The following is a 144,179-nucleotide window of genomic DNA, read 5'->3' on the forward strand; positions in this document are numbered from 1 at the left end:
TGGTGTGGAGAAATTATAAATTACACCATACAGATTCTCCACTGCTGTTCGCAGAGTATCGCAAATTAAGCTTAATTTTCATAATATACGAAGATTAATATGGTAGTCAGACGGATAGATCCCCGAAAATGGAAACCAAGGTGATGGGGAGCCTTCCATTTTCCGGGATGTATCTGTTCTGTTGTGCTGCGATGAATAAACACGCTTTTGCTCTGGCAGCATTGAACTTGACCAAAATGGCGTAACTCCTGATGTAGGTTTCACATGGCCTCTCTTTGCTCTGGGGTCTCATTTAATGTCTGTAATCTAATAAAGTAGCACAAATATTTAAATATACATTGGCTCGAGCGAGTTATTTTTTTTTTCTTTTGTTCGCCTCTACATACTCAACTTTCAGCATATCAGGAAAAACCCAAAGGAATGGCAAACATTTAATTCAACAGATGATACAAGCTAGGTGACATTCGATAAGGATTGATGCTGATCGCGATCCTGCAAGTATGAAAGTTATATGCCGGAAGTTAGTAATAAATGTAGGTACCTAATCCAATAAATTAATATAATTAAGGTACCTAGTGAGTGTAGAAATCCTCACAATACAATTGAATAGGTATATATTGTTTTCTTAATATAAAAAACGACTTTTTGTTACTTAAATATCCTGTATCCTGCTATACATATCCTGTCGTGGACTTTTTGTTGGCGTTATCAAGCTCTACAATTTGTCAAAAGAACTCAATCAAATAAGTATCTCTCATCATTAAGGCAGTGTTCGTAAGGAACGTTTTCGTTGGACCGTTTTTTTTCCGACTTACTTTGCAGATCTGACTACTTCTTCGGCTTCTTCTTCTTCTACTACTTCGGCAAAGTTCTTTTGAGTTTTCAGATTTATATTATATAGCCTTTGACAATCCACAATAACGTAGCTTTCTATTGGTGAAATAATTTTGTGAGTTGGTTCAGTAGATCCAGAGATTACCCCTTAAAACTCACAAACGTTACCTATTTATAATATTAGTAGACAAACAAAAAGAAAAAAAATATATTAAAAAAAAGGTATATAGTATATATATATATATATATATATATATATATATATATATTTTTTTTTTTTTATATATATATATATAAGCTAAGAAAGTTATGGATATTTGAGGACTCAATGTTTGATATATGGAAATGCTACAATAGCATTCTATATTTTTTACTCAGTTAGGTACCGTCCTACTAAACATATACTTAAATTACCTACCTTCCGGAAAAACTACTGAGTCGATTTGGATGCAGTTTCTTGTATTACAAAGTACAGTTTCATCTGAGATCAGGTTCTTAGATAAGTATGAGGCCAGGCCATAAGAGACGCTACTTTAATATTTACTTTAAATATATAAATTTTGTCTCGTAAATCTGATCTGTACGCTAACTAATAAAAAGCTTGTCTTTGGTTCTTTCACAAAGTACCTTCCTAACTACTCCAAATTCTTACGAAACAAAAATAGGGCTCTTTGGAATCAGTAGTTCATATTCTATATTTGCAGTGGTTATTTTTTATAGTTCTCGTATTTTTTCTTAACACTTCGCTTGAAGAAAAATACGAGACAATGTATTCATTACATTTTAGCCACTGGTATTGAAGATGTATGTGTAAATACTCTTATTACACTTATTATAGCAATATAACTTAGATCAGTAAGTAGGTACCTAACGTAGCGGGCCTGGGTCTAGGATAAGCATTCAAGGAAAAGTCCTTTACCATTTAAAAGCCAGTTATTAATCTGTGTGAAAGCATATGTTGAATACCTAGAACTTATTTTAAATGAGGATGAGTTAAGGAAAGGATTAAATAAAAGATCTTTTAATGAAACAAATATATTTCATTACGAAATTAATTACCCAACAAATCCATTTTCAACACGTTTTCAAACCATTTTTCAATTATAATAGGAAAATGTGCCTTTAAGTGCCAAATTTTCATTTAACACACTAAAAAGTATGGTTACACTTATTGAGATCAGAGCAATGTCGAAAAACACATTTAAAAAAAATGAACAGCCGCATCCACTGTCCATCTTTAGTAAGTAACCATATTTTTTAGTAAAAATTTTTATACGCCTAATGGTAACACTACAACACACACATTTATTGCACATTTAGAAATTTCGTGAAGTGTTTTTGTCTTTTTTTTTTTTACTTAATTTTTAGAGATCCAAGACATTTACTATAATTTTGCACATCGATAATATTAATTGAAACAATATACACAATAGCAATTTTTAAGTGGCTTAATACATATCCAAAATATCGAACTATATCCTAAGTTACTTGGAAAATGGACAAGAGATTTAAAAATCAATGGACTGTTCCGTAGATAAAAACATCGACATAGTGTCAAATAAAAATTTATAAAATACCTATTTAAAATGTTTGTCGTGTTAAAACTATAAAACAGGGTCATCTGTTCAACAGTAATAATTATCTGAAATATACCAGTAAAAAAAATATATTATATCATATAACAGTAAGTATTATACTAACGTTGGCTTAAACTTACGGAATTCGCCCATCGGACACCTTACGAACTCAAACACAAACTAAGAAATTGTTTGACTATTGTTACGATCATTGCAATGTAATCAAACCACCTTCTTTCTAAAGGGACAGCACACGCGGGCACCTCTTGAGCAATACTAGGCAACAGAAGTTCGATTTAGTTGAGTAATCTAGCTCAGTTCCTAAAATTTTACTTCAAGATGTCATCTGTAATTCCAATTGTCGCCAAAAAATCAGTATTAATAGAACATCACAGGGGACATTAAGCCTCTAGGAAGAGTCACTGATATTAGCGGAACAAAACCGTGGTATGAAAAGTTGTCAAACCAAAGGTATTGCTAGTATTACTTTGTTTAAATTCCTTGTTCCCAATATGTTGTGTACGACATGCATAGAAAATACTGCCTAAAGTTGTTTCGTCATACTTATTGCCCAGTGAATGTTGCCCGTGTAACTGGCTCTCTACATCAATTCTCTTACCACTGCAAATGTATGATGAGGTATGAGTATATTCTAGAACATTTAATTTTGCAGACCTAAAACGTATGTTAAATATAATGGAAACTTCAATATCTAAAAGAAGGTTAATGAATCGATGTTAAAGCAGGATATTAAATGTAAGAAATACAAAGTCTACGTTGTTGTCCAATGGACAAATTCCCTCATTCACAGATATATTAAATTAAAAACAATTTACAACAAAAACCTCTTTTTTTACTATCTACCAGAAATGAGACAATGATTAAGAGTCAACCTAAGAATCTGCCCATAGAGCCATAAGCATTTATAAAATTGTACCATACAAAGCTTATTGTTATACAATTTACGACATTTAATATTATAATAAGGCCATAAAACAAGTTAACACATTCATATAATGAGCGACCATCAATAAGTCAAATCAAATCATTAACTATCTAACTGTATCAAATACGTTACACTTATAAATATATAATAAATTACTAAAAAGGTATAAACGAAAAACAAACTAAACTCTAACAAAAGAAAAACGGTTCACTAAAAAGGTATTTTCTAATTCTTCTAACTGAGTTTCTTTAATTTTAATTCTAATCGCCAGATATTCAAATTATTTTATTACGTCCAAACCAAAGTTCACAAACTCAAAACAACGTAGATACTTTGGTTTTCAAGAGACACGTAATACATTATTTTTTCGTCTATAAATACTGTGAAATAATAATCTTATTTTATAACTCGTTCTGATAAAGAATACAATTCAAAATGGTGCCAAAGCTATTCGTCTCTCGCTTGCGCATAAAATGCTTTAAGGCGCTGCGTAGATGTAGACACTTATTCTATTTACAACGGCCACAATAACCGACAGCGAAAAGGTAAAGAAAAAGGCAAAGATGATAAATTATGTCTTTACCAATACTCAACATATAGGTACAAAACTTTACTTATAATTTATTTCCTTCACTAATAATTGGTGTACAATATTGAAAACAAAGACGCAAAATAAGGATCGAAGCTTACGGTTTAGGAACAAAACTTTTAATTTATTTTAAAAAATGCTTTCGAGGATATATGATTTCCAATTATTTATATCCGTGCTTTTCACAAAAACCCATTTTATTGATCTAAAATTATTCATAACTAAGGAGCTTCCTCAAAGCTTTTTGAGGAAGACAATAAACACAAATTACGTTCAAAGATAAAAAAAAAGTTAATCTGTACAAGCATCGTCTACTTAAATGCTCGTGTTTTTTAATTTAATCCTGGCAAAGGTAACTGGTGACTGTGTCCGGATTCAGTAACTGGTCTAACATTTTCGGTCGATTTCATACAAACGTATAATTTGAGGGCAACAGTTATACGCATCACAAATTGTGTATATACGAGTAGGTTTCAAGTCGACACCGGAAAATACTGAATAGGGAGACAGTTGCCTGGCTACTGTGACCACGTTTTCCAATTACAGTGTTCCGTGTCAATAACAATAAGTGAAAATACGCGCAGCGCCTTAACTTGAATTGTTTTTAATATAAGAACGACTAGTATTGTACCTAAACCAAATTATTGCTGATGTTGTTTGTATATTAAAATGTAATGTTCATATTTTATTTACTATGGAAGCTTCAATAAATAAAATGTCTCTGAAGAACAATATCTATCACATATCATTACACATTGTAGCACCACGCGGTTAATAGACCCATCTACGTTATCTACACTTACCTCTATTCATTGTTTGTATATGGACATGTATAAAAATCAATACATCTGAAAAATAATTTAAGGTTGGTATATAAAACATTCTGTATAAGTTATGTTTAAAATTAAATAAACTCTCTTATTGTTTTATATCATAAAACTATTGAGACAGCGATTTGGCTTTTAAAAAGTTTAAAATCAATACCTATTTATTAATAATTATCTATAACATGAAAAAATTAACTGCGCGCTGGAAGCAGATGATGTCGATACATAGAAAAAATAGCTTCCACTCTTAATAGCTTATATAGATGTCAGGTTTTAATATCCCAGAATTCACCGGAACCGGAACCTTAGGATGTGTATTAACAAAGCCATGTGAGAGGGAAAACGTTAAGGGCATCCTATTCCAGCGAGATGTACAGTTAATTCGACCTTGTTATATTCATTGACTGCGAAAGTTCTGGCCTACTTTACTTCTACCCGAAAATCAGTCTACGTTCAATCGTTGGCTAGGCTGTGGAGTAACTCTGGCTGATCTTCCACAAGCAAACGCGACGCAACAATATGACAAGCTTGCGTGGGGACATGACTCCAACATTTACGAAACGAAACGAGACTGCAAGATGACAATCCGATCTTATCCTTCAGTTAAACAATAATTTGCGATGAATGATGATCCCGGTGGGTACAGAACATGCAATTTATTATGATCGCGAGAAAAAATACAATCACAATGCAGAACAGGATTACGTTACTAAAATTACGCATTTTACAGATGCGCCTTCATTAGCGTAACGAATGGACACATTCTGTGAAATTTCCCACCTCTCCTAAAGGATCTGCTAAAGGAGAGAAGTATATGAAATACAACGCTAATCTATCTCGGCAAATTGGGCATATGTCCGACTCTTAGGTTGCAATTGTATAGCTGATAGTAGCAATGGCCAGGGTCGACTGATTTCAAGGCACCAAGGAAAGCAAAATGCCAAATACAGATTTTAAAGTTCTATTGTTCTGTCGTATGACCAGCGCAATTGAGTTTCTTGCGCTGTTACTAATTCTGCCAATGTTTTATTGGGAATCGAATCGGAACTTATAAGTTCAATAAATTAGTGGATTTTTTTATCGGATTTTAAGAATCGATAATTATAATCCTAAATTATCTTGTTGCGTTGCGCTGCGTAGCCGTTGGATGGTACGCCTTATTATCTACCCTGATATATCCGGATCAAGGCTCCATCAGTGTTTCGTCCGTGATGAAGAAGTAATTACTTGCATACAATTTGTATGAACTTGTTCACACATTTCTATATCAAGAGAATTCGGACATACTGTGTTTTACTTCATAGATTGACAGAGACAATTTCCGTCAGAGCTATTCCAATATTTGGCGAAAACCATAGTTGCGCGTAAACTGTCAAAAGCCGCAATACCGAAAACACTGACGATTTTACTAACATAGTTGTAAAAACTTCCCTAAGAGCCCTGATCTTTCTATATCTGGTTAGACACTTAAGCTGTCAGACAATACGCGGTAACAACTAATAGTAATATCACAATTTTAGCAACCACCACAAGATTGTCCTTTAACCATTCCGTTAAAATTATCTTAATACACCAACTACACTAAAATAGTTCAATATCATTTATCTTATCTCTCTATCTCTTTCTCTTCGGTGATTGCTTTTTGGAAACTTTTACAGAACATTCAAAAGATCTTACGTCAATTAATTATAAACATTTACGAAGTCTTATTGATCGTTGTTATTCGATGTATATGGAAATAAAGATTACATTTACACTTTTATATCGATCGATATAGGTATATTATTATCGTCTTCAGAAAAAATCGATGCAGCAAGACATTGTTAATTTCGATAAACTAGACTTTTGTATTATTATGGTACGAAAATTAGTTGTCCCCAAGAATTATGTAGGAATAAAAGAAAGGGTAGTGCAGAAACAATAATACGATATAGAAGTGGCGAGGAGAAAATATTGTTGAAGTCCCTCCTAGATATCAAATTAACAAATCAACGTTTTTAGTGTCGTAACGTTAATAGCCTGAGAATTGACAGGTCATCGTGAAATGACGATGAGAGATTTGTTTTAATGAAAACTTAGTCAAAGGGGCAGAAAGTGGCATAGTGATGTAGAGCCTTCTTGACAAGATATTGGTAAAATTTCGTTCTTTTTCTGTACGGTTGCATCAGATTTCAACACTAAGAAGCTGCATGGGATCGTCTTTAAGATCAACAAAGCACTTTATGTTCAACACGTGAACTTTTGTAGATTTACATTGTTTTTCATTGAGAAACCTGCACAACCGTTGACATAGCACCACATTCAAATCATCAAATTGTTTCTGCTGTACCCAGAAAACCAAACGATACATAGATCAGACAGCAACTGGACGGAGATAATACATTATGTAAAACGCTTCAAAATTGTGCGCAGTTATAAATTATAAATACACGTGTCTCTCGCATCGACTTTATGTAAATCTGATGCCTTGAATAGATCCCCCACGCCTCGGATGAAGAATGAAAATTGACTTTCAATATAAATAATGCTCAATAGCTAAAAAACCACGGTAAAATAAGATGTACTAAAGTTACATAATATATGTGGCCCTAAGAATTATACATACAAATATATTTAATTTTCGAAATAATCGATCTCAGAGCTTTTATCTTTAAGGGCGACCTTCTTCATACCATTTTACATCGTCACAAAAATGTATACACGCTTACTACCGAGAAATCAATAAATAAGGGAAATTACTTCATACATGTCCGGTTTTAAACAGTATTCATGAAATTGTTTAAGAAAAATAAAGATCTGAATACAGTGCGTATGGAATTCGGGACATACAACAATGCTTGTACGAATCGTCCTTGTAAACGTAGTCAACTGACATTTAAGCATTTAAAAATCGATGTCTTGTGGTAATGTTGTTTATGTTTTTGCATTTACTAATTCTTGAGTTAATACATATTTTTCAAAAAAAAATTAAAGCTCGGCAATAATAGACGTGTATCTTATTTACTTTAAATTTAATTTGTATGAAGTATCTATGCCCAATTTGCTCTCAAGAAACTTTATATGGAAGTATTCAATTGTTAATAATTCAAACTGAAGAAATCACTTAAAATCTAATTTATCACAATTGTCCTGGTTATAGCACATATTTACAAAACATTTGCTGTGCTCGATATATAATTATTTTTAGAATCTGATTTAAAATTATACATTATATAAATTAAAGTAATAAGTTATGTGAACATGTTTATTATTAAGAAGACCACACCGATATTAAAGACTACTAGAATTTAACGTAATCACTCAAAGGCATCGCATTATGCCGGCTGATTTATTTTCATATTGTGTGTTATAATGTGTAAAAAAGTATATTATCAAAAACTATAACATTGGAGTTCACCTGTGTATAGGAAACATAACGTTTTGTGTAGATTCCTTTGAGTGATTAGCGAGCTTATATAATAAGACACTAATTTACACCACAACATCAAGTAACTACGGCTGATATAATTATAAAAACAGTCAACATCAATTTTGAATGATTAATATTAATATTTTTTTTTTTATAAATTTGACGTAATGGCAAATATCTACACATACACATTTTAATGCGTTCCATAATTTTGACGGTATGCTATTTTACATACCTAAAATTGTACAATTTTAGAAATCCACAGAAAAGACGACGTTAAATTAGCATGCACTTAATGCCAAATTTATTACCAGAGTATTTCGGTAGTAAAAAATTTAAAAAAAAATTCAGAGTATTGCTTCTCGTTTTATACTAAAAGTTTTTTCTACTACCTAAATATTACTTATAATAATATCCCTCTGGCGTATTCAATAATATTTTTATTGTAAATACATTTTTCATTCAACTGTAAAAATATGTAGGTATAACAATAAACAAACTAAAGTTATAAAAAAAACTTAAAAATCCCATATCACTAGCGACTAAAACTGATAGAAACCTATAAACTTTTTTAAAATACGTAAATAGTGGATGGGTACAAGCAGATTAAGACTGAATATGAAATCCCCTCCAAACATCTATGTCCATTAGTGGATATTTTAAGATGAATTCAGATGATTTAAATAAAAACGTAATCTTTTATTAAACTTAACGCTTAGCAGTACTCTTTGTATAGGCCGGTTTAATTGGTGACTCATATCAAATGGGTACACCATAATGCCCTAGAGGTATAAAGTAAATTCATGTAGACTAAACTGGGCAGAGAAAAAACTTATCTGAGTACATTAACGTTTTCGCTACGAATATATCAAGTAAATGAAATGTTAGAAAAATAATACTTTTGATAATCATTATAAGGTTTGGTTAACATTATGAAGAAAATAATCCCCCGTTTTCGTCTTAAGTCTACCGTACCCATTAATAAAAGGCAATCATACTCATGATAACATTATAGACGTCCACATTTTAGTCGCTCTTACTATTGGGACGGTCTTTGTAATTGATAGACATATGACTTAGTGTTCTTTAACTTAGGATAATGTTATCCAGCCAAAATTGTAGTTGTTTGAAACGTGATATCCGTCGATAGCTCCATAATACGCCACTTTGTTTGTTTAATAAGTACTGGGTCATATTACGATCGCATAAAACAATATTATTTTGATATTTATGCAATCTTGTTTCAGATTTATAATTCTTATTTAAGGGGCGTCGATGTAAAAAAAGTCATTCATTTAGTCCTCATTTAAAACTGTTTTTTTTAGTTAAATTGCGTTAAGCGATGAAAGTAATGATCCAAAACGGTTTGAAATAACTGCTTTAGTAATATTGCGAGCAAAGAGCTGGAAATAATTACCTTGTACATTAACAAATATGAACGAAAAGGTCAACTCAATGACCAGGCATATCAAATATTTGCAAACCAAATATTAAATACCCGGTAAATCAAATTGAATATTTTCTAATGAAATCTTATAAATCGATCATATGAAGCACAGCTTTTTCAAAAAACAGCCAAATAATATAATATGAATACAGAAAATGTTTTTTTTCGGTATCGATACAATTACCCGATGTTTACGCATATGAAGTCAACAAAGATTTCGTCTTATAATATTCCCTAAAACTAACAATTAATGGTAGAAATAACATCTCTATAAATTTTAAGTAGCAGGTCGGATAATAGTGCTGGCCTTTCCAACAAAGAACATAGTGAAAAGGATGGCACTACTTTTTCTTGTGGCCTGTCAATTTAGTTTAGCTTAGAGATTTGTAAAATCAGACAACTAACTAAATCGCATGTCTATCAATATTTCCTTTCAGTGAGTTCCCACCTCTAAAGACAGCTTTATCATGACAACAGTACTAACTAAATAAATTAGACTATTATAAACCCTAACTTCAGTTGCAGCGGGTACGAACCAGCGTTTCCGTTAGATTGACTATTTAGCTTAATAGATTAAAGAAAATGAAATATTTGTATAACATTCTATTTCTTAAAGAGTTTTTTTATTGTTACATGCAGTAACTAATGCCCGACGGATTTGATTTTAGGTAAAGAAGATTAGTTAAAAAAAATACTGGCCCGCTAACTGGAACATTGAGTAATAGTCATTAAGTATTAAATAATTCTCTTATTTGTAATAATGTAATTGACAACCCGTTACATACAGACCCAACACCTAATTAAGTAAAGATAAAAAACATTTCAGATGGAATATAAAAGCGAAAAGTACAAAATATAATGAAATAATTAATTGAATGATTCCCAATTCAAGGTTCCTGAAATTGTAGTCGTATTTCATATTTTATCAGAATTTATTAAATTGACTGGTTAGTAAATGATTACTGTAGCCACAGTGACAGTAAGGTTATTTTTGTGTATCGTACGATCCGTAACATTTTTCCCTTTAAACTTGGGTTAACGGAATCTAATAAGAATCCGTTTTCATTCTCATTTAAAATTGCGAGAAAAGAACAACATACTAGGAAGATAATAACAAAAATAGCACGATAACAGTTGAAATGAAATAATATTTATCTTAGCGAATCTATCTCTCTTCTAATTGTCTCTTGAATAATTTTTGTGAGCGTCAAAATATTTTAACAATCCCTTTCTTAAAAACATTAGTAAGTACATACGTTTGTATTACTTGATCTATTCTTATTTAAGCGTATGAAAATATTTATAACGAACAAATTTGTAAAAATAAATATATACTACTCGGGCGAATTAAGGTGACCCTCGAGCTCGAAGTAAGTTTGTGCAGAAAAGTTACATATAGTAATTGCATATGCAAGTAGCAGTGGTGCTATGGTTACTTCGTAGCGGAGGGAGTATCGCCTTTTCGAGCCAGGTTATGTGATAATTCACCATAATTGAACTTAATAAAATAAAACTGTTTTACAGCTTCCTAACCGTTTGCTTGGAAATCATACTTGTGCACGGTCTACAATCTACAAAGAAATATCACAATATCGGCAGTTTGTATTTGTCTTACAAGTATTTGTATGTTGGCGATAAACTATGTAAATATAATGGAGTTCAGTATTCCAGAATATCAAAAGAATGCGGGCAAGTATTTTTATCTTGCAAGAAAATAACAACAGAAACTTATCAAATTGTGTTTATAATATGAACCTGCATATACGACATTATATGTAAAAAAATGTGTATAAACAATCTTGTCAATTACTTTAGCTACTTCAAGGTTTATTTTATGAGGTACATATTTTGGCACAGAGAGATTTCTTAAATCTATAATGAATTTTATATCTAGACATTTAAACTTACTTTAAATTACATAAAACATTTCGATGATTTAAAACTTGTTGACTGGTCTTAATCATATTAATCACAGCTTTTTGCATTCTTCCTACCTATCGTCAACACTACAATTTCCTAATTTCCCATCAATGGAATAATTTTCAATCTTAAGCTGTAGCTAATTTAAATACTGCGCAAATAATTTTTAAGATTTATAAAACAATTTTTAGTGAGTAGAAAAGATATCTACTTATTAATTGACACACCGAAAACAAACCATATAATTAACCAAATCATACTCTACTCAGACTCTTTTCTTCAGTTCAATTTATTTATTTAAATAAATAATTTAATAAGCGACCATTACAAACAAACTAGCCTTCCCTCTACCCGAGCAAAATGTAGTGTGACGTGTGATAAAGTTAGACCTTTCTATTTCTTCACAATGATTCATTCATTTTCTTCTTCATTCATTAAATGTAATAGAATAAATATAGAAAATTATTTATTAAACTATAGATACCACTCCGAAAAGAAAACAACATGGTATAATTCTATTTAGACCTGCTTAATTATATCCACAATAAAGTGTAAAGATTCAAAACATTTTTAAAAAATATTCCGATTTGCTGTTATAAAATGACTCGGTCATTAACTATAGAGGTATGAGAATGTTTGAAAAAAGGACGGCGCCGTCGATCAGCGGGCGTTGTGAACGTGAGTGGTTAGATGCTTGGAGAGATAGTCGGCCCGCGCGAAGCACTTCCCGCACGCCTCGCAGTGGTAGGGCCGCTCCCCAGTGTGGATGCGCAGATGCCGCGTAAGGTCGCTCTTGCCTCCGAAAGCTCTTCCACAGAACAAGCAGACAAACGGACGCTCTCCGGTGTGCTTCCTCACATGCAGTTTTAAATTCTCCTTCGACCTCACACATTTGCCGCAAAACGGGCAAGCGAATCTCCTCTCCCTATCCCGTTGCCTATCGTCGTTTTGCAAGAAACCCAATATACCGGAATGTGAACTGGAACTCTCGAGTTTACTACCATCGCCACGCGACTCGTTCTCAGAGCTATCTGCCATTGAGCTTACGCTAGCGAAAGATACAGGATTGCGTCTCCTTTCGTTTGTGCGCTCATCTCTTTTTGTTTCGCTCTCGGCACTCGAGTTCCTACAGTCGTTGGAGTCATCGACTGTTACGATGGAATCTGTTGGCCCGTTGGAGTCCACAGTGCTGTCTTGTTCAATATCGCCGATTACTTCAATCGGCGGAGTTCGGACGTCATTTCTATTTCTCTTCTTCATCGACAAGTCCATTTCACCGCATTGACCAATCAGAACTTCGTTAGTACTAGTGACTTGATCGACTTCTGGATCAGTGTTTTTTGTGTGAAGTCTTTCGAGTGTATGATTAAGGCGATGCTTTTTGAACGATTTGAGGTATCGGAATTGCATGCCGCATACATCGCACGTGAAAAGTTTGTCTGCAGGTAATCTGGCTCGGTGGTTTTGCTCTCTGTGTTTGACGTAGGCGGATCTATATCGATAGCTTTGCCCACACTGTTCGCAGACAAAAGGCTTGTCATCGGTAGAAGACTGGGACGCGTGTTGGAGCGCAGCGTGACGTTCTAAAAGCCAGGCAGAGGGAAAGGAAGCGAGACACACGCCACAGCGGCGTCTCTCAGAGTGGAGTAAGTGACGGCTTTGGTAAGCCATACAATCATCGCTAAGATACCTGCGAAGGCGACATGCCTGCAAGGCGAGGAGTGGTGACCACAGGGGAAGTGCTGTTGGGCTGCTAGCTGGTATCGGACTGGCTAAACTCGGTGAACCGCATGTCATGTCCAAGCACATCTGTAAAAAAAGTTATGCACCATTAGAATATATTATTTAGTCGACGGCCTATCGAAAATATTTCTTACGTACCTGTCATAAATAAACTCGTCAATTCAATGGGACTACGAAATAAAAGAATAGTTCTGTAATGATTGTAGAGCTTTTATTTGTCAAAATTGTATTTTTACAGCTATGATATGCTTATATTTGTTTCAAAGTTACAATGATCAACAGTGATCGATTTGTGTACTGTTGTAATATCAATTGACGAATTACTGATTCGATCCTCGACCGTTCTGATATACTGTAACTATATTTCAACAAAACCATACTGCTCTGTTACAACATTATAACCTATTAATAATGTTAAGGCAAAACAGATTTCACTAATCTATAATGTCAACAATGAAAGTTAAATAAAACAGCTTAAGGGGAAAATAACTCATTGACGCCTCTATGAAGTAACAATGATTTTAAGCTATATAATATAAATAAAGTGGACCTACGTTATTTGAACTTGTGCTGGTTATAATTAATTTACAGCATAATATACAGAATTTGCCACATAATATTATAACAGGGTTCCGATTACATGACAACTACGTCACCCTGTAAAACAAGATGCAATAATGTTGATCCCTCACAGAAGTTAAACAACGTTACAAAACATTTTACAACAACGTTTCAAATTGTTCTTATGTTTTAAACTTTATGAAACAAAACAATATAATTGTAAACGGTTATACGACTACATGTAACAAAATAGCACATGTTTACAATGTTTTAAAACTAAGTTTAATTTTTGCGTGAGATCATCGTAACGCGAACAATTTGTACGTAAATGTACTCGTATATCATGCTTCTAACGAAACCTATAGTCTAAATAAATTATATTAAAAAATTATACTTATTAAAACAAATTGTACCAATATATAATCAATATACCTACAGGAACTTAGAAAATTGCAATATAAGTGATATATTTATGTATGCCACTTAAAATCGTAACATAATCACAATTTAACCAGTGAATTCTTGCTGCGGCCCATGCCTTCACTGTGTCGTCGGCGAAACTTAACATTATCTAAGACTATACAAATAAATCTATTGTCCTAGTATTGGTCATTAAAATAACTTTGCACTGGTAAAAGTTCTCCACACACTTTACCGGACCCCCGAATAAACAAACAAATTAATACTTTAAAAAGAATGTTCTTCTTATCGATTAGATGACATACAATATATTATATTTGCGTATATCTAGTCATCTATTTGATGAATTCGAGGCACCTTCGACCGATACGATTCAAATGTCTCTAGGTGCCGTTCAAAATGTTTTCAGTTAACTACAAGTACTGATATGAAAATTCGTAAAAAAAAAGTGCTTTATTAAAACAGCTTATCGAATCTTTTGAATATTTTTTAACCAATGATTTTATTTAAGTGAATGATCGGAGATGTCACAATAGACGGAGAAACTAGTTCGGAGGATGAACGAAGGTTCGTTAAAACCTTCGTAAAGCCAGTGTTGGCTGACTCTTCCATCAACCAACCAACTGGAAGCGAGACGCAGTAAGTCGTTGAATTTATGCGTCACAAGAAAGTAGCGTATACGAATCTCTAAAGTAGGACTGTGTCCAGCAGGCAAACTGTGAGCAACAGCATGCCTCGATTGAGATGATGAAAAAAAGTTTGTACGTATTTGGTGTAAATTATTGCTCTAACCAGGTTGCTCTTCTTATAATTTAAAATTACATTGTGAGATGGTGATAACAAAAAAAACACCCGGCTAAGTTTGTTGTGAGCTTCTTCTTAGACCAGGACTTCTTTGGAACTCTCGTAGCTTTAGTTTTAAGTTTACGAATGTGGTTATCGCCATCATCTCACTACCGTGTAATTCTTAAGTGCGCATCAAAAGTGCCACCTATGGGCCTACTTGAATAAAGATATTTTTGACTTTGACTTTGAAGACGTAAGTAAAGGTCTGCTCAAAGTGAAGCAAAGCTAGGGACGCACGACCGAAGTCACAGCAGCAGTATACACCGATTGCGATGACGAAAAAGATTTTATGATAACAAGTAGGACCGAAGTCACTCACGCCGATTGAGTCATTTCGTACGAACATGCTCTAAGAGACGCCATAGTCGTTTGATTGGCGCGAAAAAGGGGCAGGCATCACGCGCCACCTGGATTTAATTTTCATCTAAAAACAATTGCATACTACTTATTTCGAATCTTGTGATTCTTAACATGATAGCTAGTAAAATTTTCTTCAAAAAGACTTCATAATTACGAGACACGATCATCCATTTAGGAGAAAACCAAGAATAACACGAGGAAAGTTGCATCAGTCTACCTATCATAATGATTACGAGCGAAATGTTTGACCGCATCTCCTACTAGGTATACCTACTGTTCCAGACATTTACCTTGTCAAATTAATATTCGTATAAGTTCGATCAGCTGTTTCAAAACTGTTTTTTTTTTGTCACTTGTGCAGCTATTTGAACACATTTTAAATATTTCCTACAGATACTTTACATCGGAAAGATTGTAGGGGCTGCAAGAGGATAATAAGTTAGAATGTATTGAGCACAGTTTACGGCCCAGAGAATGGTCCGATACAGTGCACGTAGACATTTAATCCTTAACTGTATAAACATCACAAGATTGGAATGCGCTAACTACGGAGGCCATTTCGCACCTTACCTCGTGTATAATACGTGAACCGACCGAGCGTGGTCCATATTGTCACAAACTGTTAAAAAAAAAGAAGTCACCCGTCATTGCAAGTCGCATATCATAACGCAACTTACAATTTTCACCATAAAATTACAGCATTTTTTTCTCTATTATTCATTTACTACATAAACTATGTATATTCCGTGATTTGCAGCCTTTATATAAGTCTTATATAGGCAAGAGGCACTCTAAATATAAAACTGTGGTCACTTTATGTTATAAAAATGAATCTAAGTTGTATCTATTCAAAAAGTTAATTCGTGCTAATTCTCTTACATGCTCGAAAGGTACTCAGAGAAAATATTATCTAGTTGCACGGTAATATCGTAAACTGGCAGATGTTCACAATTTTGTTCGCATACTATAAGGACGAAGATTTCACAAATCAAATATTTAAATCGTAAGATGAAACCGCAAGCTTATGACAATGTCTTAATGTTTTGTAGTCATCGGTAGAAGGTACCTTCTAGACTGGATCTAGAACATGTGTCTAAATATATCAGCCACATTCGATGCCCACTACACCCGATAGCAAACGCGATCTAACATCGGCGATCGGCAATCTATCTGATTTTCCCTCGATGAAGCGTTCGGATGCTCAAATCTGCTCGCATATATACTCCATTCGCGGCGAACGAGGTAGCATCTGAACATATCGCGCAAATTTTGATACCGCAATTTTGCCGCCGCAATCATACGCAGAAAGAAGGCATACACGATGCATCTTTTTGACGATTGCTAATAAATTCAAAATTAATAAAATGATGCAGCCGCAAATTGCTAATACAAAAAGTACCGTGTGTCCAAGTGTATGATGCCAAATGACGGAGATTAGATTTACTTAAAGATTGACCAGTTTCGCTAATGTGAACTATAGACGGTATAGCTAACGATTTAAATTTTGTGTGAATCTTTCTCCTGGCGTACTTCTTTCGTTCGGTTCGCGTCCTATTAAAGTGTTTGCGATTTAACTAATTATTTCTCAATAAAGGTTTTGATCATTTTCACTCAATAAACAGACAGGATCCGTCTACTCTTTCATTAAATATTTATTAAATGTATAGATAACTATTATTTATTTGTGCTAACAGCGTGTGATGTTCGCAGGGACGTGGCAACAACTGGCGAATGTTAAAATTTGAATAACTGCACTTAGGGGTCATATAATAAACACTATTGTATCTAATAATCATCTCCATCAACAACTCCCACTGCCTATATACATGTCAATACATAGAAATATGTATAATAATAATAATAATATCATTTAATTAATAAATAGTACCTCTGAAAGTTAGGAAACAAAAATAGCATTTAAAACTGCATTCAGTTCTATTATAAAAACTATTTCGATAAAAAACTCGTACTTTGTTAATTTGCATCTTTACTAACCATTTAATTATTGCTATTAATTTAATATGTAAATTGTAAATATTCAATCTTTCTTAAAACAAGAAGAGGAACATTAATCAAGGTTACAATATTGCTAAGTTTGGTAACGTTCGACTCCGAAAAATAAGAATAGTGCAGCTTTTCAAATAAAAACATTATTGTGTATCTAATATTTTTTTCGTTTACATACATTTTCAACCATTCTAGCTCCGGAAAGTAGCGCATCTACCAATCTATTCTAAATATGTAATTTACATGTGCCCTTAAAATGACGACCGAAATTAATTTTCGCAGTAGAATGCGGCGAACTTTCTAAAAGTTCACGTAGAAATATACAAATATCCATATATAGATTACGGGTTCACTGATGAAAGAGATATTATTCATAATATGCGGGGAATTTTAACAATACGAAAGCACGATGGCCCATTTGATCGATAAGTAGACCCAATTCTGTGGGATAAAATTTCTTAACAACAATTGGCTAAATTCATCTCACGCTATATCTCCTGGAGGCACTATCAAGGTTATTGTTATAGCTACTCAGAAACAATTTTTTTATAAACCTTAAAAACGCGAAAAGCGTATCCGTGTTCAACATCTCTCTTCGGATTATTTTCACTCAAGTTTTCTGTAATTTAACTCCACATTTTTATCAATCGTTTGGCCTATTTTGACTATGCATTATTCTTGATTCCCATTATGAATTATATTCGATTAGTCACTTTGTGATACCCAGATCAAAGTTTTCAATGTTTTAAGGTTTTTTTTTTAAGAATGGGTGCTCAATTTTACATCAAACCGAATTTTTGTTATATTCAGAAATTTTTACTATGTAAATTTTAACATCCATTAAATTACGTGGAATGTTTCATTTTATTAGTATTTTGAATGACCAGTTAAACTATATTAACAAACGGTACTCGTGAAAGTAAGTTCGTAAATAAATACTGCATATACTATGTCTAATTTATATTACCACTTGACTTTCGAAAAAGCCTCCTACAGACACTACCACAAATAACAAATTTTTTTTCAACACGCCACAATATAAAGACAAAACGAGAAAACACTTTTGATATGCTACGGTACTCGTGGCGTCGACACAATATTTGACACCGATATGGTTTCCACTTAATATATCAAAGAATATGTATAGAAAGAGTTCGATTGATGAATTTGAAGAATAATAGGACTTGTTTTAAAATCCCCCAAAAAAACTTTTTCTGATGGATGATTTTGACGTCTTTACATAAACTATCAAACGTCAAATTTATAAATCAGCTTAAGCTTATCGGGAAATCATGAAACACGTCATGTCTATTAAACATATGGGAGTACACTAATTCATATTTTGTTCGAATTGTTAATTTCGTCGCAATCTAAACGAAAAAAAAAACTCAAAATTATAGATAGCTATTCAAATTAGCTTTTACAAATTGGTATGGTAAAGAGTATTAAGGCCACTAAGGATTTATTAAGAGGACTTATTTTAGAACATTCTTAGTTGTATTCCTAAGTGCATTTGCAGCTATTGATATCGCGATGTCAGAAACTTGCATGATGATTTTAAAACATCTATTCAACGAGTAAAATTTTTCTTTTTCGAATTTCACGACGTTTCTGATTCAAATAAACCGACAATCCGACTGATAGACAAATATAACGTAATCGAAACGGAAGAGATATAAAGTTATTGTCTGCCCTGCTTTTTTTAAGACAATATTCTAAAAGTATGCCAAATCACCTCCATGATCTTTTTACTAGAAACTAATTTACTAAGAGTTGTTAAAAGGTCCTTAAAATGTATCTTGTATAATAAATATCTTGATAAAATCTACTTTGACGTAATGATTTCTAAAAGGCGCTTAGCCTACCTAGGTAAAACAATAAAACCTTAATTTCTACTTTTTTCCAAAATTTCTACATCTAGAGGCAATGAGATCTACAAAGTCACTTGTGAGACAAGAAATGTTTTCTTACTGCTTAAACCAGTCATATCGATATGACTTATTTTTTAAAGAATGATATCGTTTACGTTAAAGGAAAAGAATGTATTAGCGAAACAAAAGAAATGTGTAAAATATAGGAAGGTTTCATAGAATTTATCGTGATGATACTTCATTAACGAGAAACGCCTTGAAATAATTTCAACTGCAAAGAAGCAATTATTTATTAAAAAGGGTTAACAAAAGTATTCTGTTACTTTTAAAAATTTTCCTAACAACCGTCATTCTAAATCTCTATATTCTGAGATCGTTTTTCGAACTCTTAGATGTAGTTAGTTACCTTACCTTTTATATATCACAGACCTTTTTCCTAAATTACCATAATACTTTTATTCCGAATTATAATTGTTAAAGGAATACTATTTCTAATTGGATAAACACCTTAAATTGAAATTAATATTCTGAAACTTTTATTTTCTAATTTTCCTATAGCATTTTTTAAAACTAGTGTTATAACACCAATGTTTCAATTGTTTCAAAATGATATGCAAAATCCTATTAAAGATTATGAAATGATAAGTATCTACGCTTAATCTAGAAGTGTTTAAGATTTAAATTTCAAACATTCTTGGTTCGATTGACACGAGTACTGTTAGCATAACAAATAATCCATGTATAAATAAAAAATAATCAGTCGTCCAAACGTAGTCTAAGCTTATTGGCACGGCATAACGTAAAATTTTCATAAATTAGATCACTTACAAGTTAGAAATGTTATTTAGGCAAAAATAAACACTATTTCAATCGTCTATAAAGCGCATTATCGCGACCAAAAGCCAAACGATTTGCCGTGCTCAATAGAGCCACCATTCAATCAAGAACAAATCAAAGCTTTAGTAATATTATTCTGGATGTGACCTCGATAACAGTTCGCGAATAAAACATACATATATAAGACAAAAGCTTTCATTCATAATGAACTCTGTCGTCCTGATCATATGTATCTATTTTAAATAATAAATTATGTTATCTATTTGAAATGAACTTTGTAATCCATAAAATATCCCTGTATTTGACTCTGTTTTATTTCTTGAACACAGCAAGTGTGAGATGAGTTTCAAATGCTTATTATGTTTTTTATTTTTATATAAAAGATTGTATAATACAATAGTGTAACATTCAGTAGATATAGCATTTGAAACATCGTATAAAAATAATAATGAGATGCAGTTAATCTGTATGAAAATAGATAAAATTTTCTACATGTCGATACCATGCCTCTTAAATCCATAAAAGAAGGACAGATAATAGATAAAAGTAAAATAAATATGCTGAGTTAATGTAATTTACCAACCAAAATTTGTACACTACGTGTGTATATATCCAATCAACAATATTACTCTATTTTCGAAAAATCTCAAGCCTTTATAAAAAAAGGCGATAAGTTTCACTTATTAAAAAAAATATGGTTCAATTAAATGTTTGGATAAAGAGGCATAGTAATGCGGTCGAACTGAAATGGCGCTTAAAGCTTTGATTCCCATGATCACACATCCACCCCATTTAAATGAGCTACTGAAGCATTTACACTCTAATAAATTTCCTAAAAATCCGATATTAGGTATCAAACTATATAATATGTATTTACATTTATATGTCGTAATATTGCTTTTGAATTACCTCGGGGAGCGTGCGTCATTTACTTCGAGAGACAGGTAAAATTACTAAAAACCTCAAATTTCTAATTTATACATACAAACTAGCTTGAGTGCAAATTTCATAGACTCTAATAATGTTAAAGCACTCATTGATATTTTAATTTGGTTAATAAAATCAATCTTAGATAATTTCTATTTTAGTTTTGCTCATCTCTAGATTTTTGCTAACTCTAAATTAATATTTTACATTTTTTATGTTAAAACATAATTTTTTTCAACCTTCGAACTTGCAAAACAGTTTCACTAAGCCTAAATTTATAAAAGCAAAGCAAACGAGATCTAGAACGTCTTAATTTTAATTTTGAAATGTTTACTTCCTATTTATCTTTGGCTATGCCAATTAAGGGATCATCGCTAATAAAATTACTTATTAATATCTACTACCGTAGAGTAGTAAAGCACCTAAAAGTAAAAGTATCAAAAAGCAAACAAAAGAAAAACTGAAAACGCTTTAAGAGAAAACGAATATAACAAAAAAATTTGTGAGACAATTATCTAGAAGTGAAATATCAAATATTTATTCATATCATTCAGATCACAGTTGCGGCGTTTAAATCACATTCTTAACTATAAACATATTGTCCTCCGTTTGTTCATTCGACTCGCACCATTGACTACTCCCAATAAAAACTTACTGTATTGGCTAATATCATATTCTGATAAATTTGTGCACTATAGCCTTCCCATACTCATTGATGTGGACTCTCTTCTTCCGTGTCGACGGGGCTCGGTGACAGGAACTTACGCGCGTATTTCGGATAGTGCGTTTTCTCGTGCGCCTTCAGTATCGTAGACCGTGAAAAAGTCTTGCCGCACAACACACATCGAAACGGTCGCTCACCTACAACACACAAAACAAACATAAGCATTCATAACAAATAAAAAAAGTATTTAAAGAAACATTGAAAATATGCTTACCCGTATGAACTCTACAGTGATCCTTCATATGATGCCTTAATTTAAACGCCTTCCCACAAAATTCGCACTTAAAAGGTCGATCTCCCGTATGAACCGGCAAATGTGCGATCAACGACGAAACGTCCGGAAAGCTCTTGCCACAAAACTTGCATAACACCACGTTGCCTGGTTCAACTGGACCGATGTCTAAATCGAGGGGAGTTTCTTCGGCCGGCATGCTCAAATAGGTCGGTTCGCTAAACTGTCCGATCAACGGCAATCCCATCGGCCTGCCCATTAACGCATCGCGATACTTCAGTGTGTCGAGCGTGTGTGTCGTCAGTATATGCCGGGTCAGTTTGCTCTGGTGCGGGAACGTCGCTCCGCAATGTATGCAAGGGTACGCCCTCTCCCCTTCCTCAATTCTCCCCCTACCGGACCCTTCGTACTCCTGCAACCACAAAAAGAACATCAACTTCTTTTTCTCTTGTTCGTTCTTAACGAGGACCAAAATGTGTGCAATATTTCTAACACTACTTTCTAAATTGAGATGCAGTATTTGTATATCTTTAATTTCACTATCTAAGTAAGAAGTTGACGCTCATTTTGCCCAAAAAATGTGCAGGAGTGAACCCGGGAGCCGGCTACGCGTAATGCCTTGTTGGATAGCAACGCGCGCGCGCACGGAATCTATGACTCGTACAGGTAACGTATGAAAATATGGCCAAAATTTAAATAAAAAACTGCCCAAAATATATCAAACAAAATGAATGTATATAAAAAATAAAATGATGGCCAACAAAATGAAGGTCAACTTCTTGACAGCAAGGCATAATACTCGTTGTTATAAAATAGCGCAGCACATCAATAAGCATGCAATTAAATATAAATCAACTTCAACTACAACCACCGATGATCCACACAGAAATAACTATATTTCTTCATCCTTTGAATTTATATTTAATTAACCCGCTTTACAAAAGCTCATTCTTTTAACCTATTCTTTGAAATTATTTCCTATTCGTAAGAAACCATTCGAAAGAATCGTATTTGAATTTATGGTATTCCACGCAAAACTTAAACAGTTTAAAAACTGAAAATGGTGCATTGGTGCTACACGTTTGCTTTTTTTGTTCCATATTGTTTTAATGTTTTACTTTTTAAATATCTTTAAGCATAGCACCACCACGGTTGTCGGTTCGTGTCCGCTTTAGTGGTACTAATGTTATGTATGTTTTTAAACCATTATTTATTAAGAGATTGCATTCAAACTCAAACAAATCGGGGTCATGGTTTTCAGAACTTAACTGTGAAACCTTAGACCATCATCCATGCCATCTTTGATCAATGAGTGCAAACTGACAAAGGTTTATTCAGTTTTAAGAAGGGATTTGTACCATTTAGTACAGCGCGTGGAATAAGTGGCTGATAAAACTGGCTTGTAACCATCAAGGGTCGCAACACTTTCGAAATTTCTATTGTTTTGGCTTGTTTACACAATTTTTAAGAGCAGAAACTCCTTGCAAATTGTATGAAGGCAAGTTTTCTAATTTTCTTATTCGTTGATACATGTTATATTGGTTCTTAAATGTATCACATACGTTCACCATCACATAACTATTAACAATATTAACAGCAGCCGTTTTTTATTATAAAAGATTATATTATTATACAAAATGTATATCAGTTACTTTTCCAGCCACACAGAGTTCATGATTGAGTCATTCAGAAAGAAATAATCACATGCTTGGATAAAGATTTATTAATTTACGATGGATGTGTTAGATTTTAACAAAAATACAAATCAAAAGAATATTTTAGAAATCATGAAGAAATGTTTGAGGGTTGAATATTAATTTCAACTCAGGTTCATAAGTAAATTAGTTACTGACCTATTAATATAACATTCGTATTACCCTGTTTTAGAATATCTGTGTGAGTTTTACCAAAATCTTTAATTTGGTCCCTATCAACATAAACTATCTGACTAATTATTTGTAATTATTTTTTATACATTTATTATGACTAGAAAAAGCAAAACGGTTTTACAAAGAAAAAATATTTTTGTATATAGTCATCACAGACCTTGAGTTTATTATTTAATTTGTTTTTCATTTTCAATGCATTATTCAATTTCTTTGTGGCACTTTTGAATATAAAATATATATTGAGTAATTGCAAGGAAATATATTATTATACTTGTGCAGTAAAAGTCCCTCCAACTACAAATAACGACCAAGGCAGGATCTTTACTTAGTTTTTTAGTAAATACTAATGATAACATTATACATAATCATATAAACAAAAGCAATACCAGCCTACTTTGCACTTTTTAATTCATAATAACCTATGACGAAGATTCCAACAAAAATAATGGATCATAAGCAACTAAACATACAAAAAAAACCTTATCCTATGACCTATTGGACCTAAATAATCATCACCCATCAAATTTTGGTAAGAATAAATTTGATTTTATAAAGAAAACAGTGACTCTATGATTTACACATTTAAATAATATGATGTACAGTTAATAAATCATCTTACTGTTACAATTTTACAGAAGTTACATACACCTTCTTTTAGAGTTTCCTTTACTTGAATTATGTGTATTTCATATCTCATACACTGAGTATATCGTAAATACACATTTTCACATACGGCACATACATTTTCAAGTTGAAGTCACTATTCTCTTATATATATATATGTTATGAAAAAATAAAAAAAATTATATCATATAAAACATAACATAACCTTGGCCTTGTTAATCATGCAACACTTAAAATTATATGCCAATTACGTATTACAAAGCCTCCATAGATTTGCAAATATTTACAATTCTACCACATCCACATAATATTTACAAAACAACAAGAAAAATTCCTTACCGATTCATGCTGGAGCCTGTATTCTGTTGGTGGCTCGCCAACTTTTTCATCATTATTTCTATCCCAGTCAGCTTCTTTCTTTAAGGACTGAAATAATATAAAAATATAATGCATAAAAGTATTTATATTTTTCACTGCTTATTTTATTTTGCCCTAAAAAAGGGATTCTATGAAGACATTTCGAGTGAGACAAATAGAGCACTGGCAACTTTGGCTAAAGAACTGTTTTGATCATACAAAGAGGCTAGACCTTTAGGGACATTACCTTACTTTGATGTAATTTTAGTATCTCCACTAACATGTGATGGTGTCAGTTTGTTTAGCCTACAGTAATGAAGACAGAATTTAGCACTGGAGCATAATAGTCCAAGTAAAATACACAAACAATTTAATATAAAGTTATTTTATATATAAAGTTAAAGGTTATAACAACTCAGGGTAATAAACAATATACCAAAAAGGTTAAATAGGGAGTAAAAGTTCATTTCTCTTAAAAGTTTGCTTTTATCTTTACCTGCAGCTTAGTATCTAGAGATGCACCAGTTAATAGAGTGTTAACCAGGGGTTGTCAATTTTATTATTTGTTTCGTATAAAATGTCATAGACGCTGCATTCTTATTGAAGGATTTGACAGTTGTTTAGTATAGCAAATTATTGTAATAGTAGTTACCAATGTCACTGGTCATTGGTAACTATTATACATCTGTGACATGTTCCACAGCTGGTGTTACATGAAATCATATTGCCTGACTGGAAAAGGACTCAAAGGTATAAGGGATAAACAAAAGATGGTAAGGTGTTGTTAAAGGTGTGACAGGGTCAAAATAATGTAGAATGGCATAGGTGACAGTGGAGTAGAAGTTGCAGGACAAGGTGATGCAAATTTAGAATGAAGGCTACGATTATGATTATTAGTTACCAAAGGTACTTGTTGGACAGGTGGTAATCCAGAGGGGCCAGCAATTGGTTCATTTCTAGGACTTGACAGAGAGCTATGTGACGGATGTGGCAGGCCTGGGTGAGGTAGTGTGTTCAAAACGCTCAACCGTTGTTCCACAGGTGAATATCTCGGTCCAAGGATGCCATGGCTGTTTATTGTCATATTGATACCTGTAAAAAACAAGATCACCATCAGCGTATTCAATGTCCCCTAAACTACACAAGAAATGTGCAAGATTTCCAATTGGATAGATAACAAGTATTTAGCATATTATTTTTTCTAAACTTCATTCAGATTCTACAATTGGCGTTAGCTTGTTATTAGTATTGTAACAAAATATAAAAAAAGTGAAACGGTTTTATGAAAGCAGTAAAATTAAATGTTTGAAATGTACAAACATGGTAGAAACTTACAAAGCCATCGCTGCAATTAATTCGCACCCAAAAGAATAGTATAATATTTCAAAAAACATGTTATTAATCTAAAAGTTGCTTTTAAACTCGGTGAAGAACGCAATAGTAACAGATTTACCGAACTTTAAAAGTTCAAGTTGTAATTTATATCTTGGAATTTGTTTATACTCAATTTGACTTTGATTTTGACAGTGACACTGACTAGTAGAGATGGTCGTTTTTGTAAAAACGTTTTTGAACAACGATGCCAGTACTCGATGCCGGCATCCGATGCCAATATATTGAAAAACGGATGCCGATGCCGATGCGATGCCCGCAACGAGTGCGGTACCGTGCCGAGCGAGACAGGTGACCACGCAACGGAGAACGGGCGCGACGGCGCATCGGTACTCACTACTCGGCACCGACCGACAACGCCGCGCACCAAAATCCAAATCGAAGATGTCCGACGACGTATCTCTCGCTCGCTCACTCTCGGTACGATCGGTGATTGAGACATTGACATTACGTTACTAGAAGCGACATCAAATTTTATCTAATGTATGAACTAAATTTAAATTTTATGAATACTGGTATTTTTAATTCTATTTTTAGCGATCCTTTGAGTAATTCGGCTGTTAAAGTATATAGATTTGCTAGTGATTCTCTCAAATTGATATAGTTATATAGGTAGTTCATTTTGTATATTGTATTTATAGTTGTATATTGTATTTTGTATTGTATTATTATAATTGTAATATTTTGTGTGTACCGATGGGGCTGACATGAAGGTCACCTTCAAAAGTCCCTTATTAAATTATGAGAATTAAATTTTATCTGGCACAAAATTTTGGGCTCAGTATCGATCGATAATAAAGCATCCTCCAATTAAATTTTTTTAAATATATTTAATGTACAGAATTCGTTCCGTTACAGTTTTATTATATGTATATAGATTGATAGATAAAATAAAATACACAGTGAGTTTGTTTATAACTTTTGGTATTTAGCTTAGGTACAAGTAGAAGTAGTTTCGTTAAATAATAGGCATCAAATCAAATGTTATCATTATGGTAGCGTTGCCGAGTATCGATACGCAGACTTCAGTCAGCAATCAACATCTAATCTTGGTAAATTCCGTTGTCGAATCGATGCCAAAAAAAACGATGCCGGCATCGGATGCGGCTTACTTAGAAACGATGCGCATCGATGACAAAATATTACGAAAACGCCCATCTCTACTGACTAGACTGTAGCTGACGTAAGATCATTGTCAGGAGACAGCACCTGTTAACCCTCATTTTTCCTTCCTAATATTATGTTGTCTTTGTTTTTTAGGGTCAAACTACACATTGGAGAAGAGTGTTCCTCGGTGGACCGTGCAAGGCTATTGATGATTGATACTGATTGGACTGGTGTACTTTGCAGGTAATTATAATATTAAACCTATTATTAGGAATGAATAAGAGTTCTTCATTCCCGTTATTAATTACGTGTAAAAAGCGAGTATTATAACATTACCCTGTCTATTACTGAAATCAATCTGGTCCTAATCAATCTGGACCAACGTTTGTTGAAAATTTAAAATGAAATATTACTTACCCACGCTTTCATTGGCTCCATTTGACCTTATAGACACTGAGTCCTCTTCCGGTGATGATGGACGCATTGGGTCGTCAGGTGGTTCATCTTTGGGTATAGGTGGATGCGTCAGGGTCGGTGTCTCGATTGAGGTTTCAGGCCTAAATCGTCGCACAGATAATAAGGGGGATATTCTGGGAGGAGAGGCTTCTGGTGGCTCTCTGGGATCACGTGAGTCACGATGGTCTCGCGGATCCCTTATTTCTCGTAAATCACGGGGTTCTCTGTTATCTTTTACTTCTCGCGATTCTCTATGGTCCCTGGACTCTCGGTGATCACGTGGGTCTCGAGTATCTCGAGTGTCTCTAATTAAGTCACGGGTCTCTCTCTCACGTTCCCTATCCCATTCTCTATGCTCTCTTAAATCCCTCGTTTCGCGAGCTTCTCTATGACTGTCCCTGGTATCTTTACACTCCCTTTCACGAATTTCTCTACATTCCTTTCCTTCTCTTCTCTCTTCCTTATCCCGAGACTCCCGCAGATCTAACCTATCATGCGTTTCTGTGCAGTCCCTTATATCTTGTTGTTGACATTCCTCCATAGGTTCTGGGACGTTTCTTGCATCTATACCGGCTGCACTTAGGGTCGTCATTTCAGCTAATCCTTTGACCTTTGGAATAATAATAAAATATGAGTTTCACTTTTTATATTATACGACATAAAATCAAATTGAACTGAACAAATCTGCGAACAAATTAATATAATAAGTGGTGGCCGTGTAGTGACGGCAGATCAGAATACAGGTGTCACCGAACCTTTTCCCACTGGTGTCATACGAGGCGACCAAGGGAAAATAACGGCGAATGGACACCAGCGTCTCCTGTACTTATAATTACTACAGCGATCACCAACCCATCTTCCCAGGAATAAGGGCAAATCCGTCCATCGGTAGAGGTATTTGATCCAGCAGAGAAATGTTGTAGGCTAAAGAAGAAGAAATCTCCATTTTCATCACTTAATTTTAATAAACCTAATATAATTTATCTAGTGTTTACCTGAAGGCTCTCAGCAGTTTTAAGGAGAGCAGGCAGTTGGCAATATTGTACGTTGACCTCTCCCTTGTACATGAAGTCGACGAGTGTTCTGAGCTCTTCCAAGCCCACGTCCTTAAGGATCACGATGGGATGTCGCGAGGGATGGTCCACAAAAAGCGAACGGAAGTATGACGAGCACGCGGATAAAACTACCTGAAACGTTAATAATCAATGTTACTTAAAGTATCTCTGCGTGCAGTTTGTAAATCAAAACCTCCCTCCAAGAGCGAAACAATAATAAACTAGTGCGTGAAATCAGTACAGCACCTAGATACGGCTGTAATATGCGATACTTGCGGAAATGGTTTTCCCGCTTCAGCCATGAACTGACTCATAGCATGTTACCCAAGAACGTGGAAGGTACCACGTTAGTTTCTTTCAATTCGATATTACTTGCAACCCCTGCTATAACGGCAAGTATATTACGCGGTATTTGCGCATGATAAATTTCCTAAATTTAGATGGTAATCGTACAATCATGGAATGTTGCAATTTATTTTAAAATCCATAAAACTGAAATACATTTACGACTACATACTTAATAACACTTCGAGGTATGTTAGAGTATGACATTTGCGGATGCTCATAAGTAACAGAAGAAATATGGCTCATTACATTTATATGCTCCTAGGTAAGAGTCTAAAAATAAATTTACTAGATCGCTAGTGTGATAATGAAATGTCAATAAAATTATTATGTGTATATTTAAAATAATATTCTTTCGTTCTTCCGTCTAAAATTGATTCGTTCCCGAAGACAAATTGCATTGCATTGCTGACAGCCCAGTGGACGCCAATTTTGTTGGTTTGGTATTGGCCTCTAATAAACAGTTTTTAAGTGAAGCCAGCGTTGGCCGCCAATTTAATAATACAGCATTTACAACTTTTTTTCAATACATGATATGCTAATCTATCTATAATAAAGTCTTGCTGTTGCCCATGTTCTTTGTCCGTTTTTATTACAGTTTTCTACAAATTCCGTGAGAACGTTTTTTTTCCTGGGACAAGAAATATCCTACGTTATTTGCTGTCCTTTCGATTACCTCTATGCCAAAAATCAAATTGACTGGTTCGTTATTTAGGAAATAGGAAGGACAAACAAATAAAACACTTTCGCGTTTATAATATTAGTAAGGCTTACTTATATTTAATAATATTAGTATGGATCTCATTAGTCATTGGATGATTGGTTGACCGTGAACAGTGCTTTAGGCGACAAATAATATACTACGGACAATGCACAGATCGCCATCTAGCCCCAAAGTAAGCGTAGCTTGTGTTAAAGGTACTAAGATGATTGATAAATATTCTTGTGAATAATATACATAAATACTTATAATATACAGATAAACACCCAGAGACTGAAAAACTGACTGTTGTGGGAATCGAACCCACAGCCTTGACTCAGAAAGTAGTTGCGCTGCCCACTGCGCCAATCGGCCATCACAAAACTTATAAGTAGGTAGGTTCTTAGTTTCTCGTGTTACCTTATGAGCCCGGATGGAGGCACCTTCGGAACAGGCGAGCGTGACGTCCACCAAGCTCTCGTCGTGTAGCAGTTGGCTGAAAACGCCGAGCAGGTTGCTCTGATGATTGTTCCACCTCAGGCAATAGTGCTCACTTCCCATGTCTAAGCTAGCTCCCGCCGCTGTGGAAGAAAATAATTCACACTAAGAATTTATATATTTTTTCTGGTGGGAGCATAGAAATGTTAATAATACTTCTTGTAAAGATTTCAATGGGTTCAGGCTTCGGCCGTGCCGCGTTACGACCCTACCGACAAAGACGATTTTGAGGATTGGTGGATTTTGGGGTTTCAAATTAGGTATGATTAACTTAAATATCTGCCATACCCTGGTTAACTGGTTCGGCTACCCTTTTAGACTGCATCGTCACTTAAAACCAAATTAGATTGCAGTTATAATAATAAATGCAAAGACAACATTATGTTCCACAGCATTGAACATGTTACACAATCACATCATGTTTATACACTACAAATATATAATTAACCAATAATTCGAACCGCGAAATTAAAACTAGCACTATAAGTTAATTTTCAATCTTCGCAAGAATATCAGATTCTCTGAAAAGATGGTATTCCTTTTCATCAGTTAAGACTTCATTAACATCAGTCTTTATTAAGTCTACATCTACAGTACTGAGTCTACACTTGGGGAAAACATCAAACACATAGTTCTCAAACTCAAAAGAGCCGGAGCAATGCGGATTAAAATCCAGCCATTTCCGGATAATTCGTAAGGGCATATTAAATCTATTTATTTAATATTTTCTCCAAGTGTAGTTAGAAACACTACAGTAAAAATAAAAAAAGCGATGTGTCGTCTCTTGAAGTGTCTCATTATAATATTGACGTTTGTAAAGTAGCTCTACAAGACTGATAAAAAAGGCATATGATAATATCGGCGTTATTGGTATGATAACTATGGCTTAGTTGGCATAGGTGATTTTGTGCATATTTTGATACTAATTAACGTAACGTTAGGTGAGTGTGTGTTTCTACTGAATCAATTGGCAAGTAGGCTCAATTTTAAATTTTTACCGACACCTATGAAACTTGCAGCTCCAGAGGAACAACCCAACATATCCCGAGATGTTGACAGTACCTACCTACTTAAAACGGAAAATAATTTCACTTATAAACTGAGATGCGTTTAATATCTTAGGACTTTTGCAGGTTAGGATAGAAACGATACATATATGATAAGTGCTTTTAATACATATATCCTAATAATAAAACATTTTAAGAAAAACCTGTAAATTATTCCGCTGTAGGTAAGCATCATCTATAATGTGTAAAAAATACTGCAAAGTTATTAAGCATCAAATAGTAATATAAACTTAATTTTTTAATATTAATCATGTATTGTTCATACAGGTAGTATGTAGGTAAGTGTTCAAGTTACAAGTTACAAGGCACCTTTACGCAAAAGCAACCGATTTGAAAACGAGGTTTTATTTGAAAATGCATGATATAAGGGGGATATGTGCAAAGTCAAACTCAAAGTCAAATATTTCTTTATTCATTTAGGCACATAGATGGCACTTTTGATGCGTAGGTACATTACATGTAAAATATGACAAGCAATATGACATGTGCTTCGAAGCTGCGCTTCCTTGTCCGGGCTTTTCCTCACCGAGAGGCTTTGCTTCCTGTACTTTGTTTTCAAATCTTTAATATTTGGCTATTTAGTTCTGATAATTAATGCATATTTTTGTTAAGTAAGAAATCTCTTCAATAGATGGCGCTTGTACTACTTCAGGATAATGAAAAGTCACTTAGGGTTAGGGCGGTGTTTGTAATGCTATTTAATAATATTTCAGAGTATTCACTCATGATAGTTTAAATTCTACAAGTTTATTTCGTTCATTCACCTTTGTTAAGTTTTTTTTAATCTTGCGGGAACCATTTTGTTTCCACGGAATAAAAGTCTGTATGCTTTAAATATGTATCGATAAATAATAAACCAAATTTTGACAAGATTCATGAGCCTATATAAGTTAGCACAGATGGTTCATTGAGAAAAGCGTTGCGTTGCGTTTTATTAACACTCAATTAAAACCAGTTAAAAATAAACATTTCCCAGGTACTGTTCCGATACAAAACGTATTATTTGTTCACCTCCAGGATGCAAGCTGTATACGTGCCAACTTTTATCAATATTGGTGCAGTAGTTTTGCCGTATACCTATAGACAGGTTACAAAAAAATAAACAGGCTCTCTTTCTCATTTATAATATTAGTATAGATTGTACAACTTTTAGAACTTAGAATAAGTCTCAACGAATTATCGCAGGTAATGCATCATATGGTATATGCATATTCCATGTTACGCATCGATGCCTGTAACTAGGATAATGAGTAACCATAGTACCTTTAGAATTTTACAGGAGCACCCCAATAAGTAACAATAACAAAAGAAAATTAAAACAATTTGAGACAATCCTTAAAGATGGCCGCTGTCCGTTAAACCGTAGTTCACGAACCGTCATTTCAGCTGACAGCAAATCGAACAAGCACATGGTGAAATAGTTCGATTTGCTATCAGCTACAATGACGATTGTAATCATGAACAATCATTTTTTTCCCACTTATGAATGTTATATACTAAGGAGGTATCTTTATGCCGTCTGACTCTCTGAACAAGACTGATATAGTTATAGCTATATAACAATACTGAAGTCTTGGTATAGCTAGTGCATTAGCGATAGACTTCCGTATTTATATCAAAATGTCCACCGACACAATGTCTTGAATATTCGCTGCGAAACTTTTAATGAAATATCTGACAAATATAAAATTGTAGTAAGTACTATCAAAAGTTGAATTATTCACCCACTTTATATAGATTCATGCAAAAAAATGTAAGTGACAGCTTTGATACCGAAATAGTTATCTCTTAGTTGATGGCATTGAGCGGGAAAAACAGTTTGGAGAAGCGATGGTCCAAGAAGCTGGAACAGCGAACATTACCGTAGCGATTGTAGACCCTACCAGGTTGACAGGCGAAAAAAAGAGAGTGACAGGAAAGCTAGTTCTCAGAAATTCTGTGCAAAATAAGTCAAGGATGGCTGCTTTTCATTCCAAAAATTCCTACAGACCTGACCTTGGCCATGGTCTGAATAATATAACAACCTCATATTAAAGGTAACTGTTTTTTTTAGTGTTTTTAGAGGCGCAAGAAGCAATCTGGTTTGATAATCAACGTACTCGATACACAACATTTTATTTATAATACTATTAAAATTTTAGAAACCCTTTTTAGAAACCCTGAAAGTTTAGAAGATTTCTATTCAGTGTACATTATTCTGCTAGTCAAGCCCTTTCATTTGATACCTATTAAGAGTTGTGAAAAATGTAGTTCGCTATTTTTGCGTGGCAGCCATCATTAGATACCCATACTGCGGGAGATGTGAAGAAACATGCAATACGCCATTTCGTTACGGCGGTGATTTTGGACCGATTTTCATCAAACATAGCTAAAAACACTCTCAACAATTCACCTTTTAAACAAAAAAACAAAATCAAAATCGATTTATCCGTTTGGGAGATCTGATGTCACATACTCAAACACACACCCACACCCACGCGCACATACACACACACACACACACACACACACACACACACAGCAACATAGTTAAAGCTAGTTGGATATTAAAAATGAAATAATTTTGTTCCAAACATTTTCTGAGATCAATATACTCTGTCCTCTATGATTTGCTGTCACCATATCACTGCCTCATATTAATAAACGAGGCGTAACTACAAAATAGTTACGGAGTGCATAGACACACTTCAACTGACAGCAACTTTTTTTTAGTCCCTTCGACATTGTATAACAATGTCAAAGGGACTAAAAAAAAGTCTACTCGTACCTTAGATTGTAATTATAGTTTATTTGGCATATCTTGGCATCCTAAAAATAAGGGCTATAATTCTACAGTAAAACTTTAACAATATTATAGCACTGCCGCCGTGTCATTTTGTTATCGGTTTATGCCACTGGCTCGCCATCCCAGACCTAAACCTTGTCTTAACGTTCATTAAAATAACGAAGATAACCTGTGAAATTATTCTTTTGTGGGGATCGCTTACATAGTTTCATGAACAATACACGCATTAAGAAACCATGTAGGCAGTCCATCACTGTTATTTAATATGACGAACGTTACCGTAGATTATTTCACAGTATCGGTTCGCGACAAACAAGGTCACAAACATTTTGAGTATCTACTAAGTTAGTTATAAAAATCGCATCAGACATTTAGTCCGCCTTTTTATTTAGTCTTATGTATCTGTAATGTTAAAGCAAAGGGGTCTAAATATTTTGTATACCAAATAGTCTAATATAAATCGATAAAACAAGTAGACTAAGACTAATATAGAGTAAGGTTATACAGATAACACAGGTGTACTGGTTTGTCGACCGGCGCAGAGGTCAATCCCAGATTCGATACGGTAAATGATTTCTCACCCCCGCCCCCCACTTTTGTGGGATTACCCAATGGTTTCCACTTAACCGACAAAGACGTGTCGCCAAATGATTTAGAGTTCCAGTAGTCTTCTAGAAACAGCTTAACTGTTTTGTTTCATATAACTGCCATATAAGTACGACTAACAGGTTAACCCGATTTCAAGGGCTAATAATTGTGGAAGAGCTTTGATTTTCAATATAACAAACCTGAATGGCAGACAACCACTCTACATCCTAAACGGTTGAAAGTCGAAATTCGAAGTTTTGAGAGAATTTTTTCTTTGAGTACCTACCATAAATTTCATGTTGTGTCTTTTGTTTATTTTTAGCTTTGCCTGTTCTTTGCTGGCAGTGCGAGAAGATCGATCGTCAGCGATATACACGTTGTTAATAACTCGATTATTTCATAAATTACAGAGCACTTTAACAATAGAGCGAGCGGTACCTAACGCTATAAAGCGCGTGTATTCCTTATCAGCGCAGGCCTATTTCCTGCACGAGTAACTGATTAATAACGCATTGGTATTAGCATGCGGAATGTTTGAATCGATGTAAAGCCTTTACGCACCTACCATTGCTCGTCTGGTAAAGCTACTCTATTATATTAAACAGTTTTATTTGTAGATACTTATTATTTTTTAAACAATAATTGACGGACCAAGTCTTAAGAGGCAGACGGGTCGGGCCCCCTGAATTTTTATTGAAAACCATTGCCTATAAACAGAGCAATAATTCGGGCCTGCAAGGAGTCAGTGGCGTGCACTTCATAGATGCACAAAAGCACTGCCTACCCTAGAATGTATATACAACTCTTATAGCAGGAGCCGTTTTATAAAATTTTCCAGCTGTATGCATACCCTGGTAAGAAACCCAGTGCACGCAGCTGCAAGGACTACGTCATACAAATGGCCGCACTGTGTTCTGAGGCGTACCAAGGAGTTAGGCTTCAAGACGACCAGTCCCTTAAAACCGCAAAACGGCAATGCTTTTTGGCGGCAGAAATAAGCGTGGCGATAAGTACTTCCACGGACGAGCTCTGTCGCAAAAAGTTCTACTACTTTTAAATGCATTACGAACCGTTTTTTATTAAACTGCGTATCCTCAACTAAAATGTTTGTTATACTTTTATTACTTATTACCTACTTAAAGGATAATTGTAATACAGACACGTTCGCCAAATATATGTCTAGCAATACTTGTAATTGAAAATTAAAAAAGAAATCCGAACATATTTCAATTGATGCGAAGAAGGTAAGGTGAGAATTTGGATTAATTAAAGAAGGAATATCAAGAAAATTTAATCAGTGCTTTGGGCAACAAACTTATCATTTGCCAAATTATACCTACTGTTTTCGTGAGTTTAAAAGTGGTAGAAGCAGTATATAATAAAAATAGACATAGGTCTGCTTTTTCAGGTCATTTCTTACATTTCTTGTTTCGATTTGCATGATGACAACCAGTCAGCCGCAGCAAGCACGAAACGTCATAGATTGTTATAAAAGGACCGTTGCAATTTCAATTAATATTTATTAGTATACAGGCCATATCCGCCATTTCATGAAACTTCTTTAAAAAGTTATATCGGGATGGTTCGCATCTCTAATATGGAAAGTCACTAAATTTACGTGTTCACAGGTTAAGGACCGCTTATGCAAAACACATAACACAGACGGAGGTAGCTCACAACGGGTAACCTAGATGATCTTGCCTTCCAATTAATCTTGGATATACAGATTCGACCCGCTTGCGCAATAGCAACTGACAGAATACGTCTTTGTAGAAGGCGACATAGGCATTCAAACTGATACTCGTATAACGGTTGAAATAAATCATTAAAATATGATTATAAGAATAAATAATCTATACTAATAATAAAACTGTAACTGGAAGATTTCTGTATGTACATTTAATATATTTTGAATCGGGGGATGCTTTATAATCGATACTGAGTCCAAATCAGATTTTTATTAAATCTTTCTCTGTCTGTCTGTCTGTCTGACCAGGCATCACGTTAAAACTACTGAACGAATTTAAATAAAATTTGGTATTGTGGTAGCTGATATCCCGGGTCAATATATAGGATACTTTGTATCCCGATAAACCGCTAGTAATAAATAAAGAAATAAATATACTACGACAATGCACACATCGCCGTCTAGCCCAAAGTAAGCGTAGCTTGTGTACTAAGATGACTGATGAATATTTTTATGAACAATATACATAAATACTTATAAAATACAGATAAACACCCAGACACATTCATACTCATCACACAAACATTTTTCCAGTAGCGGGAATCGAACCCACAGCAGCATTCAGAACGCAGAGTCGCTGCCCACTGCGCCAATCGGCCGTCAAGCCTGGAGTGTTTGTTTTTTTGTTCTCATCTGGAACAACCCGTCATAATCTTTAACATATCAACCTATTACTTCCCACTACTCGGTTTACCTCAAACTTCTAAACTCTGGCTGGTACTAAGAATTTCTTGATAGAAAACAGTGGGTAAAATTATATTTTATATACCGAGTACAAGATGTATACTTTAAATAGAAAAAGAACAGAGATAATGCTAAGAAATTAAACTTACATTTTAACTGTAACGTTATCTTTATTGATTTATTCTTATACATACCTACATATATGAGAATATTATTTGAGCCGTGACCTTCGAAACATGCCGGCATAAATATATAAAAAATGAATATGCAAATAAATAGCCGCAAAATGCAAATAAGTTTGCCGATTGAATCATTTTCTTGGAAGATTTGCATATGTTGACCCCCTATTGTTTTGTTTTTTTTTGTTATTTAAATGAACGTAGGTAGGTTTAATAAATAAATTTCTTCGCTAGGTCTAATTGAATTTTAAATTCGTGACACCTTACAGAAAACGGTCGGCTTTGTTCTTGTAAAAAATGTTAAATACTAAATAACCTATTGTAAACTAAGTATCTGTTAAATAAATAACGAGGCGTTATTTAACTTGCCACGAGTACTATCGATTCAAAATTTGCAATTAATTACTCGGCTCAATAAGTTTTCGATCGAGCTAAAGTTGCCTACTTAAGGCTTAAATAGGCTGGGGCCCAGAGACGTAAGACCAGTAAAAAAAGTATATTTGCTAAGGTATGACAAATCGCGGTGAACTTCGATATTATACCTTACTTTTATAATTATAGATAAGGAACTAGTTTTATTAGTCTGTTATCTTTTTACACCTAATGAGCAAATTCGATAAAATTTAATCAGGAGATACATTGAATGATTGATTGAATCCTGAGTAAGGACAATTAACCTTTTTAGCCAGGAAATCAAAATTTTCCACCAGAAAAAATATCTCGTAAACTGCGGACACGGAATTAAAAACATACGGAAACCGTGTACATGACTAATACAGAAGCATCAAGCTTCAGTATTAGTCATGTACGCGGTAAACCACTCCACTTTAGTAGTGTTTCTGAAAAAGGTTGTTAATAAATTCATTCCAGGCAGCTGTTGAAATGTTCGAAACGTTTATCATGAAATGGGGAAAATGAGAAAAAAATTGTGAGCAAGCAACACTACGCGGGTGTGAAGTGAGACGTCGCGTGGCGTTTTCACCGTTTTTGGACACGATGCATTGCATGCAAAAATGGCTGAAGGAAGGTTATGTATGTTCGTAATTCTGTAACTGCGGATAGTGGCTCACTACCGCCGCTTAAAGTATTATTAATTAAAAATGACTGTTGTTATAAAAAACGAAAAACTTAAAGATAAGTGTTATAAAAATTAAGTTTTTATTATTCGTACTGGAGATTTTCTTCATTTCATATCATCTGCATACCCTGTGCATACCCTCTGTGCACGCCACTGGCAAGCGTTAAGGACTTCGGCCCTGAGCCCTGTGCCCTGTAAGGGGTCGGTAATGGTTTGATAATGATGAAGCATCTAAAATCATATTACCAATCGATTTTTGGTAATGCCCACACTGTCAATGACAATGCGAGCACAGGGTGTCGGTCAGGGTGAGCGACAGCTTGTGCTCGCCACTGAAGGGCACAACGCCGGCCAAGTAAGTTCACGCGTTCTGTACAAGCGAACTTCCTTTTGTATGTCCTCGAATACCGTTTCGCACCTCCATGCGGGAAGATAAATATAGTCGAGATTATAAATGTGTGCGTACGCGTGCGGGCACGACGCAGTCAAGATCAAGGGCGCGCGATTGCGCAAGAGTTGGCTATCGCACCGCACTGCAACTCAGTGTGATGTCATCGCGTCTGCGCCCCTCCCCGCACCGCCCGCGCCGTACACCTCTCATCACGCTCGTTTCAGAAAGGCCGCGGACGCGGAACGTTCTATTTTTAAATGTACCAACTAGACGGCCTTAGTATCTATTATTTTATCTGTAATCCTAATAATTATTATTTTGAAAAATTTATATCTTCGATCTATCTGTAAATATAGAATTTAGGCTAGGAAAAGTTTATTTGAACATCAACATTACAACTTGTTTGTTACATACATTACGTAAAAATATTGGCTACAGTACGTAAAAATATCGGCTAATAGGAATATAGGCTTTGTTCTTACTGACTGGCAACCAACGGCCGAACGTAGAAAGATGCAATGAGCATATTAGGTACGATGCGGTAATAGTCCAGTGGTTAGAGCTTCAGTCTTCCTTTTAAGGAGGGCTGTGGAAGGAGGGTGTTCGATTCCTGGCACGCAACTCTAAATTTTCGGAGTTATGTGCGTTTTTAATTTAAGCATATCTTGATTTAACGGTGGAGGAGAAAAACATCGTGAGGCAACCTGCATATGTGAGAGTTCTCCATAACGTTCTCATAGGTGTGTTAAGATTACTAAGTCAGGACGGCGGCCTAAATTAACTCTTCTCATTCAGTAACGGTCTGACGCTCTATGGCTCTTAAAGTAAACCATGAAAGGATTTTTTTATAATGTTTCTGGGAGAAGGTAAATCAAGGGAAAAATTTGAAAGAGTGTCTGTAATTTTTCAAGTTATGTTTTAGACCAAATGTAGCCCACTTGCCCGCATTGGAGCAGCGTGGTAGGTATATTCTCTAAAACTTATCTCCTATGGGAAAGAGGCTGGTTCTCTGCACAGAGAAATTACGCTATGCTTTATACGATGCCGAAGTGGTGATAGTCTATTGGTTACAAATTCGGCTTCAATTTCGGGGGGCTGAGTGTGATAACCGGCTCGCACCTCTATGTTTTCTAAATTATGTGCGATTAAAGCATTGCGTTTTAACCATATAATTATCACTTGCTGTAACGGTGAAGGAAAGCATGCCTAAGAGTTCTCCATAATGTTTAAAAAGGCGTATAGAGTCCACCAATCCGCACTTGACCAGCGTGGAGGTTTACGTCCTGCTGTTATCTCACTCTGAGAGAAGACCCGTGGCTGGTAACGGGTTGTTATTGATGCATAGTAATACTAAAGGTATTAACTGGTTGTCTGTTCAATTTCGATTTACCCATACTTGATAGATATGCCATCGCATTTCCTGTTAGGCGTCTAAAATGACCTTGTGGTGGGAATTCACCTTCGCAGTTTTTATGATATTCAATAGTAATTATTATGATAGAATATCCAGTAATATTTTTTTAGAATTATTATAACAACGGCGTGCATAGGAGTACGATCTAGATTCATAGATCTATCGTAAATATTATGCGTATTTTGCTTTTTAATACCATATTACTGAGTAGTTTGTACAATGCGTACGATAGTAAGTATATAGTTGGTTGTAGGTAATAGTAGTATTTTTTTTATTCCACTACAAGTTAGCCCTTGACTGCAATCTCACTTGGTGGTAAGTGATGACGCAGACTACGATGGTAGCGGTTAGGGAGTATGATAGTCATAACCCCTACCTGAACACTAAATCGCTAAGCGGCATGTCTTTGTCAGGAAGGTGGGAACTACCACAAGCCTCCCACCAGACCAGACCAGAGAAAATTCAGAATTTATAAATTCCCAAAATTCCCCTACTGGGAGTCGAACCCGGGACCTCCTAGTTTAATTCACAGCGCTCACCGTTGCGCCCATCGTTGGACCAGCGGTCATCGAATAGTAGTAGGTAAATTGGTGTGACATTAACGTTAACATTCGTTACTAGCGAGTGAGGGTAAAAGTTGGTTAAGATCTGAAGCCAATGTGCGATGTCAGCGTTATTGCTGTACATAAAAACACGCCGTGGGTTTGGTCGTGTATATATATTTGTGATAATTTTAAAATCATTTATTCTTTTTCATTTTTTTTGTAAATTAATAACAATGCTTAAAAAAAATTAAAATTACTTAATTTTTTTTTTTTTGTGATACGTATTATTAGTGAATGTAGATTTATAAACTTTCCGAAATGTGCGAGTGGCTCAAACATCGTTTTTAAAGAAGAGCTTTTTGTGACAGAGCTTGTACAGGGAAGTACCACCGCCAGGAAGTAACAATTCTGCTCGGCGGTAGAAATAAACATGGCGGCATTTCTTCAGCGGACGAGCTTTGTCACAAAAATCTACTACCTACTACTGAAACAGATTTATTTTTCATTTTAGCCCCTTTGTGCCTGCCAGAAGGGATCTCGGAGGATTTTTTATATTACATCATATCTGATATCATCATATAAACACGTGACCGGCCCATCATGTGCACGGGTCTACTTCCACGATGAGAAGATGTTGAGTTCACCACGTGGTGGCCACGCTGGTCCTGTGGACCCACACACCTTTGAGAACATTATGGAGCACTCTCAGGCATGCAGGTTTCCTCACGATGTTTTCCTTCACCGTTGAAGCAAATTATATTTAAATTGCTTAACACGCACAGCTTGCAGCTTAGAAACGTTAGAGATCCGAGTTCGGATTAGAACTCTCGAAAGTGAACTCGAAGTCCAATAGGCTTTCAACGTTTTCAATATTTACTCATCCTTAGTATAAAATATCATTTTTAGTTAAATTAATATCCGCGCGAGTAGCTTATTACGGAAGTGAGATAAAATGCAGTTTGCATGTTTTACGAGCATAGTAGAGGGTGAAATTGAGGGCGAAGCCGCTTACCATGTTAGGGAAGTATAACTTGCAGAAGTTAACCTTGTAGTAGCCTAGTGGTTACGACTTCGGTCTTATTTTCTGGGATACCGAGTTCGATCCCTGGCACGCCTCTAGCCATGTAAAGTTATATGCGATTTAAGCAATAAATTTCTCTTGCTTTACGGTACAGAGAATGTTGAAAAATTAAATGTAAAGAAACCAGCATGTCTGAGAGTTCTCCACTACGTTCTCAAATGGGTGAAACCACGTGGCCCGCTTAGTGATGATGATAAATAACAAAATATATTCATTTTACTGACTGATTGTAGGTACAGTAAGGAAAAAAATAGTAAAAAAGTATTACAAACAGTACATCTTATAATAATATAGTGACAACAAGGTAACAAAGTCTGTGTGTAACACCAGACAGAAAGGGTGTACAGCTCAGCATTTGCCATGCATTTTAGGTACATGCATGCCTCTGATTTTCAGCTGAGACCCGAGTGACGATACGGCAAATAAAATAGATAAATAAAAGTAATTAAATAAATAAATAAAGCGAAGCACACACTAATATAAGGAGTACTTAAAGTACCAGTTTGTGAACATGAACCAGTTATTACCACTTGTGATAATAGTCGTTATAGCCCACCAACCTAATACCTATTACCACAAGTGGGTCTTTGCTCTAAAAACCAACGTCCTTTGCCCAGCTGTGGGACGCGTTCCCAATATGTATGTATATCAAAACTACTTATGCACTTTACTCGTCCTAGGCTGCGGAAGTGGCTCGACCTTGCAACTACATTTACAACAACTAGTAATCAACAGCTTAAATTTGATAAAAGTCCACTGCTGAACTAAAGGCCTCTCCCAAAGGGAGAGTTCGGCCACTATTGGGTTAGTGATCGCATTATATGCTAGTAGTAGCAAAGAGGATACTGCTGCCCGTTCTACGTTATATTCCTTAAGACGCCACGTACGACACCCGCGTCAAGAAGAATTATGGTGACAACTGTTTTCTGATCTGCCGTCAACATACGGCACAGTACAACAACAACTAGTAACATCTCCGTAATCAATTCCGCCGTGGGTAATAATGGTAATTAGTAATCTTTACTTTATCCTACGCCAAAGTTACATAGGACGCGAACACGCGATCATGGTCACAAACAAATCTGTTATAGATAAAAAAAAGACAAATATACTCGTGTATCTTGACAACTGAATTCTGATCTACCGTCAACATACGGCACAATATTACAACAATTAGTAACATCTCCGTAATCAATTCCGCCGTGGGTAATAATGGTAATTAGAAGTAATCTTTACTTTATCCTACGCCAAAGTTACATGCGCGCAAACGTGATCATGGTCAAGAACAAATCTGTCATCGATAAAAAAAGATAGGTATACTCGCGTATCTATATGCCTGTTATATGCCTAGTTATTTAGACGTGTAACCGTGTGCGACCTTCATCTGTACAATAGATCTAGCTGGCGTGCATAGCGTGTTTAAGGATGAGGACATATTGTGAACACTAAATGCATATGTAGTACGTACACTATACATATAGTTCGATTGACCGTGGAAAATTTTAAAGAACTACTTGATACTTTACTATCATCCACCAAAGTGAAGCCGGAGTGCTAACCACTGGGCTATCACGCTAATTCTTTACTATACTAAACATTAAAAACCGGAAAGTTTGTCGGATCCGTGCCTTGGAAGGAAAAATATAAATAGTTATTTGGTTAAACAAATAATCGTCAGGTTCGAAAACACGCAATTAAAGAAATTGTGCTAGTTAGAGACACGAGTTATTTTATAAATAAATTCTATTTAAGGTTGTGAAAGACAAAAGATTTTTTTTTTAAATATATTTTACCATTTTGGTTTTAAATTCTTTAAAAGAAAAGTGAGCTATTTATACTTATGTGTTTCTTCCTATCGGCTTATTAAAGAAAAATAACTTTACTTAATCTACATATTGCTATATAGGTATCTTTAAAAATAGATTACTTTACTTTTTTAATTTTAGTAACCGATAATTTACGATTCACCACTATCCACAAATAAGGTAGAGTAAAATATTTAGAACTCTCAGCTTTTGTCAAGAGCCTCTTCAAAATTTCCCACGGCCTCTCGGGTCATTACATGTGCTTATGTCATTTATGTTTGACCTTGAAATCTCAATAGTTCAATGGTTGAACTAACAGAATGAAATACGAAAGGTCGTAAGTTTAGGTGTTTCTAGCCCTAGAATAGCCCCCGAATATTTGAGCCAAATATTCCGGGGATGAACTAAAACCGTTTATGTACTTTTAACCAATGCTTCGCTCAGTCGCAGGATCTCTAACAAATTAGCACATACGGACATAGAATGCTTTGTAAGAACGAGAAAGTTCCCTCAGGATACGAGTGAATATTGAATAAAAATATTGTTGTAAATATTGTAAATATTTTAAGTTTTACAATATTTTTAGTCATCTATTTCATGTGATAAGTATTAGAAAATTTAAAAACACACCTTAGTACCTACATGGCTAAAAAATTTAAGGATATCACTCGATTTCTATTGGATTCCCCCATCAGACCTTACCTTAGTGGCAATAGGACTACCTATTTTAGGACTGATATACCTATTATAGGACTGCGTATATATCCATTCAAACAATCATTTGTTTTTTCGATCCACTATTTAATTAGTAAAAAAAATACGTACGGTCGAATGAAGATCTTCCTGATTTTTATAAAGATACGGCCTTCTAACTAACTTTGATTAAACCCTATCCCTAAAATTATATAGGTATCGTAAATGAGTAAATATCTCGAACGTGAGTGACAAATTTCTTACTTAAGGTAGTACGTATTTCATGTGTCACAACTGAAAAAGATGTCGTACTACTATAGGCATATAATAATCCGACTTGTGGTATAGAGCCTACAGAAAACTATTGATTGCTAGAATTGAGTCTACAGCGTGTGATCTACAAATGTACAGGGAAAGGACAGGTTTATGGTTAATTACCTACTACTATGAGTGCACATCTTTAATCTTCATAAAGTTTTGCAGTTTGTATGTAAAGCACTAAGGGTAATTTTAAATAAATAAAGTTAACCTTATATATCAAGACTAGCAATGGCGTGCATAGAGGGTATGCACAGGGTATGCAGATGATATAAAATGAAGAAAATACCCAGTACGAGTTATTAACAGTTAAGGGTAGGCGTTTTATAACTCTTACAATGCCTATCCTTAAGTTTTTTATAACTCGTACTGGAGATTTTCTTCATTTTATATCATCTGCATACCCTGTGCATACCCTCTATGCACGTCACTAAAGACTAGTAGGTATTGCTTGTTGCTTCGCGCAATTTTATATAAATTTGCAAATCGAATTCTATCCGAATTCCCATTACAAAATATATTTTTGTTTATGACCAAACCTTTAAATTTTTCCTATTTTCCTATTTATTGAGGCAACAAAGCCAAGAAATCATCCTTAAGCTTAGCTACGAGTTTTTGCCATAAAAAATACAAAAAATAATATTTCGACCATAAATTGTATCACTGAATACAAGATTCACTGATACTAGACGAAAGGTAAAAGAAAATTATGATTAAAAATATATGATTTAAAAACTATAAATCAATGTATAAACAAATCATATCTTTTTCTTTATGCTGTATGCACTTAATTATCCTATTGTTTAAGAGATTTTTTATATTTTTTCACATGGTAAAATGTCATTAAACAATCAAAGAGGTGATAATAGAATAACGTTAGTACCGGGACCAAAGAATAATTTGAATTAGGAAACTATTAAGTTAGTTTAAGGAATAAAAAAAAATCCGTTTCTAATAGGAATAGTGGAATGTATTATTATTACATAGGTAGACCGCTCTCTTTCTCTGTGTTTAAGTGTTACTTTTAGAAATAAATGTATGTACCTTAAACAAAGTAAAAAATTATGGATTAAATTATTTTAACTAAGTTATTAAATAAAACCAAAAAAAAATACAAATAAATTGAAATAATACATAACAAAAAATAATGAAAAAAAATGTTGATTGAATAATGCACTACACTTATAATAAGCAGAATTAAATATTGTTTTCATAAATCCAATAGTTTTGGAATAAAGGAAAAAAAATAATGATAAGTACCTGCGGCTCTAAAAAGTAGGCAAAATAATAATAAGTATTACTAATCATAGTACCGATCTCGAACAGTCTCCGATCCCCACGTTTGGGAGAAAAAAAGAAAGAACACAATAAGTAAAAAAAAGTCAAAGGGTTAGAGCAGACCGAACGGTTCTTTACTGCGACCTGTCCTGTCCTGGCCACGCTCTTAATCTTATTGCATCATCGTATTTTTTAAAAAAGACACGTAAAGAGAACTTGCCTAGATGCCCAGCATTAATGTTAGAAAGCGTTGGATTGTGGACAGTAACTAGTGATTAATTCTAGGTAATTTTTTACGCATCATATGTTTATTTTCTTTCATGATCAGCTATTTACCCTTTAAACCAGGTGCGTCACCAGATTTTTTCAGGCCTTTCCTTTTACCCTGTGGGTTTCAATCGGGAGCTTATTTGAGAATGTGGCCCTGATTCCCTTTGGTGACCAGTCCAATTCCTTTACTTTACTTTTACTACCTTCTTTTGCTTTTTTCGAGCCTACATAACTGAGGTTATGGTGCCAATTCTGTTTTCTAAAAATCTGTAGTCTCAACTGGATTGAAAGGTTTAATAAAAAAAAATTGAAAACTTTATTTACAGTTTATAATTTAAATTGGTATGTCTGATTCAAAATGGTGCCGTTAGGTGACATCAGATCAGAAAATATTTATCACCACCCCTCTTATTCCCCCGGGAATTTGCGGGTGTCATACGAGGCAATTAAGGGAATATAAAGCAGAGCGTCTCTGTGCTACTACTACCATCTACTGCGATCACCAACTCGACTGCTAAGCGTGGTGATTATGGACAAATCCACCCGTTGGGAGAGGCCTTTAATCGAGGAGTGGACTGTAATAGGCTGTTGATGATGATGAATATGATGAATCAAAAGTCACTATGAGACAAATGGTCACATCGTAGGCGATTAAAGATTAATTAAATTAAATTAAATTAAATTTTTAGCTATTGAGGTTTTTCTTCAAGAAATAAACAACTTCACTTGGGAAATTGGCAGTGTCCATGCCTTGGAAACCAAGTTTTAAGTCGTCGGTACTGGTTATCACATCATTATGGGGGTTTATGGGGGTCACATCTTCATCATCATCAATGTTTATTAATACTAATCATGCAGCTGCAAAGTTCGTTTGTTTGAAGTTTAAACTCATTAATCATACTAATTTCTGGAACATCCAGTTGAATTTTAAAAAACTGAATTTGCAATTAACAACTAAATTCTTGAGGAAGGTTTAAGGGTATTATTTAGCATCAGGTTACGGATCTTAGGAGCGCAGGAAAAACAAAAAAATATCATAAAGAACACTAAGCGAAAACGTAGCAAAAATGTGGGCGGGCAGTGGCGTGCACTTCATACATGCCCAAAAGCACTGGCTTAAGATAGATATATAGCTCGTATAGGAGGAGGATTTTGCCATTTCATGCAATTTTCCTGCTGTATGCATACTTTGGTAAGAAACCCAGTGCACGCCACTGTGGGCAGGCGATGCGACGCGGTGTGTCAGGGGGTATTTAGTGTAGAGGAGTAGATGTAATTGTACTTATCTATAAGTGTACGTATATTTGTTTTGTGTGGTGGGTGGGTTTGGTTGTGGCTAGTAACACCCTACCGACAAAGTCGTTACGCTAAGCGACTTAGCGTTTCGGTTCCAGTGGAAACTGATTAGGGAACTGGGTTTAATATAACTACCATACCGCTTACAGGTTAGCCTGCTACCATCTTAGAATGCATCGTCAATTACAGATGATTGACTGCCATGTCAAGGGCTAACTAATAGTGGAATAAAAAAAATGTGTACGCGGAAGAAGTTGCAGGGAACTACTAATAATAAAAATACAGCGAAATAGAAGTATTTTACATGCATATTACGCCAAGTAATATACTCGTAAAATAGTTTCTATAGCATGGTCATCATTGGCAGTATACAATTGACATCTAACGATGGCACACAATTATTCTGAAGTTAATTATACTGGCAACTGTATGGAATTAGCCTTACCCTACACGCGCAGCGTTGCGCAGACTGCGTGGGGATCAAGGTCGTTTTAAATAACGCACACGACTCAACAAGCTAGCAATATAGACCAGGAGCTGGTAACCGGAAATGTTTAACTAAAATGCAAATAAAAAATTATATTAAATTATATTTGCAGGTGTGAAACTGGTGTAACGCTTTTTGCCGATAAAAATATTTAACCGAATAAATGTTCCGTAAATTTGTTATAAATAAAATAGTTTTTGTTATAATTAGGCTTTCTCATACACTTTTTAAGTAAGTAATTAGGTTTTAGCAATTATTCATTGTAAACTCAAACTCTCCTAAAGATGTTCCGGTATCGGAACGAAACGTGGAGAGATTTTGAAACATTTGAAAACAAATACCGGGAGTATAGAGATTGAAGAAATTATAAATTACGCCGTAGAGATTTTTCTGCTTTACGCAGATAAGAGCCAAATAGTTTTAATGTTCATTCCATATTTAAGAATTCTGCAAAGAAACGCCTGCTTATATTCGATAGATACACTGTACCACAACACATTTTTCGCAACCAACACTAAAAGATAGAGATGATCGTGCGTTATAAATGCGAAGATTATTTTCTCAGGAGGCGACTTTTTGGCCAGACTGTACAGTATGCTCCAATTGATGATGATGGAATAATCATCCAAAATGCATATTCATTTAGTTAATTTTGACAGGTTTTCTATCTTACCTGATACCCGGTTTAAGAGAAAAGAAACACGTTGAGGTACAACGATTTTTCTAAGGAAAATAAGTATGAAAGAATTGTTATGATTAAGTGGCTTTCCACTGCAAACCAATATTAAAATGTAGTTATTATGTTAAGTTATTTGAAAAACATGAAAATATAGGAAATAAAAAATATATATATATTTTACTAACAAATATTTTGAAAACGTAGTAGGTGGGTACAATATACGTAACATTGATTGTTAAACGGTACGCTAGGCTAATAAACACAATATTGTGCACTTATTGACATTGTAGTGCCCTCAACATTTAGGTAAGTCATTTTAATTGCTAGTTAGTGCATTATAATTAAAAAAGTAGACAAAGAAATTGCGTTTATGTCCTTAAACTAAAGGTCACCAGCTCTTGAATAATGTATCTAAACTCGCCTACCGATCAGTGGTAGGTACTACGTAACTCGTCGGCTGGACATCCGGTCGCGCCTAGGTCTCCAATATGATAATACTTTGCCGAAACTGGACTGAAAAACCACAAGGTTATGGCGGATCTGCTGTTGCTTGGAGATAATTTATTTTTAGAGGCACTTATTTCGATAACACAGATAGACAATTTATGTTTTATAATTCATCTTTGTATGTATAGATGCGCGTGTGAGTTACGTCACGAAATAAAACAGTGCTGCGGCTCGCCAGTCGATATGTTGAGTGGACAGTTCATAAAATTAGATGCACATGAGTGCTAACGGCGATTAAATTAGATAACGAATATTTTGTATAAGGGTAATAAATATTTAGCTTCGGTATCGTTAATACATACAAACAGCTTTAGCTCAGCGGTTAGGGCTTCGGACTCCCTTTCGGGCGGAATGAGTTCGATTCCCGGCACGCACCTCTAACTTTTTGGAGCTCTAGGCATTTTTAATTTTAACAATTAAAATATCACTCTGCTTTAACATTGAAGGAAACCTGCCTGAGAGTTCTTCATATTATTCTCGTAGGCGTTGGCCAGCGTAGTGTATCCTGTAGTGGATCAGTAATGGGTTGCTTATGCATGATGTTGATAGTTACCATATAAAGCTGTTTAAATATCATTTTAAGCTTTAGTTATGTCCCACAGCTGGGCAAAGACCGCTTTGCTTTCTCGTATCTACCAGGAAGACATAATTGTAGTAGTAGAGTTTGTGTGACAAATCTCGTGTCGGGAAGTTGCCGCCAAGTCTATTTCACCCGCCAAGCAGCTTGAAGTCTCGTTTGAAGGGTGTGGATGCCGGTGTTATTTCAGTTCATTTGGGCAAGAGCCTACTCTCCAAAATGACAGAGGGATTATGAAAGACATTTGACACTACACCAGTGAAGTAAAAGGACTTTAAAGATTATTGTCGCATTTTAGTGATTATAACCGAGACATAAGGCTTAACATCCTCTCGAAGGCATTTTACCAAGTTATTTGACAGAAATACGCAGTATGTATAGGGAAATGGACCCGGAAATTCATGATCCGTAGTAGAACACGGTAACTATAAGACCAACGAGAGCAGAATAACCGTCAATATCCTTATAAAAATCTATGCATTCATTTATTATTTATTTGATTTATTTTTACGTCTTGTTAGTACGGCAGAGCCACTTGCACTAACTAGATGAAACTACAAACTTTACGGATAGCTATAAGACAAATGATTGAAAGATGACATTTAACATTATAAAAGAAATGATATTAATACTTATAGTATACAAGCTGTTGCCCGCGACTTCGTTTGCGTTAGATTTTGTTTTTAAAGTATTCAGTATCGCTAAGCCTTAAATGAGTATAGTAGTATGTGACTGTCAATTAATTATAGACAAATAATCTGCAATAAAATAAAATTGCGACTATAATTAAAGATCTAAGCTATCCTATCTCTTAAGAAGTTAAGTTGGACCAGACTGCTCACGGTGTGCCGATTTAATTTAAAATCGGTTAAGTAGTTTAGGAGTCCATCGCGGACAAACATCGTGACAGGAGATTTATATATATTAAGATAGCTGTTGCCCGCGACTTCGTCTGCGTTAGATTTGGTTTTTAAAGTATTCAGTATCGCTAAGCCTTAAATGAGTATAGTAGTATGTGACTGTCAATTAATTATAGACAAATAATCTGCAATAAAATAAAATTGCGACTATAATTAAAGATCTAAGCTATCCTATCTCTTAAGTTGGACCAGACTGCTCACGGTGTGCCGATTTAATTTAAAATCGGTTAAGTAGTTTAGGAGTCCATCGCGGACAAACATCGTGACAGGAGATTTATATATATTAAGATAAGATTATAGTGCGAATATTGAAATAAGGTTATACTTATTATGAATCACACTATTATAATATTACTACTCTGACGGCCTAGTTTAGCGTGTTTGACTATACCGTTTGGATAACGAGGTCCTGAGTTCAATACCCAGTAGGCTGAATTTGTAACTTGGCGTTGTACCTTCACCCGTGCCTCGGAATAAACGTATCATAATCGTAAATATCATATCACCAACTCGCATTGAAGCAACGGTGGGTCTATGAACTATACCTTTTCTCCTATGTTTACAGGAGGCCTATGCCCAGCGGTGGGACCTAATTATACTGATAAACAGAAAAGAATTCCAGTCAAAATCTATTTTCAACTCGATATGTATTTATTTTTGTTCTTATCTCACTTGACTAATTTGTATAATTCTATTTTCATTCGTCATCGCGGGTAGTTTTCTTACGAAAATATTAAGTAGGGTACATAATAAATATTTAAAGAAAAACCGGATTTTGATGGCACGCCATAATTTATCATTAAAGATAGGTACTCTATAATGAAAATAAATATATTGTTAAGATACTTTATAGACTAACTACAAAGTTACAAAAGGAACGTAGGAACGTAGGTAAGATTACACACAAACAAATCGTAATTTCAGTAAGAATGTGTAAATAGGCCCTTAGCGTTCTATAACAGTGAGATACGATCGGAGTAAGGGAGAATATTATTAAATACATAAACGAGTGTAGGTTATTTAAATAAAGCCCTCAAAAGGAGACTTCGAATGTGCTAAATACTTTTTCATCAAACTTGTTCGCAACGTGAATCTTATTCCATCGCGTTTAAACTCATAATCAAAGTGTTAGACACGTGTGTTCTTTCATTTGCATAACCGCACTCGTGTTTAGTGAAATCACGATGAGGTTAAGTTTGGACAACACTGTAAGTTATAGGTATATGTAGACGAAGAATTAACTTTATGAGGTTATATGTTTTTCTTAAAAAGAGTCTTTATGCACCCTCATTTTCTCTGGTGTAATATTCTTACGGTATAGGGCACTAGTATCATTATAATGTACTAATTCATTGCATAAAAACGTCCTAATTCACATTGCAATTTAATAATAAATTATGAAACTGTTTTATCTAGTATCTATATACCTACAATAGTATGCACTACTTTATCTAACCTTACATCTTTGACGGCCGAGTGGCGCAGTGGGCAGCGACCCTGCTTTCTGAGTCCAAGGCCGTGGGTTCGATTCCCACAACTGGGAAATGTTTGTGTGATGAACATGAATGTTTTTCTGTGTCTGGGTGTTCTGTATATTATATTTATTTATGTATATTATTCATAAAAAAATATTCAACAGTCATCTTAGTACCCATAACACAAGCTACGCTTACTTTGGGGCTAGATGTATTTATTTATTTATCTTTTAAAATGCCTAAAACACTTATTAAACACTATATTAAAAGTTATTATTACAAAGCGAAGCTTTTTACATATTTGAAATGTACGTTAGTATAAAAATGTTTTTCATTTATCCTTTTTGTTATTTGTTGGTGCCATGGTGTTATACAAGATAGTCGTAGGAAAAATGTTTTTGATATTGCTATCATCAATAGCTTGTAACACTCCACTCCTCTTCAAATGGGATGGTTAGGTCCATAATCACAACGCTACATGGTGACCGTAGTAGTAACACAGAGGAAGCTGCTTTACGTTCTCTGATATATTCTTATAGTCGTCTCATACAACACCCGCGGACAGAAGAGGGGTGGTGACAACAGTCCGATCCGCCGTCAATAGCGTTGTAGTTAGCGTTATAGAAATGAAAATTATTCTTAATTGCCACCCACAATATATAAAACTCTTGTTAACATATGACTGGGTGCATATAATTCTCTGGCACTCCAACGCAACGTTGCGCGGGAGAATCCGAGGCGCCTACGCAAACATTTTTGCACGATACACATTCTATCATCGCCCGACATCGTCGCTATAAATCCTGTGTTATTGTGTGGAAAACCATGTCACGGTATAAGCGTGACAACTCGAAATGTTCGATTTATGTCGACTGTAAAATCGATTATCTTAAGCATGGGCCACACCGTGCTGCGGTATGCGTTAAGGGGGTAGTTGTAAAGCTTAACCCTCATGTTTATTTTTGCCTCCAATCAGCATTACTGTGTTCTGCTCTGAATAGCGTGGTTAACTAAGAAATTAAAGGCATTTAACACCTACGCGTCAGAACGATGGACACTGAGTGGCACTTTGTATGTTAGTTCCACGCATGTCTTCACGGCTCAGATCAGATGGGCTATATGCTTGGTCTGTCAATTTTAACAAAAAAAAAAGCACCGCCACTGTTTTCCAACGGCGTTAAAGTTTGCGCCCTGCGAGCAACCAATCACAGGACTTGCTCTAACGCGCGGTTTGTGGGATTGGTCGAACGCTGCTCGCAGTCTTAAACGTTACTAAAGACTCAGGTTATACAACGCAGTTTGACCTTGCCTTTACTCGTGCAATTCAAATGTACGTATCCAGATATAGATTTGACAACCTCCCTGGCGCAGCGGTGAGCGCTGTGGTTTAAGCTGGAGGTTCCGGGTTCGATTTCCAACAGGGGCAATTTGGGAATTTATAATTTCTGAATTTTCTCTTGTCTGGTCTCGTAGGAGGCTAGTAACCACCCTACCGACAAACACGTGTCGCTAAGTGATTTAGCGTTCGGGAACGATGTCGCGTAGAAACGATTAGGGGTATGGTTGAAATATAACTGGCATACTCCGTAACAGAATTGCCCGCCACCACGTAACCATCTTAGACTGCACTATTACTTACCATCGAATTGCAGTCAAGTTCTAACTTGTAGTGGAATAAAAAAATATATGCGACTGCGTCTTTTTTCAAAATCTTAATACTATTGGGTTTTTCTGCCAAGAAAATTTGAGTAGTCCGGAGTTTGGCAATAAGAATTGTTCACTCCAGCGTCTCGGACAGCACGTTAAGCCATCTCCTGGTATTATCACTCGCATTTTCCTACTGCGCATTGAAGAAGCGTCGTGGGCTTAAGCTTATAATCTCTTCCGAAAAAAATATACGTTCTCAGCAATAATTTATGTACTTATACTTCAAACATATAATGTTAGAATGTTTTATTCTGTGCGGATATCAAGTAAGCAACATCTATGTTAGACGCCTTTATTTTTCTGTTTTATAAACACGTGTACGGCAAAGTATTTTTTGTGCGTTTACATCGCAAATACAAATTAGTACCTACAGAACAAACTATCAGTTATAAAAACCATCAAAAAAAATGGTTACACTACGTAGGTACACTATAAATAGATAAATTATATAAATAGATGTATAATACAGTACAAGCTCAGCCCGCGATGGTTCGTATGTTCTATACCAGTGGCGTGCATAGAGGGTATGCACAGGGTATTCAGAAGATAAAAAATGAAGAAAATGTCCAGTACTAGTTATAAAAACTTAAGGGTAGGCTATTTATAACTTTTACAAAGCCTATTCTAACGTTTTTCATAACTTTGCCTGGAGATTTTTTTCATATTATATCATCTGCATACCCTGTGCATACCCTCTATGCACGCCACTGTTCTATACGCATGTACTTCCGTAATTATGTTATATATGTATGTGCGGAAATTTCTGCGTGATAAAAGGACTCACTAATAAAAGCATGACATTTATAACATTACTAGCGTACCCAGCCCGTTTCGCCGGGCTAGATTTTGCTTTATTTTATTTAAACAATAAACTTACATCATAACATTTTTAATTGAAGTCCCATAATATATTAAATCATTTATTTTTCTCCGTATTCATTCTCTTCTATTCTCTTCTCGAGCGGGTGAAGATCATTATCAACACCGATGTACACCAAACAATAGAATATCATCATAGTAAATAAAAGCTGTATTTAACAGTTTAACATTTCAAAAATAGGAGTGCTCCGATCGTCACCAAACTTACAGGATTACTCGCCAGGTCAATTCGGAGATTCCCTGAAAGTTTCATTGAAATCGGTCCAGCCGTTTCGGAGCCTATACGGAACATACCCACACACTTTCTCATTTATATATATAGATTAAAGATTACTCTGGGAAGAAACTACCCCGTGTATTATTTTAGAAACTAAAGTTTCATAAAAAGTCTTTGAGCCAATAATTAAGCATGAGATAAAATCAACGAAAATTATACATTCATCATCATCATCATCTGACGGCCGATTGGCGCAGTTTGCAGCGACCTTGCTTTCTGAGCCAAAGGCCGTGGGTTCGATTCCCACGACTGGAAAAATTTGTGTGATGACCATGAATGTTTGCCAGTGTCTGGGTGTTTATATGTATATTCTAGTTATTTATGTAATATATTATTCATAAAGATATTCATCAGTCATCTTAGTACCCATAACACAAGCTATGCTTACTTTGGGGCTAGGTGGCGATGTGTGTATTGTCGTAGTATATTTATTTTATTTATATTTATCATCACCTTCACATAAACCCATTACCAACCCACTGCAGAGCACGGGTCTTCTCTCTCATTGTGGGAGATGAGACCCGTGCTCTGGTGTTAAGGCGCTGCGAGAAAAAAGGCTAGCCAGCCAGCTAAGGAAAAAACCAACTAGCAGACTTTCGCATTCATAATGTTGTAGTAAATAAAACCTACTTTGACCAGACGATGACCCTTAAAGTGCCTAATATAAACACCGGCCCAAAATAACGAGGCAGACCTATACAAACTTAAGCAGACTTATTTAAACCTCAAACAGGCACTCCAGAACGCCCAACTTGATAACCTTCCTGTACGTAGGAAAGAAGAAAATTGACAAAAATAACCTTACACGACTGAACGGAATAAAGCTAGGTCAAGAGAAAGATAGGTAGAGAATAAATAGAACATAATATACTTAGATCAAATAAATACTACGTGTGGACTGCAAAACAAATTCTGTGCGGACGAAGTCGCAGGTAACAGATATTATTATTTAATATTGAAACTTCAACTGAATTGGAAGTTAAGTGGGCTTTAAGCTAACATTAGGACTTAGGATCCGCATGGGTAATCCCGGTTTACGTCAACTTTATATGCGTATAAAAACCATAGATGACTATCAATTTTTAACTATTAGTTTTCGCCAATGTATTTTACGATGCAAAGAATTAGGGTTGTACGACTAAACAATGAAAAATATAAATATACTAAATATACTACGACAATACACACACCGCCATCTAGCCCCAAAGTAAGCGTAGCTTGTGTTATGGGTACTAGGATAGCTGATGAATATTTTTATGAATATAATACATATAAATACTTATAATATACAGATAAACACCCAGACACTGAAAAACATTCATGTTCATCACACAAGCATTTTCCAGTTGTGGGAATCGAACCCACGGCCTTGGACTCAGAAAGCAGGGTCGCTGCCCACTGCGCCAACCGGCCGTCAAAAGTGCTTATATTCTTCCAGAGACGTCAACCGGTATATTGTCGATAACGGCGAGATGAAGTTTTATGTTTCAAGTTATCTCATCATCATCATCATCATGACAAGGTATCTATACTTGTCTATATTCAAATCGCTTCAGCGGATTACGAAACCGGCAATCAACTTTATAAGATTTAATAATTTAAGTCCGGGCCGAGGTTACATTAGATCGCGATTGTGTAGCGACCAAACGAGCGAATTTTTTATTTTTTTTAACATAATTTTTAAGTCTAGCTTAAGTATAATGCTGGTTACAAGTGTTAGGAACCACCTTAACGATACCAATATTTGGTAAAGAGACAAAAGGACGTTTGTCTTTCAAGATATTATTTTCTATTGCTACATAATAGGAGATATCTTAATCAATGGGGCAAATAAATACCAAATATGTGTAGACAGTGTTTATAGCAGTAGGTATCGTAATGAACAATGAAGCATAAAATGAAAGTAACTGACATACGAACTTAGCAAGTTCCATTTATACCATTATTAATACCACACCATAATGCCATAAAATATCCTCACCATACAATAACATAAAAACGAATGTATTAAAATACACGTTAACTTTTTAGGCAATAAAAAAAACATTTCGACTTCTAATGATTCACGAAAAAAAGTAGAACAAATGAAATAAAACAGTTAATGGCTTCAAAATAAATATAATTATAATCATTTTTATAAATAAAATTATATTCCGAATAATGAAAATTTAAATTTTCAAAAAAATCGCATATTTATCAAATCTTGTATCGGTGTTCTAAAATCAAGATTGGTCTCTAACCAAAAAAAATATTGTAATTAATGAAATATCAAAGTAATTGTCTTCAAGGATTAACAAAATCGCGTGTATAAATAACAAACAATCAATGAATGATCAATGTAAAAGGACAGAATTCTGTAGGCATTGTTCCTTGCATGCCGTGCGAACTGTTGCTCTGTTTATAAGCGTTGGATTTATACTTTCAAATGAACAGAATAGAGTAATTAGAACAGAACAGAATACGTTACAAATTATATATATTGAACAAACGGTTTTTGATCAGAAACATTTATAGGCGGAGGGTAAACCTGATTAGCCAGGCGTCCCGTGTATTTTCTTCTTCATCTTCTTTTTTTTTTTTTTGATTTATGGCATTTCGTAGTGCCAAAACAGCATAATGCACATTGCCAGTGTCAAGTAATTAAATTCTATATTCTCCAAAATAAAACAAACCATTTTTTTTCTAATGGTCATACAGATTGACACGTCTTTTCAATGTCGAGGTAGACATTTAGGCCGAGGTCACAATAGGTAGCGATTTGTGTAGCGACTGAGCGAATTCTTTTTCTTGTTTTTTTGTTATACTTTTCTTTTTTATGTACTTTTTTTGGTGTGCAATAAAAGTATATTATTCATTCATTCAATGCTGGTTACTAGTGATGGGTTCCTGTCAACCATCTTACCGATACCAATATTTGACAGTTTCGATCGATTTGGCAGTTTCGCTGCTTTCACAAAGCCACCTTTCGATGTTTTTCCAGCATTGAACACGTGACTGGCTTTTTAGACCATTTACGCATAAATTTATATAATGCAAATCATGCAGTGTATCTAGTGAACGAGACGGCGCGCTAAGACGTATGTGCCGAGATGCAGTAAGCCGAAACGATGCCGCCCACTCTTGCGCATCATGCACCAATCAGACACCTCACATTTAAATAAAGAATCTTAGTAATCTTTCTCTTCAGCGAATACCAAGCTTATCTATACCGGTACTGTAGTGCCGCTACAGTACCTACCGGTCAGTACCGATCAGGACACGGCCTAACAAACCCAAAGATCTTATAGGTTTACCTTAACTGTAGCTGAGAACCTATGAACATCTTTCTATAAAGCATCAAGGATCATATTACTGAAAGTTGGCCCTTCAGCTAAATTGGACACTACGATAGGCATTTTAACATGCGACGCGACTTGCAGAACTTATTGCTTAGTAAGAAATCTCGCAAAAAAAGAACAGTACTATTAGACTAATTGTGTGATAAAACATGGTGGTCATTTTGGAACTACTCTAAACGGACCAACGGCCTCTATCCGAACCGTGTGTGAAATTTGTATCGGTAATCTGTATTATAAAGCTGGTAACAGGAAAAATAATTCCTTTTGAAAGCTTACGATGCGTGCAAAGTAAACGGTTACGCCAAAGTAAATGAAAATACTGAAAAATAATTACTTTTCTTCTTTTCAATATTAAACTAGTCTCAAAAGTTTGAATAAATGAATGAATGAATATACTTTTATTGCACTACATTAAAGTACATAGAAAAATAAATTTGCATGGGGTTAAATGTCATAAGTTGCAATTATCATGTTTTTATATAAAAACTATAGCGCTCTAATACATAAATAATTTGTGGACGATGGGTCAAAACAATTTGTGGCACGTAAACAAAATATTTTTTTAGTATGAATAAATAATTAATTCTGGGGAGTAATTTCAGCTCGACTCATCGAGTTGTTTTAGACTGTTTTTTTTTAATTTTGGAGCAGATTTATATGAGACTTTTACTTATAATATTTTATATTTACTAAGTATAATAAGTTGTCCTAATAAGGTTTAATATTGTAGCAAACGGCACGAAAATAAATAAGCTAAGGTAAGGTAGAAAGTTCGAATTATCTAAATCTGGAACCGAATAATTCTCCTGATACGATCCGGGAACCAAACGCAGGACCAATTGATCTGTAATCGATCATGCTAACCATGAGACCAACATGGCTAATGATTATGCCAAATTACAGCTCAATCAAGCCAGATCTACCAGTAAACTCTCAAAAAACGCATTACAAATGTTGTACCGGAAAGACTAAAGCATGTTATGGACAAAGCAAGTAATAGTTTTAAAAAGTTTCTATATATTTTCTATTAATACTAATAAAATTCATATTACAAAAGTTTATGATACATGTTTAATCTGTTATAATCATTCACACAGATAAAGCCTCTGAAATTGTTGCTAATAAAACATTAGAACAACATCCGATGGCACGCAGACCGTCAAATCCTGTTACAATAATGATATTTTTATAGCTGCTAATATTTTCTAACGATGTCTTAAAGTGCTTAGCTCCTACACAATAAATTTATATACCTCTCAACCGTTTTACTTTATGCTTTAATGTTACCTATATTTAAGAAACGGATGGTCTTTATGCATTTTTTAAGATAGAAAAGGCGTGGTATTAGTTTGACCGCTTAATCTGTCTGTAATTTATGTCACCAATAGATTTTAATACGGTTTTTTTTTTAATTAATGTCGTTCTAACTTTTATATTATCTGTGCCGGCAGTACAGGAAATAGTTGTCACCAAGCTTTCTCTTCCCGCGATTGTCGTACGATGTGACAAAAGGAATTATATCGGAGAGGGGGCAGCAGCGCGCTCAGTGTACTGCTACCATCTCCTGCAATCGCTAACCCTTCTGCTTCACATCGTAGTGATTATGTGAAGCCCCTTCCGTTTGGGGGAGGGGTTTAGTCCAGCCGTGGACTGTCAAGGCTATTGATAGTGATGAACTGACGTAATAGGCTACACAAAATGAATTCAGTTGTCATCTTAGAGATGTTTCTTAATAATTTCGATATCTATACTGGTTACTTTCGGTAGCCAATTGGTTACGTTCAACTTTGTGTTTTCTGCAAATACCTCATCACGATAGTTTATCTCCAAATACTGCTTCCATTACAGGGCACGGGTCTCCTATAAGAAAGTGAAGGGTTAAGGCACTAGTCTACCACGCTGGCCAATTGCAGTTTGGTAGACTTCACACGCCGTTGAGAACATTATTGAGAACTCTTAACCATGCAGGTATCCTCGCCATTTTCCTTAACCGTTTAAAGCATAAACACAAAAAGAACATAACATAACATCAACATAACATAACATCACATAACTTCGAAAAGTCAGTGGTGCGTGCCGGGGCTCGAACTCGGTCTCCTCGAAAGGAGAGCTGAAGCGTTACCCACTAAGCTATCACCGCTTCGCTTCGCTTCCGTACGAGGATATATGATTTCTTTTTTAAATGAATACATTGTATCGACATTACATGTATCGCCATCTAGCCCTAAAGTAAACGTAGTTTATGTTATAGGTACCAAGATGACTGATGAATATTTTTTTTAATGAATAATGCGCTTAGAATATACCTACATAACCGGAGACTGAAAAATATTTATGTTAATCACACAAACCTTAACCAGTTGTAGGAGTAGAACCTGTGGGTTTGGACTCAGAAAGCAGGGTCTCTGCCCACTTTACTAATCGTCAATTATATTATTACCTTCTCTAGAAACCCCGGTGTTGGGATCAAGAACGTTACTTTGTATTATATAGCTACAAAGGATGATATCAGTATCTGAAAGATATTGCACCTGCCCTTGATAATTTACACATATGATCTACGTCTATCTTGTATGAGTAGTTGATAGCTAGCATATGTAATATATTCAATATGTTATTCTCTTATATGCGAAGTGGGTGCGCCATAGCACTTGTATATACTTGAAACGAAGAGCATAATTTCAAGATAGTGAGGATTACGGTTTGCCCTCGAGTGGCGCACCTATCTACAACCGACTGAAATAAAAGGAGGAGGTTCTCAATTCGACTATGTTTTTGTTTGTAGATATATTTTTTACGCGATTACTCCGCCAATTATAATTTCGATTGGTATGTGATACCTCAGAGGAGGTCACATTTTAATTTGGTGAAGATGTATGGGAGCGATCTTGGAAAAATCGGGGGAACTCTTCAAATATTAAAGGCACTCCTTGGTGATTTGAGTATTTTTGAATTAAACTTGAGCATTTTCTTTAGAAATGTACCATTTCGTTACGTCAAACTAATAATGAAAATAAAGAGTGAAACTGGAGCCACAGCTGTACAATAACTACGTGGCGCTTAGTGGCGTACATAGAGGGTATGCACAGGGTATGCAGCTGATAAAATAAAATGAAAATCTCCAGTACGAGTTATAAAAAACTTAAGGATAAACATTGTAAGAGTTATATTATGCCTACCCTAAGCTTTTTATAACTTATACTGGAGATTTACTTCATTTTGTATCATCTGCATACCCTGTGCATACCCTCTATGCACGCCACTGGCTGGCGTTTCGGCCTTTTTTAGAATTTTTATAGCTAGCATAAACATTAAAAATTAATAAATTTATAAAAAAGTTATCGTCTTAAATACTCAAGCGCTCAATCCACTTACGCGGTGGTATGAAATTTACGATCTATCATTTGACACGCTGGTGTAACACCCGAAATTAATTCAGATGTAAGATTTAATTCAGTGGGGCTAACCTTTCTTCTACTTCGTGTTGATAATAAGGATATCAATATTAATTTCAATCCGAAATCTGAAGATTCTCTATTTGAATTTATTAACTTCAGGCCGCTGTGACTCTTGTGGTTCAGCCTCCGCGATGGCTCCGTTGGTAAGCCTTCTTTTTACTGCTTTTCACTATAGCCTTACACATGGAGAGGTAACTAATAAAACTAACAATGGAATAAATTTTTGGAATGAAATCAAATATAATCTTTCTTACGAATACTATGCATAATACTTACTATATCTCGGATAGTAAGATTATGAATTAACAATGTTACAAATGGGGTTTTTACGAAAACACACTACGAAAAAGTTTGAATCTTGGAGGCCGATATAGGACTATTTCTGTCTCCCTAGTCATAGCAGATCTGTTTAGTAAAACGGAAATCCCACTTTTGCATCACAGAGGTTTTGGAAATGAAAATGTTCTGAATTTAGGTTAATAAGCTGTCTAGGCTGCAGAGGTTAAATGCCAGCTGCTTTCAAAGATTGGTAGCCTGCCAAACCAGGCTAATGCATACTCTAGATAGGTCAGGAAAATGTTGCCAAAAACGAAAAAAAGTTACTTTATTTGGGTTTTACCTGATCATACTCAAAAGTTCCAATCCTGCCCGAAAGTAATTTTCATTAATATTGTATGTTTAATTTTTTATAATAAGCTCTCAAATTATATATGCAAGCAGTTTTTTAATTTCAGTTATTAATGAACACGACAATACGTTTATGGAAAAATAAATAGTCATAATCATTCTCACTTTATTAATATCTTATTGCTCGATAACGAACTGTCCTTCTATGATATAAAATTATGAAGATGTATCTTCAATTAATTGCTAATATTAAAATTATGAATGATATAAATGAACGTCTGTTAAAAGCATTTTAATAATGATTAAAGTCATGATATGCTATAGTGGCTATGGGCAGAGCACATTGCTCGGAGAACCGTTGGACGTTGGGATCCTAAGGTGCTGGAATGGCGACCTCGCACCGGTATACGTTGGTCTGATGGTAAACCCCCGACGAGGTGGACGGACAACATCAAGCGAGTTGCAGGGAGCCGTTGGACCCAAGCGGCACAAGACCGTGGGTTCGATTCCCACAACTGGACAATATTTGTGTGATGAATGAATGTTTTTCAGTGTCTGGGTGTTTATCTCTATATTATAAGTATTTATGTATATTAGTCATAAAAATTATTTATCAGTTATCTTCGTACCCTTAACACAAGCTACGCTTACTTTGGGACTAGATGGTGATGTGTGTATTGTCGTAGTATATTTATTTATTATTATTTGGAACTTCCTACAAAAGACCTATGTTCAGCAGTGGACGTTCATTGGTTGACATGATGACTATGAACCTATGATAGAGATTCTGTATAAATTAAATAACGATGAGAACAGATTATAGTCACCGGCGCTTTAACAAGATGCAATTTCTTACCCGGCAAGATCACGCAAGGAAATTTATTTTCTCATTTCCTAAAATCTTACAAAAACTTTAAACACAAATTGGCACACGACGAAGCATAGTCAATTCCATTCAAGTACCATTACTAAAAAAGGCATAAATAATACCCGTTTAATTTACCATCTCGCCAATGTACTTTGTGACTCTATTCATACTGATAGTTGTTCACGGTTGGCTCAAACAAAAAACACCACTACTAATAATATAAAGTGCACACCTAATAGGTTTCTTCAAACAGCTTCATTGTGGCCATATTTCCGAAAACTACATCTGGGTCAATAAAAATAAGTTAAAACAAAATTTTTGAATAAGAGGTCTGAGTATTCTGGCGCTTTCATTTTTCTTGCTCTACGATAACTAGAAATTGTAAAACAAGCATCACGGGGATTTCCAAAAGTTGGACGCAGCAAAAAATGATAGTTCCAAACATGAGGTCGATGTACCTTCGGCTACAGTATGGTCGCTTAGCAGCCATTTGGTACTTGGCTGTAATGACCTAGTGGCAAAAACGTATTGACGTAAGTATGTAGTGTTCGAATTATATTTGAACACATTTTTATACAGCTTTATAAAAGAGGAAGGTTTTAATTATGTGTATGCAACGTACGAGTGCAATTTTTTAAAATCTAAAACTTCTATGCTTATTGCACTGCCAAATAGGTTCTCTGCAATCTTGAAACAAATATGACTGTTCTAATATTAGGAATATCAAATAAAACATTATTAGTAGTTATATAAAAGTGTAATTTTCTTTTATTTTAATTGAAGTTATGATACAAGCCCGATTTTAGAAGTCTCTATTGGGTATTTACCTTGCATAAAATCGTAGCCTAAACGTAATCAATTGGAGCGTGCTGCTTTAACAAGTAATATAACAATATATATTACGACAATAGCTTGTGTGGGCACTAAGAAACTTATAAATGTTTCTGCGAATAATATACATAAATACTTTAATATACAGATAAACCCATAGACACTGAAAAACATTCATGTTCATCGCCTAAACATTTTTCCAGTTGGGGGAATCGAACCCACGGCCTTGGACTCAGAAAGCAGGGTCGCTGCCCACTGCGCCAATCGGCCGTCAAAGTAAGAACACGTAGCCGATTTTTGAGGTCTCAACTTGACTTATCGCTTTCCCGCGTTCAAGATTTAACAAATAGAGAAACGTGGGGGGCTTATGATCTATAACTTTCCTCCGATAAAAGAAGAGGCCTGTATCCAGAGTGAACACTGTTAGGGCGACGGGGGTATAAATTACCATATCATCTTACTGTTATCTGTTAAGACTATGACATGCTATTGCGGTTTTTTGGTTTTTCATTAATCCTGCGGGAGCCGTACATTTTCCCGGGATAAAAAGTAGTATATTTGTTTATTCAGGATATAATCTATCTCCATTTCAAAATTCAGTCTAATCGGTTCAGTAGTTTTTGCGTGAGAGATCAAAAAACATCCATCCGTCCATCCATCTATACTAACATTCGCATTTATAATTTAGTAGGATTACCGAACGTAGATGAAAACGACAGGTCGCAACAATGTTTTTTTTTTTGCATTAAATCGCGTTTTAGTAGTAAATACACTTATAAGTAACAGTGGTATTAAATACACGAAATTTATATGACTAGCGGACCCCAGCGCCATCTGTCGGGCTGATTTGTGAATCTAAACCATCCAGGGTGCCACCCAAACGCATACCAAAAAAAATCATTCAAATCGGTCCAGCCGTTTAGGAGGAGTTCAGTGACATACACACGCACACAAAAAATATATATATATAAGATATACTAGCTGTTGCCCGCTTTCTTCTTCCGCGTTTATTAATAATATATTATATAAAAAGTAGATTATGTTACTCTCCGTCATTTCAACTAACCCCATGCAAAAATTAAGATTGTTTGCTTAGTTAGGGCATGGAAGAAGTACCACCAAATAAACAAACATACTTTCGCATTAATTATATTACTAAAGATATACGTAAGTATAAGTAACAAGAACAGCTCGTTCTAAAATAATAATACCAGACAGTTAGATGCGGCCCTACTAAGTTACTAACAGGATTTAAGACTTCAACGTTCTGTTCGTGTAAAGAAAGGTCCTTTAATAGACATCAACGGGCTCGCACCCTTTCTCTAAGTCCACGACAAATAGGAAACTTCAATTCATATACCATTCAATTCAATTCAAAACAACATTCGAAAAATATATCGTGATGTAAGCTAGTTTTTCTATTATTTATTTAAAGTTGCTGAATAAATAAATAAAATAGTATTGTAATATTATGTTAGGCATTAATCATGCTCAGATCATCCTTAAAAACAATGAATGCTATTAAATTAAATGGATCAAGTACTTGCTATATTGCGCACTGAGGGTTCCGTACCTTGAAAGTATTGCTTAGGGCTTTTTAACATCATTGTAATAATATGACCAACGGAGAGGAGACAAACATAGATCCGCATTGAGGTGGTTCTCAATTCTGCTGTATGTTTTTTTTTTTGTATAATATTATCTTCTTACGCCATTACTGCAACCGCAATTATAAACCGATTTAATTATTTTTTGTTTGGTAAAATATACCTCAATTGTGGTCCCATTGCATTTTGGCGAAGATCTATATGAAGGATCGAGGAGAAATCGAGGGAACTCTTGAAATATTATAGGAACGCCTATAGCGGTTAGTATAGTTTTAAACTAACTTGTGCATTTCGCTTTAAAATCAAATAATATCAGCTTGAAATAATGGTATTTGTAGAGCAAGTCAGAAAAAAAATTACAATCGAGCAGCTTCAGCTGTGCGCACTGACTAAATCAGCCATACGTGACTACTATTTAGAAATTTGATACTTATAAAGTGTTTTCCATGATGGCGATTATAAAAAACCTTACAAAAAAAAGGCTTGAATCAAGACAACCTTATTATAAACAATCTTGCGCAATAAAGAGTATTATTTAAATACTTAGTTTAATAGATATTATAACATTAATGTAAAGCGCCATCAAGCTATAGCAGGAATCTCGTTATGAACCACTAGTTAACGTGAGTAAAACCGCGGGAAGCAGCTAGTAGTTGAGTTGAGTTTGCATTTTCTTTTCCATTTCTATCTGGAAAGGTGAATTCTAAGCATATGTTATTTTGACTATAAAAGCGAATAATCGCAACGTTATATATAACTACCTACTAATTTTATTAAGTTTATTCACTTTTATCAAAAAGTTACGCACACACTCACAATTATAGTAACTTGACCTCCAAGCCAGACAGACGGTTACACAGACGGAACGCTAGACTGCTATAAACTAATTTAAATAAATACGTACCTACATCAAAACTACAAAATTAAAAGGAAGACATTGGAACCGGCGCGTTGAAACAAAATAGCTATTAAATGCATTGTTATTTATTTTAACAGAGCTTAGAGTTAAATCAGATTCAAGATATAATAAAACCGCATTAGTGCTCTAACTCTTGCATGGCTAGTTCTCTACTAGGCCTCTGCTGTCAGTATGTACGTCCGCCAGTCTCCCAGCGGACTTAATCGCGTAAACCGTAATAAATAGAGAGTTAAAACTTTCGCATAATATGTATCTTTTCTACTCCTAATATAAACCCATTACTGGCCCACTCCACAGCACGGGTTTCCTCTCAGAATGAGACGTGTTTCGGCCGTAGTCTACATCGCTGGCAAAGTGCGGATTGGTAGACTTCACACACCTTTGAGATCGTTATAGAGAACACTAAGGTATGCAGGTATGCTCACGATGTCTTCCTTCACCGTTAAAGCCAATGATATTACCAATCTATTTACAAAATTATTTCTAGTCAGCGTCCTTAGGTAAGCCTTATCTTAGTTAACAAAATGCACATAATTCCGAAAAGTTAGAGGTTAGTGCCGGCGATCGATCTCTTTCCCCCCTAGGAAGGCCGATGCCCTAACAACTAGGCTTTCACTGTTATTCTATTGCCGGTATAAAAACGTTTGGCAATATAAAAATCAACCAAAATTACCAATTTAAGAGATTCTCTTACAAGCAATTTGATTTTCTTGCTCTTCTCTCGATCTTAATAATGGTAATCTTACTATCCCTATCCCTATCCCTATCCCTATCCCTACTAATATTATAAATGTGAATGTAAGTTTGTTTGTTACGCTTTCACGCAAAAACTACTAAACCGATCATCATGAAACTTTGTACACATATTTCTGAAGGTATTAGAATTAATATAGGATGCTTTTTATCCCGAAATTAAGCTCAGTTCTTTTGGGAGTGGGGTAGAAGGTGTTTGACGATTTTACACCACTACGCCGTCAAATGATAAGCGATTTAAATAATTACTTTTGTACTTTAGAGGTTATAATTTATGTTTAATGTTGCCCAAATTTCGTGTAGATCTGATGAATTTGATTGGAGATAGAGGGCACAACTCCTTAGCGGACGGCAGCCAACCCGTCATTTAAGGCTTAGCTATCCTAAATACATAAAATGCGTAGAATTACACCTAAATCGAATGCCACATGTCTTTCGAAAAACGCAGACGAAGTCACGGGCAACAGCTATTATAATAAAGTTTGAAAACAGCTATTTCGTAATACAGTCTCAATTAGAAGAACTGACGAGAAACTTGTTGCTTGCTCTGGGTTTAGTACAATTATTACCGTGAGAATCCGAACCCGGAACTGCTAAAAATATCAAAATCTAAAAAAAGTTAGAGGACTTACAAAAGTAGTGACAGGTCAACAAGATTTTATGACATTGATTGCATTTTATTAACATAAAAATCATATTATATTTAAATGGTATAAGAATATTATACCTATAATATTATTGATGATCTTGATAATCTTATTCTTATAATATGAGATATATCCGACAACGGAGAGGCTTGTTTTCGGAGCATTTATACGTAATCTAATCAGAAATTAAAACACCCATACGAGAGCTAGAGCTTCTGATATAACACCACAAGCTGTATAAAACTCTGCTTAGTTTATTACGGGTTTTTATTAGACCATGTTTAAGTTTACAAAATAGTTATCGCCATCATCTCACTACCACATTAACATTAGAAATGAGAAAGTGTATTTTTGTTTATTAGTTCGTCTCGTTCGCTCGGCTTAACTTGCTGTTCTTAATAGAATTGGGCACTTATTTAAATATATATGTGCCAAATTATATATACACATATATATGGCAACCTAGCGATGATAAACGGCTTTCTTACTTGTAAAGGCACCCCAGTAACGCTGCCATGCAATTTAAAAATAATAATAGCTTATTGATACTCTATCCCAGGGAAACAAATGGTTACCGGCGGTTTTTAATAAACTGAAACAAATGACCGAGACGCTGTACCATACATGATCTGTAAATTATTACGTCACTAACTGTTGCAAGTCTTGTAATATGTTACAAAAGACAGGAACTTGAAACAATAGCTTCCTCAACCGAATGTCAATAACTAGTGACCTTCTTTGCAACGATATATCTGCAATTTAAAACTTTACACTCAGTAGTTTTGTACATGAACTGCCACATTTTACAATACGAGCATGGTAACAAATTCAATATCACGATATTCTGAAAAGGATGGACACCTCGATGACATCCTTAAAATAAAGCCGTCAGACAATCAGGAAAGTATATATACTATTGTTCTTTTTTTTTATCAATGCGCTAATGAATATCTATCTTGATATCTAGTAGTATGCATCGCTCAAGGGCAAAGTATGCGTCCGGACATAAATGTTAGCGCGACTAGAATACACGTGTGTGCGTTATATAACCTAGGTAACTATTGTGTGTGCATGTGTTGTGAGGTGCGCATGAGTGCGTGGCCGTCGGCGGCGGTTGGTTTTTCGATTGCAGTTGCTATGCCCGAAATATACGCGGATGGATTTCGCGCCAATGCTACGCACTCGTTTACGAATAGATCGCGGCTTGAACGTGAGAAATTTGAATTGCATACGTTAGTTACATATCCAAAATATCTGCGTTTTAGTCTGAATTAGAGGCCCGTCTCTAGAATGGGTTATTTTACTAGACTCCGCCTAAAGGTTGACTGTTAAATAAAGACGCTTGGCCTACTACGCCAACATGACAGGCCAGTTTTGGAATGATTACAATTGTAAAACTTCATATCGAATGTTTCCAGGTTTTATCACTTCACTGATTATATCTCATCTCACAGTCTGAAACTAAGTACCTAACTTGTAAACAAATTTTCTATTACAAGATACTTTAAATATAAATGTAATGCATGTAAAGCTCTAAAGAAAATAATGTTGATTATAATCGAACTGTAATCCGTTAAAAGTCATCTAACAGATGCTACCTACATTTAACATGACATGATATTTGTGAAAAGTATTATGATAACTGTTAGGAGCTCCATAGCGATATATGAAAAGATAGATTCTTTTCTATGGTTTTTACAAAGATTTAACTTACATCAACAATACAATAAGATCGTTTTTTTTTAAATGAATACGAAAGTTTCACAAGACCGTGTAATTTTAAACTCTCGAACATTGTTTTTCTTAAATATAGTTTAACGGGTACATAAGAAGATAATATTTTTGGATTTGCCGATATGTCGACCAAGTTGCATGGCTCGTGGTCATGACGGGATTTTTGGAACCGTGGAACTATATTTAAGAAATGTTTATTAACCACGAAAATCTTAGTTTAAAATCTCTAACTATGATGGGAGTGGGAGTGTCTGGGTGTATATCTGTATATTATAAGTATTATTCATAAAAATATTCATTGGTCATCTTAGTATCCATAACACAAGCTACGCTTACTTTGGGGCTAGATGGCGATGTGTGTATTGTCGTAGTATATTTATTTATTTATTTAATTATGGTGGTATAAATAAATAATCGCAAGTCTCCGCCTTGACTTGTCATAATCCAAATACCCAGCAAACAGAACTACACTCAATAGCCCATTTATATATTAAATCAGTGTCAGTGTGTATTCCCTTGCTATAACAGTGGTGCTCCCATCGCATCGAGGACCTTGCACATTTTGATGTATTGCAGAACACTATACTTAACTATCTTGATAGCCATAATTTTAATTTCGCGTGGGGCCCACGGAAAATAAATAGGGCACCCCCTTACTAGTTGCCTGAAAGGACAATAATAAAATATATCGTAATTAATCAATATAAATCAAACGAATCGAATTATAATAAAATAAATGAGGAAACAATTAAAGTGCGATGTTCCTTTTTAGTGTTAAATCAGCATTATCCTAAATTTAGTTAACCAAGGTCAGATAAACTATTATATTAATTTATTCAGATATCTTTTAATGGTTATCCTTCGGCCAATCGAAATCAATGTTAAACCTGGTTCGTTTTATATATTCTATTCTAGATTTGACAGGATGTAGTTATTCTAAAAAGGAACTCTAGTGCGCTGGCGTTTAGTTTGAGGCCAATGTAGGCAATACTTAACCAACATAAATAGTACCTAAACCACAAAAGAACAAACTCTAATTTGTCACTCTTGGTGGCTGTGGAAGGCTCTTGCACACCTCCAGGACTCTAGCAGAAGAAACCCCTGTCCTGGGACCTCAGAGTTGCGCGGTCTTAGGTTCTAAATAAAGAAAACGAAAAGATTAGATTACCACCCCATAATGAGAAGGCTGTAGTCCACCGCGCTGGCCCCGCACTGGGCGGATTGGTGGACTGTGCTTGCGTCTTCCAATTTAAAAATTTACTCCTAATCGGCTTTGACGGCCGATTGGCGAAGTTTGCAGCGACCCTGCTTTCTGAGCCAAAGGCCGTGGGTTCGATTCCCACTGCTGGAAAATGTTTGTGTAATGAGCATGAATGTTTGCAGTGTCTGGGTGTTTATATGTATTTTCTAAGTATTTATGTATATAACTCATAAAAATATTCATCAGGCATCTAAGTACCTATAACACAAGCTACGCTTACTTTGGGGCTATATGGCGATGTGTGTATTGTCGTAATATATTTATTTATTTATAATTGCTTTTCCGAACTGAATTGGTTTAAGGAAACTCCAATAAATTTAACGAGTAATTTGTAGCCTTATCTTTCATAGTCTTGTGGCTGTGTTGGTTACCATTTCGGGGGACTGTGTTCTATACCCGGCATGCGGCATGCGTTTAAAGAAGTTGGATATCACTTGCTTTAGCGGTGATGAAAAATATCGTGAGGACAGCTGTATGTCTCAATAATGCTATCAAAGACATGTGAAGTCTACTTATCTACACTTAACTACTAACCAAATTATTAATTAGTCGTGTGACAGGATGGGCGCTAAGTAAACAAACATCGTTTATGAATACATTTCGCGTCCGCAACCGCGTAACGTTCAAGCTATATAAATCAAAACAATAAATAGCAAGGCCCGCTTGGCTGACAAATATAAATAGCTTGCTGTGCCCTGCGGTTTCTCCCACGTTAACTACGGGACGCAGAGTACGTGAAGACTCTTTCGATTGCACTGGTAGTTCCCAGTATACAAACTAACTTCTTTTAACATATTCCAACTATAGACTGTGCGCGAATGATATGTAACCTATTCATGCTTTTGGAGCTGCAATCACCAGTTAGTCGATAGCTGTAGGAAAGCAACGTTGTCAACGACTGACTTTGGAAGTTCGAAAGATAATTTTGCATCGGTCAATCTCAACATAGAATAGTAATTTTTAGCGCATTGTTAGTTGACTTGTTCGACAGGTTAACCTGTCAACCAGAAAATATTTAACATTTTTATTTATTAATTTATTTCTATCATTTATTGTTTCTTTTTTTTCAAATTCTATTAAAAATTAATAAGATAAAACATCCATCTGCTTGCGGGGCTTTTGAATGCCCAAGCAACCGGCGGTCAGGGCTCCAGAGTGAGGAACCTCCTCACAATACGTGCCGTTTCAAGGACTACTGCCTTCTGTATCCGACCCTTGATCCAACAACCAAGCAAAAGCTTCTTAAGATGTTGGTCGAGGCTTTTTGCGTGAAGACCATTGGCTGATACGACGTATTTATTATTAAGTCCTAACGGTGAATTTGTCGTAATATATTTTGCTATATGTATTCAGTGTCGTTAGCCTATTGGGGAGTTCGCTGATGTCTGCTGAAGAGTTAACTCGTAGTCTGACTCTTAACTAAATGCTAAATGCTTTTGCACACCTGGACGATTCAACTAGTAGAAACCCCTGTTCTGGGCCCTCGAGAGTTACGCGGTTCTAGATCCTTCATACAGAAGGCGAAAGGATAACATTGCCGGCCCACTGTAAGGTGCCTAGCCCCTACTGTAGCCTAACTCTGAACTCAGATCATGCCAAGTTTCATTTGAATTCATTTATTCATTCATTCATTCGACGACCGAGTGGCACAGTGGGCAGCGACCCTGCTTTCTGAGTCCAAGGCCGTGGGTTCGATTCCCACAACTGGAGAGTGTTTGTGTGATGAACATTAATGTTTTTCAGAGTCTTGGTGTTTATCTGTCTATTATAAGTATTTATGTGTATTATATTCATAAAAAAATATTCATCAGCTATCTCAGTACCCATAACACAAGCTACGCTTACTTTGGGGCTAGATGGCAATGTGTGTATTGTCGTACTATATTTTTTTTTATTTTTTTATTCAGTAGTTTACGGTCAAGATACAGACAGAAAGACAAAAAGAGAAACAGAACTGTCTTAAGTATTTTGATTACAAAGTGCCCTGCAAACGTTTTTTTTTTTCAAAATATCTTCAATGTACAGAATCGGTTCTGGCACAGGTCTATTATAAGTTTATACATTGCTACTATTTCAAGTATTCCTTTCGTCAATCTATCTTGCGATACTTTTTGATTTTTGAGGTTTCCCCACATCTATTTATTGCATGATTGTTAAAAAATAACTCCTATGCTTGCCGTGACCTAAATATTCTCGGTTATATAAATTCGTGGCAGTTTAACGGTAGTCTACGCGTTATCACGTCAACATGCATTTTTCTTATCTACAATATCCAAGAAAAGCCAATGCCTACACTGCCAAAGTCAATCATAAAACATATTATCATGTTGTTAACTCGATAGTCCACTGCGAACGATGCTTAATCCAGCGATCTATGAGAACGATGGTTGTTGCACGAATGAAGGTTATGTAACAGCCTAGCCCAAACACAAGTGTCAATTGCAGCGTTCAACCTGTTCAAATTAAAAACTGTTCTTTTAAAAATTTATCCATAACCCTATCATATGCTTTAATCACATTGCAGTGCGTAATTACTCTCTGCCTAGAACCGTTACAAGTGTTTAAGTATATATTTAGGGGACATTGGGTTTTAACATTCGTTTGAACGACTCTTGTGACTGGTCATTAAGATGGACAACGCGGATGGACTCGGCTATGTATTTATCGCTTTAATCATACGTACCAACCTAATTTTTTTACCGACAAGCAGCCACAAATGTACGTGCACTTTTATATTTTAGCGCCATTTCTGGCCCCACAGGCTCTTAGCATCATGTTTTGTATTCTTTTATCGAATGTCAAATTACTGATGAATGATACAGAGAAAACATTTTGTAACTAATCACCAGCTATTCGACTTTTATTAGTAGGGCCCTTACAGTCGAAGTTTAGTTTTAAATGCGTAAAGGTGATCGAATTACCAAACTCTTTATTTCATAGCCAGTATTTTGACGATGAGTACATTATCTGAATGCATATATGACTGTATATTTGAATAGATTTTAATAAGCCAAAAACTGTCATTAATATAAACCCTTTAATGAGCACTTAATTAGATTTGTTGTAGCGAAAATATAAGTCTTATTAAAAATTGAAGACGTAATTTTACTTTTATATGAAAACTGAAACATTTTTCTATAATTAATCACTATCCCTACTAATATTATAAATGTCAATGTAAGTTTGTTTGTTACGCTTTCACGCAAAAACTACTTAACCGATCCTCATGAAACTTTGAACACATATTCTTTGAAGTGTTAGAAGTAATATAGGATACTTTTTATACCGACATTACGGTCGGTTTCTTTGGGAGAGGGGATGAGTGTTTGACGGTTTTACACTATAACTGCGACATATTATAACCGATTTAAATAATTATTTTTGCACTATAGAGGTTATAATGTGTTTCATTTTGCCCAAACTGTGGTTGTAGATAGAGGACAGAACTCCTCAGCGGACAGCAGCAAACCGCTCATTTTAGGCTTAACGATACATAGATCTCCAACTAAATTTAATGCCACATCAAAAAACAAAATGAAACGCAGACGATGTCGCGGGCAACAGCTATTCAGTTAATAATTATGTTGACGACTTGTGAGACTTTTTATGGATGGTGTCCAAGTAAGTACCCCCTTACTAACTCGCCGCATTTATAACTAACACCTATGTAATTATTTAAATACTTATACCATATTCTGGCAAAACAAAAATGATTCTGATTCCGATTTGGAAGTCGGTAGAAAAAAAAATCGTATAAATCAAATGGCCTCGCTAAAACCGGTTAATTATAAACCCAGACCGATGCGTGTCTAGGTAACTGGAAAATTTAAATAAAATAATATTTAAGATAGGTAGTTAGTAATTTTAGTACCTACTCAATTATGTTTGAAACAAATTATGTTTGAAACAAATAATCAAGATTTTGCATAGGCGAATGATTCCGCCGGTTCCTAATTTATGGTTTTTGAGGGGTCTGATTCGCAGAAGCATTTTTCGGTTAAATTGTAAATATCTGAGTAAATATAATTTAATCAGTGATTTACGATGCTGTCCCGTGCACTTAGGTCAGAAGAAATCCAGATAGATCCATTGTAAATCATGTCTTTTGTAAAATCAATCGGTATGTTTGACGTTAAATTTACTTAGGTCGCTGACCAAAACTGCATATATCTCTCATTCGCACCATCGCTATCTGATAGGCAATTTATAACACCTGATAACCTTGAAAACCGTACGTGTTATCAGTAACGTTATCTACTTAAAAATTGCATTCACTCGCTTTGTGGTGCTAACGCAAGTTTTTCTGAATTGATTGGCATATGCGGCATTGTATTTCAACTAAGTCCACTTTCAGCACTATAGTAATAATATCAAATACAAACTCAAGGTATTAAAAGCTTGATTTAGTAAGCTTAAAAATAAAAATTAATTATTTCTATCATTTATTCTTTTTCTTTTTTTTTTTAATTATTAACAATGCTTAAAAATAAATTAAAAAACACTATTAAAAATTTATAAAAAAAAAAAACTTCCAAAATAAAATTATTATTTTTGTCATTTTGTCATTTCGTTTTACGCTCACAAATTTCAAATCTTATTTTCAAAAATCAAGATATATTTACAATTGATGTATATTATGATAATGATTATAAAAGTCGGAAAGTATTCTTAAAAAAAAGTTAATAATAGTGATCACGTGAGATAACGTTTATAAGAAGAAATATTACGTTTTATCAGCTCCACTTGTCTCTTAGATTTTATATTATATTTAATATTTGAAATGTATTAATAAGGTTGCAATCCCAACCTGCAAGTGGCATCTTTACATATGGGTAAGGTATTAAGTTTTTTTTTACAAATGTAAATTGGAATTGGCAAACATGTAAATTGATTCAAGAAGAAAAACAGAAATTACTCCGTTGTGTCTACATTAATTATATTATAATGATGCAATAAAATACGTTGAGTCAGTGCGTATTATTCTACATTAAAAAGTATAGTGTGGTAGGTCAACACGAAATATTTATAATCAGTGCAATAATTAAAATAAAACAATGCCCTTATCTCACATCCACAATAATAAGTATTATGACTTTAAGCGCATCAATGTGCAAGTGTGTCTGTCACTATGTAACGGATCTGAATTTAGATTTATTGTTGATTTTTAATAAGACCAGGGTGCGTCTGTGAACCCCTAGTTTAACCATTGAACCCGTAAACGGTCATTGAATAAATTTACACACACACATTATTAGTGACGTCGTTATGAAGAGCTGTTAATTCTTCAGTTTCAGGTTTAATATATTTAGGTAGTAAGGTTAAATAAAAAGGCTTTGGCAAACTGACTACCACAGAGCAATTTTGATTGGTTATCACATTGCTGCAGCGCTATCGCAGCATTGAATGCCTTTTTACGAGAAAACTTAACATTAGAAAATCTTAACTTTATTTTCAGCCCCGTCTCTAGCCGTAACATATATTACATAATAGCCGTAGATACCGTAGCGTATATTTACATATATGGGTAAAGCAATATATTTATTATTATTACAATTTTTACCATACAAGATCTTAGAAACAAAATCTACATGTACAAGATACAATCATTTTTGTTACAAAATCGTGAATCATTGACATATTTATCATAAACATTACGCTTTTATGATAAATATGATAATGGTTTACAGTACCGACAACCTTAGTTGGCCGGAGTCAAAAAGGTATACTAGACTTTTTACGAATTTGTGATGCTGGTACATTGTGGCATTGTACATATTTCTGAAACAATTAAGAGCCAACATCAGGCCGGTCAAGTCAGATTGTGCGTTTGTTATCGCGATACGTCGAGTCGCAATACAAGGTTATCTTAAACGCCCGCCTGGTGCTTTTTTAACGTTTTAGCACCAAAACGTAGGTGCGATTTATTTACCCATAAACTCGGTCCATATTCAGAAATATAATATGGATATGTATTCCCTACAATATTTCACAGATTTTTATAGTTACATCAAACATGACGTCACAAACGTGTACAAACGATTGAAAAAGGACCTTAATAATCTGTAAAAAAGAGTCATCTAAGTTGTGTATGAAGTTAAAAGTAGTCTAAGTAGTAGAAGAATTTTGCCACCAAAGCCTTGTCTTCTAAGGGCAAAAAACTTAGATAAAGCAAAGAAGAAAAATAAACCGTAAAAATTAATTTTCGAATAAAGACGAAGATAACATCTCGATACGCAATCTTTTTGTAATCGTTTTGTTCGTGATCATTAAATAAAATTGTATTTAATACGTACCTAATCGTAATAAATTATTGCGGATCAGATTTTTTTTTCAAATTCGTAGTAGGTAGGCTGTATGCCATTTAGAACTAAAAACAAGGATAGACAAGGTGCTGCGTTGTGACGTCACATCACAATATAGTTGCCACCACCCCTCCTCCTCCCACGGGTGTCCAGCAGCTTCGCCCGCACAAAGAACGAAACGAAGCGTACTGCTACAACCTTTCTCAATATAACAGATACTTAAAGTAAAGATTTTTCACAGCTACAGTACAGATCGTAAAAATAGCTATGCAACTTCTTTCAACATATTTCAACAAACGACTGAACTGTGCGCGAATAATCCTATATCTATTCTAGCTCTTGAAGCTTGAATGACCCACTATTTGACTAATTTTCAGTCACTTAAACATTGCCAATCGCACATGGCCGACCCAGGGGCCTACTCCAGTTTCACCTTACCTTACCTTATTCCGTATAGGTATACAACGTTGGTTCAAGTCAGTAAATAAATGGGTGCCTGACTTTGTAAGTTTGAAAGACAATTTGGCATCCGAGGAAGGCTGAGGGTTGTGGTAGCGCTTATTGCGAAAGGAAAATGTTCAGCAGTGGACGTTCGCAGGCTGAAATGATGACGATGATGAAATGATAAAAAAGGAATCCAACTAAAGGATGTTAAAAATATATATAAATAACTAAATAAATATACTACGACTATACATAAATCGCCATCTAGCCCCAAAGTAAGCGTAGCTTGTGTTATGGGTTGTGATGAATAATTTTATAAATAATATACCTACATTGTGTTATGGATACCTACTAGAAATTGTCCAGTAGTGGGAATCGAACCCACGGCCTTGAACTCAGAAAGCAGGGTCGCTGCCCACTGCGCCAAACGGCCGTCACTAATACACTAATAAATAATGGATAGAAGCAGGCGTTACTTTGCGGAAATCAATGATATATTATAAAAATTAAGCTTAATTTGCTATACTCCGCGAAAATCAGGAGAATCTGCATGGTGTTATTTATAATTTCAACATCAATCATTGTAAAGTCAACATCTCCTGAGGATGCTCCGGTTTCGGAGCGAAACCTGCGATAAGAATTGAAGAAATTATAAATTACACCGTATGGTGTAATTTCTTCAATCCTTATCCTTAGATTCTCCTGGTTTTTGCGAAGTATAGCAAATTAAGCTTAATTTTCATAGTAATAAATACATTAAGTAATAATATACTATTACATGGGTTATTACTATAACTGCATCTATACTATTACTATATTATATAACTATGCTTTGAAAGCATCCATTATTCCCATATGCTGCATTCCTAATTTGATTACCTGAAGTCATCCATCTTTTTTCCTTCTTCTACTGAGCCCGGCCGGTTCCCGCATTTCGCACTTCTGATCGGTTGAACGTACCCTGCCTTATATGCCAACTAATTTATAATTATTAAACTAACCGCGAACTTCCAACCTCTGTTTTACCCCTTTAAGTAAATATTTTCTTAACTGGAATATATACTTTAAAAATGAAACTATTTTTAAAATACTAGTTTGCAGACTTAATGATTTAAAGAAATTTTCTTCCCCTTTTTTACCAATCTTAAGGACAGAATTTTCTCAGAAAGCTGATAACCTTAATGCCGATTTACATACATCGAATTTCATAAACATAGGACTTTTGAACAAACTTTTCCCTGTTTCTCCCCCTTCAAGATTATCTTTGAGTCAAAAGATGACGGTAATAAAAAATAAGGCAGACATACAGATAGACTCACAGACAGAGTTACTTTTGCATTTATAATATTTGTATGGATACGTAACAAACAAACCAAAAATGTAACATGTATACAAACAAACAGACGCACTTTCGCAAAACAAATAGCAGAGACTCGATCGCATGTTATTAGATTTTAAATATTTATTCAAGCAGATAGTAATAAAATTAAAAAAAAAAGGTTTAGCGGCATAGTAATACAGGCATCATTGTCGCAAAGCTGAGCAGGTCTCGACCTACTTCGGGCAGTTTTAATGTGTCATTGGGGCACGATGCACTATGTGAGTTCAATTTCAGTAGTTATCTTTATATAACCGCTATTTGATAACCCAGTTTCAGATTTCTTATAAAAAGAATTAAGAAACTCATACGAGTGACTTCATCGGGTTTTTGGGTTTCACAAGAATCTCGTGCGTTTTTGTTCCCGGACTAAAAAGAAGCAATGGTTAGGTATGTTGATCCCTAGGCAACAGCTTTCAGGTTTTTATGCCACACAAATATAACAGTGTTTTTATTAAGAAAAAACACAAAAGAAACACAAACTTTCGTCATCAACGCACAACATTCAACTCAATCTTGAACTCTTTAACGACAAAATAACCAGCTCAGTGCGATGCTTCTATACTATGAGCTTAACTAGAAACATGATATGTTTACAGCAGTTTATAATATTAAGAAACCCATGCGAGTGACTTCATCGGGTTTTTGGGTTTCACAAGAATCTCGTGCGTTTTTGTTCCCGGACTAAAAAGAAGCAATGGTTAGGTATGATGATGCCTAGGCAACAGCTTTCAGGTTTTTATGCCACACAAATATAACAGTGTTTTTGTTAAGAAAAAACACAAAAGAAACACACACTTTCGTCATCAACGCACAACATTCAACTCAATCTTGAACTCTTTAACGATAAAATAACCAGCTCAGTGAGATACTCTGAGCTGAAACTAGAAACATGATATGTTTACAGCAGTGTATAGTATTGTACCTATTGCTAAGTTTCGAATCTCTACATAACAGTCTACATTACTGTCTGCTTATCTGCTAATTCCTCCTTTACAACGCTGCGGATTTTGATGTGTTTATATGGTATGGTTTATAAATAAGAATTGAAAAAAGAAGTAAGTTTTCGTAAAGATATTTGTAAATAGAAAAAAATATATATTTTGCAACCAAGTCACCGTGAAATAAATGTACATGGCTTACGTATAGAAAACTTTAGCGGGTAATAATGTACTAGAGAATTATTTTATTTCTTCTAAAATCTTACAGAAAACCTCATGCCTTGCATGCCTCTTGCCTACCTTCTCTATCTACTACGGTCCGCAGTAGCCATATGTTTTGTTCAAACTTTAAATAAAAATAGCGTTATTGGCAATGCTATTTACTCTTATTGAGTACGAATCTCTGTATGTTAATGTTAACTATAATTTTCCTTTACAATAAAACAATCTGATAAATGCTTTAGAAGAAATTTTATACAGTGAAAAATAGTCGAGGTGCATAAAATATTTTTTTTCGTGAAATTGATATTCTATAAATATGATAAAGTGATATGCACCTAACTATTAAAATAACAAGAACAGATCGTGTGAGAAAGCTTTCAAAGAAATATTTCAACAAACAAATTATACATGATACTGCCAAACTTTGTTTAGCAACAATGTAATTTTATTTTCGCATCATAGCAGTGATGACCTAAAAGCCCCAGTTTTCTCCATTTACAAGATTTTTTTTTAAATTTTATGCAATTAAATGATATATAACTCATAATTAATTGTAAGATTATATTAATGGTTTTCATTTCAAAATTTAATGCAGCTACTCGCATGCAGTTGTTGCGCTACGTCGACATGCTTTTATTTCCCCGGGATAAAAAGTACCCTTTGTCATCCAGGATAAAAAGGGGACAAAAAGGCATATGGCTGTATGTTACAGCAAAAAAATATTATAATTAAATGGAATGATGTTTATAATATAGACATAATTAGCTAGGTGATGTTCATACCGTCAAAATATATGGTATTCTTGGTGTAAACTAGAGATAACTACTATTGGAAAGAAACCGCGGGACAGCAAGTTACTTATAACGAAGTTACATACGGTTATATACTGTTACATACGGTTATATTTTTTATATAGCTTTTTTATGGCACAGCTTGTCCGCTGGACTCCACACGCCTTTGAGAACATTATGGAGAAACTCAGGCATTCGTCACGATGTTTCCCTTCACCTTTGAAGGCACTAATTTTTTAATTGCTTAAAGCTCACACTACTTAGAAAAGATACAGCTGGGATTCGAACTCGGGCCTTGGTAAATGATTATTTGAGTCTGAAATCTTATTATTTCTGAAATAAATAAGGCCTATGTTACTTCTGTATTAAATAGTTGTACATTGGTATAAACCTAGATAGATACCTTAATACTGTTCTTCTCAATGTTAGATATACATATATTCCAATATCACGTTAAGGCACTCCAGAACCAGGTCAAGCCTTGTTCAGTAAGAATGGCAGTTCCGTTGCACAATCATTAAAATGCTTTATGTTTTTAACTCCCGGCAAAAAAGGAAGGGGTGTTGCCACCAAGCTGGTCTCGTGTATGTTCGTCTATGGATCACGAGTTCTGATCCCGGGTCAGCCCAAGAAACGTTGGTATTGTTTTTTCTAAAAAGAAGACTGTCAGTACCAGCCAATGCCTCCAGTGATCACAACATCCGCGGTTCCCGGTTATTTCACTAACATGAGATGATGACCATATACTGAAGTCGATTAGCTGCGTTGTTTTAAACACTAAAACCCTATATTCGTTAAGAGAAGAGACCTGCGTCTAGGATTTTAAACACTAGTTATAATATTACGCTACCTTGAAGCTGGTATGTTTATGAAGCCGAAGGTAGCCATAGGAACTTCTTTACTGTACTTCAGCAACATGCAGGGTCTGATGATAGAGCGGGATAACACCATTAGCCACTCTTCTATTAGCCATCAAGTTTTCAACGTCAATTTTGAAATTACAGAGTGAGACTCATAAACCACGTTAAAATGTAATAATTCTAATGGGATCCTAGAGAAGTCAAGGGAACTCTTCAAATATTACAGGCACTTATTGGATAGAAGCAGGCGTTACTTTGCATTTATAATTTCTTCAATCCTTATAATCCACACCAAACAGATCTACGGCAATGTACCCACTACGCACGTTTCTTTACAATTATTCATTGTAAAGTCAACATCTCCTGAGGATACTCCGGTTTCGGAGCGAAACGTGCGTAGAGGGTACACTGCCGAATATCTGTTTGGTGTGGATTATAAGGATTGAAGAAATTATAAATGCAAAGTAACGCTTGCTTCTATCCAATAAGTGCCTGTAATATTATGTATAAGGTTATGTATAAGGATAGAAGAGATTATAAAAATTACACCATACAGATTCTCCTGCTTTTCGCGGAGTAGGTATAGCAAATTAAGCTTAATTTTCATAATACAGGCACTTAAGCGATTTGTGTATTTTTATAGTTACTCGTGTGCACTGGGAAAGATCCATTCTATTTGTTGAACTAATGATAATCACAACAGGGAACCAACGGAAATACTTATTTAATTATATGTTATTCACAGGTCAAAGGTTAAGTACTAGGAGATTTCCTCAACGATTATAGTTCATGCATTGGGAAATACGGATAATAATAAATCCTTTGGAAAAGCTGATGAGTAGGTAGATGACATGAGGCTATTGTAACTTAAACAAATTTCCAACCAACAAACCATAAAGCGCTATTTTCTATTCTTCTGAGATTTTTTTAATATAAAAGTTTAAGTCGAAGATATTTAAGTGATTTCACACTGTTATAGGTTTGACTTACTGTACCCGCGACTCCGGACGGTCCGTGCGGTCAACTTATACAACGTGTAAATGAAAACCGAATTAATACTTCAGAGGATTTAGAGGTATATTATTTACTGTATCTGCGACTTGTTTGATCTGCTCTTAAGATACCTTTTCTATTATATATTATCTTCTTCAAGAATTGGGCTTTCAAATGCAAAAAAAAAAACTTTAATCTGAACGGTAAGTCTGAAATCGATTTTACATATAAGCAAGAAATAAATTGTTAACATAATAAATAAAATAGAAAACTATTAAAAGATACCTGTAATTTTTATCATACAAAGGTTTCACTTCAGAGCTTGCTGTTGCTCCGATGTAACAAACGTTTTAAAAACTTGGATATTATAAGTAGGACCAACTGCCGTACGTAAGATTTGTTATTCAGAAGCAAATAATGAACATAACAAAAACTTTAAAAAATGATTAATATAATATTATCTATTAATTAAAATATGCAATTATTCTAGATTAAAAAGATGATGTAGAAACTTCCTTGAATATTACCATATTATTCGCGTTGGAATAGATACTTTATAATATTTTTGGTATTTTCTACTAAGTGCTTCATAAGTTTAGCCTTCGCACACACTATCGAGCTAACATCGACTGGGTTTAAAATTCAAGTTTTTGATGTAATTAAAGGTTTGCTATTAAGCAAACCTGAAATACTATGTCATGTGTCAAAAAGTAAACCTAATAGTTTTGTTGGCGCGTGGACATGATTTAATTGCAGTAAACATGGTAGTAATAAATAATTCTAAATATGTTTGCTAAGTAATAGTATGAACTGAATTCACTACTGACAAATATTAATTCATTCATGAATAAACGTTCAGTATAAAGCTACCATTTTTAACTTTATTACTATCCACCCATTAACAGCCTACTACAGAGCAGATAATGTAAAAGTAGGTATGCCATCGACAACTACGCTTCCTTACAAAATTTTCCTCTACTGTTCAACAGTGTGCATATACAGCAAGAGATATTTAAATGCTTAAAGACGCAAATTACGTTTTACTCACCTCCTAACTACTTAAATATTTGGTTTAGAGGTCATCCCCTACAGTTGAAGAAGTGCGGTCGTTTTTTTTTGTCGTTTTTCAATAAATTGGTTGAGTTGGTATATTTAAAAATTGAATGTAGTTCAATAGGCCAAAACAAACCGAAGTCATTTTAGCATATAAAATTAAATAGCGCTATAAATAATAATTTAGCCTTGAGACATTGAATATTTACACAAATGGTTACTATAAATACAGACAGCATTATGCAAAGCCTTCATCTGTCTTCGTAGACCTCATAGACATAAGAAACGCCCTTGAGTACTTAAGGATCGTATACCAAAATGGCTATTATCACCTTAAGTATAATTTTTTCACATTTCTATTAACGGACCTACAACGGACTAAAGCGCACGAGTCTCCTCACAGAATTAAAAGGGTATGCCATGCTGGAGAACATAATAAATAACGCTCAGGCATGCAGCTTTCTTCACGATATTTTCCTTCACCGGTAAAGCAAATGATATTTAATTGTTTAAATTAAAAATGCACATTACTTCAAAAAGTTAGGGGTGCGTGCCTGGGCTCCAACTCGGAAAAAAGAAGAAGTGAAATCGAAGCTTTACCTACTAAACTGTTACTATTCGTATATAACTGGCATTAAAATGTAAATCTCAAATTAAAGTAAATTTTGCTTATACAGTCCTATTTTTTTTTATTAATAAAGAGATGGAAAATAGCAACTGCTGAGCTTCTACACGATAGAATCTACCTTCCGTACCGGTGGAATAATCCTTACAAACAAACAAACTTGACGTGCTTCAACAAAAAAAACCTATTTGAAATAAATTAATATTGAAAAGACAGACAAAATGGTAATACAAATTATTTATTATAAGTGTCTAAGAACTAAATACATAAATCAAGCGACAGACTCACACACCCATATATGTACACAGATATAGTTACTAATTGCCTAACATAGTATTGCATTGAAACTTTTAAAATTATGTAAATGATTGATATGTAGAAAATAGAAACACAGGATTTCACATTTTGGTATATAAATGTGGCTGGCGTACTAAATAGGATTTCAATAAGTTCAGTTTGTGATTAATTTGCCCCGAGTCAGCTAGGATATTCTGTCTTCCGATTACGTGACGTCATGAGCTCCACGTAACCTTATAAAAAGTTACAAAGGTACTCCAAGTTGATGTCAAAACAAATAAAAAATTAAATGCTTTCAAGACATGAGCTACATTTCTTTATCCCATTTGGCCTCAAACATATTTATGTAACACTTGTTCATGGAGTCAATTCTAATGAGCCCAAACATGAAATATCTGCTATAAATTGTTGAGGAGTTAGGTATCCCGCAGACTATTCGATTGTACAGCGATAGCTCAAGTTCACGACGATTTGGTAATACCAACGAAGTAACAGTGAGACGCTTTCGTTTAGAAGCTTCAATGCCACAAACAGACACACTGGTTTTTCAGTCGTTGTTTCAGTCGTTATAGCCCGACGTTTTTATTGGATGTTAAAAATGCATTAAAGTAGTAATACTTATTTATATAATCTACAGATGACATACTATGCAAATCGATAAATAACTTTGGAATTTTTATTTTTCAGGTAATATATAATTAAAATGTAGTCCATACTCCAGCCCACAAATCCGCACTGGACCAGCGTGGTGGACTACCCTGTAGTGGACCGGTAATAGGATGATATGATGATGATGATGATGGCAGTTGATACTTAATGTTTTTTTTAATTTTTGGTACCTAAGTAGCTTAATTTTAAATTACCTAGTAAATACACATTTACCGAACTTTTTCTTAAAATGCCGTAAGATTCCTTTGTTCTCGCACCCTCAGGTTTTGTAACCCCCAACGTTAAAATATATGAATTTCAAAGCTTTGTTTGTGTGTGTTTCTGTTATGGTTATCTAGTTGCGTAAAGTAGTAAAAAGTAAAAAGTTTATTCTAAGCGTAAGCTAATAAAAATATCGTATGAAATAAAATGGGTATTAATTGCTCTAGGTAGAAAGCTAACTTAGAACTTTAAGTGACACCGTGGTGATATCAAGCGGCTAAGTTTGCCTCTATCATCCAACAATAGAGAAAATAATGTATGTTATATTATTTTAGGAAAAACACATTGTGGAGACGTGGTACGTTTTTAACCCGACTACTTGATTAACGTAGTTTCAAAGCATTATTTTTTATAATAATACTAGCTCATACCCGCGACTTCGTTCGCGTTGATTAAGTTTTTTTAATTCTCGCGGAAACTCTCTTCTTTCCCGGGATAAAAGGTAGCCTATGTTCTTTTCCATGACAAAGGCTACATGCATGCCAAATTTCATTCAAATCCGTTCAGCCGTTTTTGCTTCATTGAGTAACATACATCAACACTTTCACATTTATAATACTAGATAGGCCCTGCGGCTTCGCCGACATTTTTACGATAATTTTTTTATCTTTCGTAAAAAATATACGTATTTTTTTAATAAAAAGTATCCTATGTTACTTCTGATACCTCCAAAAATACGTGTCCAAAGTTTCATTTAAGTAATTTTTGCGCGAAAGCGTAACAAACAAACTTACACTCACATTTATAATATAAGGAAGGATTATTTCAGCGGAATTATCTGTTGTAGTAGTACCTAGTATTAGATATAAGATAGTATCTTAAAATGGTACGATAAAACGTCATTAAAAGCTTTAATATAGCGTGCGCTTTAAATGTTATTTTCCTTCTATACATTGCTGTTAAATTTGGAAAAAAACATATTTTTTTAGAGTATACCATGTTCAGCCATGAAAAATTATATTGCCGAGTTGTTGCTTACATTTTTGTATCAACTTAGATAATTTGTGACTTTCGACCCGTTGCTATGCAAAAACAAAATGCTATGCTATTTTAACAGTAAGATGATCGTAGATATTGCAGATCGAAATATGAAATATTGTACTTGAAGATTTAAACCTAGTCATAGTTATGTACCTAAGTGTCCTTGTAAAACTATTGAAATTTATACTTTTAACATCGAGTAGTTATGTCTTTCATCACATAAGATGAAGGCAATGTTGTATTTGAATAGATAAATACAATACAGCAAAATCATATTACAGTCCGTGCTATTATTTTAAACATATTCGTATCCCACTGCTGGGAATGGGCAAAGGCTTCCTCTCTCACAGAAAAGCATAACCAAGACGGACGGCTTAACGTGCTCTTCCAGGCAAGGTATAGAACAATGCCAGTATCTTAACTTTCACCTGGTACTGAGAATTTCTTAAAATACACCAAAAAATAAGACAGGTCCGATCCGGAAATAAATTCAGATCCTTGTGATCGCAGACACACACTAACCACTAGACCTAAGCGGCATTCCATTCAACCAGGGAGTTGTTAGAATAATGTATCAATATCGCTTCCACTCTATTTTAAGGAACAAAATTGAGCAAAATTTACCCAAACATCACTTGGAGATGTAAAAAGATAACTTTAAAACTTAGTATGTACACATCAAGATGTTAATTTAGTTACTTGCAAATGTACTTAATTTGTTGCAATTTTATTTAACAAATGCATGTTACACCCGCTGAATATGATTCTGTCGCTAAGACATGATAGATTTAATAAAAATTAATTGATAGAAATGTAAACACATAAAAGCTACCTTTTATAACCGTTTATTAGACACCTTGCAAGAACTACCTTGTTTAGATTTTTTTAAGTATTTATTTAATACAAAAAAGTATTATATTTTCGCCTAATTAATATACAAATAAATATCAACATATATAAACCGTACTGAAAACCTTTTTATGAAAGCCAAAATAGGTAATATTGATGAAAACTTATTATTTTAATTATATCACATTATCCACTTTTTTAATAGAACATAGTAGACTGTCTACTCCACACTATGATATAGTGATAATGGTGATGATGGTAACAATTATTGCCTTTAGTGTTACGAAGGTTTGTAGGTACGCAAGTTTGTAGAAGAGTAGCGTAGCACGTAACAGTCACACGATCTACGCACTTTGCAATATTTTATTAAGCCCCGTTAATTACACCAATAAGAAAAAAAGAGTTATTATTTTTTGCAAAAAACAGTGCTATTGATTCATACAGAGGCGTCCATAACTTATAACATACAAATACGTATCCATAGAATTCTCCTGAATTGAAGGAAAATGACTAATGCTTATTATTATCTTAGCTTTAGCGTATTTGTTTATTACATACGTCCTACATGCAACACAAGTCTTTAATAGATTATGAAATAAAAGTCTATGTAGAAGGTATGCGCGCACTGTAGTGTTTGATGTTTGTGAAAATTTGTGTCGTGAAAAACTTGTACATATAGTACAAGGTACAGTAAGTATGTTTCGCTCTATAAGAATTCAAGAATTTATAATTGACAGCGAATAATAATTATGGGCTGTCTGAATTTACATTTATTTTACAGTTATATCTTTGATTAAAAACAACACAGAACTGAGAAGGTTTTAATTATTTTACGTGTTTTTGTACTTCTAATTTATATTTTCCTGTCATGCCAGGGGAAATGAAAAAGAAGGCTATGATTCTATTGTTTTTGTACGTAGCAATATGAAACATTTTGGGCAATAAAAATTAATATTATTTTTTATAGATGTTGAGGAAAGTTTTATAGGCTTAGCTTGACGGGTGAGTCACTAGTTTTTCTGCGTGAATTCGAACGTACCTATAAAATAACGGTGTGCGGAGTGCGCGTACGGCTGAAGTGCGAGGTTGCGCTAGGGCGCTCAGGATCGGCGGCGGGCGGTGCACAAACACTCACATTCAAATATTCGTCTAACCTTGATGCGAATCGGCGCACTCCGGGTTCCATCCGACGACGGTCGTCAATACAGACGGGTGGAAGGGCTCGCTCGAGGAGAGGCGCGAGCGGCACCGGTAGCGAGGCTCGGTATAGCGCTAGGAAGTCGAGCGGCGCGGGCGTCGGGCCGGACGGCAGGCGCATCGGCGCGCCGCCACCGGCGTGTGGTCGCAAGGCTGCGGCGCGGCGGCCGCGCTACATGTCACGGTGCGGCGAGCGCGCTCTTCGCGCCGTGGTCACCGACTCACAGTGGCGTCGCCGTCCTACTGTCTGCCCGTCGGCCGGGACGGCGGCGCGCGTTGCACCGCCCCGCTGCACTCCGCCTGCCCCCCTGCCCCGGCCGCGGCCCGCGCCCCACACCCGCGCGCCGCACCACCACCGTGCATCACCCGCTCCGCCCCGAAGAATTTTCCGCATCGGGTGGGAAAAATCGATTGTGCAGCGAGCCCCGAATAATTTCGGCAAGACGCACGGCGCCCTTGCGTCGTCGTCGTCGTCGCCGTAGCCGCTCGCCTCGCCGCTAGCCTCCGTGGCCGACGGTCAAGCGCATCGAGCTCTTTTATGCACGCAAACGTTCTACGTATAAGTCTTTACAATCAAATTTAAACATAACATATCTTGTTTGTATACTTACTAGCTCCAGCAAGAACTTTTTTTACATTGATAGAGCTCTCTATGAATTTTATGTTTTGGTATCTGCTACACTTCGATGTTCTACGTATAAAAAAGTCTTTAAACATTAAAAATATCATCCACTTTGTATTCTTACTAGCTACGGCAGGACCTTTTTTGAAGTTTTTCATTAAAAGACCAACATTTTCTATTATTATTATGATGGAGATACTATGATTGTTAGAGTTATGCAGTCGCAGTCTATTATACTTCTGTTCAAAGTATTATTGAATTAAGCAAATTCTATTTGCTATGTTTAATGTTTTATTTATGAGTTTCAGAACTAAGATCGAGGCACGAAGTATCTAACTATATCTAAGTGAATTACAGAATTAGATTTAGACTTATGGTAATTGTTTCGAGGTAATTATCTAAAATGTTGGTTCGCTTGCAATTGTATTTGAAAACTGATGTTATCCAGCTACACAATACGATGGTGAACACGCGAAAAAAATGTATATTTTTATGCGTGATGTTTATGCAATACTTACTTTCGTAAATGATTATTTTCTTATATAGGTATAAACAACGATTTTTATTTTTAGAAAAATATTGTAAGTAAATAGGATTTAAGGATATTTACAAGAAGTTGTTTATATGTGTTTATGTAGACACCTTTACAAAGATTTTTTCAAGGAATTGATGCTGGAGCCTTACTTAGTTCTTCTATATTTTAAAATCATCATCGTCATTATCAACAGTTTATAACAGTTCACTGTCTGGCTAAAGATCTCTCCCAAGGGGAGTGGTTGCCCATAATCACCAAGGTGGGCAGACGATTTGGTGATCGCAGTATATGGTAGTAGTAGCACACAGGAAGCTGCGTCATCTATTACATTCAGTCAGCTCGTATAACACCCGCAAGAAGAGGAGTATTCTGATATGCATGCTGTATTCTGACACCACACTATTCGGTATTCATATCGTTTATGGATCTTCATTATCGTCATCACCGTCCCAACCACGTGACATCCGCTGTTGGACATAGGTATTATGTAGGGATTGCCACTAGTTTTGAGCTGCTTGTACCCAGTGACTCCCTGCGACTAGTTCTTTGGTGTATCTACCTTAATGAGGGGCAACCAACGCTGCGCTTGCCGGTGCGAAGTCGCCACCTTGTTCCAGCACCTTGGGAGGCAAACGTCCGTCGGTCCTCCGAGCTATACGCCTCACCCATTGCCACTTCAGCTTCGCGATACATTGAGCTATGTCGCGCTTTCGGTCGTTTAATTAACTCGGACAAAAAGTCCACCGCATTTTTTTTTAAGTACATAAACACTTATAAATGAATAAATAAATTGATAAAGAATAAATAAATATACTACGACAATGCACACATCGCCATCTAGTCCCAAATTAAGCGTAGCTTGTGTTATGGGTACTAAGGTGACTGTTGAATATTTTAATGAATAATACACATAAATACTTAGAACATAAATATAAACACCCAGAAAAACATTTATGCTCATTACACAAAAATATTCCAGTAGTGGGAATCGAACCCAAGGCCTTGGACTCAGAAAGCAGGGTCGCTGCAAATTGCGCCAATCGGCCGTCCGGTCATAGCATATTTATTGCATTTCTTTAATAATATGCTGTTCTGGAGCGTTATCATACCATTCTAAGATATGCACATATCTCTAATTCATGCCCGTTTCTAGTATTTTCGTCGAGTTCCTTTCATCGAGATAATCACTATCTATGATAAATAAAAGTTATTAAGGATTAAGACCAGATATTTCTATTCAATTAATAAGTTTAGATATTGACTATGAGATAATTTTTAACTTTCTTAATCCGAAAATTATAAAACCAATAGTACCCAGCTTAGCTGTTTCAATAATGCGTTCGTGACAGGTTGAGATTGTATAGGCGATGTTACTTCGAAGTGGCGTTGCTTTATAATAAAAACATTCTAATTTTTAATTGCTCTGTTAACGAATGATTATCACTGTATCAGCTTACTTTTTTTATATTACATTGCGCTAAATTTAATATGAAATAAAAATGAGATAACATTTTTTTTATTGAAGATTGACTTTAAATACACATATAGGTTTACGCGGTGTCGGATTCTTGCGACACCGCGTAAACTTTCGTTTTATAAAGCTTATTGCCAAACCTGCACTTGCACACATAACACGTGCAGCCTATGAGTTGCATGTACGCCAGGGGTTGCAAAGACCTACGTGTGCCATATAATAATGGCCTTAGGTGGCAGATGACAGATGTTTGCAGATGCTCACGTCGATGAATTTTATGGCATAACAAGGAAGAGAGCTAGAACTACATCTGCGATCAGCAGGACGCGCAGTAACAGCAACCATATTTTGCAAACCGTTACTAGGTAACGAGATAATCCGTTGTGGAAGCACTGGGTGAGTTTTCATTTACAGTCACGAAGCAAGAAAAGTTTTTGGGCCATTCAAATTTTAATTTTATACCATCGTAATATTTTTTTTATATTGTTGTAATAATAATTATTGTTGTAATGATTTATTAATTGCTAATGACCTGTAGTTTATATTGTTCTGTCATATGGGCTTTGCCGAAAATAAACATGTTATCTACTTCTTTTGTTTTATGTTACGAATGGATAGACGTCAGGGATGTATGCTTTCTGCGGTCGGCTTATAAAAACTAATGCTACAAACAAAATGCGTACTGTTACAAATACGATTAGGTATTTTAGATTCTGAGAAATTAATCGATTTCTGAACTTGATGACCTCATTAGATATAATATACTATTATGTTACCGACAAAATGAACAATTATGCAATTCGGAACAATGCCTACATAGTTCGTATAAATTGAAATGCTAAACTACGTTTTATTATTAGGATTATAGGATAAGTTAATTTTCTTTTCTTTATTTCCGAAGTCTTACTTTCTATGATTGATCTGGTCATCTCTATAATATACGAATATTATAAATATTACCAGTGTGTTTAGTTAACGCCCTAATCAGAAATTACTGGTTTGAATTGGAAAAATCTTTTTATGTCCACATCCAAGAAGAAGGCAATAAGCTATATAACATCACGCTATAACTTATACGCCAATTCAAACCTGCGACAGCTTATATCTATCATTTGAGGATTGTTATTTATAACGATATATTAGAATTATAGAATTATATATTTTTAGTCTACCAGAGAAGCGAATCTGAAGCCTCTTGTATGTGAGCTGATATTTACAGTGAGGCGATCATTGACCTAAAGTTCAACGTAATAATAGTCTAGACCGAAATGTACGTAACTCTACGCATAGATTTTTATTTATGGTAACTTTCACTTAAAAATTACTTTATTTAACGGATATATTATGTGGCTTATGTAAATGATAATGACGATCCGGTGCATACAAATAAACGGGCTTTTGAAGTCATAAGCCGTGTTCAGGTATTTAAAAAAAGTTGAGTTGCCATCTAGTTTTTTTAAGTCACGAAAGTGGTTTAGTGAAAGCGAGTTTATTGCACCCAGACAAAGAATACATTTGTTGTGATGTAATTAAGTTAACCTATACGTCTAGGCATGCACTGGCGCGGACGACTGGCAATTTTTATTAACTAGGTGTTGACTGTTGCTGCGACTTCAGTTTCTCATCAGTTTCTTTTAAATTCCTATGGAATCGGGTTAGTTTTAAAGAATTTAAAAAAGGAATAATACTTGTTATGTATCCATATTGATCTTGGCAGAAGACAGACAATTTAACGATTGTATCCACTGATAAGAGATAACATTTATTTATCTACCTGAGCACGTTAACAGGAAAAAGGACATGTTTACCCTCGTCGAAAATTAGGTACACGTAGGTATATAATTCGGATATTATTTCCCCCCAGGCGCCTATGCTCAGAGTGTGCATAAACTGTGGGAAAAGTTAAACATTTTATCCTTACCCCGTGAAGAAAATGGGCTCTTGCCCATGTTAGCCGTTGCATTTTTTGTGATAAAATTTCTATGTGAATCTCCTCCGCAAGCCATATTTTAGCCAAATTTCATCACCATCACTAAAGCATTTGAGTCAAATAATGTAAGAAAAGCAAAAAACGTACATACTGCATGAGCGTTAGACGCAATTTCCGGCTTGCTAAAATGTTCATTCGAATGCCCACCAGTTGAGAAACTCTGCTGAGGTTAGTGAGCATCGCAATAAAGTCTCCCAGAGTATATGCCATTATGACTTCATAGTCGGCAAACCGAAGTTGAGTGATGTACTCGCCGTTGTTGTTGATGTCAAGCCCGTTCCAATCCAGAAGCTTAAAAACGTCCTCCAACGCAGCGGTAAACAGTTTCAGGGAGATAACATCTCCATGTCCCTCGCTGCAGTTAGATCGGTCTCGTATTCTGGTCCTGTATACGGACTGATATAGTGGTGTTTTTCTACAAACACGGCATCTCTGCAGTGACCTTAACACATCCCACGTTTCCACCGAATCAATGATACTAAAGCCCTTTCGGAAACTGGCTCGTTCGGGAGGCTGAAAGTCAGCGGACCTAATCGTGAGACTATTCGTAATGACTCTCGAGTAGACATGGCTCAGCAGCGAGATGGGTGTGTAGTTGTTCAACTTGGTATTGTAACCTTTTTTGGAGAACAGAACCACCACACTCCTGTGCCATGCCTCTGGCGTTGTGCCTTGGTGAATGATGGAATTGAACAACCACTGAAGGACTTAATGTATCGGTTTACATGATTTATTATGTATCGGTGATTCCGTCATCACTTATCTCATAAAGGTTGACGAAGTATCTTCGATGAAGTGTCGGGTCTATTTTGATCGAGGGTCTTTAGCCAAATTTTTAACAAAATTTGGTGTTGAGGAGTATAACTGTCCATAGAATTTATCAACCTCACCCAGGATATCAGGTTTAGAGTAAAAGAGAATACCATTTTCAGTCTTCAGTCGTGTCAACTGGCTCCCTCCGATAGACAGATATCACGCGAACACTTTCGAGCCTTTTATGCCTTATATTCCTTACAAAGAGGCCCTCCTACTCCATAAAGTCGACCAGCATTTAGCCCCGTTTGTTCCGTTGCCCATATACAATGGTTCTACTTCCTCGTCGGAGTGCGCCGTTGTGGGTACGTAGACCTTTATAAGCTTCAGGGAATACCGTTTGGTTATTCTAAATATGAGGTACGCTACCCTGCTCGTCACGCTTTCAACCCAAACAATGTTGTTGACAAGGGATTTGTGGACCATGAATGCGACACCACCTTGGAACTGTTGTTCGCCCTCCCAATAGTTCTACTATATACAAGATGCCGCATTTTAGGACTATTAAACCTTAGGACTACAGTTATACCTATGATTCTCCAGCGCAACTTGCTCATTGCATCTTCCATCTATACCAACTTCCCATCGGTCCTCAGAGTGCGTTATACGTTGCAATCTCTTCCGGAGATTCTTGATACCCCTTGCCCCGCCGTTACCGTAACCACTGCCAGAGCCAAGAATAGCGCTCTTGATTCTTTTACCGGTCACAGAGTCCACATAAACAGACAAACCAAACCCAGTGGTTCTCCTAAGTAGTCAGTACTTACCATACCGGTGGTAGCGTCAACATAAACAGGCATACCCAAATCTATGGTCTAGATACTTCGCCTTAATTTTTTTTTTATAGCGGTAGCTTTAAAATGTATAACTTTACTTCAACTTTTCAGCTTTAATCAATTCTTAATGCATGGAGCAAAATGGATCCTTGCTCATCAAATATATCAATATAATAAATCAATCAAAATAATAAAAACCTTTCTTTTATCACAGGCTATTAAGAAGATAGGAGTAGGGACGAAGATAGCTTTATGTGTCAAACTGACAGCTAAAATTCTAAGAAGAAACCACTGCAAAACTTAGCAACTGTTCTTTAACAAATATTTCCAGTTACCTACAAAGTAAAAATATCATATTCGCTAAAATGATTTCACATTATTTGATGCAAGCAAAACGGTTTCTCAGAATATTACAAAACTAACCTAACAGTTGTTTGGTGTTGTGTTTCTATTAAAGGTAAAATATTAGGACAACAAATAAAATAGATGATTTTATAATATATAATAATAGATATAATAATAATCAATCTAATCCAAAATGTTAACAGAATTAAGTTTTTTAATTTATCTTCATGACACAGAAACTTAACAAATTAACGAAATAAGTAACATTAAACTACTTCGTATACACGATATAATCTGGAATAGTACAAACTTATAACCCCTGATATTTTGAAGTGGTGATAGCCCAGTTTTTGGGTCATCAACTTCACTTTCAAAGGGGCCGAGTTCGAATCCCAGAACACACTTCACAACCAACACACATTACACACTTTTCAACGGTGAAGGGAAAACATCGTGAGGAAACCTGCATGCCTGAGAGTTCTCCATAATCTCTCAGGCGTGTGTACTAAGGCTTGGACTTCTGGATTGTGGGAGGAGATCCGTGCCCTGTAGTGGGCCAGTAATGGGTTGTAATAAACGACTCAGACACCGGGAGGCATCTTTCCATCGTTCGAGTCCATGCAGGACTGAGGTGCATCGATAATGCAGTCGTATTTATATCAAAATACCCACCAACTCATGTCATGAACATTGGTTGTTAATCAAATATAATTTTAATTGTTTCTTGAAAACTATTTATTAACTATTTAATTGATTATCTGGCAAATATGAATTTATTGTTATCAAAAGTTTAATTATATTATAAAGTGGGTAACACTTTATAAATTTACTGTATCGGTTGATATGATATAAATTGAATATATCGTTAAAAATTTACGCTCTTCACAATAAAGCTGCTGAAGCTAGTGAAGGCTAAAACCTTTTTGATACAAAAAAAACCCACATGGTAAAGATATGATATTAAATGTGATAAAGCAGCTTTGCTTTAAACGGTAAAAGTATCGGTCAAGTCATTTCTGAGTTCATGAAGTCCTTCTTTTTAAGTAACTTATGATCATTTTTATACACAACATGGTAAACTGGCAATAATGTTCTGTAGTTAACGTACCTAGACTTAATTCTCTGTTAGCATATATTACAAACCTGGGTGGTTTTCTGATGCTAGCTATAAGTATTTTTTTGGAAACTTTATGTAAATAAATAATAAATAATCGATTACAACCAATCTTTCCTCCAGGCCATGGCTAAAAACCAGCCTCCCCACAAAGACGTGAATGATGCATAGGTACCGATTAGGGGTTTTAACCAAGAAAAAAAACTACTAGAAGACGCAACTAGAAGAGCCTGCCGCTGTGCTATGGTAACCCTATAATGATATAGCATCAGCCCAGACTCGCATACATCGCACTTGTACCTATAAATCTGAAGCGGTCGAAGTCCTTTCTAACAAGGTACCTGCTCCGTGAAAACGTTATAATAAATTATGATGGAATCTTTCAGTTTACGTGTTACATTTGTATGCTTTACTAAGAGTGTGCTTTAGCAATCACTCGTTATATATTTTGTACTATAGAGTTGTAGTACAGTTTTTTGTGACAGAGCTCTTATTTTTTTTTCTTAATCTTTATTTATTTGGGACTTTTATCCAACACGGACATGCCAGCCCCATCATCCCTTAAGTAACTAGGTAACAAAAAACTTACTTATTATATTAATACCTACTATAAGGGAAATTGCTGCCTGTGCTAAAATATCTCAACAACAGACATGAAACCTTCTGTGGTCGGTTGAGAGAGAAGGCTCGTTGGAGCACCCACGTCGAATCTGTTGATGTTGTACCGCCGCATAACATCTAGTCGCTCCAAATTGTATCTGCTACATTCCACCAGTATATTTCCATATCATCCATCGTACCGCAAATATCGCAGTTAGCAGAATTAGCTTTCTTCGTTAGAAATGCGAACTTGTTAGATGGATAATGTCCAGAACGCCACCTAAGGGCTAAAACTATACATTTTCTACTTAATCTAATATTAGCAAACCAAGAAAACGAGGAGGCTGATATTGAATTGAATTTGACGGCCGACTGGCGAAGTTGGCAGCGACCCTGCTTTCTGAGTCCAAGGCCGTGGGTTCGATTCCCACAACTCGAAAATGTTTGTGTGATGAGCATTAAGTGTTTTTCAGTGTCTGGGTGTTTATATGTATTTTCTAAGTATTTATGTATATATAATTCATAAAAATATTCATCAGTCATCTTAGTACCCATAACACAAGCTACGCTTACTTTGGGGCTAGATGGCGATGTGTGTATTGTCGTAGTATATTTATTTATTTATTTATTTATTTCTATTTATTTCTAATAGTTTTATACCAGATACCCTTTTCTCTACTTCTAAAGAGCTCTTATTACTAGCGCTTAACAGCATTGCGTCTGAAAGGGGTGGTTACCGATGAAACAACAGGTACGTGAGGCTTATTAAGTCTTACGCCTAAGGTTGACACCTACATGGTGGCACATGGAAGGACGTATTCTTTTACCGTATGCCGTATGCACGCTCTTCAAAGTGTTTCTCTATTTTAAGGCGATGGTTTTCCACTGTAAAAAAAAATAATAAAAATTGAAACTTGAGCTGGGTATGATTTTCAAGTCAGGCAAATAATTGTATTGGTTATTTCTATTGGATAGAAGCAGGCTTTGCGGAAATCCATAATATATTATGAAAATTAAGCTTAATTTGCTATACTCTGCGAAAAGCAGGAGAATCTGTATAGTCTCTAATTTATAAAATATTAGCCATTGCCCGCAACTTCGTCTGCGTTTGATTTTGTTTTTAAAGTAATCAGTATTACTAAGCCTTAAATGAGTATAGTAGTATATATATATATAACATGTAACTGTCAATTAATTATAGACAAATCATTTGCAATAAAATAAAATTGCGACTATAATTAAAGATCTAAGCTATCCTATCTCTTAAGTTGGACCAGAATGCTGACGGTGTGCCAATTTAATTTAAAATCGGTTAAGTAGTTTAGGAGTCAATCGCGGACAAACATCGTGACAGGAGATTTATATATATCAAGATTTATTGTAAAGTCAACATCTCCTGAGGATTCTACGGTTTTGGAGTGAAACGTGCGTAGAGGCTACATTGTCGAAGATCTGATTGGTGTGGAGCATAAGGATTGAAGAAATTATAAATTACACCATACAGATTCTCCTGCTTTTCGCGGAGTATAGCAAATTAAGCTTAATTTTCATAATTGTTTTTTTCTGAAAAAAAATAAGTATCTGTATTCGTCTGGAATTATGAAATCGGTGGTAGGTATGCATCGTTCCCCGACGCAGTCTGCAGCGCTGTGGTCTTAAAAGTGGGAAGTCTCAGGTTCAATCTCCGGGCGGGACAATTACGGTATATATATTTTCTGTATTTAGTTAGTTTTGGAAGGAGTCTTTGTCCATGGCTATGTACCGACCTTCAAAAAAAATATGTTGCCAAGCAATTTAGCGGTTTTCTAAAAAGCCGTTTCGAAACCGTTGGATAATACTTAACTAATATAAACCTCTAACAGGTTAGACCGCTGTAATATTCGACTGCATCATCACTCAGAATTTTCAGGTTAAATGGCAGTTTAGGGCCAACTAGTAGTGTAATAAAAAAACGTGATAATAAATGAATAAATACATTACGACACACACACATCGCCATCTAGCCCCAAAGTAAGCGTAGCTTGTGTTATGGGTACTAAAAGAGCTGATGACTATATATAATTTTTTTTAATAAATATTATACACATAAATTCTTATAATATACAGATAACACCCAGACACTGATAAACATTCATGTTCATCACACAAACATTTTCCAGTTGTGGGAATCGAACCCACGTCCTTGGACTCAGAAAGCAGGGTCGCTGCCCACTGCGCCACCCGGCCGTCAAATAATCGTAAAAGCCCGCTAACCAACACTGGAGTGTGTAAAGTTGCATCTAGTTTATCTGCTCTTGTGACGTTTACCACGTCAGAAGTTGCGTGATAAATCTATGCTCTAAACCCCAGTCTTTTAAAAGGGTTGTGCCCAGAAGTTGTACGAATAAACGTATGCATATTGACGTCATTACATGATTATGGGACACTGGTTGTTTTATTCGTATTTTAATCACACTAGGTTAAATATTAACATACATGGGTAAGAAATAAACAAGCAGATATACACACTGTCGCATTTATTATATTAGTACGGATAGTATAAGAGTATGGATCTCTCAGGTCGCAGACACCTCGAACTAAAGTGTAATCACCCTTGCCAAATACAGCTTGTAGACGATTACGGTCATAGCCCTTGCCCTACTACGTTCTTTGCCCTCTGAAAGTTCAAAATACGTGTAAACTTTCAGCCTACGTCGAATGCTTATAGGCGATTGAACTTTGAAGTAATGTATTTCAATATTTGATGCTTTGTTTCTATTTATAGATAATTAATTGATATCTCATGCCAAAACAATTTTTTTATTTGTTACGAGGATTTTATTCCATTTAATTTGATAAGTTACGAAGCGTATTATTCGTACGTTTCTAATTATCATAAATATTAAAAGTGTGCTCGTTAGTTTTCTCCGCTTCATTACTTTGTTTCAACGTGAATGAAGGCTTTCACGCACTGGAGAAGAGTTTCATAGACTATATCTATCTAAGTAATCCCTATCCCTACTAAAATTATAATTATAAATGTGAATGTAAGTTTGTTTGTTACGCTTTCACGCAAAAACTACTAAACCGATCCTCATGAAACTTTGTATACATATTCTTGGAAATGTTAGAAGTAATATAGGATACTTTTAATCTCATTAAGCTAGGTTTCTTTGGGAGAGGGGATAAAAGTGTTTGACGATTTTACACCATAACTCTGACAAATTATAACCGATTTAAATAAATATTTTTGTACTATAGAGGTTATAATGTGTTTAATTTTGCCCAAACTTTGTGTAGATCTGATGAATGTGGTTGAAGATAGAGGACAAAACTTCTCAGCGGACAGCTGCAAACACCTCATTTAAGGCTTAGCGGTACTGAATACTTTAATTTTTTTTAGAACTACAACGAAAAACAAAACCAAACGCAGACGAAGTCGTGGGCAACAACTAGTATCTATATAAGTCCTGACTGACAGAATAGAATAGAAAAACTTCATTGCAACACAACACAATAGGAAAAATACAAGGAAAACAGTAATAGTACTTAGAGCTAGGGTGCAAAGGCGGCCTTATCACTAAAAGTGATCTTTTTTTTAAGGCAACCTGAGCGTACGAAGCCAAAAAAGTGGAAAGTGGATGGTTCATAAAGATATCAATGAGGATATCAATGCACAGTCCAAACTGCTGCAATAGAAACTTGAAGAATTGAGAGTAGGTTTCTGTTATGACGTTACCGCACATTTAGAAAGGATTTTTTGAAAATCCACACCCAAGTGAGTTAAATAGGGGTATAAATTTTGTATACACAAAACTTGGTCCATTGGCTCTTAACATAAAATAACGAAAGATGGGTTTTACAGTTTTTGGAAATTCTATCCCCAAAAGGATTAAGTAAGGAATGAAATACGACTGAAAATTCAACAGTCTGCACTGCTGGTCCTAGAGAAATGGATTTTGGAGGGTGCACTCTTTATAAAGTATATATATAATAGAATAGAATATCTATATTTGTAAAATACATGTTTTAAAGCTGTAACATATCGGTAACACCTGGAGTAATATATTGGTATACCGAATATATTACTCCAGGGTGAGAGTTGCAAAGCTGAAGTTACAATGGGCAGGCTTATTGGTCAGAGACCCGATAGATGTTATGGTACCTAGTTGCTGGCATGGCGACCTAGCACCGGTAAGCGCAGCGTTCTTCGACCCTCAACGAGGTGGACGGACGACATCAAGGAAGACGCAGAAATCCACTGAAAACAAACGGCATATGACTGTGGACTTTGAGAATCCTTACCTATGGCCAGCAGTGCACTATGGTGATCTCTTATTAATTTGTTTTAACACTAACTGTTGCCCGCGACTTCGTCTGCGTTTGATTTTGTTTTTTGATGTGGCATTAAATTTAGTTTTAGTTCTAAAAAAAATGAAAGTACTCAGTATCGCTAAGCCTTGAATGTGGGGTTTGCTGCTGTCCGCTGAGGAGTTCTGTCCTCTATCTCCAACCACAGTTTGGACAAAACTAAACACATATTATAACCTCTATAGTACAAAAATAATTATTTAAATGGGTTATAATTTGTCGGTGTTATGGTATAAATCATCAAACACTTTCATCTTCTCTCCCTAAGGAACCGAGTTTAATATCGGGATAAAAAGTATCTTTTATTACTTCTAACACTTCCAAGAATATGTGTACAAAGTTTCATGAGGATCGGTTAAGTAGTTTTTGCGTGAAAGCGTAACAAACAAATTTACATTCACATTTATAATTTTAGTAAGGATACCTGTTTTTGAATTTAGAATATACTTTTCACAAAAAAGTACGCCTTAAAGTTGAAAGTAATTTGGAACAAAAGGCCGTGTGTAAAGGTCTTTAATCGCCCAACATTTATAATAACTCTGAAATGCAAAAAAAGTGGGTCCAAGCTTCATTCACGCACCATGTTTTGCAGTTATATTAAACGCTATCTAAGCCGCGTAGTACACAGTACTTGTAAAATATACACAACATTTTATCTAATCATACAATGTTCGCCTTTCCATTAAAAAAAACAAAAAGTAAATATATAATAAATAAATAAATATACTACGACAATACACACACCGCCATCTAGCCCCAAAGTAAGCGTAGCTTGTGTTATGGGTACTAAGACAGCTGATGAATATGTTTAATGAATAATATACATAAATACTTAGAATATACGTATAAACACCCAGACACTGACAAACATTCATGCTCATCACACAAACATTTTCCAGTTGTTGGAATCAAACCCACGGCCCTGGGCTCAGAAAGCAGTTGCTGCAAACTGCGCCAATCGGCCGTCAAAATTAAGTAAATCACCAAAAAGCAAAAAAACGGTACAATGTAATTTTTTTTCTAAACTACTCAAGCTAATATAGGAGTTAAAGTGATATTAATTAATTATGTAAGCGGAAAGAATTGACTATTTTTAAATTTGAACCTTATTGCCTATGCTATAAATATGAGACACAGGAACCTTCCAACCCGTTAAACATACGTATTAAGCAGAACGATATGGGTGGCAAGCGATCTTGTCCGACCTAGTGCTCAGTCAGCGCCGGTGGTTCTTAGAAGGAGAGACGTGAGACCTGCTTACGAAGCTTAGGCTTACTATCCATCCATATCTTAGCGTTTTAAGTACAGTGGACCCCCGTTAGTCCGGCCCCTGTCTAATCCGGCGCCCCCTGTAATCCGTTAAACTGTTAAACAAAAAAAAATGATGAATATTTGCTTGCTTCTTAAACTACATAATTGATTCATAGTTTTTGATTATTATTTGACATACATAATGAAGTATAATTAGTATTTCAGAGTACATATATGTACATATGTATATATAATATGTATGTATAAAGAATCTTATCATTGGATCTGTAATTTGTCGGATTACAAGGTACTCTTTTGTAAAAAAATCCGGACTATAGGGGGTCTTAGGCAGTACTCTATAATCCGACGAATTCGATAGTTCGACACTGCCCTGCAAAATGTTTGTCAGACCACTATATTCATAATTTATCTTCCTTAGATGTCTAAGGATTTTTTCTGACTCACAGACAAATGAAACTTGTCAATTACTCGTTGTTTTGGAGATGGTTATTGCCACGAGAAATCAGAAAATCTACGCAGACGAAGTTGAAAGCCGCTGGTCTGCTCTTTTGATGACCGACCAGATGGCCACCTGATGGTAAGTGGTAAACCATCGCCGATAAACCGAGCAACATTTCACGAGGCATGCATCATCAACTTCCTGCAACGTGCAACGTCCTGTGTCAATAAACCTGAGGTGTCGGTAGCTTCATGAGCCTGTTATTACACCGGCGACCACGCCCCTCAGACCGGAACATAACAATCTAACAAGGCTACTAAGCGGCAGAAATAAGAATGGCGGTTCTTTTCCGCACGAGCTCTGTCACAAAAAGCTCTTCTTCTACTAAAATGTATATATGTATCCAAGGAAAAGATCTATTAACGCTCTGCTCAAACCGCTAGACGGACTGGGTTAAAAATTAACATACGGGTAGTGATAGTAACGTAGTCCTCTAAGAATTTTTAAATATTCAAAAAATAGGGTACCAATTATTTGACGGCCGATTGGCGCAGTTTGCAATGACCCTGCTTTCTGAGTCCAAGGCCGTGGGTTCGATTCCCACAACTGGAAAATGTTCGTTGATCAACATGAGTGTTTTTCAGTGTCTGGGTGGTATATTATTTATAAAATTATTCATCAGTTATCTTAGTGCCCATAACACAAGCTACGCTTACTTTGGGGCTAGATGGCGATGTGTGTATTGTCGTAGTATATTTATTTATTTCTTATTTATTATTATAAAAATAAAGCTTAATTTGCTGTACTCCGCGAAAAGCAGGAGAATTTGTATGGTGTATGATTTCACGTAGGTTTCGCTCCGAAACCGAAGCATCCTTAGGAGATGTTGTCTTTACAGTAAATAATAACTTTACAATTCATTTATTTCCAATCATAAGGTACTGCGAAATGAAAAATAAAAAACGGAAGAAAGCAGCGGCACCGCCAACTTATAGCGATATTTTTGCTGGATGCTTAGTTTTATGACGGATCCTTATGCAAGCTGTTCCCATAATGATTGCGTAACATTTTGACAACTATTTGGAATGACATTTACGAAATTATGATAACTTTTGTGAATGTGATAAATTTTTGTCTCCACTTTATTAAACGTAAAAAGTATAACTAGCCGAAGTCGAGAGATGATAAACATATACTTGTTGCACAATCTACTATTAGATTAAAAAAGTAAAAACCAGAGTGAAAAAGTTTTTAAACTGTTAATTGTTATTCTTAACTTAAATTTCGACGGCAACATAGATTGTAAGAAAGTAATAGATTGAAAAAAGTGCATGAAGTTTGTGAGAAATCATAATTCCAAGAATGAAACGTAGTTGGTTATTGATAGTTTTGTGACGCAAACAACCCATTTTTCTTTCGATGATTAATCAAAAACGTGCATAAGTAATACATTTATTTTTTCTCTATCTCATTTTCCTAGAATTCAAAATTTACTGACGTGCGCTATATTATGTTTTTACAATAACTATTTTGTTTGGTAAGTTCTAAATAAAGTGCATCTATTCGGAAACTGAGTATAGAATAAGTTTTAAATAGGAATATCATTAATTAGCTGTGCCCCGCGGCTTCGCCCGTGCTAATGACAGTACATAAAATATAGCGATGCAACTTCTTTCAACACATTTAAACAAACGACTCGTCCTTGGAGCTTTATTCGCCCATCATTTGAAACTTTCAATCACATAAACAAATGACCGTCCCGGTAACTCACTCCCGTTTCTCCTTACTGAAAATAGTGCTAATATTTCCCTGCTAGATGGCAATATGTGTATCGTCGTAGTTTATTTATTTATTTTTATGCTATCAAATACAAACTGCAAATAATAGCGCTGGGTAAGCTACGTTAAGCTGAGTCAGTAAATGGATGGGTTCCCGACTTTAAAAGTTTAAAAACTAATTTAGTATCCATCTCTAACAGCCAAGTCTAACTGTCCAAGACTTGGCACATAGCACAAACAAAGAATAGTATAGAATCATTAAAGGAAGAATCGAAATCGCATTGTTAGTTGATTCGTATGCTAAAATACTACTATTTTTTATTAATTTAGTCGTAGCATTGACTTCTTCATAAATGTGGTAACAGTTTTTATGTACTCCCTCTCCAATCATATTCATCAGATCTTCACAAACTTTCGCCCGCCTCTCTCAAAGGATTGTGCTGAATTTCGGGATATAAGGTATCCTATGTCCTACCTTCTAGTATAGACTCAAAACATGCAAAGTTTCGTTTGAATTTATTAAGCAGTTTCAGCGTGTTGCGCGGCCGAGATACAGATATACAGACAAAAAGACAGACCAAGGTGAAAAAACTTACAATTTTGGCTTCAGTATCTATACTTATATATAATATATAATAATAATAATAATATATAATAAAGTGCAAAAAGATTAAGAAAAGTGGAAATAAAAATTCGAAATATCTTGAATGTACAGTACCAATTACAGTTTTATTATAAGTATATAGGCACTGACGTTACGTTATATTACGTCAGTGTATATAGGTAACTAATGGCATAGGTTAGCTTAGTTGCAATTTAAAAAATGATAATGAGATTGGCACATATCTATTACTTAGGGGTAATTTTATTTTAAATTAATTATTTCAGCTAATAAAATTACAACGCGTTTAAGCGTTTGCCGGTTGCCGTTATCAATATAGTGCAAAACCAAGCAAAGCAAACGCGATTATTTTATGGGAGCGCCCTTAAATATTTATTTTATTCTATTTTTTTATATTTCTTGATATATAACGTTTAACTCATTATTTCATTTAGCTACGGCTGAAGCCTCTCATCAGACTTACGAGAGAAAATACAGGAAATAAAAACTCAAAAATTTGGCAGATGGTTTAATCCGCCTAACCTAAATCTCTGACTTCCCAGCGTTAGCTTATAGTTAGTTAGATATCTTTATACCAAGTTTGAAGTGTTAGAAGTAGGAGTGTAGGAGTAGAAGTTACAGTGGTTGAATCGAGCGTAGGTAACGAAAAAACAACTATATTTACATTATTCGTATATAAAAATTTACTAAGTCATATATTCATACTGTGGTATGTTACGTAAATGAGATCTAGCCGTCTATATATATATAATTGCTTGGATATCATAAAGTATGGGGAATTCCTAGTGAGTTCACTTAACAACTTTTATACGCAGAATGACGTAAAGCATTTAGATACCAACGTCACACTCTTCAAAATCGCTTAGCTACGCTACAACGCTACCCAGTAAAGACGTTTTACGGCTCAGAAATCTAAATGTTTTGTCTGTAGTTACCTACGAATATAACGAAAGTTTCAGTGAAGTTCCTTCTGGGCTACTACTATCACCCAAAACTTGTATATCGTTTACGCTATTGGTTAAGAATTGTAATTCTATATTAGAAAGTTACAGTATTTTGGTCAGATTATGAGAAACAATAAATATGAAATCCTTCAGCTAATTATTCAGGGGAAAATAGCCGGCAAAAGACGCCTGGTCGAAGAAGAATATCGTGGCTATCACTTACGCCAATGGTTCGGGAAAGGTACCTACCCGATCTTTGTTCCGTGCTGCTGCGTCCAAAGTCCAGATAGCCTTAATGGTTGCCAACCTCCGATAGGAGTCAGCACTGCAAGAAAAAGAAGAATCCTCATATATTGTAATACATTATTTGCAGTCATTTGTGATAGGAAATTCAATGTATCGGTCGGTAAAAGCTGAAGTAAAACAGGAATAGATCCCCAGGATGGTCATTTACGATTAACAATGTTTAAGTGATTGAAGGTTTCGAATAGGAATAGAAAAATCCGAGGGCCAATATCCGTTCTTATATTCCAATATCCGTATCCAGTACGATTAAAAAAACTATACGTTAGGTAGCTGTTTTATTAAGGAAGGTTGTAGACTAATTATGTTGCTGTACGCTGCCTCACGTACCTAGTTGACGCCGGTAAAACTGAAGGGCACAGCTAGTATATATATATTTATTTATTTATTATAGTATAGTATATATATACATTTATTGCGTAGTAAAGGAGAAATTACAAATATACTTTAAAAAAATTAAATGCAAAAGGCGACCTTATCACTAAAAGTGATCTCTGCCAGGTAACCTTAACGATAGTACACAATAATACATGAGAGACGGGAAATCGCAATTACAATAAACTATACATAAATTTACACACTTAAGTACATACTACTAATAACTAATATAATAAATTATTTAAAGAGATAAATAAAATAAGATATATCTTAATATATATAAATCTCCTGTCACGATGTTTGTCCGCGATGGACTCCTAAACTACTTAACCGATTTTAAATTAAATTGGCACACCGTCAGCAGTCTGCTCCAACTTAAGAGATAGGATAGCTTAGATCTTTAATTATAGTCGCAATTTTATTTTATTGCAAATTATTTGTCTTTAATTAATTGACAGTCACATGTTATACATATATATACTACTATACTCATTTAAAGCTTAACGATACTGAATACTTTAAAAACAAAATCAAACGCAGACGAAGTCGCGGGCAACAGCTAGTATATATATATATATATTATATATACATATACAATAACAACAACAAAATTATAATGACAAATAGTGATGTCTAACACGTTGCAGCTTTTATTGTGAAGGATTATATATACAAGTGTTACTATTTCTCTATCTATAAAACAGATAAGGTTATATGATGCTAAAAGTTATTTGCAATTTTTTCTTCCATGAACATTTAAATGAAAATACTCATTACGTTTAGAGTTCAAATAAGAGAGTTCTCTGTTAAAAGATTATTAGTCATATATAACATATATATTTTTTATATAAGAAGCTTTAACATCTACTACGAGGATAGTTTTTTTTTTTATTAAATAACGAACTTTAACATTTTTTGAACTATCTTTAGGGATGTTAATTAAGGCATAATAGTTTGTATGGGAGAATTGACGAATCAATTACAAATTATAGGCCGACAAAGTTGCGGCCAACAAACAGGTTTTTTTTTATTTCTCTACAAGTTCACCTGCTGGTAAGTGAAGATGCAGTCTAAGATGATAGCGGTTATATTTAAACCATATCCCTAACCAAAAGTTAAATCGCTTAGAGTAATCGCGGTCGGTAAACTAGCCACGACCACCAGACCAGACCAGAGAAAATTGACTCTGCGGGAATCGAAACCGCATTTTCCAGCTAGTTATGTTATAAAGAAATGTGTTTGTTTCATCACATCATCATCACCTCAACGAATTGACGTCCACTGCTGGACATAGGTCTTTTGTAGGGAGTTCCACGATACACGGTCCTGGGCCGCTTGCCTCCAGCGGCTCCCAGCTACTCGCCTGATGTCATCTGTCCACCTCGTTGGTGGCCGACCTGCGCTGCGTTTTCCGGTGCGGGTCGCCATTCCAGCACCTTAAGTGTTTGTTTGCTTGTAGCTAATCGTTAAATTTGAATCATTAGAAAACCAATTCGGTGTTTATGGATGGATGGATGTAAAAAAACCCAAAGCAAATGCATGAAGTCACTGGCAAAATTTAGTTAAACATAATCGCAGTCAATCATACAAGCATCTGTAAAACTAGTCAAGACGTATTTTTACGTAACGCGGGTCTTTACGGGGATAATATATATTTATATGCAAATGTGTTAAAAACCTTATTTAGATGCAAATCTTTTAATCTTAGTGTACGGGTTTCCTTGAACGGCTGAAATAAAATTTATTTGACTGGAGCCAAAAAATATGGACTATCTTGAAAATCTAAATGATTTATTACCTATTAAACCACTAAAATTTATTTTTATATTAATTTAAGCTAATCTACACGAAAAACTGCTTTGTTGTTACATGTGTTTTAGACAATTATTTAAATGGGTGGCTTAAGGTGCTGAATTCTGCTAGAGATTCATAAAAATTCATTGTTTTCCACCATGCAGTACAGTACACATCCCACCTGATACAGTTAATTTTTCTCGATAAACATGAACGTCGAAGTTAACTCTGTCAAAAATTTTAAGTAGGGATATATTTGTTATTTATTTATTAAAATTGTGGGCTTCAATAAAAAATAAGTATGTAGAGAAATTTGTATAAATACAGTATAGTTACTAATTTATTATGAAACTACTTTTGTTTATAATAATAATATACCCCACCAATCGGTTTCCCTTGGTTTTCCTAATCCTAAGGTTGAGATTGCTACTAAGCGATAAGGCCGTCCTTTGTATCCTACTTTTTAAGTTTATTTTTGTTGCGTCCATTGTTTTTTTTTCCATTTGTGGCGTACAAATAATGTATAAATAAATTAAAATAAATAAAGTTTTTATTGAATCGCGTATCAACAGCTTATTTACCCGGGTATTAAATTATGCAATGTCTATCCCCAGGATGCAAGCTACATCCATGCTAGACTCTCTAAAAATCAGTCTTGCTGCTAAGCCCTTTAAAAATAAAACTTTTTTTAACGACCTTTAAACCGTACCCCCGTACATTTTAGGTGTACAAAGTCAAAGTCAAAGTCAAATATTTCTTTATTCAAATAGGCACATATATGTCACTTTTAATGCGCACATTACATGTAAAATATAACATAGAAGTGAGTTGATGGCGATAACTAAATTCATCAACTTAAATATAAAGCATCGAGGGTTCCAAATGCACCTTGGTCTAAGAAGAAGCCCGCAACAAACTTAGCCGGTTGTTTTTTTTTTGTTATCACCATCTCACACTGTCAATTCAAACTATTAAAGAAGCAATAAAGTACAAAGTATCCTTTATCCTATCTTTGTACCAAATTCCATTCCAGGCGAATGTTGAGCCAAACATAGATAATAAACAAACAGACAGACAAACTTTCGAAATCAACATTTCCTACCATCGTTTCATCTCACATGTTATGTTTCACTCCGAGTCATAATTTACTGTTGTAACTCATTCTACGTGACGACGGAGCAAACGGGGGCGAGGTGACGGAATTATAAGACACGTGTGAAGAACAAGAACAGTGTCCCAGGCTAAAGTCCCACGCAGTGGAAGCAATAGCTGGAAGCACGTCCCGTAGGCTCCACTAGCAAGGAACCTTGAACTACAGCGTCCGGCAAGTGTCTCCGAGAGGAAAGCGTTTGCTGAAGCAATGCAGGCAAGTCCCGCTAGTGATTGACCATGGCGGAGTGATTGACAATGGTTGCTTTTTTTTGCTTTTTCGGAAGGACACTTGCCGATAACCTCCTAAGGGGTTGCTACGGCGTCACCGGGGGAGTGGGGCGAGCGCGAAAGCTCGCCATGAGAAGAGCCCCAGGGCTCGACGACATCGGGGGGAAGTGGCACCGTGTTGTACTAGTGGGAAAAAATCTCTTTAGCGCGATTTACATTTCACGAAACTACAACTAACGCCATCTAGTGTTAGCGGGTCAGTAATGCGTTTTATTGTAATGTTACACTGTTAATAATTAAGAGATGTGTGACGTGACTATACTATATCTCACATGGCTCATGGGCATGCAAAGGACACCTCCGGTAACATGCCGCCCTGAGTCTGGCAACCTAAGGTGTACATGTACACATCTTCAAGTGACTGTAATTACACTGGCAACCACACACAGTTCAGGTCAAAACGCAGTATTGCAACAACGGTCCTTCGCAGAAATAAGCTGTCTATAAAACTCTGTCATTACTGATGATGATAATGATAAACTTCCAACGAATTTACAATGTCTGAATGATTTTTAATATCGCTCATATTATAATTAAAAGACAACTCATACTAGGTACTAGAACAAAATGCTTTTAATTTCAAGACACGCAAAAAATTTTACCCGAAAACCTTTAATTACCACAATTCTACTTCATGGTCTGGTGAAAATAGTAATCGGTATAGTAAACTTTTCTCCGTTTGCGTAAACGACGATTGTTCTTGTTTGTAGTATGTTTCTGCTAGAATATAGAGTGGTTGGATTCGAACATGGTTTGAATTAAATCAATGATTTAAATCAAACCGTGTCGCACCTGAAAAATAATTATGCCAAATTCAAATTAACTTATACGTGACACAAAGGAGTAATAATGCAATTACTTTTGTCATATACCGATCATACCTCATTCCTAAGAATAAATTCTATTCAGTCAATAAATTTTCAGTAAAGGCATAAATTATTTTTAAAAAGCTAACCAGTAAATTTCATTGTTATCTTTTTTCTATTACCATTTCACTACAAGTTAGGCATTAACTGCAATCTTATCAGTTGGTAATTGTAAATATCTATAATCGTCGCATCATACCACACTTGTTGGAAAAGTCTTTGTCGATAGTAACTAGATAGCCACGGCCCAAGCCTTCCACCAGACCAGACCAGCAAATAGAAAATTATACTTACCAAATTGCTGGACACCGGGAGCTATCTCATGAACCGTAGGCAGTAGGGGTTTTCATTAAATGTATAACAATATACTCGTATAACAATTCCACAGGAGTGTGCTAATTGTATATCGGTCGATCAGGAACACTAGTTAAAAAGGACAAACAAACACAATTTCGCATTTATAATATAACCCGTAGTAGGAATTAATCAAAATTATAGAAAGATCAAGACAATGCACACATCGCCATCTAGCCTTGTTATGGGTACCAAGATGTCTGATGAATATTTTTATGAATAATATACATAAATACTTAGAATATACATATAAACACCCAGACACTGAAAAACATTCATGCTCATCACACAAACATTCCAGCTGTGGGAATCGAACCCACGGCCTTGGACTCAGAAAGCAGGGTCGCTGCAAACTGCGCCAATCGTCTGTCAAAATTTTAGTTAAGATGTTTAATTGATCCACAGACAATGATTGCAATAGCATGGGCCCCAGGGTCTCCATACAAGAATAATCTTTTTCAACTTGGCACGGAACCCTTGTTATGCAAGTATTACAGTAATTTTGTAAAGTGGCCATTAAACTTTTGATAACTCTAACATGATTTAAGAAATTCATTTTACTCATTTATTAGCGTTTATACAAATGTTTTGATTATTTCAATTCTATTTAAATTATAAGTAGTAATCAAAAAATAATTATAATTTTAATTTATTCACAGCGAATGTTCATCACATTGTGTCGGTGCGTATTTTAATATTAATATAAATGCATTAGCATATAAGTATTAGATAATGAATACGATTATCTAATACTTATATAATATCTTGTAATGTTTCTGTGTAGGTATAACCTATAAAAGTGGGCACTTCCTTCACCCTTAAAGCAAGAGATTACTGACTCCGAAAAATTGGAGATGTGTGCCAGAGATCGTACTCGGTCCAACTAAAAGGAATGCCTAATCACAGAATTTTCCTTAATCAGGTCTAGTGGGAAGCTTCGGCCATGGCTAGTTACCACTCTACCGAGAAAGACGTACCCCGAGCGATTTAGCGTTCCGGTACAATGTCGTTTAGATACCGATTTTGAGTAAGACTCTAATATAACTGCAATACAAAATTTGCTCGTTAGAATCGTAGACTACTACTACTGCATCCTGGCGTGGTACCAGGTGGCCAGGTGGGATTGGAGCCAAGGGCTAACTTTAAGAAAAAAAAAACTTACACTTATAAAGTAATTTAATACTCTGCACGGAACAAGAAATACACGTCTATAGACCTAAAATATCAAACGTGAGTAAGATTTCGTCAGTTGTAATACAAGAACTGGTCTAGCGTGTCTAGACTTTATATTAGATAAATTAAGGATCAATGAACTATGCATATTATTATCAACCGAATTTATGACTTTTACCTAAAATAATATGATATAACATTTATCATGATATTATATTGGTTCCTTTAAAATAGGTTGCATTTAATTTTAACCGTAGATTGTATTTCATTTATGTCTTTACTCGTAAAGAAAATAGTGAAACTATGTGATCTGTGAGTGACGAGTACCTAATTCGTAATTTTTTTTTTCACACATCGCCATCTAGCCCCAAAGTAAGCGTAGCTTGTGTTATGAGTACTAATATGACTAATATTGACTGATAAATACTTAGAATATACATATAAACACCCAGCCACTGTAAAACATTCATGCTCATCACACAAAACATTTTCCAGTAGTAATTGACTTTCTGTTATCTTCTTAGATGCAGGTTCATTAAACCCATGTCCTTTTAATTATTACGAATCATTGTAATGGGATGCTTAATAAGTAGGGCGTTAAGTAACCATTGGTCGAAGTCCAGTGGTCGAATGTAATGTAAAAAATAAGGGTCCCAGGTCGAAAAGGAAATTGAGACCATATTTAAACCAAATAATATTTAAGAACCTACAGCCTACTGGTAAATTATCTCGTAACAAATATACAAAATATATAAATACAGTTGAATTGAGAAATTCCTCCTTATTTTAACTCGGTTGAAAATGTTGGAAATATTTTAGGTAGGATAATAGTTTAGGTATTTGGTATTTTCGACATCTGTCTCTCTCCTACTTGAGTGAGCGATGCGTCCGCGTGGACAGCTTCTATACAATAATACATTTACTTGTTTTCGGCAAGGATGAACTGCAGTGAAAAGTGAAAGTGGTGTCAATTGTTTATAGCAACGATAATATCTATCAAACGAATCCAATTAAAATTTTCTTTTGAAAAATGCAACCATTCCATCAGTATTTTCTTACGACGTTGTCACGTTCAACTATCGTCAGTAAACCGACTTTACAGACAACCAATTTTTTTTTATTCCACTGCAAATTAGTCTTTGACTGCAATCTCACCTTGTGGTAAGTGATGATGGTAGCAGGCTAACCTGTTAGAGAGTATGGCACCCCTTATAGGTTTCTACGCGACATCGCACCGGAACTAAATCGCTTAGCGGCACGTCTTTGTTGGTAGGGTGGTAACTAGCGACGGCCAAAGCCTCTCACTAGACCAGATCGGATAAAATTCAGAAATTATTAATTCTTAAATTGCCCCTTCCGGGAATTGAATCCAGGACCTCCTACTTAAATTCACAGCGCTCACCGCTGCGCCAGGTAGGTCTATCTTGACATTGTGGTGCGATTTGTACGTTCCTGTGTGAAGAAACTGAAGTAGCTCTCATTAACCTCATTACCCCGTGCTCCCCTAATATAGATGAAAGTGGAGAACTTACATTATTATCTGGAACTACAAGTCAGATACGAAAAAATCTTTCTGCATTTATTGAATATCCAATTTTTTGGCTATCAAATATCACGCAAAGACTTATTTGTTAGACAACGGAACGATGCAACACTGTGGGCATAATTTTGCGTAAAATAGTGGGAGAAACTTATAAAACCACTAGCTAGAACATAGAATTCAAAATCGAACGCAAGAACGTTAAGCTATAGCCAGTTATAAATAAGGACAACTCTAAATACTAATACTCGATATTTATAATTATAAAACATTAGCCAGACTAGACCACAATAATATTGAAGATGAATTCTTACGTGAATCTTGAAATTGAAGGTCTGACAATAATAAGAACTCCTCTACCTGTCCTTCAAAGTCTGATCGTATAACCGGTTCCATTATTGTATACAATAAATGCAAGCAATAAGGACACAATAAAATTAGCCTAAGCTGAGTAATTCTCATTTATTAAAGACTGAATTTAACATAAGAAACTGAATACAACATTAACAAATAAAGGCCGGTTTAAACCAGAACAGTAATGGCATCTACATCACGCTAGGCGTTTTTGTGGAACAGCGCCCTTATTAAAAGATTTGTACACTCGCATATCATTTTCGAGTATCAAACATTAAAAACATCAAGGTAAAAAAGACATTTTTACTCGTGCTAGAGCCGCAAATTTTACACTACTTATGTCTGTCTTAAAAACGTTTCATCAGTTTCAGTGTTGTTTACGAATTTCAGGTTTAAAACGAAGTTTTAAGACTGAGGCTGCAGTGTTACGGTACTCGATAACGACCCTACAATGGCGATTTGGGACCGCACCAAAGGAGTAGTCGGTGACCACCATAGCACTCGTAGTAATTATACAATAGCTTTCCAACTCTGCCATTTATGACCGTATAAAATCACCAACGTCGTTCGAGTGCAATAGAATATGTGGCCACCGACTACGCCTCTTTGCTTAATTTAAGGCAAGGCTTGATTTGTTACTAAGCCTAGAACTTTTAATAGGTGCCTACTTGTTTTTAGCTTTTAGGGGGCACAGTTTCAGAGTACAATAAAAATTAAATTTCTCCGTATCTAGATCCAGCTTTGGTTTACCCTGGACTGCGGCAGCTGCCGCGAAATAGCCCATGGCTTTAATTAATACCTGCAACCTAACACGTTAGCCCGCTATCATCTTAAATTGCTTTATCATTTACCAAAAGGTGAGACTGTAGACAAAAGCTGACTTGTAGAGGCTTCGAGTCAAGAGAAATGGAGAAGTATGTCAGAAAAGCACCAATTCTTCATTCAGAGCTGGTGTGTCCAAATTTAAGATTGCCAGAATAATCGCAGCATCTCATTAGCTTTAAGAAGATCTACCTATGATCAAACCTTGTTAATGTGACAAGCCAATAGGAAATCAAGTTCATAGTGTACTCTCGCCCTAAAATCGACGTTAAATCCAAACGTTTTCGCATTCATTATTTCGTATGCTAAGCTAGATTTGATACTGAAAAAAAAAGATGCGCAAAAAACGCGCATGTGTGCAATAGGCCGGATCCTACACATAGACAGTTCAAACGCTGCACCGCGCCAATGTTACGGAATCATTTTTTGTTCTCTGTCTACTGCTTAGCGTGTTGGGCACTGTTTTTTCTAAGTGCCAGCCGCGTCGTGACCTCGGCTGACATTAAAAATGGTTATGCCTTGTGCATTTAATACGACTTTTTTATTAAGTTTGAATGTAGGTGCTTTTAGTTATTTTATTGTAGCTACTAAGGTGGACGCAGCTGAATAACATATAAATACTGTGCTGTGCTACTCGTGCCTCAGAGAGCACGTATAGCCATCGGGCCTGGTTGTTTTATCTAATTAACAATTTATTTATTTATTTATTTTTTCTGCTCGCCAACTGGCATTGGTGCAGCGTGGTGAGACTAAGCTGTAACAATTCCTTTCCTCTTACGAATAATGCTGCCCTGCGGATAACTACTACCAATTGTTTTCACTATGCCGTTTTCCACGACACAACTCCTATATATTCAATCACGCGCATCTGCTTCTGTCTCGCCACGCCGATTTTCTACTTGAGGCTTAACTGTGTCAGAGCACTGATGTATGTTCTGTGATTTTATACCTTAAAGAGGTACTCGTAGGATACTGTAGCTAAAAACGGTATAATTTTAAAAAGACAGTTTTATATGACACGCCTCGATATCATAGTAAGCTTCTTGTACCTCATGATACCTACGATGATATACTACTAATGGTTTCTAATCACTACTGGCTAAATCTATTAATTGGTGGCCTCAATTCAATTGGCAACTGGATTGTTGACAGTTTACTTTCCATGTATGCGTTAAATACGAGAATCTTCATCATATCAACCTGTTACCGGTCTACTACGGAGCACAGATCTCCTCGTACAATGTTAAGGGGTTTCAGGCCTTAGTCCACGACGATGGCCCAGTGCGGATTCGTGGACTACACTCACCTTTGAGAAAATTATGGAGAACTTGTTGAGCATGCAGGTTTCCTCACGATGTTTTCCTTTAACGTTGATTTAATTGCTTAAAACGCACATAACAAGAAAAGTTAGAGGTGCGCGCTAGGATTCGAACTTGGCCCCCCGAAAGTGAAGTCGAAGTCCTACAAACTAGGCTATCACCGCTTCCATAAACATATTACAGAAACGTTCAGTAAAATTCAACAAAACTATGCATTTTACATGTGATTTATTTCCAAGACGTCGCCCTCTATTGACAGTCTGGCAGAGAATTTAATGTTCCTGCTTCCAGCAATGATGATTTCCACTCCCGACAGCAGCGTATCGAGTGATTATACTTCGTCAAGTAGCAAGCAGCGCAAACCATAGCATAATGAAGCAAAGCGAAATAAATACGTTCCAACCATTAAGCATAGCATATTATATGATAGTAATAGAGCTGTCAGCGGTCCAAGACTGCCGCGCTGCAGAATCAAGTGCGGAAGCTGCAGGTTAGTGGACAGACATCCCGCATGGGCTAGTGACTCTATAATATTTGCGAGGCTACTTCAAACAACAACTTCAGAAAAATCACCTTAATATCATCATCCAAAAATGGGCACAGACCGTGTAGAGAGGAAATTAGAGCACTAACCCTTGCGATTTAATATTTAAATTCAAAAATGTCTTATTTATATAGACCTTATCACAGGCAGTCATGAAGCCTTCATACATATAATAGGTTACAGGTAATGGTAATAACTACAATTTTTAACTTAAAACTAAAGCTCGGGAGGGCGAACAACCAACTTAGCCAGGCTTTTTTTTTGTTATAACCATTTCACCATTTGTTACAGAGCTCGACCGGGGAAGTACCGCTGTGGTTATTTAAGCCACCAAGCAGTATTCAGGTGCTCCAGTCTGTGGTTGCCGGTGTAGAAAAAAACATGTAGTTTAATACCAATTTGCCTCAGGGTTGATGGACACAGGGCGGCACGTTATAGGACGTATTCCTTGTATGCCCTGAAAAGTGTTGCTTTATGTATAGGCAATAATCCGTCAATTTTTACGATAAACAAAAAATATCATCCCCATCAGGCCCTCTGTTATAGGAGAGACCGGACTTCTCCAACGAGGGTTTACTATCATAATATATATAATAGTTCTTCACAGCAAATATATTACATGTTTTTCTTGACAGCACTTCTTACTCTTTAGTATTTATATTCGGTTACACGATACAGTACAATTTTCAGAAACAAAGTTTCAAAATTAGGTATTAAATTTATGGTAAGGTATAGTAAAGCTTAGTTATTTTGACGTAAAATGAAAATAGTATGTAATATTTATTCATCACCATCATCATTACCAACCGATAGATGTCCACTGGACATATGTATTTTGTAAGGAGTTCCAAATTCCACGACGACGCGCTTAAAGTCGTCTGACCACCTCGTTGGGGGTCAACCAACGCTGCCAGTGCTGGGCTGCTATTCCAGCATATTTATTGCTGATCATTATTATTGTTTATTTTATTCAAGCAACCAAATGGAAAAGTGTACGTAGTATGTAAGCCCACGCTTTAAATATATAAATAAATATACTACGACAATACACACATCGCCATCTAGACACAAAGTAAGCGTAGCTTGTGTCATGGTAGCTACTAAGATAACTGTTGAATATTTTTATGACTATAATACACATAAAAACTTATTATATACAGATAAACGCCTAGACACTGAAAAACAATAATGTTCATCACACAATCATTTTCCACTTGTGGGATCGAACTCAGAAAGCAGGGTCGCTGCCCACTGCGCCAGTCAGCCGTCAAAGTCTAGATTTAGCCACAACTCTCTGAAATCGAATCTGGGCCATGTCACAGTCTTCTTCTCTCTCCTTTTTTTTCTTGCCGTTGCCGTGTTTCTTGTCTTGCATTAAATGTGCGAAATCAAAACATTATATGAGTATACTATTTCGCCAATGCAAAGGGTATTGGAAGATCCACAAAGGGAATTTGTTCTAAAATTGTAGGTATTTAAACAGTGACAAACAATAGATATGTCACTATTTTTTGTGAAGGCTTTTTAACTGTATCCAGTCTGAGAATGCAACAGAATAAAACGTCGGTCACCTGTAAAAATAAATTAAGCAAAAACTTGATTCATCAATCTAGAATTCTGTCCGGTATTTAGTAGTTTTCTTATAATTCGAAACTAGATTAAACGAGTTACCAACATTGGTTATAGTATAAGAATAAATAGGGTTGCCAATTATCTTTGGGTAATTATTTATTAATAAATATAAATATAAATTTATATAACCCCAGACTTCCAATAAAGTGTAGATGATTCTACTAGTCAAACCGTTTTATTTGATAGCCACATCGGTGTGAGTGTGTGTAATTCGTAATTACAGACAGTGCAATGCCACAGAAACGGGGTTCACAAAGATTGAATTTGAACTAATTTTATAAAGCTGAGAACTTTGACCTTAATGAAATAAAACCTAAGAAAAATACAGAAGATAACATAGATACATCCAATACAATTATTCTCATTTCTTAGTTTGTACCATAATCTATAAATAAACCATTTTAACCACGGCCAAAAACTATAGTTTAAAAGCATTTATCTCATTTCATTTGAACTCGAGTGCACAAACAAACAAGAAGATGAGAAGGTTAATTGGAAAAAGATCGCCTATTCAGTGTGATTATCTGGAATAGTGTTAAAAAACTAGAAGTCAATGACATATTGAGGAAAACTTTCATAAAGCAAACCGTGTCAAAAAAAACCGTAAAAAGTACGTGACGAATCCGTGATGCTTTAGGGGTATTTACGTAGTGAAATAAAAAATTGGGATGGCAAAAAATATTTAAAATAATTTCTATTATGTTAGTTTTAATGCTTACAGATAGTTCTGAATACGTTAGGCCAGACAGCCTGCAGGCTCCCAAGGTAAACGGCCTCGTATTTCAACTTCTGTACGATAAAAAAGCGATATGATTTAAAGTCGATGACTGATTCCGATAAAATAATGTAACTGAAGACTTTTCTTATAAATAATACGTTATTTCACAGCATATTTATAATTAATAAATCCTATCCTATTCTTAATTATTATGTTTATTATATAAAGCGCAGAGTCTAAGTGTGTGTTATTTAATCAACACTTATTTATTTTTGAATTGATTATTATAGAATATTACAATTAAGCTGTAGAAAATTTAGAGCCCGTAAGTCTGTAAGAATGTACAAATTATATAAACTTTTCTTCTAAAATCGCGAACCTAAACAAACCAATTCATTTTAGAATTAATACGCTTAATTGAAAAATTCTTTTTTAAAACTACACCCATTTTTTGTTTTTAATAATAGAACTACACCTAAATGGAATGCCACACAAATAAACCGTAACTAAGGGATATTTTAAAAACAATACAAACGCGGACCAAATTGAGGGCTAGTGTTATATATATTTTATTTATTTATTTAAACAACTTTATTGCATAATAAAGGAAACACACACAGAAAAACTTCTTTTAACATAAATGATGTGCAAAAGGCGGCCTCATCACTAAAAGTGATCTCTTCCAGGCTACCTTAACTAATGGAATAAGGCAATGAGAGACGGGAAATCTCTATTCTATAAAAAATACATAAATAATTAAATAAAATATATAAAAATATACGGTTTATTAACGGTACAGTATATTTATATCTATGCATGAATACACATACATATAGTACTAGCTTTTGCCCGCGGCTTCGCTCACGTTAAGTTTTATTTTTGATTTGGTAAATTTACTACAAAGGGTTAAAAAAAGGTCTTGCTGCTTATAGAAAAATATGAACGGATTTTACTTAGAAAATCAGAAACTTTCATATAAATTTTGATCCCCTATGAAATACGTATTTCTTTATTATAAATCGAAAACCTAAAATCAAAGTTTAATTGATGTAGCTTGAAAAATAAATTGATAAATGAAGAATTTAAAATAAAACGATAATTGTAAATAAGAAATGTGAATAATAAATGATTAAATGTAGATTAAAATTGTAGCTATATTTAATTAAAAATCGATTAAAATAATTTCTCAGCTTGAAATGACAGCTTAATTTATGTTATTTTTATTTATAAATAATAAAGACAAAAACAGGTTATATTGATAAAAAAAAATCTATTTCAGTTTCATACTCTATATTTAGTGTGAAGTTAAATTAATTATTAATTTTTTAGTTCTTAACTGATTTTGTCTTAATCTTTGATCATCCAAACGTTGAGCTCGTTCGTCAGGTTTTTCGGCAGCTCTTGATGAAGACGCTCTTGATCGTAGGTCTGTAACTCGAACAACACGTTCACTATCTGTTTCATTAGCTCTCAAAGACGAAGCTCGAAGTCTGTTTGATTCTAATCGTGTTGTTTGTTGTTGCGGTGTTTCTGTAGTTCTTCTGGTTGCCTGTTGCTTCGTATTTCTCGTTGATCTTCCGATATTTGATTTTTTCCGTGGCAATGTAAATAATATTATTTGTGTAGCACCTGTTTTATCTATTTACATAAATAATTAATTAGTTAATTCTTTTCTATTTACAATTTAAATTAACTATTTATTATTATTAAAGTCTTGAGTATACTTACTAATTAAGAGTATTATTGACTTTCATTAAATTACACTTACAATTAAAATTACAAATCAATTTTTTTAGTACATGATCATGTTATTTTAAAATAATAATTATAAGTTATTTTTTATTTTATTGCTTTATTTTTATTTTCAATAACAAATGATATATTTGAAGTTAGCTGATTTGCTTTTTAAATAATTTTTTTTTTTTTGTTTACAAATGAAGGTTAGTTATTTCTTTTATTTTCTTATTTAATATAAGTTGTAAAATAACTCATTGAGTTTAATGAGAAAACATTTTATTGCATTCATTGCCGCATATAAAATTTTGAATCAGTTGATCGCTATAGAACTTAATGCATTGAAGCGCTATATGATGGTGATATTTTATAACATGGACATCATATTTACATTCTCCGTGGAAAAATACATGGTCATACCAATTTTTATGACAATCGGTTGAACGGGGCGGAAGTCGATACTTGACAGCGCCGCCTGGTGGGGAGTTACATCAATGGACATAGCATGTTCGTTTTCTCCGAGGAAAAATACATGGTCATACCAATTTTTATGACAATCGGTTGAACGGGGCGGAAGTCGATACTTGACAGCGCCGCCTGGTGGGGAGTTACATCAATGGACATAGCATGTTCGTTTTCTCCGTGGAAAAATACATGGTCATACCAATTTTTATGACAATCGGTTGAACGGGGCGGAAGTCGATACTTGACAGCGCCGCCTGGTGGGGAGTTACATCAATGGACATAGCATGTTCGTTTTCTCCGTGGAAAAATACATGGTCATACCAATTTTTAAGACAATCGGTTGAACGGGGCGGAAGTCGATACTTGACAGCGCCGCCTGGTAGGGAGTTACATCAATGGGCATAGCATATAAACCTTCTCCGTGAAAAAATACATAAGCATACCAATTTTCATAATGATCGGTCAAATAGTTTCTGAGTTTATCGATGACATATATACAAACATCCTCTTTTATATATATAGATTAACATGTTTTTAGTAATATGATATATACATGTTTATAAAATATTTTCTTAAAATATTTTTATAGAATATATTGTATTATTTTCCAGGCTTCTCATGTTCAAAAGACTAGCGGTAAAGAGTGATTTTCCTTTTAACCGATTGTGCAATGCAAAGGGGGACTTTGCGTCGCGCAATTTGTTTGTCATAGTTCATATTTAAAGTAGAAACAAAGATTTTGAAGATTCTAACGTCAATAACTGATTTGATCTTGCGAGTGTCATGTCTATGGAGACATGACAGTCATCAAAATTCAATATGGTGATAGCGAGTCGCTATATTGACATTGAAGAATTGCGAAAATAAAGAAATAATTTTTGAAAGTTCTTATATAATCGCAATAAATCCGTCATAGGTATTAACGAGGACTATATGTCATAAATATAATCGAGTCGGCACTGATTGGCAACGTGTCGGCGACTCACCTCACAATAGTGGTAACATATATATATGAACGTTTCTTAAGTGGCTGTGATAGATTTAGATGAATAAAACAATTTTGAATTTTAAATGTACGTGTAAGCTAACTTTTCCATCGGCGCTGAGCCCTTGTATGCAAAAGCTTTTATCCTTGAATGAAATTAAAAGCCGAATCGTATAATATAAACAGTTTTTTATTTAGTAGCTTAATAACAATGGTATGCATAATAAAATTTGTATGTTTATTAAGCATAATATGTGCCAACATAAATCTAATCGCATTTAATTAAAATGTTATTGCAATGTTTTGATTAAATATAAATAATATATAATTAATATCTTGAGTTTAATATATTGTTATTTATATTGATTTTATTCGTATTTATGTTGCTTAGCGCTATTAAAGTTTTTAATGCATTTTAAAGAAAAAAAACAGTTATACATGTATATACCTTAAATACCCCTTATATGAGTCCCTAAAATGAGTGTGCTGGAAAGGCAGCTGCCAGAGAGGAGTGGAGAAGAATAGTCAAGCGTGCCACAAGTGACGATCACCGCTCTGACAAGAGCGAACCGACGAAGAAGAAGAATACCTTAAAGAGAGTACTCACTTTATAATTCAGCTGTTACAAAATGTCTTTTGGACGCTTAGTTTTCTTCGCGTGGTTTGCACTAGGCGTCACAGAAATCGAGTGATAAGTTTAGTCTATCAGTAGATACTCGAAACTTAGTAATTTTTGACGTCCGATGTCCCTAAATAATATACTTACTACCGTAAAACCTATTTAAGCATTCATGCATTCATGAGTCTGATATGCTTCTGATATGAATCCAGTTATTTAAATCTATTATTATAAATAATGTTCAAAAAACTATGTTTAAATATTTTGCAAAAACAACAATTTGATATTAGCCTTGAACCCGATGCCAGGGACAGTCTCAATATTATTATTGTGTTGTTTTTTCTCGCGATTCAGTTAGTTTAAAGGAAATATTTCAGGATTAGGATTTTTGGACTCTTCGCAGGGTTGCGGCTGGATCTTGAAAATCATGAAACTTTTTGAATTTCTAATAAAATACAGCTAACATTTTAAAGATCTCTTTAATAAAAAATTTAACAATCTAAAAATAAACGTCCTTTGGTAATAACTACTCTTGTTACCAGTACTTAATCAGTTTTCTTATTCTTAATATGTGAAGAAAACTTTTCAAGTGCGGTATTCTTTAATTACTGGTAAATAATACCCTCTACGTGGTAAACTTTACATATTAAATTGAATAAAATGTATAGATCGCTTTGAGTGCTATGTGCCACTTCTGCAATTGGGATAATGGGATGGAAGAAGTGATAATTGTGCGAAGTGAAAAAGTGAAGTTTTTAAAATTGTTAAGAAATTCCCAAACTGTGAAAAATCCCAGCACTCTATGGAAGTTGGACCTTTTCTCCTTTGAGACTCCGTTGGACTTTTGATTTTTATCTTTTATCTAGTAACCCTAATCACGCTTATAGGGTCCTAATATGATCGTCTCTAATCTGGTACTTCACGTCTGGGAGTTAGGATACCCTAGCCGCGCGGCTCATATTATTTTAGTTTAATATAAAACGTGTTTATAACTGTTATGAGCTAGTTCAGTAATAAAAACATGACGGAAAACGCTATAATAAAAAACAAAACAATCGATAGCGTAGCGATTGGATAACTTGTCTCAAGTTTGGGTGTTCCCACTGGTTGTAAGCTTGAGGCTGCCACTAGAGTTTTTTACTAGTAGGTAATGTTGTCGATGTCTGTTTGTATAAAAATGCTAATGGTTTGGTTCTGCGGATTCTATATGCGGACATAGAAAGGACATTCATACCTCCCAAAAAATGCATACGTGCAATATTTCGTAGCTTTCCGAATGATTAAAGAATTTTAAAACATTGGGAATTTTGACTCTGCCGTGCGTGTATATTTTTCAGATAGCCGTTAGATTCGATGGGTATCAAATTATTTGAATATTTAATTTTATTTACTGGCTCTTAAATTGTTTGTTTCACTCCATCCGAGATAAAACTACAAGAAAATATTTTTTATACTATAATAACTGATCTTAAAATTATAACATATGCGGTATATATAGATATATTGACAAAGTGGAAATGATGACAATTTTTACTTAAACGATGATTTACATTAATTTGTTAGACAAAATGATATTTATGCAATATTAAATTGTTATTGGGTATACCTACTTATAATTTTGAATGACTTAGTAATGTTTCATTTTATAGTTTTCATTAAATTGATGATATTAATTAAACATGACATGTATGGATAAAAATGATCAAGTATATACATTGCTCATGCAATGTATTTATCATTTCAATATACTGTTGTACGACAGAAATGGCTGGATAAATGTCTAATGTATTAACAACGAAAAAAAAATGACGCTTCTCCTTATATCTAATAGAATTCCGAATGCCTCATCATAAAATTATTAAAACCCTCATTACCAAGACTGTAGAGCATCACACGGGTATAATTAAAACTATATGAAAACCTCTAAAAAGTTGTAATAGATACGAGCGCAACAAACTTTTTGTTTAACACAAATTTCTTCTGAGCAAACAATTTAAGTAAAAAGCTTATTATGAAAATTTTAGTCTTGTTATTATTATTTATATATATAAATAAACTAGCGAACCCGAGCGCCATCGTCGGGCTGATTTGTGAATCTAAACTATCCAGGGTGCCACCCAAACGCATACCAAAAAATTCATTCAAATCGGTCCAGCCGTTTAGGAGGAGTTCAGTGGCATACACACGCACACAAGTAATATATATATAAAGCTAATAGGTCTCTGGTCAACCAACAATTTTATAGAGAAACAGGACCCGGATTACCAAGACTAAAGTGCGCCACACTTTTTTACCTTACTGGCAATTTCATAGAGTTTTAACATTCCATTATCACGCCATAGTTGTCAATTACTATACAGTACGGCCTGAGGTATAATTACCATGCTTTTCCGTATCGGACTGTAAAGAGTAAATTGAAACTTTTTACACCTTAGAAACCATAAAATTATTTTTTTATCTTTCGGTTTTTTGAATCGTTGGTGTTTTTCTAAGTAACATCACGGGCATTACAAAGACTGTTTGCTTTCCTAAGTAATTGTGAGTTTGTTAAATTGACTTTTGTTGTTGAAATGGTGACGCAAAAAATACTTAACCCAATCAAGATGGTGCGTGCCTAACAGAATATTATTGTCACTATACCTACGTTGACTTTTTACTGACAATTCTTTAATTTTTTTTTACGCATTTTGATCTACAGGTATCAAAATATACATACAACTAAGGTAAATGGAAATGTCTGTGTGTGACATTAAAATAATAAACTTCCATTATTGTTTTATCCATATCATACTTTTCCTTCTCATATTACACATGCAAAAGTTTGTATGGATGGATGGACGTTTGTTATTCTTTCACGCAAAAACTACAGAATCGATTTAGCTCAATTTTCGAATGGAGATAGATTTTACCTTAGATTGGACACATAGACTGTTTTTATCGCGGGAAAATATATGGTTCCCACAGGATTCATGGAAACCCAAAAACCATGTGTGAAGTCGCGGGCAACAGCTGTTTAAAAAGTGTTGATAGCCTTGTGGTTAGGGCTTTTGCTTCCCTTTCAGTTAGACTGAGTTTGAAAACCCCGGCAGGAACCTCAAACTTTAAAGTAATTCGGTTAAAGCTATTAAATATCACTTGCTTCAACGGTGAGGGAAAAAATCCTGAGGAAACCTGCATGCCTGAGAGTTCTTCTAAATCTTCTCAATGCGTTGTGAAGTCCACCAATTGGCATTTGTCCGGAGAAATGGACCATGGCGATAGAATTGAGGAGACCGTGGTGATGATAATGATGATTAAGAATAATAATCTTGATTCCATTCTTATTCAATAAATTTGACTTGGAAGCACGGTTTCCGTTTGTCCACCCAATTGTGCTGCATAGAAATTGAATCAAACAATTAAGGAATTATAGGAGTGTATAAAATGGATTTTGTTAAGTTGTGGACCGCAGGACTTATCCTTGCTTTTTTTAAATGTTAGACATAAAGTAAAGGTATGTAGGTAAGGTATATATTTATATTATATAAATATTTATTATATTATTTTTATGTATTTTGTATATATAGTATATTCGAATGTTATTGTATTAGTATGTAGAATTTTGTTATTATTTAGATATATTAAATATACTTAGTAGTTATGAAATATATTGTACCTTTATTTGACCTATACCACAATTAAATCTTCTTACTCACATCCTGGGGTAGCTGGAAGAGATCTCTTATAGAGATAAGCTTTCCTTTGTACACTTCATGTATCTTATGTTCACAATCACAATTTATGGTACATAAATAATAAATAAATAAATAAATAAATAAATAAAGGTTTCCCATAGATCTTAGTAATCTGCATAGAAAGGTTTTCATCGATATTATTTCTAAATAGAGGTCGAATTTATATGAAAGTATCGCAGGATTTTTTTGTAATCTTACCAATTTGAAACCCTACACGGACAAAGTCGTAGGCCAATGCTTTTTTCGTTTCTGCCCGACAAGTGACGCCAATTACAATTTGATCGAGAAAATAGAGTGGCACGAATTGAGGTTTTTTTTTCGTGGTAATGACATATTTCTGCCGAGTTATCTTGGAAACATCCGCCTTACAAATAACTAAGAAACTTAAATAGCAGATAATAATAATACTCTAATATTAAATAGAAGCTGGAGTAACATTGTCCATACCTACAAATAATTAATATTTATTTTTAAGTCAACATATTTTAGTATCATACTTAACCTTGTGAAACATCTCACAAGGTTAAGTATGCAAATGACTTTACATTATGCAATTGCAAGAAGTACTTTGATCTCACTGACGCATTGGTGAGTGCTCTGTAAAGAACACAGCACTCACCAATGCGTCACTGAGTGGCAGGTTACGGGTTCGAATTCAGGAGCAATTTGGAATTTTCTGCATTTTCTCTAGTTTTTTCCTATGAACTCGGAAGATCAGTAAAGCTACATGTATTTGGGATAAAGACACCGCCTAAGGGTTGTACCCTGTGAGGCTCGGTCTTTGAAATGACTCGGTTAGTAGAAGTCCAGACTAGTGCGTTTAACCCCGTGCCTTTTATATGAATTCACTCATAGGCAGAAATCCGTCAGTTCGTGCTTTAAACTTTACCTTAAGGAGAGTGGTTTATACGTTGTATAGTAAAAATTGTTATCCATTTACCTATTCAAGCAAAATCTATACTTAACAATCACATATATATACAAGGCTGTTGGAACGTGAACACTATGTTATACAGTAGGTATATCTATGATAAAAAATGTATGTTTTACACTTCAATCAATACTTTTAGAAAAACGAGTGTTCAAAGTTACCATAAAAATTACGCAATGACAACCATAACTTCAAGTCACTTGTGTACCTACGCCCCGTCTTTTTTCATGTTAATTTTAATCAATCGTTATAAATAACTAAATAAATAAAATATTAAAACGTTATATTCAAAAACACTTCCACGCGGATTATATAATTGTGATGCAAAGTCAAGTTGTAAACATTTTTAAGGTTTCTAAGTTATATGAGAATAGAATTATTATAGGTTACTTGAAATTATAAATTCCTATCGTGATTCTTTAAAAGGAGTTTGACACCCCTTTCCAAATGATCTTGTGTAAAAGCTGGACGCCAATATTAACAAAATGATATTATACTGCCTTTTTAAATTTGTCATCGATACCAGATAAAATAAAAAATAAAGAAAAGGTCAATAGGAAGTATATATAAAAACAGATGCAAACACCCTGTAACGATTGCTAGCGATGCGGTGCGGTAGCGGTATCTATCATTGCTCCGGTCATTAGCAAAATAAAATTCAAATAGTTACTTAATTCATGCAGCTATTTCATACTTGCAACATTATTGAATAATTTAATAAATATGTAAAAGACTAAATAAACAGAATAATATTGTTATGAAACGAGAAAAAATGCTCATGCAAATAAGACTTCCGATCTCGCATCCCAAATGAATATTGGAAAAATTGCATTGACAATGAAGGACATATTTTAATGCTGTTAAATAGCACGAGCCATTGCTAATTTTAGTTGGCGTACGCAGTTTACCTTGAAAGAGAATAATGTCATAATGAATGTAATAAAACAAGCCGCATCACACTCAAAAATGCAGCTGCGAGTATACATACTCGTACTTCATGAAGTGGAACAAGATGTATTTCTCCTAGTCAATGCGTATAAATTAAGACGCAAGTTAAATGAGCATTAATTCTTTTTTTCTTTTCTTCTGGCTTCACACAGATTAGCTAATGTCAGGTTCATCAATTCTTATAGATTAAGATCAATGCATCTGACAAGGAATCTGCTTTTATAACGATGTTATAAGCTTTTGCAAAAAATTTACAGTTTTTAAAGTTACTAGTTAATTTTTTTAAATAAATTTATATAATTATTAGAAATACAAAATTGTATCTGTTTGAGTGTTTTTGTTTGTTTTTTTTTTTGGCTCAATCACTGCACTGGTTTTGATGAAATTTGGCACATAATACAGCGGAGAAGGACACGACTTGAAAATGGACTCCTCTGAAGAAGTACCTACCAGAGTAACGTTTCCGGAAGATTTAAAAAGGCCTATATTACGTATGCTTAGCTTTGCAACTCAACCGATTGTGACAACTTTTTTCATACACGAAGCTCACATTCTGGTAATAAGCATACTACATTGTTTTTTATAGCAATGGAAAAAAGAGGCCAAACAGATCGCCTACCTGATGGTAACAAGAAGAAGAAGAGTGACGCCTTGTGGCATATTTTTAGGGAAGAGTCATAAAGCCTAAGAAAATTAAATAAAAGCTTGAAAAACTTGGCACTCAGACCTTGTTATGTTGATCACCCAACCTCAGATTTGTAACAAATAGACTTCTGATCTTCAAATTTCGTGTCTATGACTAGAGTTACATTGCATAAGATCTCAAAAAGTCAAATCTGGTAATTGCACCACCTTAAAATCAAACCTTGTCACTGCCAGACTAAATCAATTACTTTTAAATGCCAAGATGCACTTAGAAAGTGCCTCGAGGAAAGGACCTAACGGTAAAGTTGCATCACGAGTTTAAAAGGTACAGACAGCTTGTCTGCTGTTAGTCCAAGAGTCAGTCGTAATTTCTATGGACACAAGTTATAAAATATTTGAATGTAGGCGCAGTGAAGGTCAAAACTTGTTAAAAAATATTAGGTTGAATGGTGTATTTCAAGAGCGCGGATAATCCTTCAAGTTCAAGCCTTAAGGTACCGTAAGTTTGAAACTTTAACAAGAATTTATCATAATCATATATCATCATAAAATTTGGGTCTCCTCTTCAAAGGTTTAGGCCGTAGTCCGGTGCAGTTGGGTGGACTTCACACGCCTCTGGGACTATTATGGCGAACTCTCATAACTGCAAGTTTCCTGACGATGCTTTCCGTCACCGTTAAATCAAGTCATACTTAAACGCACTTTAGTCAGAAAAGTCAAAATTGCGTGCCGGAGTTTTAATGCGCCCCCCCCCCCCCCCCCCCTCGAAACTAAAGCCAGTGTTATAACCACCGCTTCGCTACAAAAATATTTGTACTTCATATTATTATATTAACAATTATATTGTTACTTATTTATATCGACTGTTTATATTATGTTATGATTTATACTGATTTATTTGCATACCCACAATAATATTCTGTTACTTTTTTATATATTTTGCAATAACTTTATCTTAGTTCTAAATATTTTATTAGATAGTGCACATTAAAGCCACATGTTGTTTACGTTGCACTTAATGTAACTCAAAATAGCATTTTTTATTTAATGAATGTATAAATAAATAACCGTATCTCATACTATACATTAAATGCGTATCCGACACGCACTGCAATTCGTTTATGTCAGAAATTTGTTATAGTTCAGAAACAAGTTTTACGCGTATTGTCACCATTATTGAATTCAGATTGCCGTGTTTGAGTAGATTCTTGTTAAAAATACATGTCTTGGCATTTATTAAAATGCTAATTTACATTTTAATGAGAATGAGATTTTTCTGTCATAGTTTAAATAGACCGAGATTATAACTTTTCGTTTTAACCTATCAAAAAATAACATTACTAAACAAAATATATTAAAACTAGCGGACCTCAGCACCATCTGTCGGGCTAATTTGTGAATCTAAACCATCCAGGGTGCCACCTATACCAAAAAATCCATTCAAATCGGTCTAGCCGTCTTGGTCAGTGACATACACACGCACACAAGAAATATATGTATATATATATAAAGATATTACATACAATTCAATACACATTTATTTCTAGTAGGCCTATTTTGTAAGCACATAAGCTGTGATAGCCTTATTAGTGGCGTGGCCTTCGGGGGGAGCGAGTTCAATCCTCGGCTCACACCTCTAACCTTTCGGAGTTCTGTGCGTTTTTGATTTAAGCATTAAATATAAGATTTGATTTTACGGTGAAGGAAAATATCGTGAGGAAACCTGCACGCCCCAGAATTCTCCATAACGTTGAAGAATTCTCCATAATCCGCACTTGGCAAGCGTGATCGACTACGGCCTCAACCATTATCATACCGAGAGAAGACCCCTGCACATTGGTGGGCCGGTTATGAGTTGATGATGATGATGATGATGAAAAGTACGAGTAGATTAATTTTGTCTTATTAAAATACCATGACTTCATGGTACCATGGTACCACCAAATTGTATACTTGGTGTTAAATTTTTATTTTCATTTTCTCTATATGTCTATGTGATGTACAGTTAAAGTGTATTCATTCATTCATTCATGATTTATTGGAGCTAACTTGACGAATCAAGGACCGTACAGTGCGAGATAGACAAACCCGTTTTCATCACCTACAAGTCCTCCGAAGACAAGTCTACAAGTCCTCCAGGAGGAAAAAGGTGGAGGAGCATCAATGATAACACTGACAACGGTTAAATTTCTATATTTAAATATTGTTAAATATATGCGAAAGAATATCTTTGTAGCTTCGTAACGTTTTAGTAGTAGAGTTTAAGATTAAACATCCACATGAATCGAGTGACGTCATACGCGGAAAAGCAGAAAACAAAATGCAAAGCGAGCATGTGGCGTATGAAATCGAAAGTCTTGTGGAGTTTCATTGAGACGAAGTTGGGCCGCGAGTTGAGGCGCACTTTACAACCGTATCAACATCATATTATAATGTACCAACTACCAGAATACGCTAAGAATAGTTTAACACAACGATCTCTCTAAAATGCATATCTGTTTAAGAAGCATAGAAACTTTTTGTTGACTTATATTTTTTAATAAAGTTTAATTTATTAACCAGCCTAGTTTTACTGTTAAGCACAGGCCTCCTCTAGCATAGGACTGAGGAGAGCATAAAACCACCACACTGAACTTATTTGGATTGGCGGAATTTAGCGTAGAAGCTTAGCCAACTTTCTGAATTAAATTTTGTGCTAGGGTTTACAATATTCTTATGCTCCGATGGCCGGTGAATAGCCTGTTTAAGTTAAGGAGTTATCAGATACTCACAAAATTATAATACCACCTAGCCACAAAACTAAAAAAAACAAAATTCTTTAATTTACACAGTATTCAAAATCACCCTTGTTCTGCTAATTTACAGTCGATTTAGTGACGAAAAGTTTACAAAACATATGTTTTGTAAACTTTTCGTGTGCATTACGCAGGAAGTAGGTCTCTCTTGTAAAAACTCAAAGCATCGATACACCTTCCTCTCACTTTGAACCGATCATCGGAGAGAATTTTTGTAGTAGATAGGTACTTACTCGTAGGTAGGTAGATGCCTTAATAATAACAGTATCTTTTTTACTTTTAGGTACGGACCACTAGGTATTGATTTTCAGCATGTCAATAAGGCTTTGATGGGAATTTTTTGTTTGTCTGCCCGTTTGAAATTGATACAACACGAATTTTGATTCTTGGAATCGTAGATGTATAAAACTGCCGCCTTACTTACGTTTTTATTCGGCAGTTTTACGGCTTCAGGTATTTGTCTTTTAAAATTTATAACAAAGGCAATATTGAAGAAGAAGAAGAAATACTTTATTGCACACAAACATCAAAATATACATAAAATATAGAATAAGCAAAAGAACAAGAATTGTAGGCATGCAAAGGCGGCATTATTGCTGCAAGCAATCTCTTACAGGCAACCTCTGGCATCAGGAAAAGCTGCAGGAGAGCGGGATAGTGCAATTATATATACATATATATTCGAAAATAAATAGACATACATATAAAATAAATATTGAATGGTATATCGTTTCGTATCGGAGCTCGTCCGGGGAAGTACGTCTACCACCATGCTTATTTCTGCCGCCAAGTAGCAGTGGTGTATTCCGGTCTAAAGGGCAAGGTGACCTGTGTAATAAGCACATGAGGCTTAGCACCTACGCGTCAGGTCTATGGACGTAGCGCGGCACTTAGTGGAACGTGTTTCTTGAGAAGTGCTACTCTTTTTATAGGCGATGGTTTTCATGATGATGGTTGGATGGATGGTTTATAGATGGCCCATCTATAAACCATCCATCAATAAACCATACTTACCATAACCATTTTTATAGGCGATGGTTTTCATGATGATGGTTGGATGGATGTTTTATAGATGTCCCACCTATAAACCATCCATCAATAAACCATAGTTACCATAACCATTTTTATAGGCGATGGTTTTCATGATGTTGGTTGGATGGATGGTTTATAGATGGCCCCCCTATAAACCATCCATCAATAAACCATACCCACCATAACCATTTTTATAGGCGATGGTTTTCATGATGATGGTTGGATGGATGGTTTATTGATGGATGGCTTATAAGTGGCCCACCTTTAAACCATCCATCAATAAACCATACCTACCATAACCATTTTTATAGGCGATGGTTTTCATGATGATGGTTGGATGGATGGCTTATTGATGGATACCTACCATAACCTACTTGGTCCGTCAATTTCAAAATCAATTTAGAAGAACGCTCTCGGTTATAATAAGAAACGTGTGATGATGAAAATATTAACGCCAAGTTACTATGTTCGTTTATTTGCTTCTTCGTTTTTTTTCGTTTGAATGTGGTTTTTGAAATTACTAATGAGATTTAAAGAAGTTATTGTTGCATTTATTTGACAGTTCAAGTCTTGAGTTACCTATATGATATTTAACATAACGCTAAGATCCGTCGGAGCCGTCGAAACAAAGTTATAACATGTTCAATTATATATTTCGGGGTTATATTGGGTAGAATAGCGAGTGTTAGTTTATTTGAGAAAATCTAATGTGGTAATAAAATTAAAGCCCTTCGACACTTTGACAATGGAAATAAAGTTATCAAAATCTATTAAGATTTAACGGAGATATGGAGTTACGTCATAAAAATTAAATACATTCATAAGCTCAAACCACAATGACAAGACGAACAACAAAAAGCACAAACAACTACATCCAATATAGAATAAGAAAATCTACTTGAGGCATATCAAAGAAAAAATACGCATCAGAATTAAAAAAAAACATTTCCTAAACTTACCTAATGTTATTTAATACGTACTAAAATTAACGTTCTTTTATTAGTGTTATTTTTTTGAATATTAATAAGATACCTTTTTAAATCATTTTTTGTTTCCAAATACTGTCAAATTTTGCACTGGTTTTGTACTCATCGTCTGAGATCACTTTTGAGATCTTAAGGATCTTATGAGGAACTCTCCCCATAATGTTTTCGAATGTTTGCGGACTCTACCAATCCGCACTGGGCCCGTGTGGTGGACCCATTGTTATTATCGGGTGGGTCGGGTTGATTTGATGAAGATAAAGTTTAAAAAAGTTTTTTCAATATCCTCCAAATTCACGTACGACACTCTTTTATTTTGCGTCTGCTCTAATATCCTAAGAAGAGCATCAATAACTATGAATTTACATAATCAATATAACCTTTACTTCTTTAATAAATATTATTTTATTACTCAAATCAAATTTAAATATAATTGGATATTTAGCAATTTTAAGATTAAGTTCATCATTAGCTTATGTAATACTAGCGGATGCCAGCAACTTCGTCTGCGTAGAATTTCTGGTATCTTACCGTGAGAGTAAGAAATTTTCCTGCGAGTTCTATAGCAGTTTCCCTTCTCCAGAGAACAAGCTACATGAAATGCCTCAAACAAAATAAGTGCAATATTTTACAGAAAAGTCAGGTCAGTGCGTGCTGGGATTCGAACTCAGCCCCCCGAAAATGAAGTGGAAGTCCCACCCACTGGGCTATCACCGCTTCTGTTGTTTACACCTATGCAAAGCAATAATTGCATCAAAATAGTTTAAGAGACCGGTCGTGAGAAACAAACAAACGCATACTTATCATCAAAATAGTTTAAGAGACCGTTCGTGAGAAAAAAACAAACGCATACTTATCTCAAACGCAGCCTCTGCACCGTAACCGAGTTTTGGATAAAATTTAATTAACTTACGTAGTACCTGACACACAATTTTAAAGTTCAGTTGCACTTCGAGTAACCGCCACCGAAGTGCGTTCTCAATGTCACGGATTGGGGTCCTCTATGTATACATTATATACATAGGGCAAATATTTACATAGACAAGTACATAGTACTATTTCTATGAGCGCACCCCACCGATTGTAATCGAGCGCGGGGCGAGCGGTTGGCACGCGCGGACCAATCGAGCTCTTGTGACCAGAAAATGGGGAGGAGTTTCGCACCCCTAGTTTTCTAGGGGTTAGTGTGCTTCCGCGGCCAACCTAGTTTGCCCCCGTGCCCGCGGCCCCGCATCTACTAATTTAGGGTTGATCAATCGACGCCGACGTCTCTTACGTAATGCATTGCACGAACATCGGTAGCCCCAGACCTTACGTGTCACTACTTAGTTACTTTCATCTCATTTTTTTATATGGAGATTTCAAAAGATTACTTTCTCCTATTGTAGAAGCGAAAGGTCATTATCATCATCAGCTCAAAATCTAACGTTATACCAAAGTAACTTTAATCTGACAAATTTGTATGGATATGTGCAAAATTACTTCATCATACTGCTGTAACAACAGGACATTATGATCCTCATCCCAAGAGCTAACGTTATACTAAAGTAATTTCAGTCTGACAAATTTGTATGGAGATGTGCAAAGAATACTTCATCCTACTGGTGTAGGATTTCAACAGGTCATTATGATCATCATGCCAAGAGCTAACGTAAAACCAAAAAAACTTTAATCTTTTAAATTTGTATGGATAAGTCCATACATTACATAATTCTGACGCAATCCTACATACACGAGTATGTAGTACAATAAAAAAATCCCAGTTAATCTGACAAATTGAGATTTGTATGGAGATATCAAAATAATATTTCATCCTAGTTGTGCAGTGATAATTTATTATCATCATCATCCAGGAAATTTCATAATACCCCAGTAAGTTTAATCTGACAAATTTGTATGAAGACGTCAAATGGTTACTTCAGCCTGCTTGTGCAGCGATAAGTCACTATTAGCATCATCCTCAAACTAACGGAAGACCAAATTAAAGTTAATCAGACAAATTTGTATGGAGAACTTCACCCAGGTGCAATTGCAATTCAATATCATCTCTAGGTATCCCCAGAACTAAATGAAAGCAAATTACTTTTAGCCTCACAAATTTGTATGGACAGACCAATACGAGAACAGGATCGATAGCTTAAAGTACTCCCCTTGGAACAGTGGACAGGCTCTCGCTTATACATGCCATCAAATTTGAAAGTTCAGGTATAAAGAGTTGTTATAATTGACGTTACATATAATCGTAAAGTTGAATTTTACGAAAAGTAGATTTTCAGTTCAGTTCACATTGAACTTCTATTAGATTCATAAACGTAAACCGTAATAAACTCCGTGTTAACAATAAATAGACGAACAAATATAAACACTTTTGATTTATAATTTTAGTACGAATATAACACGAAAAACTATACAATAAAACAAAAATAAAAAATAGTTATCAGGTGTATGGGCAGCCTTAGCACTTTAAGTAATCTAGTTTAGTATGTTAGTATTTCGTCCTTGATGTATAGGTCGGTTTACCGTATGACTCGGCTCTTTATCTGCCACAGTTACACGCTGTCTCAAAAAGTTCATAAAAGCTTGGTAAAAATTCCACTGTATGAGGTTACTACCTGTACCTACCACGTGGTTTTAATCGCGTTTAATATAAAATTTATGATGATATTATACTACCTAATAGCGGTGATAGCCTGGTACCTATGATTACAGTTTTCCTTTCGTGGGACCGAGTTCCATCCTCGTTACGACCGGTTTGACTTTTCGGAGTTATAGGCATTTTAATTCAAGCAAAAAAATATCACTTGCTATAGCGGTACAGGAAAAGGTTGAGAGGAAACCTGCAGGCCTGAAAGTTTTCTATAATGTTCGCAAAGGTGTGTGAATTCGCCAATCCGAACTTAGCCCGCTGGCTTAATAGCTAGGTACACTACAATTGAAATTTTTATTAATTGGAGGGAACAATTGTGCTCTTACGCGGTAAACTTTCGCGTACCGTAAGTATTAACCGTATAAAGATTAAAGTTCAAATAAACTCAGAATACTAGCAGATAATCAGAGGCAGAGGGCATGTCTGGCGCTTCAAGCATCTTGCCGCATGTCGCTACTTGCGTATGTACATCTGCTAGTTTTTGCACAAACATAACAGATGGCGTTAGTCTATGTTTTTAGAGTTCCTTACACAATGCTAAATATGGATCATAAGGGATGCTGCGACTCTGTCCGTCCTTCATCGCCAATAACTTGACTACTAGGTGACATAAATTTAATAGATGTTCGAAATAACAACCCTAGAAGGTTCGAATAAATAAATAGGTTGTTTAATTTAAAATGGTAGAGAAACGACAAAGAAATCTCGGTATGTACGTGGCATCCTTACTAATATTATAATAAATGGGAAAGTATATTTGTCTATTTGTGCTTCTAAACAATAGATCAACTTGATTTTTGGCATAGTCTTAGTTTAAATGGCTGAGTAACATTAGCTTTACATCCAAGAATAACAAACGATTCCCACGGGATTTGTAAAAATCACCTACTTTGTAAATATCGCGGGTATTTATTTATTTTAACTCTTTATTTGCACACAAATAAAAACACAGAAGAAGAATAAAAATAAACACAGGCAGAAGCAGTATACAAAACGCGGCCTTATCGCTTCGAACGAATCTCTTCCAGGCAAACTTAGGATAAGGAAAACAAAAGGATAACAGACTGCAGGTTATGCATATTAAAAAAATACATACTAATGACTAATATAATAATAATAATAATAATATAATAATAATAATAATAATATAATAGTAATTAATTAATTAGATATTCTACAAGGCCCTGTCGGGACCAGATGTAGATCAAATCGCATCTGTATCCTGGTTACAGTTCGGTGACCTATTTGGGGAAACCGAGGGTTTTGTCTGTGCAATTATGGACGAAGTCATCAAGACGAGAAACTACCGGAAACACATTATGAAAGATGGCACTGTAGACATATGTCGAGTGTGTCATCGTCCTGGGGAGTCCCTCAGGCATATAGTTTCCGGGTGTTCTCATCTTGCTAACGGCGAATACTTGCACAGACATAATCAAGTAGCCAGGATAGTTCATCAACAACTTGCTCTTCGGTTTGGCCTTATCGATTTTGAGATGCCTTACTATAGGTACGACCCAGCGTCAGTTCTTGAAAATAGCAGTGCATTGCTCTACTGGGATCGAACGATTATCACTGACAGGTATATTACAGCTAATAGACCTGATATAGTGCTAGTCGATCGATCAGTGCGCCGTGCAATAATTGTTGACATAACTATTCCACATGACGATAATCTGGTGAAAGCTGAAAAGGAAAAAGTATCTAAATACTTGGACCTTGCTCACAAGATTACCGCCATGTGGAATGTTGAGTCAACCGTTGTTGTTCCGATAGTCGTTTCAGTTCTTCTTCTCGCGAAAAGCTTCGACCAACATCTCAAGAAGCTTTCGCTTGGTTGTTGGATCAAGAGTCGGATACAGAAGGCAGTAGTCCTTGAAACGGCGCGTAATAGGGTAATCCGTAATAGTTGTTATGGAATAAGAACTCTACCATCAAGAAATCTGACTGAATAATCTTTGAAAATAAACGACTATAAAACACCTTTCGTGCACACATACATTTGAATGAGAAGCATCAAGCGTAGTTTCAACTCTGAAGTAGGTAATAGATAAAATAAAGATAGCTAAGCTGTTTATCATGTGTAGTAAAAAACGTTACCTCTTGCAAATTCCATAGCGAATTCCAAGTTATGGGGCTCCTATAAAAAACACCCTGTTATTAAAGGGTCTCGTGTGGATTATTAAGTTAACTCACAACTGTATATAAAAACTCTATTGAATTTATAATGAAAAATATGGTATTTAAATGTTCATACTGCGATATTTTATAATGACCAAATTACTGTAGGTGTATTAACCACATAAAATAATTGTTCAACTGAAAAAGCTAAGAGTTCTTATTAACGGAACATACCGGAATGACTTCAAGGGAATTGCAGGGTTTTTATAATTCCACTACAAGATAGCCCTTGACTGCAATCTCACCTTGTAGTAAGTGAAGTTTCAGTCTAAGACCTGTTATTGGTATCCGCACCCTAATCGGTTTTTCGGCACGTCTTTGTCGGTACGGTGTTAACTAACCACGACCGAAGACTTCACCATATACACAAGAAAATATGTTTGTATCCATGTAACACGAAGGTTCTTTGCTTTGTTTTCATAAATTCGTATGCATGTATACTCACAGTAAGGCTTTGTCCACTTATTTGAGTCACAACTAGTCAATATGACACAGCAATTTATTCGAGACCATATCACGCTTTATATTAAAAAGTGGGATGATATAAAATGAAGAAATTCTCCAGTAAGAGTTACAAAAACGTAAGGAAGGCAATGTAAGAGTTATAAAAAGCTTGCCCTTTAGTGTTTATAAGAGTAGTTGACATTTTCTTTATTTTGTATCATCGGCATACCCTTTGCATACCCCCTATGCACGCCACTGCCTTAGGAGCATTTATAGTAGTAAACCTTTTTGCGCCAGCTCGTCCAGGGAAATACTACCGCTATGCTCATATCTATCGCCAAACACCATTGCTGTATTCCGGTCCGGGGCGTGATGCCGGTGTAATTACGGGCGCATGAGGCTTAACACCTATGCCTCATGTTGATGGACAAAGGTTTGCACGTTGCACGACGTGTTGCTTGCAAGCCCTACGTATCGATGCTCTATTTAAAGGCGATCCTTTTCCACTAACAATAAGGTAGCCTATCTGTTTAATGCTGGCCCGGTGTGGATTGGACTCCACACGCCTTTTAGAACATTATGGAGAACTCCCAGGCGTGCAGGTTTCCCCACGGTGTTTTATATACACAGAAAACTAGCGCTAGCAGTCGCTATGTTTATAGATTTGGTTTTTATTCTCACGCAAACAGAACAGTGTTTTGCTTTGTCTGCATTGTGAAACAAGTGATATTTTATTTTTTTAAAACGCACATAACTTTGAAAAGTTAGCTGGGATTTGAACTCGGCTTCTCAAAAGTGAAGCCGAAGTCCGAACCACTAGGCTATCGCCGCTTAATTATCGTTTAGAATCAAAAGAAAAATAATAATTGTCTTAATTACTTACTAGAAAAAAATCTTCAAACAATCAATAGAAAGCATAAATCAATAAATAATAAACAAGGTAGATTTGCAGTCCCATCTAGTAGAAAAAGTATCAGGTTTTTTCTTTTTTTACTGAGTATTTTAAATCCTTTTAATAATATAAACAGTGTACGTTGTATAAATGTATGAATGTTGGTTACTATTTCACGCAATAACTTCAGAACGATATGATTTAAATTTGTTGATTTTTGTAATCGAGATAGATTATCTGTGGGATTAAAATACAGGTTACTCTTTACCCGCAGAGAATCTATGGTTGGTTGTTGTACTCGTATGAGTTATAACTATAGTCAATAGTCCTAGGTCGCCGTAACAAATTTTCTCGAAATTTGATTTATACCAGCTTCGCCTCGCGATATATCACGCGACGTACAAGTCAGTCGTAATTGCAATAAAAAAAAATGTGTTTAGTTATTCACCACGGGTAAAACCGTGGGGCTCAGCTCCGTTATTGAATATAGCTAAAAACCTCAGATACTTTTAATGAGTACGTTAAATTACCAAAGTGAGATACTCAGTCGTTTTTGTTCTTAGCTTTTATTGCTCCTCAAAAAAGCTTTTTAAAACATTCAAACTTCAAACGCACTAACATTGGCAATTTGTCAGGTAAGGTAAGATACAATCTAAGGAAAGATAGCGGTAGGTAGGGGCCAACCAAGAACACCGTTCTGCTTGCGTGTGCATTAAAAAAACAAAAACTAGTTGACCGCTATAACTTTTTTCTGTGTATCTTCACAGAAAGATACACATACGTAAAATAACACAGAGAAAGCGGGAATAACAAAACATCGTTCTACCTGCGTGGTAAATAAATGTATGTTAGTATCCTGCATAGATGGTTTTCTGTGCATGGCCATAGCGGTTGCTCTTTTACTCTTTTGCTGGTTAGGATGTATACATACAGACCGTAGACATGCACACAGACAAGGCAAAACTCCGTTCTGTTTGCGTGAGACTAAAAAAAATCTCTACACATAGCGACTGCTAGCGCTAGTTTCCTGTGTATCTACACAGATATACAGGCACATAGTGGTACAAATAAAACGGACAAACTTATAACATCGCATTTGTTGCGGAAGAAAAAATAGACTGTTACTTTTGCATAAATTGTTAACTGCGCATGTTGAACAACAGCACTATTTTTGCGAAACTTCCAATAAGTACTAGTTGTTCCCCACGGTTTCACCCGCGTTCGCTACGGAATGTTATAAATTATAATCTTAATACTTATAGAGGTAAACTGGCCACTCGACCCAGGTGAGGCCTAGTGCAAACCGCGCTATTAAGCGGATTGAATAAGAACTTATTTTGTTATGTCGAACAACAGCGCTCTTTTTGCGAAACTTCCAATACATGTTATTCCCCACGGTTATACCCGCGCTTCGCTATTATGTAAATTATAATATTAATACTTATAGACGTAAACTGGCGACTCGGCCCAGTTGACTGGTGCTAACCGCGCTAATAAGCGGATTGAATTATTACTTATTTATTATTATTTAACTGTTAAATCATTTTCGACATGAAATGCGTTCTTTTTTGGCTAATTTATATACGATAGGTTTATGACTCCACGGACAATTTATATTTCGTCAGCGCATGCGAATACAGCAGATCACTGGGTTGCTTTACAAATACCTGAATTTCAGGCTGAAATCTTATTATTACTAAAATAAGGTTCACTGGAAATGTAACTTTGTATAGGCGAGAGAATTTACAAAGTGAGTTTAGTAGTTTTGAGTTTATCCATAAACATGCATGTGAAAGTAAACAAAATCAAATCTTTACTTTTTATAATATTAGGATAGATAATATAAATCAACGAGGTTTATTCGCACTGAATTAAAAAAAAACTGAATTCTAATTGGACACTATGTAAATTATGCAAGCTCCTCTATGATTGAGTGAATGCAGATTTTCGTATGCAAATTTAAACTGGTTCTCGCTAGACGAGGTTGCGATTAGTCGTTATTATCACTTAGAAAAAAATACTTGATGTCTACGACTGCGTGTGACTGGCAACGACTAGCCAGATGTACTATCTCAGATACTAGGATGACAAATTATACAAACTACTTAATTCCATTAGAAGAGTACCAGAAACCAAACTTAAACACTAAACTTAACAATTAAACATTTTCGTTCTTATGAAGCATTCATTATAATATAGTTTTTGCAGTATTGTTAAAAGTATTGATAGGCCCAGTGGCTTCGGCTTCTCTTTAGGGGGGACCGAGTTCGACCCCCCCCCCCCCCTCTAACTTTTTGAAGTTATGTGAGCTTTATGTAATTAAACATTACTCGCTTCCATGGTGGGCATGGTGTTCTTAAGGACATGTAAAGTCTGCCAATCGAAACTTGGCCAGACCTTTGATAATGATGAGTATAGTGAGGTGGAGGCCTCGTTGGCTTAGTGGTTGGCATGCCATGAATCACAATGTCCTGGGTTTAATTCTTGGGTTTGGTCTGTATCCTCCAAGTCCCTAAATTCAACGTTCGTACGTATATTCTTAACAAGGTCTCAGACCTTGTCATGAATGTAAACCTCTAAAGAGGCACCAACACCCAATTCCTATTTCAGAAATACCAGACGTGTCAACCACGTCACGAAACGAAACAATATTGTCCATTTTGCTTAAATCATATTGGTGGCGCCACTTGTAGTATTGCTAACGTGGTATATATTAACTAAGTATAGGTGTTATAAATTTGGGTAGACAGTGCTTTTGTACATTTATGAAGTGTACTCCAAGTAAGTGTAGTCAATTTAACAGATTAAATATTGCTTTCGTTAACGCAATCTTGGATAGAATCCTAGGTGACGTAACAGAATAAGATGGTTACTGCAGTAAAGGACGATTTTGGATGACCAAAAATAGTAGTTTAGATATCCTAACTGAACACGAAGCTATTGTCACTTGCAACTTTTGTTTTATTTATTCATATCTGCATTTCAGAACAAAAGAACTTTATTTTCAACAAGGCAATCTGTCGCAAGTTGAGGTACTATCGCAACACACAAGTCTGTAGGCCATAGTATCACTAGCTATAGGAAAATACCCAGCCATGAG

The 144,179-nt window shown here is 35.1% G+C and overlaps 1 protein-coding gene across 3 annotated transcripts; it reads right to left on the reverse strand.

Annotated features, from left to right (window-relative positions):
• Positions 1-10,768: 10,768 nt before the first annotated feature.
• Positions 10,769-89,357, reverse strand: LOC120626561 (zinc finger protein 768-like). Of its 3 annotated transcripts, XM_039894114.1 has the most exons (8): positions 89,091-89,142; positions 30,423-30,583; positions 28,898-29,089; positions 27,864-28,512; positions 25,849-26,039; positions 24,930-25,016; positions 22,060-22,489; positions 21,590-21,982 (listed from the first exon to the last, which is right to left on the reverse strand). In XM_039894114.1, exons 2-8 carry the CDS (start codon positions 30,561-30,563, stop codon positions 21,831-21,833), a joined length of 1,842 nt encoding a protein of 613 aa, XP_039750048.1. In that variant the 5' UTR covers positions 30,564-30,583; positions 89,091-89,142; the 3' UTR covers positions 21,590-21,830. The 3 variants fall into 3 exon arrangements, with proteins under 3 accessions (XP_039750046.1, XP_039750047.1, XP_039750048.1); XM_039894112.1 differs by lacking the exons at positions 21,590-21,982; positions 22,060-22,489 and adding an exon at positions 10,769-13,358 and having other exon boundaries at positions 88,976-89,357; XM_039894113.1 differs by lacking the exons at positions 21,590-21,982; positions 22,060-22,489 and adding an exon at positions 10,769-13,358 and having other exon boundaries at positions 89,091-89,207.
• Between the last annotated feature and the right edge of the window lie 54,822 nt (positions 89,358-144,179).

Source organism: Pararge aegeria, chromosome 9, assembly GCF_905163445.1.
Source record: "Pararge aegeria chromosome 9, ilParAegt1.1, whole genome shotgun sequence".
NCBI lineage: Eukaryota > Metazoa > Arthropoda > Insecta > Lepidoptera > Nymphalidae > Pararge > Pararge aegeria.

What these genes read in the sequence shown, in the direction of transcription:
- LOC120626561 (XM_039894112.1), bottom strand. Translation starts at nt 30,563, where the DNA reads ATGGGAAGTGAGCACTATTGCCTGAGGTGGAACAATCATCAGAGCAAC. An exon ending in AAACTGCTGAGAGCCTTCAG is followed by an intron (nt 28,513 to 28,897) that starts GTAAACACTAGA and finishes ATTATTCCAAAG; the next exon opens with GTCAAAGGATTAGCTGAAAT. An exon ending in CTGTCCAACAAGTACCTTTG is followed by an intron (nt 25,017 to 25,848) that starts GTAACTAATAAT and finishes ATATTATTTCAG; the next exon opens with TCCTTAAAGAAAGAAGCTGA.